Consider the following 144,179-nt stretch of genomic DNA (forward strand, 5'->3'; position numbering starts at 1 on the left):
TTTGTCCTACTTAAGCCTGCTTGCAGGGGTCTGCCCTCCCACCACACTTGGGGCTGTAAGTCTTGGTGGAAACACAACCCCTCTAATATATTCCCACAGCCCCCTCAGCCTTTCCTCCTGGCCCATCTCCATTTCTTTCTGCCGCCTACCAACCTGCAGAAGCTCTCTACCAAGGACCCCCTCAATCACCACACTTGCCTAGGATCCAGAGAGGGCAACAGCAACCAAAGACCAGAACAGCCACCCAGCAAAGAAGACCAGATAGCAATGCCAAGAAACATCTCAACTATCATAACTTCAGATGCTTTGCCTCTGCCAAAACCAAACATGAACAGCCAAGACAGTTCACTTCCCTCAGAACCCAGTAATCCTATTACAGTAGGTCCTAAGAGACACACTATAGGGGTTTGAGGTGCAAGATAGGGGTTTCAAAATAACAATTATGAATAAGGTCAAGGACCTTAAAGAGGACAAGAATAAATCTCCCAATGCGGAGTGTGACAACACAAAGAAACAACTGGATGAAATAATGGAAACATTTCAAGACCTGAGAGTAGAAATAGAATCACTGTCTTAGGGTTTCTAGTGCTATGATGAAACACTATGACCAAAACAACTTGGGGAGACAAGGTTTATGTGGCTTACATAGCACAGTCTGTTGAGGGAAGCCAAGTCAGGAACTCCCAACAGGGCAGAAACCTGGGGCAGGAGCTGATGCAGAAGTCATGGAGGGGTGCTGCTTACTGGCTTGTTTCTCATGGCTTGCTCAGCCTGCTTTCTTATAGAACCCAGGACCATCAGCCCAGGGATGGCAACATCCACCATGGGCTGGGAACTTCCACATCAATTACTAATTAAGAAGACACCCTAGAGGATTGATTACAGCCCAATCTTGTGAAGACATTTTCTCAACTGAGGCTCCCTCCTTCCCAATAGCTCTAGCTTGTGTCAAGTTGACATAAAAATAGCCAGCACAATCCCTAAGGAAAAAACAAACTGACACAAAACTGGAGATGAAAAATTTAGGATGTCAAAGAAAAACAGAGGTATGAAGCCTTATGAACAGATTACAAAACATAAAAGAGAAAATCAATTATTGAAGAACTGATTAGCTTGGCCAAAGAGAATGTTAAATCTAAAATAACCCAGACACAAAACATATAGGAAATCTGGGTCACTATGAAAATATCAAATCTACAGATAATAGAAGTCAAAGAAGGAGGAAAAAAACAGGTCAAAGGCACAGATTCTATTTTCAACAAAATCATAGAAGAAAATTTTCCAACCCAAAGAGTTGCCTATAAAGGAACAAGAAGTGTACAGATACACAGGGCCAGAAGAGAAGTTTCCCATAGTACATAATTTAAACATTTAATGTATGGAATAAGAAAGACTACTAAAAGCTGTAAGGAAGAAGACCAAGTAACATGTAAGGGTAGGCCCACTAGGATAATACCTGACTTCCCAAAGAGACTCTGAAAACCAGAAGGGCTTGGCCCAATATTCTCCAAACTGAGAGACCATAGATGCCAGCAAAACTATCAATCACAATAGGTGGAGAAAGAGAAACATCCCACAATAAACCAAATTTAAGCAGTAGCTATATCAGTCAAGCTCTGCAGAAGGTACTAGAAGGTAAACTTCAGCCTGAAGAGGTTGACCACACCCAAGAAAACAAAAGTACATAATCTCAGACCAATAAATCAAAAGGGGGAGACCCACATCATAACAAAACACAGGAATCAATATACACTGTTCATTGATAATTTTCAGTATTAATGGCCTCAGTTGCCCAGATACAAAGACAGACTAGCATATTGGATTAGAAAGCAGGTTTCATGTTTCTGCTGCACTCACGAAACACATACCAACATCAAGAATACATATCACCTCAGGGCTGAAGAGATGGCTCAGCGATTAAGAGCACTGACTGCTCTTCCAGAGGGTCCGGGTTCAATTCCCAGCACCCACATGACAGCTTACAACTGTCTATGACTAAAGTTCCAGGGGATCTGACACCTTTATATCAGTGCACATAAAATAAAGCTAAATAAATTATTTTTTTAAAAAAAGAATAGACATCACCTCATGGCAAAAGGATAGAAAAGGGTACTCTAAGCAAATGGACTCATCTTAGTTACTTTTCTATTACTGTAAAGAGACACCATAACCATGGCAATTTATGAAACAAAGTTAATTGAGATCTGGCTGACAGTGTCAGAAGGTAAGTTCATGGTGGGAGTATGGCAACAAGGAGGCATGGTGCTGCAGCTGTAGCTGAATGTTTACAACTGATCCACAGCAGGAAGCAGAGAGAGAGAGAGAGAGAGAGAGAGAGAGAGAGAGAGAGAGAGAGAGAGAGAACTAGCTCATGCTTGGGCTTTTTGAAGTGCAAAGTCCACCCCCAGTGACACACCTTTTCCAACAAAGCCACACCTTGTAATCTTTCCTAAACTGTCTACCAACTGGGACCCAAATATTCAAATATATGAGCCTATGGGACCATTCAAATTCAAACCACCATGTTCCACTCACTGCGCTCCACAGGCTTGTAGCCACATCATAGTGTCAAGTGCATTTAATCTAACTTCAGAAACTCCCCATAGTCTGTAAAAGTCCAAATTCTTCTCTGACTCAAGGCAATCCCTTACCTATAGGCCTTTGTAAAAGCAAAAATTAAATACTTCCAACATCCAATGGCACAGAATAAACATTACCATTCCAAAAGGGAGGAAAGGGTATAGCTCAACAGAAAGTGTGCTTAGCATATTCAATACCCTGAATTCAAACTGCCGCACCCCCCAAAGTGAGGAATAATATGCAGCAATTTGAATGTGTGAGATCACTCCCGTGTAACTATTAAAAGCTAAAATGATGATTTTGCTATAATAAGTATGTGTTGAACAAATTGGTTGTTCTTTCCTGTGATTACTCTTTATACAAAAAAATACACAAATCAGTATCTCTGGGCTACTTATAAAGGACAGGCTGGGCCCTCCCCCATCATCTACAGCCTGATCTCACGGAGGCATTTTCTCAATTGAGGTTCCCTCTTCTCTGATGACTCTAGCTTGTGTCAAGTTGACACAAATCATGCTATGCTTTGGGTGTGGCTTGTGTGTTCCTGCAAAGGTCACATGTGAAGTGTTGGTCCCCACCAAGGTAGAATTAGGACATGGTGAGAGTTTTTAATGTGTTGAGCCTAGTGGAAATTCCTTACATAAAGTGTGGTCATGCTCTTGTAAGGAAAGGCTCCCGCCTCTTTAGGACTTCCTATTTGAAGACATAAGACCTTTCCCCTCCCTGTCACTGTCATCTGCTATAGGCCCTCCCCAGAGTCCTTGAAGTTTGGACAGTCAGCCTCCTCAATTGTGAACTAAATAAGCCTCCTTTCCTTTTTTTTTTAAAAAGATTTATTTATTTGTTATGTATACAGTGTTCTGCCTGCATGTATCCTTGCAGGCCAGAAGAAGACATCAGATCTCATTACAGATGGTTGTGAGCCACCATGTGGTTGCTGGAAATTGAACTTAGGACCTCTGGATGAGCAGCCAGTGCTTCTAAGTGCTAAGCCATCTCTCCAACCCAAGTCCCTTCCTTATAAAGTTAGCCTGACCCAGATATCCAATGGTGGGAATACAATATATACATATACACAAAGATACACACACACACACACACACACACACACACACACACACACACACACATATATATATATATATATATATATATATATATATATATATATATGCACACACATATACATACATACATAGGGACATGAACCAGGGCTGGGAAAATATATGAGTACTTGCTCCGCAAACATGAGGTATGGAATTTAGTCCCTTACATTCGTATTAAAATCTGGGTGTGATGTCTCTACCCTATTGCTATGGGGGTAGAGACAAGAGAATTGCTGTGGCTTGCTGGCTGCCAGCCTAGTTTCAGGTACAGTAGGAGACCCCGTCTCAAGGGAATAAAGTAGAGAGTGACAGACAGGTCACCTAAAATCTTCCTCTACACCCCCTGGCCTGTAAGTGCATAGGTGTGTTGCCTGCACACACTTGTGCACATACAACCGTTCATCCGCACATACGGTGGATAAATATAGTACATTTCTACTATTTATAATAGGAAAAGATGGGAGAAAGAAGAGATGAATGTATGAACACAGCTCTCCCCATCACTGTGGACAGTAGTGAGGCATTAGTGGAAACAGTGTTTGTTAAAATTCTTGCTTTAGGGTTGGAGAGATAGCTCAGAGGTTAAGAGTGCTGGTTGTTCTTCCAGGGGTCCTGAGTTCAATTCCCAGAAACCATATGGAGGCTCACAACAATCTATAAGATGTGGTGTCCTCTGGGGGGGATGGAGGGGAGGGGGGATACATGCAGACAGAAAACTGTATACATAATAAATAAATCTTAAAAAAAAATTCTTGCTTTAGCATTTCCTACCATTGAGGTTACTCTTATTTATTTATTTATTTACTTATTTATTTATCTTTTCATTTTTTACATTCCAATCCCAATTTCCCCTCCCTCCTTTCCTCACGCTCTCCCCTCCTTCCCCCATCCCACCTCCAATCTACTCCTCAGAGAGGGTAAGGACTTGGAGGTTCCAACATCACAGAATCTACTCTAGTTTGGATCTCAAGTGTCTCCTAAAGGCCCACATGTTAAACTGTAAGACCCCCCCGAAGAGGTACTTTCGTAGAAGGAGACCCGCACCCAGGAATCAGCGAGACCACGAGCTTGGATGCAAAATCGCAAGAGGCTTTATTGGAGATACGGGTACCCGGGCGACTTAGCTTCTGTGAGGCCAAGCGCCCGAGCCAAGGGAAAGGGGTCCTTATATAGGGAAAAAGGCGCAAGCTAGGAGCAGGGATTCTATTGGATAATTCTAATGAGGCATTGTACAGAGCTATTCCCATTGGTCAATGTATATGAGGCGCTATACAGGGTTATTCAAATGAGGCAAAGTACAGAGTTATTCAAATGAGGTGAAACATAGAGTCTTTCAAATGAGGCGAAATACAGAATCATTTCTATTGGATGGTTCAAATGAGACACAGAGCCATTCCAGATCAGCATATTCTCAAGGTCTGGTGTCTGGTACAACAGACTCAATTCCCCCCCCTCCGCGTCCAGATGGCTGACCTTGGGGGCGGAGACCTTGGGACAGAGTGTTTCTCATCGGGCGGGGGCTCAGGGGCAGGGCTCCAGGCCGGCTCACTTGGTGTTCGCCCTCGTGCCGGCCCACCTGGTGCTCGCCCTCGTGCCGGCCCACCTGGTGCTCGCCCTCATGCCGGCTCGTTCTCAGGCCGGGCGTGCGGCGGGTAGCGGGGGAAGTGGAAGCCGCCGGGGGTGGGGATCAGGGAAGCCGCCAACAGGAGGAAGAGGAGACAAACTTGAGAAAGAAAGGGCTAAGGGGCAGGGGTCTTTCAAAACAAAGGCATTGTCCCAGCCTCCCGCTGTTAGATAACAGTGGGAACTATAGTGTTGGGACATACTGAGTGTGCCCATAAAATTCTTGTGGGACCCTGCTCTCTTTGATATTCTCATTTGTGCACTAGCCAGAGAGTGAATGCTCTGCTCTACCCCATGCAAAATTACAGGATCAAATGGTCATGGCCCAAAACCTCCAAACCACTAGTTAAATAAGACTTAACATTCTAAATTTCATGTATTTTGCTATAGTATCAGAAAGTTGAAATAGTCTCCACTTAGTCATATATGAGATGATAATACTGAAAGACCCCCGTGGAGGTACTTTCGTAGAAGGAGACCCGTACCCAGGAATCAGCGAGACCACGAACTTGGATGCAAACTGCAAGAGGCTTTATTGGAGACACGGGTACCCAGGGCGACTTAGCTTCTGTGAGGCCAAGCGTGCCGAGCCAAAGGAGAGGGGTCCTTATATAGCAAAAAGCGCAAGCGAGAAGCAGGGATTCTATTGGATAATTCAAATGAGGCGCAGTACAGAGCTATTCCCATTGGTCAATGTAAATGAGGCTCTACTCAGGGTTATTCAAATGAGGCGAAGTATAGAGTCATTCAAATGAGGTGAAATACAGAGTCATTTCTATTGGATGGTTCAAATGAGGCACAGAGCCATTCCAGAACAGCATATTCTCAAGGTTTGGTGTCTGGTACAACAGACTCAATTTCCCCCTCCGCGTCCAGATGGCTGACCTTGGGGGCGGAGACCTTGGGACGGAGTGTTCCCCATCGGGCGGGGGCGCGGGGGCAGGGCCCCAGGCCGGCTCACTTGGTGTTCGCCCTCGTGCCAGCCCACCTGGTGCTCGCCCTCGGGCCTCCTCGTGGGCTCCTTGCTCGGCCCCAGCCCCGGGGCGCGGGTGCCAGGCGGGCAGGCAGGGGGTGAGGGTGCCCCGCCGGGGTGGATCAGCTTTGGAGGGAACCGGCGGCCGGACGTGCGGTGGCAGGGGAAGTGGAGGCCGGCGGGGGTGGAGATCGGGGAGGCGCAGGAGCGAGGCATCCGCCGCGCGCCCCATCAGCTGCCGACCGGAGGAGGAGGCAAACTTAAGAGCTAAGGGGCAGGGGTCTTTCAATACTACCTAAATTTAAGGTGATTAGAATTAAGGTGATAGGCACATCAAATATTGTGTATGGTAAACAGTCAATACAAAATATGAGTAATAGTGCTTGTCTAAGTACAAACAAGACCATGCTCAAAGCTCAGCAATGAAAAAAGTTTAACTTCCAAAGTTGGAGCTGTGGGCACACAGGACAAACATAACAAAACACCAAATACATGTGAAATGGCTTAGTTCCTTCAGTAATTTTAAGTTTGCTGAAAAAAAAAAACGGTTACTTGTTCATTCAGCTTACAAATGTGATGAAAAGTCTACTAAATCAGATATCCCTTCACTCGTATAAGTAGAAAACCCCCAACACTGGTCAAAATAGCATTTATTGCACCAGCAAAGTCTTCTAGTGCCCAGCTCTGCCATAGCATGTTGATGCAGCTGTTGGCGAGAACACTACAAGTGTTTTCATTCTGTCACTGGTGTAGATCCTACCTCAAACCACCGAGAGACACCTCATCCTTCTGGCGGCTTGGATGCTTTTATCTTCTGATGCCAGAATGTTGAGTTTGTCAAACCTTTGGAACTTGCAATACATCGATTTTATCATGGAAAATGGATGTTAACTATTGGTAGGAAGTGTCTTATTTTCTGAGTTGGTTGAGTTTATTATAGAGGCTTTAACTTTGAAGACTTTAAAATTGTTGTATTGGTGATGAAAGATGTTTTAAGGAAAATCCAAATTCTATTACAGCACCCAAGGCATGTTTGTACACTAAATCTTTCTTCTTTCCTTTCTTTCTTCCTTCCTTCCTTCCTTCCTTCCTTCCTTCCTTCCTTCCTTCCTTCCTTTGGTTTTTCAAGACAGGGTTTCTCTGTATAACAGCCCGGGCTGTCCTGAAACTCACTCTTGTAGATCAGGCTGGTCTCAAACTCACAGAGATCCTCCTCCCTCTGCCTCTGCCTCCACATGCTGGGATTAAAACCAGTGTCTTTCTTAAAGTTGAGTTGATGCTATTGTTTTCCCCAAGGATGAAACAATGTCTGTAATCCACTGTGGGAATAAGGGTGGCCTAAAATACTGATGCAGTTTAAGCTAGTTATTCAAATCTGCTTTTTAAAACAATGTGCTTTGAAAAGCCTCTTGTGGGCTAAAGAGGCGGCTCTGCAGCAGAGCACCAGCTGCTCTCACAGAGGGCCCTGATTCAGTCCCCAGGATCCTAGTGGTGACTCTCAATCATCTATGACTCTAATTCCAGGGATCCAGCACTGTCTCTGGACTCCACGGGCACCAGGCACACATGTGGTGCATAGACACACATGCAGGCAAAAACACTTAAACATTATTCACCCAGATCCCTCCAGGCTTGTCCCTGCTTGAAACAGACACGCCCAGGCAGGGAGGAGCTCCCTGAATCTGGGTACAGGCCACTCTTCCTTCCGTTCCCGGCGACCGATCCGCCAGGAGAGTGAGGAGACTACGAGGAGAGGTAAGACCATCCAGAGCTTCGGACATTGAATTCCTGTCCCACACACACTGCAGAGTAACAAGAGGAGATAGAGAGATCCTACCTGCACTCATTGGAAAAAGATATGGGAAGAAGACAGAATAAGAACTCACTCAACAACAGAAAGAGCAATATGACACCATCAGAATCTAGGGACTCCACTCCAGCAAGACCTGAAAAGCCCAACATAGTGCATGAAGAAGAGATGAACCTCAAAAATTATCTCAGCAAGATGATAGAGACCTTCAAAGAGGAAAACAAGAAAATCCCTTAAAGAAATAGAATTAAAAGCAAGCAAAAAATTACACGAAATAGAGGAAAAGACAAACCAAAAAATTCAAGAAATAAACAAATCTCTTAAAGAAGCTAAAGAAACCCAAAATAAAACAACCAAACAAGTGAAGGAAGCTCTTGAAACAGTTCAAAGCATGAAAGCTGAATTAGACACAATAAAGAAAACACAGAATGAGGCGATGCTGGAAATGGAAAGACTGGATAAATGATCAGGATCTAAAGATGTGAGTATAACTAATAGAATCCAAGAGACAGAAGAGAGAATCTCAGCTATTGAAGACTCGCTAGAGGATATACATTCATCAACCAAAGAAAACCTCAAGTCCAACAAATCCCTAACACAAAATATCCAGGAAATATGGGACACCGTGAAAAGACCAAACCTAAGAATAATAGGTGTAGAAGAAGGTGAAGAAACACTGCTCAAAGGTACAGAAAACATATTCAACAAAATCATAGAAGAAAACTTCCCCAACCTACAGAAAGATATGCCTATGAAAGTACAAGAAGCTTATAGGACACCAAACAGACTGGACCACAAAAAGAAGTCCCCCCGACACATAATAATCAAAACTCCAAATCTACAGAATAAAGAGAAAATATTAAGAGATGCAAAGGAAAAAGGCCAAATAACATATAAAGGCAAACCGATTAGAATCACACCTGACTTCTCAATGGAAACTCTGAAAGCCAGAAGGTCTTGGATAGATACCCTACAAGCACTAAGGGAGCATGGATGTCAACTCAGACTACTGTACCCAGCAAAACTTTCAATCATTATAGATGGAGAAAACAAGATATTCCATGAAAAAAACAGATTTAAACCATACATATCCACAAATCCAGCACTACAGAAAGTTCTGGAAGGAAAACTCCAACCCAAGGAACATAACTACATGCACAAAAACACAGGCAATAGATAATCTAATTTTACCAAACACAAAAAGAAGCAGGAGGGCAAAATCCACACACAATGACACCACCAACAATAAATCCAAAACAAACAAGAACCAACGAACAATGGACATTAATATCCCTAAATGTCAATGGTCTTAACTTACCCATAAAAAGATATAGGCTAACAGAATGGATACGAAGACAGAATCCATCCTTCTGCTGTTTACAAGAAACACACCTCAACTTCAAAGACAGGCGATACCTCAGAGTAAAAGGATGGGAAAAGATTTTCCAATCAAATGGCCTCAAGAAACAAGCTGGTGTAGCAATCCTAATATCTAACAAATTGGACTTAAACTAAAATCAATCAAAAGAGATGAAGAAGGGCATTTCTTACTCATCACAGGAAAAGTCCATCAAGATGAAATCTCAATCCTGAACATCTATGCTCCAAATACAAAGGCACCCACATTTGTGAAAGAAACATTACTAAAGCTCAAACCACACATAAAACCACACACACTTATAGTAGGAGACTTCAACACCCCCCTTACGCCACTAGACAGGACCACCAGACAGAAACTTAACAAAGAAACAAAGGACCTGAAAGAAGTTATGACCCAACTGGGGTTAACGGATATCTATAGAGCATTCCATCCAAACTCAAAAGAATATACCTTCTTCTCAGCACCACATGGCACCTTCTCTAAAATTGACCACATAGTAGGCAACAAAGCAAACCTCCATAGATACAAAAGAATTGAAATAACCCCCTGTATCTTATCAGACCACCATGCATTAAAGCTAGAATTCAGCAACAATACAAATGGCAGAAAACCTGCAAACTTTTGGAAAATGAATAACACCCAATTGCACCATTCCTGGGTTGAGGAAGAAATAAAAAAACAAATTAAAGACTTCCTAGAATCTAATGAGAATGCAGACACAACATACCCAAACTTATGGGACACTCTGAAAGCAGTGCTAAGAGGGAAGTTCATAGCACTAAGTGCCCACATGAAGAAACTAGAGAAAAGTCACATTAGAGAACTGACAGAACAACTGAAAGCACTAGAGCAAAAAGAAGCAAACTCACCAAGGAGGAGTAGACGCCAGGAAATAATCAACCTGAGAGCTGAAATCAATAAAGTAGAAACTAGGAAAACATTACAAAGAATCAATGAAACAAAGAGTTGGTTCTTTGAGAAGATCAACAAGATAGACAAACCTCTAGCCAAACTAACCAAAAGGCAGAGAGAGAGCACACTAATTAACAAAATCAGAAACGAAAAGGGGGATATAACAACAGACACTGTGGAAATCCAGAGAATCTTAGGTCATACTTTGAAAATCTGTACTCCACAAAATTCGAAAATCTAATGGAAATGGACAGTTTCCTGGATAAATATCACTTACCAAAATTAAATCAAGATCAGATAAACAGTTTAAATCGACCCATAACCCCTAATGAAATAGAAGCAGTCATCAAAAGCCTCCCAACCAAAAAAAGCCCAGGACCAGATGGCTTCACTGCAGAATTCTACCAGAAATTCAAACAAGAGCTGATACCAGTACTCCTCAAACTGTTCCGCACAATAGAAGCAGATGGGATATTGCCAAACTCTTTCTACGAGGCTACAATCACTTTGATACCCAAGCCACACAAAGATAAGACTAAGAAAGAGAACTACAGACGGATATCCCTCATGAACATTGATGCTAAAATACTCAAAAAATATTGGCTAATTGAATCCAAGAACATATCAGAAAAATCATCCACCACGATCAAGTAGGCTTCATCCCAGAGATGCAAGGATGGTTCAACATATGAAAAACCATTAATGTAATCCACCATATAAACAAACTGAAAAAGAAAAACCACATGATCATCTCACTAGATGCTGAAAAAGCCTTTGACAAAATCCAACATCCCTTCATGATAAAGATCTTGGAGAGAACAGGAATAACAGGAACATATCTAAACATGATAAAGTGATATACACCAAACCAATAGCCAACATCAAACTAAATGGAGAGAAACTCAGAAGCTTTTCCTCTAAAATCAGGAACAAGACAAGGATGTCCACTCTCTCCATACCTCTTCAATATTGTACTTGAAGTTCTAGCTAGAGCAATAAGACAAGAACAGGGGATCAAAGGGATACAAATTGGAAAGGACGAAGTCAAACTTTCACTATTTGCAGATGACATGATAGTCTACATAAGTGACCCGAAAAACTCTACCAGGAAACTCCTACAGCTGATAAACACCTTCAGCAAGGTAGCAGGATACAAAATTAACTCAAAAAAATCTGTAGCCCTACTGTATACAGATGATAAACTCAATGAGAAAGAAATCATGGAAACATCACCTTTCACAATATCCACAAGCAACATAAAATATCTGGGGGTAACACTAACCAAAAAAGTGAAAGACCTGTACAATAAGAACTTTGAGACTTTAAAGAAAGAAATTAAAGAAGATACCAGAAAGTGGAAAGATCTCCCATGCTCTTGGATAGGCAGAATTAACATAGTAAAAATGGCAATCCTACCAAAAGCAATCTACAGATTCAATGCAATCCCCATCAAAATCCCAACACAGTTTTTCACAGACATTGAAAGAACAATACTCAACTTTATATGGAAAAATAAAAAACCCAGGATAGCCAAAACAACTCTTTACAATAAAAGATCTTCTGGAGGCATCACCATCCCTGACTTCAAGCTCTACTATAGAGCCATAGTTCTGAAAACAGTTTGGTATTGGCACAAGAATAGACAGATAGACCAATGGAATCGAATTGAAGACCTAGATATTAACCCACGCACCTACGAACACCTTATTTTTGACAAAGGTGCTAAATCCATACAATGGAAAAAAGATAGCATCTTCAACAAATGGTGCTGGCACAATTGGATTCGGACATGCAGAAAATTGCAGATTGATCCATACCTGTCACCATGCACGAAACTTAAGTGCAAATGGATCAAAGATCTCTCCATAAATCCAGCCACACTGAATCTTCTAGAAGAGAAAGTGGGAATAACCCTTGAACAAATTGGCACAGGAGAACGATTCCTGAACATCACGCCAGAAGCACAGACACTGAGGTCTGCAATCAATAAATGGGACCTCCTGAAACTGAGAAGCTTCTGTAAGGCAAAGGACACAGTCAGTAAGACAAAACGACCACCCACAGAATGGGAAAAGATCTTCACCAGCCCCACATCTGACAGAGGACTGATTTCCAAAATATACAAGGAGCTCAAGAAGCTAGCCACCAAAACACCATACAATGAAATTAAAAAGTGGGGTGCAGAACTAAACAGAGATTTTTCAACAGAGGAATCTGAAATGGCTGAAAGACACTTAAGAAAGTGCTCAAAATCCTTGGCCATCAGAGAAATGCAACTCAAAACAACTCTGAGATACCACCTCACACCTGTCAGAATGGCTAAAATCAAAAATACCAATGACAACCTATGCTGGAGAGGTTGCGGAGAAGAAGGAACACTCCTCCATTGCTGGTGGGAGTGTGAACTTGTAAGACCACTTTGGAAATCAGTATGGCGGTTGCTCAGAAAAATGGGAATCAATCTACCTCAAGATCCAGCCATTCCTCTCTTGGGTATATACCCAAATACTGCATGTCCATACAACAAGGACATATGTTCAACCATGTTCATAGCAGCATTGTTTGTAATAGCCAGAACCTGGAAGCAACCTAGATGCCCCTCAACTGAAGAATGGAAAGAGAAAATGTGGTACATTTATACAATGGAGTACTACTCAGCAGAAAAATGCAATGGAATCTTGAAATTCGCAGGCAAATGGATGGAACTAGAAGAAACCATCCTGAGTGAGGTAACCCAATCACAAAAAGACAAACATGGTATGTACTCACTCATATATGATTTTTAGACATAGAGCAAAGGTTTACCAGCCTATAATCCTCTTCCCCAAAGAAACTAGAAATCATGAATGACTCTAAGGGATAAATGGACCCCAGGAATGGGAAGTGGCATGAACTCCCGAGCTAATTGAGAGCATGAGGGTAGGGGAGTGGGCCACAATAAGAGCACAAGAAGAAGAGTAGAGGAGAAGAAATGGAGAAGCAGATATATTGAGTTGGGGGAAGAATAGAGGAGAGAGAGCAGGAGGAGAGATACCATATCAGAGGGAGCCACTATAGGTCGAGAAGAGATCTGGAGCCAGGAAGATCTCCAGAGACCTACAAGGATGACACGATCTGAGAGTCCGGGCAGTGGAGGAGAGGATGGCCTAGAAGCCTTTCCCCTAGAATGAGATTGATGACTACTCTCTATGCTATCCTAGAGTCCTCATCCAGTGGCTGATGGAAGCAGAGACAGACATCCACAGAAATACACTGAGCTGAAATCTGGAACCTAGTTGAAGAGAGGGAGGAATGAAGAACGAAGGGGTCTGTACCAGGTTGGAGAAACCCACAGAAACAGTTGGCCTGAAAAAGGGAAAGCATATCGACCCCAGACGCTCTTTGGGAGGCCAGTATGGGACTAATCCAGCCCCCTGATCATGGATGCCAATGGGGAGGCCCCTGGACTCCTGGGAGCCTCCGGAGGTGGACTGGCGTTTTGCCCTGGTGTGTGTGTGGGGAACTTCGAGAGCCCATCCCACTTGAAGGGATTCGCTCTGTCTCTGAACACATGGGGAGGGACCTAGGCCCAGCACAGGAAGATTTGGTGGACTTGGTGGAGCCCCGGTTGGGGGCCCTACCCTGCCTGGGGAGTGGTGGGTGGATGGGGTGGGGGGTAGGTTGGAGGTGGGGGAGAAGGAATGGGGGTGAGGGAGGGAGAGGGAGAGGGGAATTACATGTGAAACAAGCCTGTTCCCTAACTTGAATTAATAATAATAATAATAATAATAATAATAATAATAATAGTAATAATAATAAAAAGAGAGAAAAAAACACTTATACATGTAATAAAGAAATCTGAAAAAAGAGAAAAGCCTGTTGGTCTGGACACTACTTCTGTTAAATGGCCCCAGATCCCTTGCCTTCTGTGGAAGGAGTACCTTGGCTCCGTAGGTGAATATATGGAATGACAAGGGCAAAATTATGAATAACTCTTAAAATACTTTCATTTTTCTTTTAACATATGCTTTTAAAATAAAACTTTAAGGGAATTTTGTCACAAATTTGGACAATCTTTTTTACAAGTGTGTACACATATAATCAGAAAGCAGACTTTAAACTCACAATACTATAAATTATATGTGTATTCCTACATTCTGGAAAATGAAATTCTCAGAAATAATGCCTTGCTAGGAAACAAGCAGGACCGTAAGAGAGACATACTTGGTCTCCCAGTGAAGGGGAAAGGGACAAGAGCTGAACAAATTGGGAGTTTGGGGGAGGGGAGAAGAGGAGTGGGGAGGAGAACATGAGGGATCAGGAAGATTGAGTGGGGAGAGGAATAGAGGAGAGCAAGAAAAGAGACACATGAATAGAGGGAGCCACTATAGGTTTAAAGAGAAATCTGGCACTAGGGAATTGTACAGAGATCCACAAGGATGATCCAACTAGGAATCTAAGCAATAGCGCAGAGGCTACTTAAATGCCCTTCCCCTTTAATGAGAATGATGACGACTTTAAATGCCATCCTAGAGCCTTCATCCAGTAGCTGATGGAAGCAGAAGCAGAAATCCACAGCTAAGCACTGAGCCAAACTCCTGGAATCCAGTTGTATAGACGAAGGAGTGATGAAGAAAAGGGTCAAGACCATGCTGGGAAAACCCACAGAAACAGCTGACCTAACCAAGAGGGAACTCATGGACCCCAGTCTGACAGTTGGGGAACCTGAATGTAGGAGGCCTGGACAGTCCATGGGGCCTCTGGCAGTGGAACCAGGATGTATCCCTAGTGCACAAATGGACTTCGGGAGCCTATTCTCCATGGAGGGATACTCTCTTAGCCTAAATAAACAGGGGAGGGCCTAGGCCCTGCCCCAAATGACTTGACATATCTTGATGATCCCTCATGGAAAGCCTCAACCTCCCTGGGGAGTGGATGGGGGCTGGGATGGGGGGGCAGTGGGGGACATGGGAGGATGGGAGGGAGAGGGAACTGGGGTTGATATGTAAAATAAGATTGTTTCTAATTTAAATGAAAATTATATAAAAAAAGAAATAAAGCCTCATACAATATGGTTAGTTATTTCTAAAAGTGATTTTTGAAGTTTAAAGACTAGATTCAAGTAGTGCATTTTAAATGGCAGAACTGTTTGATTATAAAGGTCAGGTGAGTTAATTGTAAATTCCGTTTAGCCTTGCCTGTTGAATCAGTTCTGCAATTTTTATGTGAATGGCTTTCAAAATTGTTAGTGCAAGAAGTGTCAAATGTTTTAAGATTAAATAGCAGACAGCTTACTTCTAAAACTTGATTTATAGTGCTTTTAAATTTTTTAATTTAAAGTATGTAGTAAATAGTGAACATTAGCAAAAGGGATAATAAAGACTCACACATTTTTGAAGACAAACTTTAACTGCTAAAAAGTTGTTTGCTGACTTGCTTAGTCTTCAGCCCCAAGGATTCCTTTAATTGTGGAAGTCCGTGTTTAAGATGATAAACAAACAAGCCGGGCGTTGGTGGCATATGTCTTTAATCCCAGCACTCGGGAGGCAGAGGCAGGCGGATCTCTGTGAGTTCGAGACCAGCCTGGTCTACAAGAGCGAGTTCCAGGACAGCCTCCAAAGCCACAGAGAAACCCTGTCTCGAAAAAACAAAACAAACAAACAAAGATGATAAACAAATAAAATGGTTTAGGGCAAGTCAGTTAGGTTTGCCTTCCTTGGTGCTCTAAGGATGGAAACCAAGGTTTATTATATTTTCCACGATTTTCTTCAACCCCAGTCCACACCATCCAATGTGCCTGCAATTATGTGACACAATTCCAGGACCAAATTAAGGATACTACCAAAGTCCAACATGGTGGACCAACTAGTTTTAGTGGGGACACTAATGGAATCTGGATGAGGATTTACTTAAAGGTGTAAAAATGACCCTAAGACAGCTATATCACCAAATGCACCCTAGCATGGATACAGTTTTCAAGAGCTGGAAACCTGGAACACACTGCAGGTAGCTCAGCAGGTTCTAGGTAGTTCAGCTGTCTGAGCCTCTCCCAGACAGCTCAATTGGTCTCTGCTTCTTCTGGGCATCTCAGCTTCTCTCAGCATGTGTCCCAAAGCTCATGCATGCTTGGTGCTTACTTACTTTTCTGGTGTTGTGAAGAGACACCATGTGATGTGAAAGAAGAGAGGAAAATACTAGCCATGGAAAAGTTTAAATGGGGATTGGGCAGAGAGGTGAGTATTATAGATAGGGTTATTTATTGTTGCTGTGATGAAACACCATGATCAAAAGCAACTTGGAGATGAAACGGTTTATTTTGCTTATACTTCCACAGATTATCATCAAAGGAAGTCAGGGCAGGAACTCAAGCAGGTCAGGGTCCTGGTGACAGGAGCTGATGCAGAGGCCATTGTGGGAGTTGCTGCTTAGTGGCTTGTTCCCCATGGCTTGCTCAGACTGCTTTCTGATAAAACCCAGGATCACCAGCCCAATGGTGTCCCTGATCACAATGGGCTGGTCCCTCTCCCCTGTCAATCACTAATCAAGAAAATGTCCAACAGGTTTGTCTACAGCCCCATCTTATGGAGGCATTTTCTCAATTGAGGTTCCTTCCTCTCAGATGACTCTAGTGTCAATTCGACAATAAAAACTAGCAGACACAATGGGTGAAAGGTGGGGACTGGGAGAAAGGATTAAATAAACCTAAGGATATGTACAAAAGTCACATGGAAATGCACTATTTTATACACTAAAATATAATAAACAAGAGTTTGAACAGAGGTATCCTGCATGATTGGACAATGCTTCTGCAGGAAGCCAAAGGGTTTTAAATGAAAAAATCCCATATTTCCCTATGAATTGCTGACCAAGGAGAGCACAGAGGCTCTGAATTCCAGCTACTGTCATTGTACTTGGACCTGGATGATAAGACTCTATACTTTAGACACAGGACATAGAAAAGAAGATGTAACTGTGCTGGCAGCTTCCTTCTTGCTTGCTAATGACGCCAGAAGTATTGTGATCTATGTAGGAGCTGGAGGAGAAAAGCCATCAAAGGTCTTACCCAGATGTGGGCCCGGATGCAGATGCTGCAATACCTACCTTCCAGGCACAATGGAGCCACTGGTGCAATGGTAGCACAAGTATTTGGGGGATGATCAATTGTTTTCTGATTGTGCTTGAGAACTGCCGCACAGAAAAGAATGTCTGCCTAGTCCTGTGAACCAGGTCAAAAGCCTATAGTAGAGGATGTAATGGGCCCTGGGTGGGAATCCTGCTATCAATGTTTTGTTAAACAGACATGTAGTCCATATTTATACTTTTATCCATAGACAGTGCTGCTCTTAGCTTTGGTTAGCAAAGCCTCTTTCCTTGTTGGGCAACACTTAGTGCACAGACTCATAACTGGTCCATGTGTGGAGAGTATGTGACTGTTGAGTACTCAGCCCTAAACAGACTGCTACCACCATGGTCCAGGGAACTTTTGGAAGAGGCAGTGGAAAGACTAGAGATGTCAGAGGCTATGACATGCTGTCTCCTGGATATGTCATTGCTGTTGCAATCATGAGCAGAGCATCTCTGGCTGCTTACAAGAATTAAAGGTACACATGCATGCACACATGTGTACACATGTGTACACATATAAGACAAGAATGCCGGAGGAAAAGTAGTTGGGGAAAAGAAAGCGCTCAGCAGGAATGGGGAAGAGAGAAGACTATAAAGAGTAACTATAAAATAAATAAATACGATTTTTTTTAAAGTTTTAGAAAAAGAAATTCTCAGAGAGGATTCGTAACTTCCAGGTCTGTGTCTATACACCCACTATGAGAAATATGAATTTACTTCCATCTTTATTTTATAGACGAGAGAACAAAATACAGGATAGCTGAGGTGGTGTATCATATTTGAAATTTCTGTATTTTTGCCTAGACCTTTCTCCATACTTACTGTGGTGAACATATGCTATGAATTGTGTGATTTCATGGCCCCAAACTTCTCACAGAATTTGACTTTGTTATTAGAAATTGTGGAGGGTTTTATGGTGGATTCATGTTTCTAGAGAACTGCCAACCTGACCTTTGAGACGACATTAGCTGACAGATCCAGACACAAGAAAGAAAGTCCGATACAGACATGAGGCCTCATTCTACTATGAAGAATTTCCTTCATTCACAGAAAAACAGGCAATCAGACATATCTTTTTTGCTGTTATACTGCACCTCCCACCAGTCAGTGGTAGCAGAGGCTGAACACAAAGGGACATGACCTGAGGCTGTACCTTGCCTGACTCACATGAAGCATCTTTCAGCTTTTGTTTTCATCTCCAGCCATGTACTTTAATTTCTTGTTAGTAAGAGTAGATTAACATAAAGCATGGGAGAGGTGCAAAAATTATTATACATAAAAGATTTTAAAATGAGAGTATTCAGGAAAAGGTCTCAGGAAATGCTAATCGTTGAAGCTATAATTTTCCCCAGGGGACAAGGATTTTATTTCAGGGACAAACAACTCAGTAGCTGAAAGATGGGATTACCATCAAAAGGTCAAAAACATTCGAGGATTTGAAAAGAATCCATGAAAGAAGGGAGAGCATGCCATTGTCTCTGTCCAACAGAAAGGGCCAAGTTCATGGGAAAGCCAAGTGAAAAAAGTCAAATCATGTTTTATGTGAAACATAGACCCAGTAGGTACTCATCAGAGGAAATTACACACCAAGAGGGTAAGTTCAAAGAAAACCTTGTTACTCCCGCTACAAATGCACAGAACTGCAAATACATGCCAATGCTAACTGTCTTTTGGTTTTCAATAGGCAGTCAACAGCTTTTGCAAGCTATAATCTAGTTCTTAAGAGCCTACACTCACAATTACACTGTGGATGAGGCCATCTGACCACTAACTGTAGAAATTGTGTAATGTTTTCCACAAATGTTAGGTTCACAGTTCATTAAAAGATCGTGAATTCTGTGCCAGGCATCTCTTTCCTGTGCTGGTGCCCCACAGCAGTGAACTCATCCCCTGCCCATACCCTCCCTGTGTAACGCCACCCGATTTTGCATCCCACTTATCTGCTCCCTGTGTACTTTCCCTAGATAGGGTCACTAACCTGGATCTGTTCTCCCCACCACACAAACATTTTGGAGAGCCCCAATGGTATCCCCGAAGCATCTCTAGATCAACAGCCCTCTCAGCTCTATGCTCTTTGCTCTCTCATTCAAAGGGAGCATTGCCTACCTGTGCGTAGCTATTCCTGGCATCCTCAAGAATATTTCTTCCCTCATTCTCTTCTTCATTCTCCCCACAGACATTTCTTTACCTCCTACCATCTGTCAGTAGATGCTCTTTCCCCACAGGAATAAGTTCAAGCTCTTTTGGGCAGCAGTGAAGGTCATTGAGTCTTGATTCTCCATCTTCTTGACTTAACTCTTCTATTCCACTGAGGCAGGGTGTTAGGGTGGAACCTTGTCTCATCATCCTCAGAGTCTTAGTTCCATGTAACCAAAATGCCCTCCTCCAGCCTCACTTCCTTACTTGTTTGACCGGTTGCTAAACTAACCCTCAGTAAGTCGGTGCAGGTCCACATCCTTTCTTAAGAGTGTCCCTCACCTTCCCCTACTGGGTTAGGTATGTCCCCTCACCACAGCCTTAGCATCCTGATATGCTCTATGGCTACACATTTGTCCTTGTGTTAGTGAACAGAAGCTTCCAGAAGGAAGCTGCACCTTCTACTGAACATTCTGCAATGTTGATGGACAGATTAGAGTTCCATCGACATGTGGACTGTTGAAAGTCCAGAGACAAAATTCCCCGGGACAACCTTATCCCTTTTAATGATTATGTATTGCCCTCATCTCTGCCTGCCTTAACGTCCTTGTGACCATTAAGTAAATCCTTTGGAATATACAGAGAACTAGTTTCCAACCAACCAAAGAGCTAAGGGTGTCGTCAGATCGCCCCTGAGGCTTAAAGCAGAAGTTTCCTCACTTTTCTTCAATCTGACTACGTATTTCCACCAGTGTAGAGGAAAAGTGTTTTGATTCATGACTTTCTTTGTTCTACTCCTATAAAAATGTGTCTCCTTTTCGAGCCAGAGGACATGAGCAGCACTCCATGCCAAATGGGACAGAAGAAATGTCCAGTCCGTGTCAAACAGGGCAGAACAGCTACACATCCTGGAGTTCCCAATGACCAGCAGTTTCCACTCGATGCCTGGAGATCACAGCAAATTGAGGCAGAAAGGCTTAGATTCCTAAACTCTGAGTTTCCTTTTACTCTCCTGCAGTACTGAAGATTGAACACAAGGTCTCCAGTGAGCTAGAGGAAGTCTCTGCCGCTGCACTATGCCCTCAATCCCTTTTATTATTTTAAATTACTTTTAAATTTTGAGACAGGTCTCACTAAGTTGCTCAGGGTGACTTGCTGCTGAAAACAAAGCAAACCTTAAACCTGTAATCCTTCTGCTGCTCAGCCTCTCAAATAGCTGGGATTACAGGCTTGGGCCATGAGAGTCAACATGTTTCTTTTTTAAAAAATTCCTCTTATTGTTTGAGAATTTCATACATTTATATAACAAAGTATGACCAGATCCATCTCTCTTTTCCTCTTGAACTCCCACACCCCATGTACCCCACAACACTTCTGCCTCCTACCTTCACGTCTTCTTTTTATTAACCCACTAAGCACAATTAGGCTGTCTCCAAGAGAACATGTGTAGAGCCATCCCCTGGAGAATAGGAAATGGACCAGTGGCCACACCTTTAAAAAAGACTGTTTCCCCAGTAGCTACCAATTGACAATAATGCCTCAATCAGTGTCAAAGTCTGGAGATCATTTATTGTGTTTATGCAGGAATCTTGGCTAGCTTGATTTTGCGTTGATCTTATGCATATAACCATAACTTCTGTGAGTTCATGAGTGCAATAACCGTATCATATTCAGAAGAAAATATTTCATACTGCTCCTCCCCATCCTCCAGCTGTTCCATTCTCTATTTACTATTATCATTACTATTATTATATGCATCTGAGTGTTTGCCTGCACGTATGTATGTACACCATAATCATGCATGGTGTATATGGGGACCAGAAGAGGGCATTGGTTCCCCTGGAACTGCTGGTGTTAGAGTTGTTAGTGAACCAAACCCAGTCCCTCTGTAAGAACAGCAAGTGCTGTTAACCACTGAGCCATCTCTCTAGCCCCTTGCTCTTACATGTTTTCAGTCTCCTCTTCTAAGATGGTTCCTGAGCTCTGTCATGGTTAGCATGGGATAAATGGGTCTTACCTACAGCTGAGCTCTCAAGCTCTTCATAGCACTGACCAATTATGTACCTCTGCACTGACGGCAGTCCCCTTAGAAAAGAAGTGTCCCTGACCCACATTGAGAACAGCTATAAGATCTATGGGTATAAACAAAAACATTCAGAAGATGATTTTAAAATATGACCATTCATGAGATTCTTAAATAGTGCTGGAAGGGGCTAAGAAGGCTGTTGGTGGGGAGAGACATCAATAGTTTTACCCAGCACTAGTCCCTGCATGCTACGGTACTGACCTCTCAGGCAAGATATAGGCATTGATGAAATAGTGGCAGAGCTGTTAAAGGGTAGGTAACTAACTACCTTCTAATTAGATTTGGGGCCTGCTCCACAGGAAGGAATTTCATTCCTGGCACTGTAACTCCCATTGAAAGCCAAGAATTTCTTTTTAAAAAGTTGCTTATAATGAAGATTTTAGAAATTACCCACACACTTATCTACTTAAACAGTGTCCCCCTTAACTGTTCAGAGTCACTTTGATACATCCTTAGGATTTCCCTATAGGGGCTGGAGAGATAACTTAGCAGTTAAGAGCATTTCCAAGTTTAGTTCTCAGCACCTATACCAGGCAGCTCACGACCACGTATAACTCCAGCTCCAGGGGTCTACTGCCATTATCTAGCCTCTATGGGCACTCATACGACACACACACACACACACACACACACACACTAAAAGTTAATACTTTTAAAAAACAAATAAGCACTTGAATGTTCATGTTACAATTGGTATGAAAATCAAGGAAAAGAAGGGGGAAGCGAGAAAAATAAAACAAATTAATTTATAGTAAGGTTTTCCATAGAGAAGAAAGTATTATAAACAGAAATATACCCAAAAATCTTACCCAGAGTTCATACAGAGAGACAAAGAGATGAAACATATGGAAAAGAAAACAGATGCAATAAAGGATAAAATAAAATACAAAACACAGGAAATGAGAAGAAAGAATAATTATCAAATATTCAGTGGCATGAAATTTTCAGGAGCTGACAAAAGATACGAATGCCCAGATCTAGGAATTACATGAACCCCAAGCTAAATACCTTGAAATGCAGAAAGGAACCATAAGTCACATTGTTTTGAAACTTGTTCAGGGCAGGGGAGATGGTTCAATGGGAAAGTGCTAACAATGGAAATATGAAAACCAAAGTTTGGATCCCTGGCACCCATGTAAAAATAAGGTGGGAGAAGTGGTGAAGGAAATCATCCAACTGACCTCTGGCTTCCACACGTCCATGTCTAGATACACATGCTCACACACATATACAATGCATATGCATATAGATACACATGCTCACACACATACACAATGCATATGTGTATAGATAGATACACATGCTCACACACATACACAATGCATATGCAGGGAGAAGGGGGTCAGGGAGAAGAAAGAATAGAAGACGGAAAAGCTACAAGAGTAAAATTCTGGGCAGACTAGAAAGAGGTTGAGCACATGCGGTGTAAGGAGTTCACTTTCAATAAAGAACCCACAGTTACATGACTGTTTTCCAGCACAGATGCCATTTTCATACATTCTAGTAATTCACTCAAGCATCCCAAATATTAAGTTTTGTTCTTAAAAGTAGCAGTTCTGCACTCTGTCATAATCCAGGTAATTGATGAGACATAGTTTATCAATTTGATTTTTGCTGGTGTTGTTTTTTAAGATGCAAAGCAGCATTGTTTGTTAAAGTATTTAAGCAAACCTATCTGGGTTTACTGATGGTTTTCTTTATGTGGAAATAAAGAATGAGCTCTCTGGAGGTTGGATGAGGACTGATGGGGAAAACTGTTGAGGGTTAACAGAAGGGAGAGAGGGATGACTCATGAGAATGTCTCTTGCATGGGACTCCAGCAAAATCCAAACAAAGAAAATAAAGCCTAATAGAATCAAAGATACCTACTCTTAGAGCTGACAGATTGAGGCAGGGAAACAGGAGGGGGATTATTCCAGAGCTATAATTTACTAAAGAAGTGTTCTGGGATTCCAGTGGTGTTGAAATCAGTTATGGCCTCATAGCGAGTTCGTGGGAAAGAGACAGAGGGAAAATTAACTTACACTTGATATGAAGCACATACTCTGTGGTATTTGTAAGACTAAATTATATGCGAGCAGGGACATTTCAAAGAACTTCCTTTTCTCCCCTAATGAATATGTACTGTTAGATAACTAACTGTTCTCTGTTTTTAGTAAATAATCAACAACTTCTGATGCCTATAATCTAGTGTTTAGCTGTCTATACTTGTGATTTAAGTTGAGGGTAGATAAACATTACCACAATCCCTAGGAATTGCATAATATTTTCCTTCAACACTTAGTTCCTTGTCTTCAGTATAATACAGATTCCAAAACATATCATGAGAGAGCTGGGAGAAAGTTTCAGTATTAGGGAGAGCCCTGCTCATGTGAACCAATAAGAATGCCAGCTAAGGACTAAAAGTAACAGCTGACTGGGAAAACGCATGGATGGTGATGGGAATCAAGGTAGGTCTAGCTATAGGTCTTTGCTTTGCTGCTGCCCCACCCCCAAGAACTCAGGATACTGGCGGACAGAGAGCAGCTGTGAAATGTATATCTTCAAGCTCCCAAAGGGTACCTGGTGGAATCTTGATGTGAACAGGAACCCTGAAGATGGAAGAAGAGCCATTCATTGGGGGCAGGAAGCATGCAGCCTTCTGTGGATTTTCTTCCTTCCCTGCTTAACCCACTTTGCACTTTTTTTTTCAGGATATTCTCATGAAAACAGTGAGAATATGTTGAGGTGAACATCCCAGTTAAACAATGAGATGAGGACGATGGTTGCAAGAGTCCTTTTAAAAGGGAATGAAATACAACCATATACTCATTCTTCAAAGCAGAGTTGGTCAAGTTCAGTGCTTCTCATTTAAACAAAAGGGGACTAAAAAAAAAAAAAAAAGGCAGGGTCAGAAGCAAAGCAGAGACCAGTTTCTAAGTGTCACATCTGCCATCTTAGGGACTTGAAAGCTTGTGTTCCACTAAGTCATGAAATTAAGAATATTAATTAACAGGTATGATTTAACAAAGATTTGAAGGTAAGAATCTATGAGTTACTTCCTCTTCAATCACACTTGGATAAGCTGGTATCCACAAGTGAGGACCCAATACAAGAAGCAATTAGGAATGGTCATTCCATGCCCATGTCTCAACCAGTTTAGTTAAGTCTACCATCTGGGAGTTTTTAAAAAAAATTCCAATCCTTTTTTTTATAGTTCTAGTAGCTGTAAGTAGTTCTGAAAATTTCATATGTCCTGCTGAAGTAAGAATGTTTGATGCTTCAAGTATTGTCACTCTTATCACAAACAGTTCTAATCACAAAAATCCCTACTTGTCATGCAAAAATCCCTACTTATCCCAAGTAGACTATGCAATGTTTTAAACATCAGCTTGAAAAGATAGAATGTAAAGGCAAGACATGGGGAGAAAAGAGACAACAGAATTCTTCTCTAAACAGTTGTCTCTTCCTACACTTCTCTTTCATATACACATTTGGCTTTTAGCCCCATTACTCTGGGGCAGTGGGTATGTGGTGAAGAAGTGCATGGTGAAATAAACCACTTAAGAGACCAAGGTTTCACCAGATGCTCTGAGGTATACATTCCCAGTGACCAAAAGACATCTAGCTACAGCAGAATACAAGACTAGCTAAGAGCTAGCAAGTTCCTGCAGGTCTGTAGAAGCAGCCTACAAAAATGTCCCTATGTCAACTTCCCATTCATGCCTGATTTAAAAGGGGAAAGGAAGAGTCCAAATTTTGACAGACTACGACATCTACTTACAGTAATACATGTCTTCCAAGCCCTCTGAAATTCCACCCATCAGAGTTAATGAATACAAGAAGAGTCCAAGATGGTAGATATGCAGAGAAAAGAAATCATTAAGGATAAACTTGAGGCCTGGTAGGTGAACCCTGTGTTACAACCCAGCCTAGTGAGTATACCCTCTTATCTATAAGCCCTCTACACTCACCCCAATTCTGCAATGAAGCTGAGTCACACACCTAGTGATCAAGCCCCGTCTGAGAAGTCCAACCCATGATTAGCTAATTATTTCTTTAAAAGGGAGAAAAACACTTAAAAAAACACTTCATTGAATTTTCTGTATAAATTAAGTTGTGTAGTTGGCATTGGGATCTACAGAAACTGTCAGAAGTATTTGCAACCAGGTAGGATGTGTTGTACTCAGCTATGTGTCTACCAGTAGGCTGTCAGCAGAAACCACATGGAATTAAGAGGAAGGTATCAACAAGGGCTTCCTAATGCACTGGGAAATGAAAACATTGCATCAGGAAAGGTGTTTCTAAGGATGCATCTTTCTCTAAGCCAGTGATTCTTAACCAGTGGGTTGCAACCCCTCTGGGAGTGGAATGACCCTTTCACAGGGGTCCCCAAGACCATCAGAAAACACAGATAGTTACATTATGATTCCTAACAGTAGCAAAATTACAGTTCTAAAGTAGCAACAAAATAATTTCATGGTTGGGATTCACCACAGCATGAGGAACTAGATTAAAGGGTTGAAGCATTAGGGAGGTTGAGAATCACTGCTCTAAGCTAATTCCCATAGGTAGGAACCAATTTGATAAGTGAGACATTATATATTTGACTACAGCAAAATTCTATCCAGAATTAACCTTGCTAACATCCATCTAATACATTAGGATCCTAGAATGTGCCAGCATCCAAGTTTTCCGGGTGAATCTTGAGCAAGTAAGTACCTTGAACATTCTGCTTTACTCTACACACACACACACACACACACACACACACACACACACACACACACACACTGTGGTGATTGCATTATTGTGCTATCGAGAAGAAGAGAACAGATAGGATGAATATATGTGAAAAGGGGGACTATTAGATTTGCTTACACCAGTAGAGTTTGTGTAGTCCAACAACGGATGTCTTCACAGAGGCTAAAAGCTCAGGAGCTGCTCAATCCACAAGACTGGGTGCCTTTGAAGTTCCAATTTAACACGGACGGTTTGGAGGATTCCCAGAAAACCACTGGCATTTAATCTAAATTGGAAGTCTGCTAAAGCTGAGTTCTGAACAGGAAATGAATGTAGCTGCAACACAGTAGATGAACTTCTCAGCAAAAATGAAAGCAAGTAGGCAAAAAACAAACAAGAAGTTTTTTAAAAAAATTCTTATATCTCCAGAAGGTACCACACATGTTTATATTATGTCTTCCTACTTCCAATAACCTGATCAATTGTGCCCTGTGGTTTTCCTTTAGCAGATTCTGCATTCTGTGGTGGTCAAGTGGACAACTAAGATTGTCATTATAGGTTGTCAGTAGCAAAGTCTTTTGAGGCATATGTGGCCTTTTCATGTCCCATAACTCAGCCTTTAAACTCACTTGTTGACTTTTAATTCTATCATTATTTTTGGTAGTATTGGTTATTGTTTACTCCAGTTAATTCATTTGATGACCTTTATTTGTGGAATCTTGTTTAATTGTGAAATTCTCCTAAAAGATCACTCTAAGTTAGAAGTTCCCAACTCTGGGAATTCTGGACAGTCAGTAGTTTGACTTTACTCTTAAACCCACAAGGAACAGGCAACCATAACATTTTCATAACATCTTCCCCATTGCATCTAGAACCAAGGACAGCTTAAGTAAATTTTCTTTCTTTTTAAAATTTATTTATTTTTATGTGTTGGTGTTTTGCCTGCATATATGTCCATGAGAAAGTGCCAGGTCTCCTGGAACTGGAGTTACAGACAATTGTGAGCTGCCATGTGGGTGCTGGGAATTGAACCCAGGTCCTCTGGAAGAGCAGCCAGTTCTCTCAACTGCAGAAGGGCCATTTCTCCAGCCACAGCAAGCAAAGTAGGTTTTCTGGTGTAAAGTCTTTCCTGTTTGTGCTTATAGGTGTCTCATTTCTAGCTTCCAAACTGTTTGTACCCTGGGCTTTCTGTTTGCCTCACGAGGCCACCAAGATACAGTGAGTGCTCTGGGAAACTGATGAGGTCAACTCTCTACCATTGCGGTTGGAGCAGGCTGCCAGAGCCTGAGTACTGCTACAATTTCATGGCTATTCTTATTGTTTTTTACTCGAGAATTTTCCATTTCCCCAAAATATAAGTTCATATTTAATAAAAAAGGCTTTAAGACATATCTTGTCCAATATTGGCATGCACTGTTGCACAGAGATGTCTACAGCAGTAGAAAAGTTACTGACACAAGCACTCACTAGGACCAGGTGTCAGGAACACTGAGCTCATTTCTTGGCACTGGGTAAGTGTCCAAGGTAAGAGAAATGTCACAGGTTCTGGATCATTTGACCTAGTTCTTGCATTCCTCCTTTCTAATTAATTTGTTGCCAGAAGCGCAGGAAGCAGAGCTCTCCTGTGGTCCCGTTTGAATATTTCTCTTGCCACCTACTAGTTAAGTGACCTTATAGTGGGTCAGAAAAAAAAACAAAACAAAACACATGGCTTGGCTTGACACACAGCAAGTTGGCTGCCAGGTCAAAGAAACCATCTTTGCCACAGTGCCAAAACCATACTAGCTGTTCGTGTTCCCTGATCCCACATGACATCCCCACAGACTCCCTGCTGAAGAAAAGCCAAGAAGTTGGGATGGATAGGCAAGGGCATTGTCATTGAAGAAAACCCTGGTTTGGCCATAGCAAATGTCTTAGTCTCCTCATGCTTCATTTTCTTTATCTACAAAATGTAAATACTGCCTCTGAAGGCTATTGTGAGGATTAGTAACATAGAGGGCTAATAATGCATTCGTCAGGGTCCTAGTAGGACACTGATGACACACTGAGGACAATTTATGGACCTTAGAGAAAAGTAATAAATGGAATCAGGTACATGAGATTTAAAAGAACTAATAGTTATGCTTTCAACGTCCCCCAGCAGGCTAGTGTATTGTCTTTTCATTTTCATGTCAGCATTTTTTTTATATATTTTCTTGATTTCTTCTTTGGCCCATTCATCATTCAGTATTGAGTTTTTGTATTTGCTAGAGATTTGTTGGTTGGTTTTCAAGTTGTATTTCACTGTGGTCAGACAGTATACACAGAATAATTTCAATCTTTTAGAATTTGTAAAGATTCATCTTGTGTTCCAGCATGTGGTCTATTTGGAAGAGCTGCTGAGTAGGATGTGGACTGCTTGGTATTTGGATAGAATGCTCTGGAGATATCTGCTAAGTCCATTTGATGGATAATACCAATTAATTCTGATGTTTCTAGGGTTTTTTTGTGCAGATGACCTGTCTGTTGGAGAAAGTGGGGTACAGAAGTCACCTAGTGTTAATGGACTGATGTTAATCTATGTCTCTAAATCTATGCCTATCCAATAGTACAGCCATTTTAAATGGAATTGGGTGCACCAGAGTGTGGTGTGTGTGTTTATGCTAGTAGTGTCTTCTTGGTTAACTGTTCCTTTGATGAGAATGAAGTGTCTCACTTTGTCTCTTCTGATTAGTTTCGGTTTGAAGTCTATTTTGCCAGATATTAGGATGGCAAAGCCTGCTTGCTTCGTGGTCCTATTTAATTGCTCCAACATTTGTCCATCATTTTACTCTCTTTAAAGCAGTGTCTATCTTCAAAGCCAAGGTGTAGACAGGACCCTTGGCTCTGCCACCACTACCCAATTCCATATTCAGATTTCCCAGATCCTCCCTCCTCCAGAGTATATCCCTTCACCACCCAATACTCACTTTCTATAATCTGCCACATCTAGCCTGGATGACATAGCCAGTGCCCCAGCTTAGTATGGCCACCTGTGACTATTGCAGCAGCTGACTTCTAAGCTTCCACTGGGTCCTTCCTCCTGAGCTCTGACCTAGCCTCAGCATCCCCTTTTGCTCAGGAGCCACCATCCATGCCTCCATCAGGACCTGTCCCAGCAGTATCTACTCATAGGACCCTTTTCTCTGCCTCCATCACCCAGACTTCCCACATCTTCCTCAAGGGTCTAGCCTGATGAGTAACAACTGACCTCCTCAGCCACAACTTGTCTGAAACCTACCAGGTTTAGCCTGGGTCCCACAAACAGTTCTTCAGCCTGGTCTGGCTTCCCCTGCCTTCACTGTGGAGGAGCTCTAGGCTTGAGACAGTATCCCCACTACCTATCCTCTAAATCAAAGAATGCTTCCAAGCCATAGCCAACATTTCCACTCAGACCTATCTACCCCACACCCCCAGCATGGAGCAGGATGCACATCTTATATTCTAGCTTAGTCACCTCTGTCCAGCTGACTTCATTCCACTCAGGCAATTTCCAGGCTCTAGGTCCAACTCACACCCACATCTTCCCTCCCAAACAATGCCACAAATCTAACAAACTCAGAACCAACAAAGGAAGTTGACATGCCCAGAACTCATTGACAGTATACCAACAATATGAAAGATCAAGCCAGTGCCTTCTCTCTAAAACCTACCAGTCCTGTAGTCATGCTTGCCTATGAGAATTACCTAGACGAGCTCCGGGACACAGAGGCTAAAAGAAAAATCAAAAACCTCCACAAAGACTTCCAAGAGTTTAAAGAAGACACAAAGAAACAGCTCAATGAAATCATATATGTATGTATGTATTCATTGTGAAGACACACAAGGGTCTCTTCCTGCCCCCTTTTTATATGGCTGCACTTAAATTTGAACTACATACTGTCTCTATTTTGTACTCAATAAACTACTAAGTTTGCTTTATTCTCATTTGTCTTGTAATTATTTCCTGTGGCATTGTCAAGCATCTGGTTTAACATGAGTAGACGCTATTGATGCTGGAACTCCTTGTGCCTCCTCTCTGGTACTGGTAGCAATGCTCACTGGGTTGCTTTCTTCTTCCCCCCTTCCTCCCTCCCTCCCTCCCTCCTTCCCTCCCTCCATCCATCCATCCCTTCCTCCCTCTCTACCCTCTCCTCCCTCCTCCCTCCCTCCCTCCCTCCCTCCCTCCCTTCCTCCCTCTCTCCCTCCCTCCCTTTCTCTACCTCTTCCCCCACTTGTCCTGTGTTATTTCCTTTCCCTTCAATGCTTTTTTTTTAAATCCTCATTTCTGCTGGTGAACAGCAGAAATTTGACCAGGTAGTCAAGTTTCCAGCACCCAACATCCATGGATTAATTGCTATTACAAAATTATAGGATGTCAGAGCTGAAGCAACCGTGCTTAACCCCACTCATTAAGATAAAGAAACCAAGCCCAGAAAGGGATTTGTGCCGAAAGAGGCAATCATAAGACTCCTGTCTTCTCAGTGCTTGGCTGAGACATCCCTGTCCTTATTGGTCATGAGGTGACCTTTCCAAGCCCCTTTGTTTTCCCGTGTGCTCTAGTTAGCTGACAATGCATCCAAGTTGTGGCATGCTTCAGTATCTCTTTTCCTGGGACTCCCACAAAGGGATGATTGACAGGACTGGTCTTTTAGATGTGAAGCTCAGGGCTCACACAAACTGCTGCCTTCCTAAAGCTGCCTGCTGTACGGAAACCTCACATTCTAATCAGCCTGCTTATCTAGAATCTTCTAGAAATGAGCTGGTAGCAACTTTCCATTGTTAACCAATCTTCAGACTCCAACTTCTTTTCCTACTACTTAACATCTCCATCAAAGATAAAGATGAATATTTCAGGGCTTTGGAAGGTCAGTAATTCTTAAAGGGTTATTTGGAACATGATTAAACATGATCAAAACACTTGTAGAACATGGTTTGACGTAAATGATACATGCTTGCACTAAATCATCCTTAGCTTGCAGGCAGCCGTCAGTGACACTCATTGGAAATTACTCACAGACGTGTGGTCTACAGAGCATCCTAGGTTTTGAATACACCTCTGCAGGAAGTTCTTCTCTTCCCAGGGTGAGGAGATTGGAGTCACCACTTATATACCTGCTGTGTGCCTTACATTAGTGATGTCATAGAATTTAATCCTATCAATTACCCGTGGTAATATCCTCATTTAAAAACAAAAAAAGGGGGGGCTGGAGAGATGGCTCAGTGGTTAAGAGCACTAGCTGGTCTTCCAGATGTCCTGACTTCAATTCCCAGCAACCACATGGTGGCTCACAACCGTCTGTATTGAGATCTGGTGCCCTCTTCTGGCCTGCAGGGATACATGCACACAGAACACTATACACACATAATAAAGGAATCTTTTTTAAAAAATGAAAAAGTACTTAAGCATAAAAAACCATACTCACTTATCCTGAATGAGGATACCTAGAAGCAGAGCCCGACTTCAAACCCATCCCTGTTGGGCTCCAAAGGCTGATCTTTTGCAATTTCACTTCCCTCCCTCCGTCCCTCCCTTTTTCTTTTCTTTCTCCCTCTTTCTCTTTGAGAAGCCAGATAATTTTTTCACCTAAAATGATTTGCAATGATACACACACTGCAAGTACGGAGTTGTTATGTTTTATTCTTAATAACTAAAAACTGGAAATATTCCAAATGTCAATCAGCCAGTGAATAAGTAATTGTGGTATACCCATACAATGGAATACAACACAACAATAGAAAGCAGTGAAAAAGTAAAGTGCATGCAGACCATTGATAAATCTTAAAATAATTGTGCTGAGTTAGGTATTATAGAGGCAATCGTATATGATCCACCTAAAAGAAAAAAGAACAGCAATTTTTGGTGACAAATAGCAGTTTGGTTGGTATAACCCTGAGAGAATGTTTTGCTGGCAATGAAAATATTCTGTGTGTGGACTGTGTTGGTGGAAAGAGGCAATTCCAAATAAAAGGAAAGAAACTATTTCTTGATGTCATTTACTCAAGAGTGAGCCTGACTTGTTCTGAAGAATTGTGATCTAAGCTCGGCGGTGGTGGCACACACCTTTGATACCATCACTTAGGAGGCAGAGGCAGGTGGATCTCTGTGAGTTCAAGGCCAGCCTGGACTACAGAGTGAGTGCCAGGACAGGCTCCAAGGGTACACAGAGTTCTGATCTAATACTGCTGCCTTGAAGACCAGTATCTAGCAGCTCAGAGATTGAAGGAGAGTCATGGAGTCGGTGGACTAATTGTTAACTTTACTTTTCTATCTGAGGGAGTAAAATTTCTCTGGGGCAGGCAAAAAAATGCCACACACACACACACACACACACACACACACACACACATGCACTCTTAGGGCCTTTCTATCATCTTTTTTCTCTGTTCTCTCTTGTCCTTATTTTTCCTTTACAACAAAATCTTTCAAGCAATATAAAAATTACAATGTGGTTACATTCTATTTTTCAAGTGATTATATTGAATACAGGTAAAAAATATGTTTCCCATTTTCCTTACATAGTTGAACATCCCACATACTCTAGATGAAAAACAAATTATCTCAAGAACTCACATACATTCATATCCAAGCAACTTGTTATAGATTAACAGAGTGCAAGCAAGCAATTTTTGTCAACTAGTTCTTTTGCTGTTAGGCTACCTTTTGCAGTTACAAAGAAAGGGTCAATCAATTCTCACTTATCTCAAAAGGTATCTTATAAGGAATCTTAAAAGAACCACAAGACGGGCAGTGGTGGTGCACACCTTTAATCCCAGCACTCAGGAGGCAGAGGCAGATGGATCTCTGTGAATTCGAGGCCAGCCTGGTCTTCAAAGAGAGTTCCAGGACAGTCTCCAAACCTACAGAGAAACCCTGTCTTGGGGGGAAAAAAAGAAAGGAAGGAAGGAAGAAAGAAAAAAAGGATCACAAGCCTAAAGCCTAAACTTTTATATATGAATCAGACATCTCTACTTTAAAACCTCAGGGTGCATGACCATTTGTTGACAGTTTTTTTATATCAGGAAGCTGAGGGCAGAAATGGGTACAAGAAATGAATCATCATCTTTGATTGTCAATCCACCCTAATGAGAAAGGCACATCAGCTATTAAGAACCAGGCTGCTTTGTTCTGGTTCTTTGACCTCAGTGAGTCCCTCACTCAACTATGTGCCTTTCTAAACTTTAGATTGTTTCCTTGGGTTTTTCACCTCAAGGCTACTAACAAAAATATCTTAACCTAACCTTAAGTCACATTTAAGCTTTGTTGTAGCTACAGTGCACACGGAAACCCATGAACACATCTCTCAACATTAAGATTAAAAGAATTTGAGTTCATTTAGCTTCTGGGACTTAATTGTTTTTCTTAATCATTAACCCATAGAAACTAGCTGTGTGATATCTCCTTGTTATTTTCTATCCTCTGCAGCCCCTGCTTCATCAGGGATGGGGGCAACACTGTATCTTACCTTTACTCACTAGATTAACCTCTATCATAATCCCTTACTATATTTACTAAAGACCCTCAATCATCAAAATCCTATTTAAACTAACACTATTATTGTATAAAATCATTGCTTCAGTTAAACAGTTACAACTTAGGAGGAAATCATCTTCATAATAATCCACAAGTGAAAAATGCCCAGCAGAGCAGGCTATTTCCATGAGGCAATCACACTACATTAAAGGCAGCGGGGATCTCCCCATGCCCATTCATGACATGCCAGATAACAGAGAAAAATAGCAGCAAACGTGTAAAGACACAGCAGTAGCCAGAGACACCCTGGAGCTGAAGCCCTGTGGGCCTTGCCTAGCTGAGATTCACCCATCAGTGCCTTGATTCCTGGTGGGCTGATCTCCCAATGTTGCCACCTGCTGCCCCTGTGACACTGCCACCGACAGTCTAATCTCTTTTAAAAGGCCACCTTCTGTATTTGTTGAAGAGCACAGCAAATATAGCACTGAAAAGGAATGAGGAACTTTTGCCTTAATCTTTTTCAGGCATCTCACGAGGAAGGAAATTGTTTTCCTGGTCTTACAGGCTTGGAACAACACAGGAAGTCATAGTCATCAATCTAGGCTCACATGTTGCTCTCAACATTTTGTGTGTGTGTGTGTGTCCATATCTTACATACACATCCCTTTTTCTGATTTGGGGGTATGAATGGATTATGAAGGATAAATAAAGAACTTGGTAAAACCAGACTATGCAGTCGGCTCAGCTTGTAGGAGTTAATTATATTGGGAATCCAAAGTGTAGTAAGATTGATTACATTGTTTTTCTTAAAGGTCAGTTAAGTAGACTGCACATATAGTATGAAAGCAGAACGAGTGAACTATTATAAACAATGTCAAACCACATATTAACTTGGTTACAGATTGGATCAATGCTTAATTTGTAAAAGCAAGCTTCACATAGCATTTCTCAGAAAATCATTTCCAAAGTGATGGATACATTTTTCACAACCTACTGAATCACAATTTTCATTTTCTTCAATTCTATTTTTAAAATTAAAATATAAACACATTTCCCCATTTCCCTTTCCTCCTTCTGACCACTCTCATGTCCCTCTACAACTTATTCCCTTCCAAATTCATGACCTCTTTTTCTTTGTTACTGTTACTTATAGAAATTCACATGCATGTGCACACACACACACACACACACACACACACACACACACACACACATACTCACATACATACATAAATATTCTCACCTACATATAAACATCATGGAGTCCATTTAGTGTTGCTTGTATGTATATGATTTCAGAGATGACCACTAGGTATTTGGATAAGTCAATTAGGGGATCATCCCAATAGGATTGTGTGGAAACCTAATTCTCCTAATCTCCGCACTCTTCAGCTGACTTAGTTTATTGGTGTTGTCCTTGTTTGGGTCTAGTTAAGGCAGCCATATGGTTGGGGTATCATGGGCTTAGCTTCTCTGTTATTTCTAAGACACACAGTCTCACAGCAAATCTCCTCATCCTCTGGCTCTTACAATCTTCCCACCCCATCATCTCCAGTGTTCATGAGCCTCAGGTGCAGGAGTTGTGTTTTAAATGTACCCATTGGGACTGGTGCCCCACAATCAGTTGTACTCTGCATTTTGGCCAGTTGTGGTTTTCTGTAATGGTCTCTGTTGCAAAGAAACAATTTTTGGTGGATGAGAACTACAGTTATCTGTAGGCACAAGAACAAGTATTTAAAATGTAGTTAGGAATTATGTGGGTTTAGTAAAGCAGTAGTAGTAGGCTGTCCTCTAAAACCCATGACCTCATGAGCCCTGGGTAGTTGCCTAGTTTCTAGTACCAAGCATGATTTCTCTCCTGTTGATTGGGCAATCAGGGAGCAGATGGTTACCAACAAGATATGATTGCCACTGTTTGACCCTTAGGCATAGCTTTTTGCCTGGTCAGCTCCTAGATCTATCATAGCTGGGTGTATATATACAGATTCAACCACACATACATACCCTAGAAGTCTCATAGGTAAATACATGTGGGACAATCACACACATGTATTTCAGAAGATACATGTGGGACAATCACATGCATGTATTTCCGAGTTCTATAATGGTTGTGTATGTGTAGGTTCACACACATGTATTTTCTAGCTCTGTGATAGGTAGATGTATATGTGCAGGCTCACACACTCTTTTATACCTTAACTCTGTCTCTGCCTTAGGTAGGCCTGTGTGTGCAAGTTCTCACATATATTTCCTGACTTGTTCATAGGAAGGAGTTGTATATCACTTTCCTCCAAGTTTGAGAGATTGAAACATTCCATCTTACAGAGGATTCTTCAGACAGGAGATAAACAAGCTTCAGGAAGTCCCTGAAACTGACCAGGTTCACTAGGTCCCTTCCTCCCAAGAAAAAACAATAAGACTTCTGAGAGTCACTCTCAGAATCGCCAACCAGCAAACAAGAAGAAATGAGCCAACCTGCCTGGAAGAGATGCAGATCCACTGAGCTGCCTGGAAGGACACTCCCCAACCTGCTGAGTTGCCTGCAGGTTATGCAGTGTGCTCCAGGTTCCCAGCTTTGGTGAGATGTCACCCATGCTGGGATGGGCTTTAGCAATGCCATTTATACTCCTGTAATTTTCCCCCACCCATATTCCTGTAAACAACCTCCATAAAACTCTTCCGTTCACCAAATTAGACCTTGATGGTATCTGTACTTTGGTCTGTTGTAGGATCCCAATCTGGGGTGAGTAGAGTTGGAATTTATTGGAGTAGCTTACAGGCTGTGGGCCACATAGTCCAACAATGCTACTCTAATAAATTCCAACTCTAGCAATGTTGAAACACAAGAGTCATGCAAATGTATGAGCTAGATAATACAATGTGCTGTCATATTGTATTACTGGGACATGGCAGAAGTGAGAACAGGCATGTCCTTGCCATCACATAGTAGCGCTGGGACGTGGCAGATGTGTGAACAGGCATAACGAGGCTGCTGCATGGCAGTGCTTGGTACACGGCAGATGTGTGAACAGGTATGTCCATGCTGCCATAAGATGGCCCTTGAATATAGTGGGCATGAAAGCAGATGTTCCAGGCCACCAGTTGTTGGCATTGGGATACAGCTGAAGTACAAAAAGGTGAACCCCGAACTGTTACTCAGTGGCACTAGACATGGAATTGCTTGGGACACCACATGCTAGGTCTGGGACACAGCAGATCTGTGAACTGGTGTGGCCAGGCCACCACTTTGAGGTCCTGAGACATGGCAAGCATGCAAACATGCATGCCCAGGCCACCATGTGCCATTGCTCAGACATGGCAAGCATGCCAACAGGCATGCCCAGGCTGCCATGTGGTGGTGCTGGGACTAGGTAAGCGTACAAACAGGTGTGCCTAGGCCAGGAGGTGGTGGTACTGTAGCATGGCAGGCAAGCCAGCGGGTGAGAACAGATGTTACCCGGCAAATAAAGCAAAAAGGCATGCCTAGGCTCTAAGTATTGGTGTTGGGACAGGCTCGCAAGCGAACAAGCAATACTGCACCACCGTGTGGCAAATCTGGGAATGGCAGGCATGTCAAGGGATCAGACAAGGCCTGCCCTGGGGCGCGATAGATGTGTGTTTAGGAGGACATTTGGCAGCCTGGGGCAGCGTGAAGGAGCGCTCTCTGACAGTACGCCCAGGCCACCAGGTAGCAATGCTGTGTATTTGCACATACGCCATGCCCCAGCACCTCTACCTTATTGAGTCAAAGCACCACCATGTGGTGGTGTAGAAATGCCCGTTTTTCCAGTGGTCTGGGCTCACCTCTTCACACATGAGCCCTGGCCCAGGGGCTTGATACAACAGTGTGTGCTATCCTATTCCCGTGTCAGCTGTGTCCCAGCACCACCACGTGGCAGCATGGGCTCACTTGTTCACACCCATGCTGCGGATGTCCCTGATGGCTCAGGTTCATCATCCCTGAAAACATAAGCTACGGACTCAACAGGTTATGTTTAGGAATATATGGACTCAACAGGTTATGTTTAGGAATATATGTGTATAAACAAATATATATATATGCATATTCTGTTGTATATATTTAATTAAAGCTTGCATCAGTATTTAATTAAAGCTTGTTTCAAATTTGGCTTTAAACTGTGGTATTGGTCTTATTCTTGATTGGTGGGATTAACAGCCCTTTCAGAGGTTAACAGACATTCATTCTCCTCTCCCCAGGAGCAATATATATATACAATCCATGAAAGAAGAAGTCATGAATTTGAATGAGAGCAGGCAGGGGCATGAGGGAAGATTTGGATGGAGGAAAAGGGGGAAATGTTGTTTGTAAATTGTAATCTCAGCCGGGTGGTGGTGACACACACCTTTAATTTCAGCACTTGGGAGGTGGGTCTCCAAGTTCGAGGCCAACCTGGTCTGTAGACAGTGTTCTGGGATAGCCAAGGATACACAGAAAAACCCTGTCTTGAAAAGCAAAAACCAACTCTCTCTCTCTCTCTCTCTCTCTCTCTCTCTCTCTCTCTCTCTCTGTGTGTGTGTGTGTGTGTGTGTGTGTGTGTATACATACATACACATGTATAAAAATCTCAAAAATAAAAATAAAATGGACTCCTCTTTCTAGCATTACCAGAGAATCAGGTAGGGTCCAAAATCCACAAGGAAGGAGCCATCTCCAATGGTATCTAAGGGTACTGCACCAGCCTGATGGACCTATTTAACGGTAACCTACTCTTCTGTAACTCCTTATCCACTCTATGTAAGTAAGCCTAACAAATTCCTTGGTTTACTAAGCAGGACTTGAGTAGAAATCTTACTTCCCTCTGTTACTGGTATCCTACCAGGGGATGTTCATCCTCATCTCCCCAAGAAAAGTGAAAACAACAGCCTGGGACACCCAATCCATCCTTCTGTTTGGCCATTTCTAGAATAATTCTCTAGTAGTTTGACAGAATAAAGGACAAGGAACTTGACAGGTCCCTGACAGGTAGACCAATAGAGAAAGAGGCCATAAATAGATAAGGAAGAAGCCAAACTTCCAGCTTTTCCTCACCCTCCTGACCTGGGACTCCTCCACCAGCCCCCTCCCCTTTCTGGATGACCAGTCCAAACCGCTCAGACATGGTCAAGGCTGATCCTGAATATGTTTAGCCAAGGCTATGGGTGTTGGATCAAAATTGATGGAGGAGCCTTGGGAATGAAAGCGCAGAGGCCAGTCTCTCCAGAAACGGAAGTGTTCCTGTATCCAGAACTGAAGGGCATCAGTGTCCCCAAGGAAGTGGAGGCTGTGCACATGTGGCACAGGGGGTTGGGGTGCCATAGGGTGGGAAAGGGAACTTTGGGATAGAAGATGCCACCTTCAGGTCAGTCACCCTGCAGTCTTAAGGTGGTGGATACACCAGCCGGGTTGGGATGGTGATCACGTTATCAAAAGCGCTCAGGACCATGGCAGGCCACAGGGGTTATCTGCCAAGCCAACTTTCCTGATTGGAGTTTCTCAGCACACCTGAGCCCTTAGAACGCTAACCCTTCACTCCAAACACTGAGGACAGATTAAAACAAACAAACAAAAAGGTGTGATGTATTCTCTCATTGGTGGCTTCCTGCTAGAGTGGGACTATGGGGCTAGACTTTGTCCCTAGGATCTAAGGGAGCATGGGTCAGGTTTACTTCATGGAGGAGAGTTTGAAATTGTCTGCAGTGGATTGTGTGATTACCCAGCACAAGCTCTTGGAGAAGCTTTGTGAGAGCAACTAATGAGACAGGCTGAGAAAAATCTCAAACAGATGACACCACAGATTAGGAGCCCAGCTGGGGACCTACCTAGGATACCCATTGTCCTAATGTGGACCCACTGGTGGCAATAATTTGATCCAGGAAGAACTTTTGGTAAAACATTTAAAAGACAAAGTAATCTGGGCATGGTGGCACACACATTTAATTCCAGCACTGCCCAGGGAGGCAGAGGCAGTCAGATCTGTGACTTCAAGGCCACCTGTTCTACACAGTGAGTTCCAGGATAGCCAAGGCTACACAAAGAAATTGTGTGTTGAAAGAAAACAAAACAAAACCGGGGCTGCACAAATGACTCAGTGGTTGGGAGTGCTGGCTGCTCTTCCAGAGTGAAGATGGGAGTCTCTATTCCTCCTGGTCCCGCAGCTGTTTAGTCCCAAATAAACACACAGATTATTAACTGTTTGGCCGATGGCTCAGGCTTCTTATTGGCTAGCTCTCTCTCTCAATTATTAACCTATTTCTATTAATCTGTGTATTTCCACATGGTCTTGGCTTACCAGAGAATGCTCAGAGTCCTCCCTTCCCGGTAGCTACATAATGTCTCCTTGGCAGCTCCTATCTGCATGCCTCTTCCCAGAATTCTCCTAGTCTGGTAGCCCCGCCTATACTTCCTGCCTGGCTACTGGCCAATCAGTGTTTACTCACACACCAATAAGAGATATGTGTTGTCACAGCATACAGAAGGACATCCTCCATCACCAGAGGGCCCGGGTTCAAGTCCTAGCCCCCACAAGGCAGCTCAAAACTGTATAACTCCTGTTCCAGGGGATCTGACACCCTCACACAGACATACATCCATGCAGAACACCAATGTTTTATTTGTACTTTATGCAAAGTACAAATAAAAATTGTTAAAAAAGAAAAGAATCCCCCTTAAAATAAAAAACCACTAACATAAACAAAACAAAAAACCCAAGGTAAAAATAAGAGGGTTAGAATGATCAAGAGAAGCAGCCAGGGAGGGAGGGAGCCAGAAGCCCACCAAAAGGAAGCCTATCGCTGAATTATTTGTCTTTGGGCTCTATCTTGAACCATGTTGAATTCGCTAGTGCAAAAGCAACATCCTTCCAGGAGGAGGACACAAATCCCATCTGGGGAGGCTAATTTTATGTCAACTTGACACAATCTACAGTCATCTGAGAGGAGGGAACGAACCTCAGTGATGAAAATGCCTTCATAAAATAGGGCTGTACACAAGCCTGTAGGACATTTTCTTAATTAGCGATTGATGAGGGAGGGCCCAGCCCACGGTGGGTGGTGCCACACCTGGACTGGTGGTCCGGGGTTCTATAACAGGCTGAGCAAGGCATGGAGAGCAAGCCAGTATGTGGCACCCTTTCCATGGCCTCTGCATCAGCTTCAGCCTCCAGGTTCCTGCCCTGTTTGAGTTCCTGTCCCGACTTCCTTCAGTGATGAACAGTGATATGGAAGTATAAATCGAATAACCCTTTCCTCCCCTTCTTGCTTTAGTCATACTGTTTCATCACAGCAATAGAAGCCTTAACTAAGACAAGTTAGTGCCAGGGGTGGGGTGTTGCTGTGACAGACCTGGCCATGTTGTTTGGGGGAGGACTGTGGAAGGACTTTGGAACTTTGGGCTAGATAAGCCATTGAGTGTTGAGATCTCAGTGAGCTGTCCTGTAGGAGCTTGGTAGGTAAGAATGTTGAGAGCAGATGACGGAGGGCTGACTTGTGATGTTTCAGAGGGAAGGAAAGGCTCTACTGGGACATTTAAGATTCTGGGGTTCTTGTTAGTTGGGGCTGAAGAATCCATTGTGATTAACAAGATACCAGAAGCACTAATGTGAAACTTTTGCTTTGCTGAGATAATGGATGTTCAGCTGGGGCTGAAGAATCCTCTGTCTCCTTCCTGCACTCTCCTGTTAATCCTACTTGACACAGGAGGCATGAATACAAGTGGGGCTTGTGTTCACCTGCAGCCAGCACCATTTGGACTCAGTGAATCATTAAAAGGTGAAGAACCTGGGGCTGGAGAGATGGTTCGGAGGTTAGGAGTACTGACTGCTCTTTCAGAGGTCCTGAGTTCAATTCCCAGCAACCACATGGTGGCTCACAACCATCTGTAATGAGATCTGTAATGTATCTTCTGGCCTGCAGAGATACGTGCAGGCAGAAAGCTGTATGCATGAGAGGGGAAGAGAGGAAGAGAACGAGGGAGAGACCAAAGGTGGGAGGGAAACACATTGGGAGGGTCTGGAAGTGGGAGAAGGAGCTGGGGGTGGATATGATCAAGATACATTGTATATATGTACAAAAGTGTCAAATAATCCATTAAAATCTCGGCTAATATGGAAGAAGTGAGTCTGTACCCTCAGAAGGAACCATGGGGCTCCATTTCTAGCCTGTTTTGAGGTGTGACCGATCTCTTCTCCTCACGGGCCTTTTGAATTTGTAATGAATCCTTACCCAAGTCTGTATTATGCTGTGTTAAAAATGTTTTTTCTTTATAACATTAGCCTGAGTCAGATATTTTGTTATGGTAAAAGTGGACCAATTACACAGGATTTTGATACCATCAGCTTTATAACAATCAAATTTCAAAGAAACATGGTCACCTGATGAAAACGTATGAGACGGTCCCAGATGTTATCACTAATGCACAGATATTCTTTTGTATCTCGAATGTTCTTTTTATACAAAAATATATTTCAGATTAAAAGTAATTTCACAGCCAGGCACTGGTGTTGAACACCTTTAATCTCAGCACTAGGGAGGCAGGGGCAGGAGGATCTCTGTGAGTTCAAGGCCAGTCTGGTCTACAGAGTGAGTTCCAGGACAGCCAGGGATACACAGGCCCTGTCTCAAAAAACCAAAACAAACAAACAAAAAAAGTAATTTCACATCTATATTAGTTAAATCAGAGACAATTATCCACATGATAACTTTAATAAAATTTTTATTTAGCTATAATATACATCTTCAACAGCTTAAATGAAAATTTTCTTCATGATGTTAAGTGAACTCCACTTTATTTTCTTTGAGAATATCCTGTTTTTCATTAAAATAATTTCTAAACCACTCTATATGATCGACTTTCTGTTTAACACTCAGATATGGGTTTTTCGAAAGGCCACTAGTCACCAGCTCCATGAAGATGCGAATTGGTCCTTGCTTGGGGAAGCCCTCCAGGTGCTTATCCAAAAATATATGGTCATGGAATTCTGAACCATCGTCATCAAAGCCTGAGAAATAAAAAAGTAACATAATTGTGAATGTAAAGCCTACATCATAACATTAACATTAATGATGCAGCATAACATAGTTAGAAGCATAAATTGTGGAATCAGACCTAGTTTGACCACCAATTTAACAAATGTGACTGTGAGCATCAGTTTCTCCAGACACAGCATGAGGAGGAAAAGGACACCCTCCTGGGGTTGTTGTAGAGACTAAACAGAAGCAGTGCCTGAGACACAGGACCTTTCACCTATTGAAGAAGCAACTGTTACTCACGATTATTGTTAACGTCTGAGGAAACTATGAAGAAAGTCATATAATGTGTAAGTATTTAAAAGGAAAATAAGATAGAATCATAAAAAGGATGTTCAAGTAGCCCAAGAGAAGAAAACACAAATGATAAATACAAAAATGAAAATAATCCAACAACCCAGTAAACTTGTCATTTTGTTTTGGTTTTCAGCAGGCTCTTGCCTACCCAGCCTGGTCCTGACACTCCTGCCTCCATGTCCCAAATGCTGGAGTACAGCTGTACGCCACCACACCTGCTCCACAATTACTGTTAATGTAAATGATCCACACACACACACACACACACACCTCAACCATATATATATTTTGGGACCGTGGGCACAAAAATACATTCTGGGACTCGGGAGATGGCTTGCCTCCCAAGTCTCATGACTTGAGTTGATTCTCAGAACACATGTAAGAAAGCCAGATGCAATAGGGTTAGCCTCTCTACTCCCGGTGTAGTCCCTACTGGAAATGGGAGGCAAGACAGGAGAATTGCTGGAATCCTCTGGGTCAGCTGGCAGTACATATAGCAGTAAGCAAGACAGAACCTTTCAAAACATGTTTCAAAACATGGTGAAAGGTAAGGACTGGCATCTAAGTTGTTCTCAAACTTCTGTGAGTCCTATAGCTGAGGATGACCCCGAACTCCTGATCCTATCTCCACCTCCAAAATGTAAGGCTAAACCCACATGCTACTAGGCCCAGTTTATGGGGTCCTGGGGATGCAACCCAGGATTTCATATGCACTAGGCAAACACTCTATTGACTGGACTACACCATGGTTCCCATGATACATTTTTTTTTAAAGATTTTTATTTATTTATTATGTATACAACATTCTGCTTCTATATATATCTGCACACCAGAAGAGGGCACCAGATCTCATTATGGATGGTTGCAAGCCACCATGTGGTTGCTGGGAATTGAACTCAGAACCTCTGGAAGAGCAGTTGGAGCTCTTAACCTCTGAGCCATCGCTCCAGCCCCCCATGATACATTTTGACAGGTAATTTTACTCCTCTATTTTTATTATCAAATATCTAGAATTGAATAAAATTCCAACCACCTTTAAAACAACAATTTAAAGTATGATCGATAGGTTTCTTCTCACACACGAGTGTTCTGAGATGCACGTACACACCTAACTACAGACTGAAATGGAGTCTGGTAATTGTTGGGATATTTGGGAGTAACACCTACCTGCTTCGTTGTTAACTGGGAACTCCCACAGTTTCCCCTCTTTTGTCCATTGGATCATCTCCTCAAATCCATTCCCCAAAGGCTGTTCATTTACTGTGGCTAGCTGCTTAGCAAATTCTATCTCCCAGAGAGAAGGGGATGCTTCTATGTGATTTAAAAAAAAAAAAAATGTGTTTAAGAACATGAAAATGTAAACATCTATTATTATTGTTATTTTTTATTCTTCTCTTATACACTATATCCTGACCAGTTCCCCACCCTCCCCTTCCCCAGTCTCTCCCCCCACCTCCCCTCTCCCCCAGATCCAACTCCCATTCCATCTCCCCTCAGAAAAGGGCAGGCCTCCCAGGGATATCAATCCAGACATCTCAGTGGGTTAAGGTACTGACCACCAAGCCTGACTACCCAAGCATGATTCCACCTACATGTTAGAAGGAGCAAACAAACTCCTGAAAGCCATCCCCTGATCTCAAACCCATGTTCACATATGTAAACACAAACACAAAATGAATAAAAATGCAATGGAAATTAAGATGTTATCATCAATTCTATAGATACATATTTTCAGACGTTGGTATTCAGAATTAGTTTAAAATAAAAGGCTACCAGGAACTAACATTGCAACAAAAATGAAAAATACAGGGTATAAGAATAAGAATGGCAAACCTCAGCTTTTACTAACACCATGCTAGGGTATTATTGCCACCTCTATTAGGAAAAAAAGTTAGCATTTGTGAATTTGATGTTTTGGTTTTGATTTGTTTTTCTTTGAGACAGTCTCTCTGTGTAGAACTGTAGGTCCTCCTTACTGCCTTAGCCTCCGCAGAGAATTACTGGTAAGCCAGGCTGAATGTATGTAATATACATCACTTTGACTTTCAAAGTCACAGTTTGTCAAAATTAGTCACTAGTGACACAATGGTGGCACACAGCTGTGATCCTAGTACTTTAGCACCTGAGGCAGGAGAACCAGGAGTCTAAGGTCATCCTAGCTACAAAGACAGGATGGCGCTAAGCTGGACTACATAAAATTCTGTCAAAACCATCCCCCTAAAGATTTTTTTAAAGAAAAAAATTAGTAATAATGACAAAGGTGGTCACGGTGGTAAACGTCTGTAATCACACTAAAGGCAGAGGTGTGTGTGTGTGGGGGTCTCTACAAACACCACAGCCAGCAATGTCGATCAGAGAGAGGCACAGGAAGGCTGCTTCAACACAACTCAGTAGCTAGTGTTGGTTCAAGAGTCTGACCTCTAGTAGTTTATTTTAGGCATATTTAAGAACAGCGCAATTTGGAAAAAAAGTTTCCTGATGATAATCAACTCAATCCCGGGCTCACAATAAAGCTTAAGACACGATTATATCAGAACGCTTTGTAAAGTACATGTGACAACTTCCATATAGATGGCTCTATAGACTGACTACCTGTGACATCTCCCATAAAGACAAATTCTACAGACGGATCAAGAAAAACAAGCTCATGATAGGGGCTGGGGAAGGGAACTGGTGTGCCCTAACCACATGGGCAGGGGCTATTAACCACCTCCGCACCCAGCCTTCTGTGCAGCAGCAGAAGGTTTTATACATCCTCTGTGAGCACAAGGACCTGTGTGCCTCCTACAGACTTCAAGGCTATTCTTGACAATCTAGAGCTGGAGCTACAGAAAAAGAAAAAGAAAAAAGTACTAATGGATCCTGAGCATTTGGTCTGTGCAAATGTTTTAAAAACATGCTAAACTCCACAATCAGCCATGAGTAAGGTCATACACGGCAGCTGTGTACCACCATCTTCTGTCCTTTAACTCTTTTATTTACTTTTGAAAAATCATCTTTCAAGAATGAGTCACACAAGAACACATCCAACAACAGGAAAATCAATATGACACCACCAGAGTCTAGGGACTCTACACCAGCAAGACATGAACATCCCAATACAGATGAAGCAAAAGAGAGCAACCTTAAAAACAACTTCATGCAGATGATAGAGACCCTAAGAGAGGAAATCAGAAAATCCTTCAGAGAAATGGAAGAAAAGACAAACCAAAAGATGCAAGAAATCAAGGAAAGCCAAAAAAGCCAAGAAAATACAATTAAACACCTGAAGGAAACAGTTCAGGACCTGAAAACTGAAATAGAGACAATAAAGAAAACACAAACTGAGGGAATGCTGGAAGTAGAAAAGCTGAGTAAACAATCAGGAACCACAGATGCAAGCATAACCAACAAAATACAAGAGATGGAAGACAGAATCTCAGACACTGAAGATAAACTAGAGGAAATAAATTCATCAAGCAAAGAAAATCTTAAGTCCAACAAATCCTTAACACAAACTATCCAGGAAATATGGGACACCATGAAAAGATCAAACCTAGGGATAACAGGTATAGAAGAAGGTGAAGAAACCCAACTCAAAGGTGCAGAAAACATATTCAACAAAATCATAGAAGAAAACTTTCCCAACCTAAAGAAAGACATGCCAATGAAAGTACAAGAAGCCTACAGAACACCAAATTGAGTGGTCCACAAAAGAAAGTCCCCTCGTCACATAATAATTAAAACATCAAACATACAGAATAAAGAAAGAATATTAAGAGCAGCAAAGGAAAAAGGCCAAGTAACATATAAAGGCAAACCTATCAGAATTACACTGGACTTCTCCATGGAAACTCTGAAAGCCAGAAGGACCTGGATAGATATTCTACCAACTCTGAGAGAACATGGATGCCAGCCCAGACTACTATACCCAGCAAAGCTTTCAATCACTATAAATGGAGAAAACAAGATATTCCACGACAAAACCAGATTTAAACAATATGTAACCACTAATCCAGTCCTACAGAAAATACTGGAAGGAAAACTCCAACCTAAGGAAATTAACTACACTCACAAAAACACAGGCAATAGATCATCCCACTTTATGAAAACCCAAAAGAAAAAGCAGGGTAAATCCACATATAATACCACTACCAACAACAAATCAAAAACAAACAAGAATAAATACTCATTGGACCTTAATTTTCCTCAGTATTAATGGTCTTAACTCGCCTATAAAAAGACAAAGGCTAACAGACTGGATACGAAGACAGAATCCATCCTTCTGCTGCATACAAGAAGCACACCTCAAATTCAAAGACAGACAATACCTTAGAGTAAAGGGTTTGGATAAGATATTCCAATCAAATGGACCCAAGAAACCAGCTGGGGTAGCTATCCTAGTATCTAACAAGTTAGACTTCAAACTAAAATCAATCAAAAGAGATGAAGGTCATTTCATATTCATCACAGGAAAAATCCATCAGGAAGAAGTCTCAATTCTAAAATACAAAGGCACCAACATTTGTAAAAGAAACATTATTAAAACTCAAATCACAAATAAGACTTCACACAATTATAGTGGGAGACTTCAACACCCAAGTCTCACAACTGGACAGGACCACCAGACAGAAACTTAACAAAGAGACAAAGGAACTAACAGAAGTTATGACTCAATTGGGATTAACAGATATCTATAGAACTTTCCATCCAAACACAAAACAATTTACCTTCTTCTCAGCACCACATGGAACCTTCTCTAAAATCGAACCACATACTCGGCAACATAGCAAACCTCAACAGGAACAAAAAAAATTGAAATAACCCCCTGTGTCTTATCAGACCACCATGCTTTAAAGTTAGAATTCAAACACAACACAAATTGCAGAAAACCTATCAAATCAGGGAAATTGAAAACATGCAATTCCTGGGTCAAGGAAGAAATAAAGAAATTAAAGACTTCCTAGAATTCAATGAAAATGAAGACACAACATACCCAAACTTATGGGACACTTTGAAAGCAGTACTAAGAGGAAAGTTCATAGCTCTAAGTGCTCACATGAAGAAACTAGAGAATAGTCACACCAGAGAGTTGATATCACAGTTGAAAGCTCTAGAAAAATGGAAGCAAATTCACACGGGGGGGGGGGGGGGGGGGGGGGGGAGTAGATGCCAGGAAGTAATCAAACTGAGGGCACAAATCAATAAGTTGAAACAAAGAAAACAATTCAAAGAATCAATGTAACAAGGAGTTAGTTCTTGAGAAAATCAACAAGATAAACAAATCTTTATCCAAACTAACCAAAAGGCAGAGAGAGAACATACAATTTAACAAAATCAGAAATGAAAAGGGGGACATAATAACAGACACAGAGGAAATCCAGAGAATCTTCAGGTCATACTTTGAAAACCTGTACTCCACAAAATTTGAAAATTTAAAGGAAATGGACAATTTTCTGGACAGATATCACTTAACAAAATTGAATAAAGAACAGATAAGCAACTTAAACAGACCTATAACCTCTAAGGAAACAGAAGAAGTCATCGAAAGTCTCCCAACCAAAAAAAGCCCAGGGCCAGATGGCTTCAGTGCAGAATTCTACCAGAAATTCAAAGAAGAGCTGATACTAATACTCCTCAAATTGTTCCACATAATAGAAGCAGAAGGTTCATTTCCAAACTCTTTTTACGAGGCTACAATTACCTTGGTACCAAAGCCACACAAAGACACAACTAAGAAAGATCTATCAATGTAATCCACCATATAAACCAACTGAAGAAGAAAAACCACACGATCATATCGCTAGATGCTGAAAAAGCCTTTGACAAAATCCAATATCCCTTCATGATAAAGGTCCTGGAGAGATAAGGAATAACAGGAACATACCTGAACATAATAAAAACAATATACAGTAAGCCAAGAGCCAACATAAAACTAAATGGAGAGAAACTCAAAGCTATTCTGCTAAAATCAGGAACAAGACAAGGCTGTCCACTCTCTCCATATCTCTTCAATATTGTCCTTGAAGCCCAAGCTAGAGCAATAAGACAACAAAAGGAGATCAAGGGGATACAAATTGGAAAGTAAGAAGTCAAGCTTTCACTGTTTGCAGATGATATGATAGTCTACATAAGTGAACCAAAAAACTCAACCAGGGAACTCCTACAGCTGATAAACACCTTCAGCAAAGTGACAGGATACAAGATTAACTAAAAAATATCAGTAACCTTACTATATATGGATAATAAATGTGCTGAGAAAGAAATCCAAGAAACACCACCCTTTACAATTACCACAAACAACATAAAATACCTTGGGGTAATGCTAACCAAAAAAGTGAAAGACCTGTATCATAAGAATTTTGAGTCTTTAAAGAAATAAATTAGATACCAGAAAATGGAAGGATCTCCCATGTTCTTGGATAAGTAGGATCAACATAGTAAAAATGGCAATCTTGCCAAAAGCAATCTACAGATTCAATGCAATCCCCATCAAAATCCCAGCACAATTCTTCACAGACCTTGAAAAAACAATTCTCAACTTTATATCGAAAAACAAAAGACCCAAGATAGCCAAAACAACCCTGTACAATAAAAGAACTTCCGAAGGCATCACCATTCCTGATTTCAAGATCTATTATCGAGCTATAGTCCTGAAAACAGCTTGGTATTGGCACAAAAATAGACAAGTAGACCAATGCAATCGAGTTGAAAACTCTGATATTAACCTGCACACCTATGAATGCCTGATTTTTGACAAAGAAGCCAAAGCTATACAATAGAATAAAGAAAGCTTCTTCAACAAATGGTGCTGGCATAACTGGATGCTGGCATGTAGAAGACTGCAGATAGATCCATGTCTATTGCCATGCACAAAACTTAAGTCCAAATGGATCAAAGACCTCAACATAAACCCAGCCACACTGAGCTTATTAGAAGAGAAAGTAGGAAATACTCTTGAACAAATTGGTACAGAAGACCGCTTCCTGAACATAACACCAGTAGCACAGACACTGAGATCCACAATTAATAAATGGGACCCCCTGAAACTGAGAAGCTTCTGTAAGGCAAAGGACACAGTCAACAAGATAAAATGACAGCCCATGAATTGGAAAAGATATTCACTAACCCCACATCCGACAGAGGGCTGATCTCCAAAATTTACAAAGAACTCAAGAAGCTAGTCTCCAAAACACCAAATAATCCAATTAAAAAGTGGTGTACAGAACTAAATAGACGATTCTCAATAGAGGAATCTAAAATGGCTGAAAGACACATAAGAAAGTGTTTAACATCCTTAGCCATCAGGGAAATGCAAATCAAAACAACTCTGAGATCTTACATCTGTCAGAATGGCTAAAATCAAAAACACCAATGACAGTCTATGCTGGAGAGGTTGTGGAGAAAGGGGAACACTCCTCCACTGCTGGTGGGAGTGCAAACTTGTACAGCCACTTTGGAAATCTGTATGGCGATTGTTCAGGAAAATGAGAATAAGTCTACCACAAGATCCAGCAATTCCACTCTTAGGCATATACTCAAAAGAAGCACATTCCTACAACAAGGACATCTGTTCAACTATGTTCATAGCAGCATTATTTGTAATAGCCAGAACTTGGAAACAATCTAGATCCCCCTCAACTGAAGAATGAATAGAAAAAATGTGGTACATTTACTCAATGAAGTACTACTCAGCGGAAAAAAAAGACAATGGAATCTTGAAATTTGCAGGCAAATGGATGGAACTAGAAGCAACCATTCTGAGCGAGGTAACCCAGTCACAAAGACCGGCATTGTATGTACTCACTCATATGTGGATTTTAGACATAAAGGATTGCCATCCTGCAGCCCAGGCTGCTGGAGAGGCTGGTAAACAAGGAGGACCCTAAGAGAGACAAACATGGTCCCCCTGGAGAAGGGGAAAGGGACAAGATCTCCTGAGCAAACTGGGAGCATGGGGAGGAGAGAGGGAACTAGGAGAATGAGAAGGGGAGAAGAGGAGGGGTGAGGAAGACATGATGGGACAGGGAGGTTGAGTTGGGGGAAGAACAGAAGAGAGCAAGTTAAGAGATAATATAAAAGAGGGAGACATTATAAGTTCAAAGAGAAATCAGGCACAAGGGAAATGTCTGGAGAGCTACAAAGATAACACCAACTAACAATCTAAGTAACAGAGGAGAGGCTACCTTAAATGCCCTTCTCTGATAATAAGATTGATGACTAACTCATATGCCATCCTATAGCCTTCATCCAGCAGCTGATGGAAGTAGAAGCAGACACCCACAGCTAAACACTGAACTGAACTGAAATCCAGATGCAGAGGAGGAGGACTGATGAGCAAAGGGGTCCATACCAGGCTGGTGAAACCCACAGAAACAGCTGACCTGAACAAGGGAGAGCTCTTGGCTCCCAGACTGATAGCTGGGAAACCAGCATGGGACTGATCTAGACTCCCTGAATGTGGTTGTCAGTGAGGAGACCTTGGAAATCTATGGGGCCTCTTGTAGTGGATCAGTACTTATTCCTACATAGGAATGGACTTTAGGAGCCCATCCCACATGGAGGGATACTCCCTGAGCCTAGACACAAGGGGGTTGGCCTAGGCCCTATCCCAAAGAATATGACAGACTTTGAGGATCCCCTATGGAAGGCCTCACCCTTCCTGGGGAGCAGAACGGGTAGGGGATAGGTAGGGCGTTAGTTGGGGGGGGGGGGGGGGGGGGGGGCGCGGGCGCACGCAGGAAAGGAGGCGAGGGACCTGGGATTGACATGTAAAATAATTTTCTTTCTAATAAAAAAAGGAGAGAGAGAGAGAAAAAAAGAATGAGTCACATTCTCACCAGACATTGGTAATATAAATATTATAGGCACTTTGGCAAAGCAATTTGAGTAAATTAAAAATTTAAAACAAGACTATCCTCTACCAGGAACTCTCCAGCTACCTACCGCATATGGTGTGAAGACACAGGCAGGGTAACTGCACTCCCCTTCCCAGTACCCCTTCATTGGATCACCTAAAGCCCTGTGGTTATGTGTCAAGAATTGCCAGGAGATTAGTACAATCTCAAATATATACTCACCAAATGCAGGAGCACCCAATTTCAGAAAAGAAACACTGTTAGTTAGATCTAAAGTTAGATCTAAAACCATGGACTGATCCCAACACAGCGATAGTTCGTGAGTTCAATACTCTACTGTCACGAATAGTCTGGTCATCCAGAAAAATACTAAACAGAGAAACTCTGGATGGAGTTCAATGACATCATACATCAAACGGGCCAGCAAGCATAACATTCCACCCAAATTCTAAGGAACACATTCTTCTCAGCAGCCATCTCTTCAAATTAGATCATGTTTATCCTAGTATGTATCAGAACCCAAATCTCAAAAGATACAGAAAGCAGAAATTACATCCTGCATTCTGTCTGACCACAATGGGATAAAGCTGTATAACTGCAGAAATTACATAAACAGATGGGAATCTAAACAACATGCTACTGAATGATAATTGGGTCAAGGAAGAAATCAAAAAGGAAAGCAATTTCTAGAACTCAACGACAATGAAAACACACATACAAAAATATGGGACATACTGAAGCCAGTCCTAAGAGAAATATAGAACTAAGTACCTACATAAGAATTTTTGAACAATAAGAGCAAGAAAAGAGGAGTAGAGGAGAAGAAATGGAGGGGCAGAAACATTGAGTTGGGGGAAGAATAGAGGAAAGAGAGCAGGATGAGAGATACCATATCAGAGGGAGCCACTATAGGACCAAGAGATCTGGAACCAGGGAGATCTCCAGAGACCTACAAGGATGACACGAGCTGACAATCCAGGCAATGGTGGAGAGGATAACCCAAAAGCTCTTCCGCTAAAATGAGATTGATGACTTCTCTTTATGCCATCCTAGAGCCCTCACCCAGTGGCTGAAGGAAGCAGAGACAGACATCCACAGATATACACTGAACCGAAATCGGGAATTTAGTTGAAGAGAGGGAGGAATGAAGAGCAAAGGGGTCTGTACCAGGTTGGAGAAACCCACAGGAACAGTTGACCTGAACAAGGGATGCTGTCTGGGAGGCCAGTACAAGACTGATCCAGACCCCTGAACATGGATGTCAATAAGGAGGCCTCTGCACTCCAGGGAGCCTCTGGTGGTGGATTAGTATTTTTCCCTGGTGCAAGAAGGGACTTTGAGAGCCCATCCCACGTGAAGGGTTACACTCTGGCCCTGGACACATGGGGAAGGGCCCAGGACCAGCATAGGAAGACTTGGTGGACTTTGCAGAGCCCCCGTTGAGGGCCCTACCCTGCCTGGGGAGTGGTGGGTGGATGGGGTGGGGGGTAGGCTGGGGGTGGGGAGGAGGGTTGGGGGTGAGGGGAGGGAGAAGGGACTTGAAATAAGCTTGTTCCCTAACTAGAACCAATAAAATAAAATTAAATTAAAAAAAAAGAATTTTTGAGGTCTCAAATTAATAACTTTTAATGAATCACCTGAAGGCATTGGAAAAACAATAATGATATCCCCAAATATAGATGGGAAGAGATAATCAAAATCAGAGCTGATATTAATATTTCAAACACGAAAAATACAAAGAATCAATGAAATGAAAAGTTAGTTTTTTGACAAGATTGTCAAGAAGCCAAATTAACCAAAATGAAAAGAGAGTATTCAGCACACACACACACACACACACACACACGCACGCACGCACGCACGCACGCACGCACGCACGCACGCACGCACGCACGCACGCACGCACGCACTCTCTCTCTCCTATTCTGGGTAGAAAGCCTCTCAAAAGCAGGAACCCCAGATTGATTATCTTTATGTACAAGCAGAGAGTTATAATGCAAATGGTAGGGGGATAATACTTTCTAACCAAAAGCAGCAGCCAACCCTAGCTCTGGATTATTTATCTGGTGGTACTGATCTCTCCAGACACCTTGGGATGCAATGTTTTAAGGAGGAAGCAGGACTGAAATGAGCACTGTCAACTCTTTTATTCATGGGTCAAGGACAGGAAGAAATATGGAAATGGAAATACACAGTTACAATCAAAACACCAAGGCCATCTTTGAAAGACAGAATGCTTCTCCACCTGGAGAAGTCTTGTTCTTAACAAACCTGTTTCAGGTGCTTCATCAGCAAACGCCTTAATGTCAAAAATGCCAAGTCTTTTCCCCTTGAATAAGCCTTTCCTAAGATATAAACATTAAAAAAAAAAAAACACCTTAGTAAGACACATTTATAAAATGTCAACAAAAACTGCTTAAGGAATAAATGCACATGAAACAATCTGTGTAGTAACTGATAATAATCACTTTGACCTGCATCAGACATTTTAGCTAAATTACCATGATTTTCAGACTGGTAAGTAGAAAAAGAACATAGGCCCTTAGACTTTTGCTTTACAATACAACAAACCAGCTAAGTTTAATTTTCAAAATACTCAGCTGAAAGTTCTAGAAACCTTAGTGTTGTGGAAATCTATAAAAATCTGCAAAAATAGAAGCCGGTAAACTAAACATTTGTTCTTGAGGACAGAAAACAGTGGATAGTCTAATTATAAATTATAGTGACAGAAGAAGGCACAGATAAAACATGCCATTTTATTCCACTGATATTTCTTTTTAAAAACATGCCATTTTATAAAAAAGCAATTGCTTTATAAAAGAGCAATCAATCTGCAATTTGAAAGTAGTTCTTAACTTTCTTTACATAGCTATTTTTACAAACTGCTGAAATTACTGTCAGAGAGTTAATATACAACTTCTTCTGGTACACTTTAATTAACTTTAATATTTATCAATGTGGCACAACCTGCAATCTCCTGGAAGAAAGTCTCTATGAGGGATTGCCTACATCAAGCTGGACTGAACCTGCCTGGAGCATTGCCTTAGTTGACTTGGTGGGATCATGTAGGTAAAAGAAGATCCTGGGCGTTGGGCTTTTTAAGTATAGAGAGGGTCTGAGCAAAAGCAAACATGCATGTCTCCATGCTCTTCACTGTGGGTGCGATGTAATAACTGCTTCAGGTCCCTGCTTTGACTTCCCTGCCATCAAGGGCTATAAGCAAGAACCTTGGGCTAAATAAACCCCTTCTTTCCAAGTTGCTTTTTATCAGGGTATTTTAATCATAGCGATAGAAATGGAACCAGGACAAATTGCTTTATCCATCAATTCACTTCTTTTTTCAACAGAAACACTTCTTTTTTCAATTTACTTATTTACTTGAATAAAACTACTAGCAGGTTAAAAACAGTTCATAAACAATATGAATAGTTATAAACATAACTCTGAAATTTCTTTTCTCATTCAAATTACTAAAATAAAGTAGAAAAGTTGCAAATTAAAAGAAATAAAAGACTTCATTTGTATGAAAGGTTTGTCCTATTAGGTCCCCATGTGACTGTAAACACTGGCCTTCCTGGACTGGAGTTCTAAATGGCAGCAATCCTAGCACTCAGGAGGCAGAGGCAGAAGGAGCTGAACTCTAAGCCCCCCTGGCCATCTGGCTTACACAGTAAGACTGTGACCCTAAAAGTAACAACAAGAAACAGGCCTTTCTGTCCAGAAGTGTCCTTGAGGCCTTAGGTTCTTTTTCCTCCTAAACATTACTCATTACAGAGCAACAGGATAACAGACTAAAGCATCTTCTGATAAAAGTATATTACATTGTCTGGGGAAATTTAAGAACAAATGGCTGGAGGGTTGTGTGTGTGTATACTTGCTGAGCATCTACTACTCTTACATAGCTGACTCCAGTTTTCTCTGCAGGCTAGGGTACTGGTTAGACCTACTGATATCTTCGCTGACTTAGACTCACTTAGAAGGCACACCTTTGGGCAGTTTGTGATGGTAGTTTCAGAGAGGTTTAAATGAGGGAAGGTCATCACTTTTTGGCCTTAAAGGAAAGAATACAAGTTTCATGTAACTATACAACTTCCAATTGCAAAATAACCATGTAACGTATGGCTTAGTGTCTTAACAGTTTCAAATGAGCAATTTCAAATTACTACAAATAATTTACCACTTAGGTAATATGGGGACTTTCGTTATAATCTTTAAAATCTATATTTATGTATATGCATTTTGTATTTTCTTAGACAGGGTCTCATTCTGTAGACTAGGATAGTCTCAATCTGAAGAGCTTCTTGCTCCCCCTTCCAAAGAGCTAGGAATATAGGTATGTACCACCATGGTCTTATTATTTTTGGGACAGTCTGACTATCCCAGGCTGAACTGGAACTCACTGTGAAATCCAGAGTGGCCTGAAACTCACCGTGCTCCTCCTGCCTCAGCCTCCCCTGTGTTGGATTACAAGTGTAAGCCACCATGCCTGGCCTTTTTACTGATGAGTTATTTCTCTAAGGTATGAAGAAAGGGAATCATAACTATACATATAAATGTTCAGTGTTAGAAACATTCAGCATGAAAGAGAATGCATCTTGTACATTCATTTGTTCAGAATTTAGCCAGCACCACTTATTCTAAACTCACTCTGGTCTGTTAAACCCAGGAAATTCCTCTCCAGGGAAAGGCACAGTGACCCCCAGTTCAGCCTGAGCATACCTTTACACCTAACATGCAAACTGCACTTGTTGGGTGCATAAGCACAGGGATCCTTGTACTCACAAACAAGCACTAAGAGAACCAGGAATGTCAGTCACACAGGGGTGTCTCCTCCATGGAGGAGATAAAAGTTAAATACCTGCATTCCATCAGAAAGCTGAGAGTGGATTTTGCTAATGACCAGGTAACCTTTCTGTTGTCTGTGGAGGCAGACCTCACCCACCTTCTGCTATAGAGACAGACCTCACCAAATTCCCCAGAATGGTTATTCCAGACTCTTCTCTATTACCCATCTCTATTAACCTAAACTATTACCCATCCTTAGGGATGATGTCACAAGTATTTTATGGTTTGCTGACTTCTATGCTATGGGTCAGAGCCCGCACTAGGCCTTTTAGCTACAGAACACACCCTCATGGTCACATGTACTATGTAAAAGAGCTTGTATGTAGTCACATCTTAAGCTTTATTGTATACCCGGAACTGTCTGTCTGGATTGACTGTTGCCTGGAAACTTTTTCCCAAATTGTACCGTGTTTTAAATATACTGACAGGGAACCACCTGAGATTAGACTCCCCAAAGTTGTCATCTCTTTGAGGATCAATGCCTGCAATGACACCTGCAGGGACCCTCCACATGAACTAATACACATACATATACGATATCTCTTTAGGTGATGAGTTTCAGTTGGAATGTCAGAGAAGATAGCTGTGTTGGCTACTTTTATATCAATGACCTAAGCTAGAGTCATTTTGGAAGAAAATACCCTAATTAGACTGGCCTGTGGGCAAACCTTCGGTACGTCTTTTTAAATTGATGACTGATGTGGGAGGGCCCAGCAAGTGGTCCTGAGTTGTAAAACACAGCAAATTGAGCAAGGCAGGGTGACCGAGCCAGTAAGCAGCGTTCTTCCATGGCCTCTACGTTAATCCTTGCCTCTAGGTGTCTGCCTGGAGTTCTTGCCCTGACTCTTCTGATTCTGTTCCCTGGAAGTGTGAGATGAAATAAACCCTTTCCTGTCCAAGTTGCTGTGGGTTACGGTGTTCTACCACAGTGGTATAAACTCTACCTAGGTGTCCACAATGATCACCAGTCTATCAGTAATAATATGCAGAATCAATCAAGACTACAGTTGAGTAAAAACTACACAAACAAAACCCAGTAGACTACAAACTTGAATACCTTTGTTTGAAATCAGATGGCTTCTCCAGGTGAAGGGAAGAATTGTCCATTTCCTCATCAAACTGAATCTGGTGCTGTGGTCTTGTACTAACTCTTGCAGAAGGGGATCTGGCAATTTTCATCTCTGATATTATGTGACGGAAACTGAAATTAAAAGGTCAAGTGCATTAGGGATCTCAGCTGCACTGGAGCAGCAAACTTTTCTTAAGAGGAGACATACCAATTAATCCTTAATCCATTTAATCCATTATGCCCCAACGAGAACATAATGATTTATGAGGAAATAAAGTCACATACTTATATGACAGACATTAAGATGCAAGTCTCTAGTTTTTTTAAATATACGCTTAAAGTTTTATTTGGAAGATGAAAATATCAGTTACAAGAATTACTAATATCCAGAGGAACAGATAGGAAAATACAATCAAGTATACTTCTACCCATCACCCAGTGACAGTTACATTAAAATTGAAGACGAGCTATATTTGCCATCTTATATATATAGAAGGATTGTTGTGACACTGAGGGATGTTTACTCTTTGATTCTCTAGAGACAAATGCCCCCCATGAGCTCACTGAGAACAGATTCATATCATCCCCCAAAGGGGGGCAGTGCCACCATTTATGACCTCAGGCAGTAGGTTGTAAAACTTGGTGTAAATTGAGTGACAAAAAGGATATGTTGATTGGACTAGAGAAGTGAAGAGACGGTTCAGTGGTTAAAAGCACAGGCTGCTCTTCCAGAGGTCCTGAGTTCAATTCCTAGTACCACATGGTGGCTCACAGCCATTTATAATAGGATCTGGTTCCCTCTTCTGGCCTGCAGGTGTATATGCAGAACACTCATACAGTAAATATAGCAAAAGGCGACGACGACGAAGAAGACGATGACAACCACCAGGGCTCTTTGGTTCCCAGCATCCACATGGCAGCTCAAACCCCCTACAATTCCAGTTCCAGGGGCCAACAACCTCTTCTGACTCTGAGGGTTCCTGCATGCACACGGTGCAGATGCATATACTTAGACACACACACATAAAATAGGGTTTTTGTTTGTATGTTTGTTTGCTTTTGGTTTTTCAAGACAGGGTTTCTCTGTGTAGCTTTGGAGGCTGTCCTGGAACTTGCTCTGTAGATCAGGCTGGCCTCAAACTCACAGAGATCTGCCTGCCTCTGCCTCTTGAGTGTTGGGATTAAAGGTGTGAGCAGCACCACCGTCCAGCATAAAATAGTCTTTAAAAGGAAAAGGATATGTTGAAAAACTCAGCTCAAACATAAAGAAAAGGGGAGGGAACTCGTCTGACATCATACTGTAAGCAAAACCAGCAGTCTGTTTCATTGAGAAAAACTGATTTTCTCAGAGAAAGCTATCTTACTCAGTTACTTATTTTGTTTTTTCTTTTTAAATATCACTACTGATTTTATCATTTCTATTTCAGGGACAAAAAACTTTGTAACTTCCTAAAAGAAAAGTTTAGCTATTCACTTAAAACAAACAGGAGCTGGAGAGACAGTTTGTCAGTTAAAAGCACTGTGCTTGTGAAGTGAATGTTTTAAGTTTTATTGTTATGTGGGGTGGGTATGTATGTAGGCACTTGCAGACATAAGGCCATCAGGTGTGGCAGTGTGTACCTTTACCTACTGAGTCATCTCGCTGGCCCACGAGGTGGTTTTAGATGTTAAGACAGATGTGTGCCATTCACCAGCCACTGTGAGACCTAGGCATTACTGACATGGCATCTGACCACTGACCTAATCTTACTCTTCTCTCTGTCTTTCTGAGTCCTTGTCTCTTCCTCGTGTTGCTGAAGCTGCCTGAGCAGCTCCGACTTGGTTGTCTGCTTGTCCCACGGTAGAGAATCTGCAACAGCAGAGGCGGCTGCTACCAACTCAGAACTCAGGAACTCATTTCTAAAAAAAAAATGAAACAAGGAAGGAAAACCAGAATGAGTACATCACTACGTTTTTTGTTTTGTTTTTTCCAGACAGGGTTTCTCTGTGTAGCCCTGGCTATTCTAGAACTCACTCTGTAGACCGGGCTAGCCTGGAACCTACAGAGATCCACCTACGCTGCCACTGCCCTGCTCAGGGTGTACTTTCAACAAACACAAGCCTTAGCTGTCAATCAAAAGCTCTCTGTGGCATTTCTTAGTTGAAAGATAATACTTGAAGAAAGTTCGGTTTTGTTATTGTGTACAATGATCAATGTTTTAACATCTATGTAGCCTTTTTATTACATGTGTTGTAAAGAAACCAGTCCAAAACACATGAACATGCTTTGATTAAAAGTATTTTTTGTCATAAAAACGTTTATTTTATGAGAGTATGTTTTAGGGTAATCTACAATTCAACCATGGCAGCCACACTAGTGAGCTTTGATACATGACAAGAAAGGACGGAGGAGGGAAGAAAAACTCCGTCGTGTATGGAGTAATTACTACAGTGAAGTGTGAGGCAAATACGGTGACTAACTCAAATTTGCAGACATTGGACTCTAAGAGAGAGAGAGAGATGGGAGAGAGACCTGGTCAGGCATGGGCCTGTAATCTCAGCTACTCAGAAGGCTGAGGCAGGAGAACCACAAGTGCTTACTGTGTTTGGGCTACAAAGTGAGTTGAAGGCTAGCCTGGGTAACTAGTAAGACACTCTTTCAAAACAAAAAGTAAGAAAGTAGGGGCTGCAGGGATGGCTCAGCAGTTAAGAGCACTGGCTGCTCTTCCACAGGATCCCCAGGTTCAATGCCCAGCACCCACATGGCAGTCAAGTCTGTAACTCCAGTTCCAGGGGACCCCACACCCTCACACAGACATACATGCAGGCAAAACACCAATGCACATTAAAAAAAATACATAAATAAATAAATTTTTGGCTGAGCAGTGGTGGCGCACGCCTTTAATACCAGCATTCAGAGGCAGAGGCAGGTGAATCTCTGTGAGTTTGAAGTTAGCCTGGTCTACAGAGCTAGTTCCAGGACAGCCAGGGCTGTTACACAGAGAAACTCTGTCCTGAGGGGAAAAAAAAAGTAAGAAAGTGGTTGGGGTACGTCCAGTGCCTGAGTGGTTAAATAAATTATTACAAGAAACTTTTCTTCAAACTGAAAACAAATGCATCCCATTCACCAATCTTGCCCACAGCATCTTCTTGGACCAACATCAGAAGGTTATCTTTTATATCTCTTATATATCATATATATATATATATATATATATATATATATATATATATCATGTCCATCATTTCTAATTTCAGTTCCTTTAGAGTAGAACAGTGGTCAAGTACAGTGCACATGCCTATCATTCAGAAGACCAAAGTTATCTTTTGTAACAAAGTGAGTTTGAGGACAGTATGGGCTACCTGAGACATTTTCTCAAAAATAATTTATTATTATTTTTTTACTGTAGAAAAGCAAAGGCCAGGAAGATGGTTCGTCAGGTAGCCTGATGACCTAAACCCACCAAAACAAGCTGGATGTGACCTCATACATCTGCAATCCCAGCATTCCCAGGGCCAGGGAGAGGACACAGTAGTAGTGGTCAACATCTTTTACACATAGCACAGAGGCAGAAATAAGGAAGACCCTACCTCAGAAACACAGTGGAAGGAAAGAACCCAGCTCCAAAACCAGTTGTCCCCTGACCTCCACATTTTTGGGAAGGCCAAGCACACCTGCACTTTTACATACAATAAAATTAAAAAAAAATAAAATTAAGTAGAAAAATAAAGCAAAACCTTTGAAGGATTTATTTGGCAATCTACACTTTCATGCTTGTCTTGTTCTTTCTGTAGGAGTATCTCCAAAGCAATATGCTGTCGCCACTCTCTTGGTTGCCCACCAGAACTTGATGGTTAGGACCCTACTCTGCCCACCTGGGCCACAGGACATGGAGAAGTCAAGCTGTACTGGCCAAGGGGCTTCCTCCCTGATGACTGCCATTCATAGTGCTAGAAGGTGTTATGTAGGCTGCTCCGGGGAGATAATCAACTGTCTTCTCCATCTGTGAAACTGTAGCTGCAATAACCATTGTGGTCCAATAGTGAAGTAACCATCTGCTTTCTGATTGGTTTAAGGCATGACTCACTGGAGAAAATGCATGCCTGGTGCTGCAAATCTGGCCAAGGACCCATGGTTGGGGAGCTCATATGCCCTCAGGGTGAACTAGTCCTATTATTTTGCTAAATGGACATAGCATCAAACTGCCCTCCAAGTTTGTATCTTTATACCACAGATTAGTGCAGCTCTCAGACCTCGTCCGAGAGACTTCTTTATGAAGTAGAAGGAGGTTAATGTAGAAACAATTGGTTGAAAAGCAGAGAAAGAGCATCTATGGACCCAGCAGCCACAAACTGGGCATCTCTGTCACCTCCCTTCACTAATAAAGCTTGGGGCCACTGAAGAGTGGGTGAACAGATTATGGAGAACAGAGGTTAGCAAAGACCGGAGTGACAACAGCATCTTCTGAGGAAAACAGGGTGACTGCACTCATCAACTCATAGCAGCTGCAGGTGCCTGCATAAAATCAAGGTAGCCAACATTCTAACAGGGGGAGGCTCATGAGCCTTCACCTCCAACTGAGAAGCTACTAACAGCTGACGGCTGCCAGAGGAGGCAAAATCAGTTTTCTTAAGGGTGTCACCTTGGTCTGTTGACCAATCTCCACTGGGCTGCCTTATATCCATGAGTATATGGACAGCAAAAAATTGGACTCCATGGGTTATTTTAAAAGAGAGAGAGAGAAGAGCTGGGCGTTGGTGGCACACGCCTTTAATCCCGTGCAGGAGGCAGAGACAAACGGATCTCTCGCCTGGTCTACAGAGCGAGTTCCAGGACAGCGCTCCAAAGCTAAAGAAACTCTGTCTCAAAAAAAAAAAAAAAAAAAAAAAAAAAAAAAAAAAAAAAAAAAAGGAGAGAGAGAAAGAGGACATGAATTTAGGGGGGATGGGCAGATAAGGATGAACCTAGGAGGAGCTAGGTAGAGAATTGGGAGACAAATACATTGTATGCATATATGAAATTCTCAAAGAACCAATAAAAATATCACACTAAAACTACCTTACTGAACCGTTCAAAGGGTTTGTCTCAGAGGGGTTCAAGACAGAGTTCTCTGTGGCTTTGGAGGCTGTCCTAAAACTAGCTCTTGTAGACCAGGCTGGTTTCAAACTCACAGAGATCCACCTGCCTCTGCCTCCCAAGTGCTGGGATTAAAGGCGTGTGCCACCATCACCCAGCCATTTTGGTTATTTATATTGCACATTTATAAAAACTTTAAACACATCTAGAGTTTTTTTAAGCCACCCTTACTTGTTGCTGTTTTTGAGACAATGTTTCCCTATGTAGCCCAAGCTGGTCTAACACAATCCTGCAGTCTGCATGGTCCAACCCAAGTGCTGGGAGTACAAATGTGTGCCTTGCCAAATATAATCCAGGATAAGTACTTACAGATGTATGCGCATTTTTTAAATTGTTTTTCTGAGATAAAGTCTCCTATGTAATCTAGGCTGGCCTTAAAGTCACAATACTCTGTTTCTTGCTCCCAAATGCTGGCCACAAATATCTGCTGGTACCTTAAATTAAATACATACACACACACACACTCCTAAAGTAACAATTAGAGACCCTGTACTTCTGCTGCTTTGTTATTTCAATGTCTCAATTACTATAATCTAATAGATTGTTTACTATAAGAAAAGGCTTATTGGAGCACTATAGATAGTGTCTAAGCACATCCAATTGGGATAACTCACCTATTTTTTGGAGGGTCTTCTGGAGCTCTTCTATGCCTGCTAACTGCAGCCTGCAGACCAGCAGAAGGTCTTTTGCCACGAGGCTTTGTTGTTTGCACATTTACTGTGCTCAGTTCAACTTTCATGTCCTTAAGAATATCTAACAAGTTTTTTTTTTGAGTCTCCTCTCTGTCGCCTTGAGTCTCTGCTGTCTTCTGGGAAATTTCATTGGCTGGAACAGACTGGCTATCTTTCTTGCTATAGATGCAGCTGCCAGTGCCAAAATGTCTTTGGATATTATTTTCTGTCCTGGAATGACATATTAAAAAATAACCAAAAAGTATAATGCAAAAATAATAAAGTAATAAACTGAAAAAATCCTACTTTTACATTGAAAAGAATTTCAACTTAAGCCCTTTCCATTTCCTTTTGCTTTCTATTATTATTAATAACCATAATGGAAGCCATTCAATATATACCCTGGGCCTCTCTTGTACAACAACACTTGTGTACAATTTTCACAGCCACATCAATCCAAAGGTCAGTATTATCCTCCTGTTACAGAGAAAAATATTGGGCTGTGATTCTCGTGGCAATTTCTATTTGTTCTTCTATTCCTTTTCTTTTTCCACATTAACGAAATGTTCCTAAAAGCCTATGCTGACATTTTAAACAAAAGAAACAGATAAGAGATGGGGGCACTAGCCATGACCTCATCTCAGGAAAAACCAGCGCTTTCCAAATCATTCACGTCATTCATATAAGTACAATTAGTAAAAAAAACCGTTCCCAACAATAAAATTTCATATGGCTGTACATGTGTCATCAAGAGTGGGCTTAAGTGTATGGTAAAGAAAGCGTTTAATAAGAAAGAGTTAAAATAGCTCAATATTTCAAATACTTACAAGAACTACGTAATAGATGTTAAACAATAACTGACGTAATAAAAATATAATTTAATTTAAGAAATACGCGGTTGGCTTTGGAAGATCCTATGTTAATCAAGGAGGGTCCTATATTTTGATTACTCAAGGACTATTTTGTGTTTTGATTAAGCCTGGATGATTCTATGTTTTGGATTTCTGCGTCACTGTGCCAAGTAACAATAATATCATATGTTTGAGTTTGTTTAACAAAAACATCCCCTGAGAAAGTATCTCTATAAAAAACCTTGCTTGAGAACTGCAAAATACACTCAGATTCAAACTGCCTCTGTGTTTCTGTTTTTCACTGCCAAATCCTTACCCTAGATTTGTAGCAGCAAGCAAGGTGAGGGGCGGGCGTGCGTGCAGCAGAAAGCCCCCAGGACAGGAGTCGAGGCAGGCTGTCACACCTGTTTGCCACACTCGCCGAGACACTGGGCAAACTGCCGCCTCTTTCTAGGATTTCTCTTTACCCACATTTAAAACAGCCGCTTCTAAGAGTCTACGTGTCGACCCCAGGCGGCTGGAGAAACTAGGGCTGTACGTACAGGCGCCAGGGAATCCTGGAAGACCCGGAAGACCCCTGGGACGCTTTACCTGCCGGTTCCGGACCGAGCCGTGGGTGGCACACACACAGCCACCGAGACATCCCAGTTTCCAGAGGACAAAGGAAGGCCCGAGAAGGGGCGAGGACGTATTAACGCCGGGATTCTACGGAGCATCGCGTAAAAATAAACTCAAGCTACAGCAAACCGGAAGCACAAACCCAAGCAAGAGAGCAACAGAACTAGTGCATCCCTCCGCCAAAAATGTCCCCCGAGATGGTTTCCGCCTGCTCGCTTCCTTGCCTTTAGGATTCCGGTAGGCAACAGAGGCCTGTAATTGTGTTCCGGTGTCTTTGGCAGCCTGAATCCAGCTGTTTGCCTCTGGGATTCTGGTGTCCGAGTGGAGTCGGCATCTAGGTTTCGTAAGGGTACATACAGGTCGGAGAGAGTGAATGGGATGATCAATTAAACAAAAACTGATTGGGGCAATAGAGAACGACTGTACTGCCTGTCCCGCCCTTCCATGAGTGACTGGGCGAGTCTGCAGCGCTTGGTTTAGAAAGAAATTCCTGGTCAAGGTCTGGGCTAGGTGTTTCCAAGTTCTTCCTTCGTCTCTTTGCCAATAAATTGAAAATAGGGAATCCCACAGGATTTGCGAAATAAGCAAGTTGGTTTATTTGGAGTCAAGTGATAACGCAAATTAAAGAGGGATATATTGTCAAGATTGACAGGGGACCACATGAGTGAAGATACTAAGGAGTAAGGCATGTGTTGCTGGAGCCTTTTATGGGGACTATGGATGAGAACTGGAAAGAAGCTGCGTCTGCAGAGACTGATCGGCTGATTAGAACTGGGGTACTTCGGAGAGATGGGCATGTCGCGGTCCAGAAACTAATTCAATTACCCTATTTCGGGCTAGTTCTATACCCCACTCCTCCACGTAGCCGTTCCTTGCCACCTCTGTGTTGATACTAACCTTTTATAATCTATTAACTTAGACCACTAGCTTCCACCAACCCAAAATCTCAGATAGCATCTTGGGCCTCTGGAGACACTTCTCCCACCAAGTGGTGGTCCTGCACACCTTTAATCCCAGCACTCCAGAGACAGAGGCAAGTGGATCTCTGTGAGTTTGAGGCCAGCCTGGTCTACAGAGCGAGTTCCAGGACAGGCTCCAAAGCTACACAGACAAACCCTGTCTAAAAAAGCAAAAACAAACAAGAGAGAAAGATATATATATATATATATATATATATATATATATATATATATATATATAGAGAGAGAGAGAGAGAGAGACCCTTCTCCCAATTTGCTGTACCTGCCTCTTTGATGTACCCACGAATGTATTTTAATCTTGTCCTTACATAACTTTCTTTGTTCTGTAAAACTATAGAACGAGCCATCTCTGTCTTCTCTACCCTGGGAGCAGCTCTCCTGCCTTGGCTTCTCACCCCTGAAAATGTATGATTGCTCCAAGTTCATCTCCACCTCTCCGCTGCTGAGTGTCCCCTGTCTGCAGTGGAGTTGAATCAACCACAGACATGGACAGATATGACGGCCTCAGCAGCTTGGCAGCCCCTTGTCCTCCGACCACACTCATCCCTAGCGGCAGCTTCCAAACCAGTGTAATTTCCAGGGACATCGACACAGTCACCAAGTTCATTGGGGCTGGGGCTGCTACAATTGGAGTGGCTGGCTCTGCAGCTGGGATTAGGACTGTTTTTGGGAGCCTCAACATTGGTTATGCCAGGAACTCTTCTCTGAAGCAACAACTCATCTCCTACGAGATTCTGGGCTTTGCCCTCTCAGAGGCCATGGGGCTCTTTTGCCTAATGGTGGCTTTTCTCATCCTCTTCGCCACGTGAAGCAGCTGTCTCCACTTTCATTTCCCATAGTTCTTTCGTGTCCTGTCTGCCCTGTATGTTCCTTTTCCTGTATCTCCCCAGGAAGTCTGGGGAAAGTGCTTGGCTCAGGGTTTGACTGAGAGAAGACAAATAAATACTGTAATAAGAAAAAAAAAAACTTAACGAAACTGCTTCCATGCTGAAACATGGAATTTGGATTAACCTAGATCTGTGTTCCTGAGCCATGGTCACTCAAGATGGCTCCAGAATAAATTATATTATATGACAGATGGGTGCCATCACACCAGGCCAATATGGTTTACTTTGCTTCTCAAACAGCACTTATTAATATATTCAGAATAGTCTTGATGTTAAATTGAAGTAAAAGCATCATCATAGGACGTGGATGTGGCTCAATGAATAGTAACTGGATGCTTTTTGTTTTTAAAGTAAGGAGACTTGTAGGGGCATTCAGTGTTTTGCCACTGTGAAATGATCTTGTCATCTACAAATCTGGGGTTACGCGGATAGCTATCCTGGTATGCATGGAGCCTATGGGTTTCACATTGGATACAGCTGCTAAAGAATAATCCAATGAAGATAGCTCTATCTATAAATCAAGATGAAAGGTCATGGAGGTGAAGAGGGACTCGCAGATGTAGAGAGTTCTGTAAATCCTGGTAGCCTACAATGATGTAATCTATCAAATTGATTGCAAAGATTCATTTTGGCAGAAATGATGAAAGTGCAGCAAGGTTAGAGGTCTGCTTCTGGCAAGTGACACATCACAGCTACTTAGCCTCATCAAGGGCATGGAGTATGTACAGGAAGAACTTGTTGGAGTCTCAAGGCCATGAGAGTTTAGCAGGTGGCTCCTGCTCAGTGACCTAACTCAGGATCCTGTGCTCCCTGCTGTGGCCTTCAGCCAAACCAGGCTGGACACATCTGCTCAAACCAAGCTACAGGGAGTCTAAAGAGGTACCTGATATTTCACAGATCCCGACCTTTTCCCTTGTCCATTTCTCTTACCAGTCTAGGGTTTGCCTATAGCTATGCATGGTTATCATGGTTTAGTTAACTCCTTGTCTATTTTGGGGAACTATCTTAACATGAAGGTGTGTCCTGCCTTTCAGGGCAGAAAGCAGAATCCCACCTTGCCTGCTCCTATGTAGAGACGGCAAAGGCTAGAGACCACGTGTATGGCATCCATTAGCTGTCACTCATGACCTGTCATTTGGGAATGAGAAAACTAGGCAGGTACAGGGCATGGGATGATTTAGCATGCAGACTTGGTGAGGATCATGTCCAACTTTGGAAGAACAGAACCACAAAAGGGACATTGGCACAGAGTAACATAGGGCTCTACAGAACCTTGGCAGAGGCTTCCAGAGAAGACCATTTCTATGGTGGGATGGGGAGGGAGGGGTCTTGTGTAAGGAAGATGTCTATGGCGTCCTGACTCTCCATCTAGCCCTAAAAAGGCAAACTATCCCTTTCATTGATTGCCAATTGTGCCTCAGCAAGTACATTTAACTTCTGTTGAGTTTAGTAGAGCTCCGAGGACTACACCAATTGAGGACCACTCTCTTGAAAAGGGACCATATTTCTTGCAAAAATGCTTTGCTGTAGGGTTTCCCTGACACCAGCTTTTGCATCCTCAATTCACACTCTCCTGGGATGCTACCTGCAAGGTTTTTTTGTTGTTGTAGTTGTTTCATTTTTTGACATAAAGTCTCACTTTGTAGTTGAACCTAGTCTTGAGGAAAAGATTTTCCTGAAATTACAAGTATGTGCTACCATATTGGCTCTGATCCCAAATGTCTCCCAAAGGAATATGTGTTGAAGATTTTGTTCCAAGATGATTATATATTGGGACATAGTGGACCTTTTGGGAGGTAGGGCTTAGGGGGAGAAAGTTAGGTCATTAAGATGTTTTCCCTTTTTTTAGTTTTTGTTTCTAGACAGGGTTTCTCTGTAGCTTTGAAGCCTGTTCTGGAACTCACTCTGTAGATCAGGCTGGCCTCAAACTCACAGAAATCTGCTTGCCTCTGCATTCTGACTGCTGGGATTAAAGGTATATACACCACCGCCAGGCAAGATGTATTCTTTTTTTGTTTTGTTATGTTTTTTGTTTTTTCAAGACAGGGTTTCTTTGGAGGCTGTCCTGGAACTATCTCTTGTAGACTAGGCTGGTCTTGAACTAACAGCAATCCACCTGCCTCTGCCTCTGCCTCCTGAGTGCTGGAATTAAAGGCGTGTGCCACCACCACCCAGATAAGATATATTCTTTTAAAAAACATATACATATATTTTAAGTTTTTATGTCTATGAGTATTTTGCTTGCAATGTCTGTGCATAAAGCATGCATTCCTGGGGCTCCCAGATGCCAGAAGAGGGCACTGGTTTCTCTGTAACTGGAGTTATGAATTATTGTGAGCCACCATGTGAATTCTGGAAATCAAACTCAAGTTCTCTGTAGGAACAACAAAAGTTCTTAATTGCTGAGAAATCTTCCCAGCCCAGTGGGGGTATGATCTTGAAGGGAATGTTTACTCTCATTGCTTTCTGGCCACCATGAGGTGAGATGTTTTATTTTACTCTACACACCCTCAAAGGAAACACCCCCAAAAAGGACAAAGTCAAAGGACCATGAGATGACACCTCTGAAATAATGAGCCCCTTAAGTTGACACAATATTTTATCACAATTACAGAATAACTAAGACAAATACCATGGCTAAAAGCAACTCAGGGGAGAAAGGGGTTTATTTGGCTTTAAATCACGTTTATAGTCCATCATGAGGGGAAATCACAGAGACAGGAGCTTTGGGACAGCTGGTCATCCTACATCTGTGGTCAACAGAAGAGAAAAACAAATGAACCCATGCCACCTGTTTGCTTCTGCTTGTTGTCTGAGAGCTGCACTGGAGAAATGCTGGACAGAGCAGAAGAGCAGAGGAAATGCCTGGACAAGAGCGGGAGCAGCTGGAGAAGCTCCCCAAGAAGAGCTAAGTACACCGATGATGCTCCGAATTCTTTAGTACCAAATATTTAACTAAGACTGGATTCCTTATGTAAAAATAAATAGGCACATGCATATCATTAGTATGTTAACACAGTTCAACCTTTTAGAAATGCTAAATTGACATGTATGCCAAAGAATTGTTTTCAAACAAATTTATGTTTTATTATATGTGAATGTTTGATTCGCATATCTGTTTTATCTCCTTAAACACCTGGGGTCACATAAAAAATTTTGAGTGAAGAAGATTGCTGTTAGAAAATGTTGGGAGCCCCTGCTTTCTCCTTTCTTTTCAGAGAATGTGGGCCCCTCCTACAGTCCTAAGGGAACAAAGCACTCATAGAAATCCTGGCTGACAAGTAAGCCTGTTAGCCAAGTCTACTCCTTCTGCTGTTCTGAACACTTACAAAACCTAGCTTTAAATAGCAAAAACAAACAAAAAACAATATAGTGTGAGAAGTAAAAATTATATGCTGTCATAGTTTTTGTCAACTTGATACAAACTTAGACATGGATCTATAAAAGCAATCAAATTGCTTTTGGTCATGGATTTTATCACAGCAAAATAAAGATGCAATCTAATACATGAGAGATGAAATTTCCACATACAAAGGTTAAATCTTTTTTTTTTCTAAAGACAGGGTTTCTCTGTAGCTTTTGTCCTAGAACTCACTATGTAGACCAGGCCGGCCTCAAACTCACAGAGATACTTCTGCCTCTGCCTCCTGAGTGCTGGGATTAAAGGTATGTGTCACCACTGCCTGGCCCTGGCCTTCCTTCATTTTTGCAATACCATAAAAAGTTCCAAAGATACATAAAAGAAATCGCCTCCTTTCAAACATTGTTCTAACAACTATTACACTAATGCAAATTTCTCCTTTCATTTCACAGAAATCCAAATCTATGCTTGGTTTTTCAATTTCAAATACTGGTTGTACTGATTCCAAAGGAGACTCCAGGGAGCTTACAGCCAAAGTTCTATGGAGTGGGTACTGAAACTGTAAGTAAAGTACTATTTTCCATTTCCTTACCAAATGCACATTTGAATCCGTGATGTTCTGTGCTTGTGATTTGTTTGCTACTCCACTTACCACACTTTGATATTTTTCCCCTGTGACGTCATTAACCTGTACATTGCGAAACTCTGGTGCACTGACAAGGGCCTTATTCCTGTGGTCAATCTGTCTGTCCTCTTACCTGCGTCAAACCTGCTTCCAATGCAGGTCAGCCACAGTGACATCTTGCACAATCCCCAGGGTAGCCAGCCACTACCTTGAGCAGAGAGACCTGTGTGTGATAGTGTTTGCTCCTTTGGAATTCAGCTCTGTTGTTCAGTGGGGGCAGTGTTGCATGCCTATGGCATGCTGTCTTCATGAGGAGAGGGAGGCAGTTGGGCAGTTAAGAGTGCCTGGTACTCTTAGAGAGGACCCAGCACAGAAGTAAGACAGCTCACAAACACCGGTAACTCTAGTTAGGGACTACTGCTTCCCTTCCAGCCTCCACAGGCACCAGCATTCATGTGTTCACACATACACATACATTTAAAAATTTTAAAAAATCTTAAGAAAGAGGCCCCGATATTTCTGGGGATTCATTGAACAGAGTTGCATAGGCACTTTATTTAGTGCAATCCAGCGTTTGTTGGGTCCCAGCCCCTACGGGGTCTCTGTGAGTTGCTTGTCAGCCAATAACCACAGGTACATCCTGTTTTCTAATCCTGGCTTCAGTCCTGGCCTCACCCTACTACACCTGGGAAAACATGAGCTCTTCTTCCACGAGCTCTTACACCTGAGGCTTTTCCACTGTGCTGTAAGTGTATATAAGGTTGCTCTCCCCATGGAATAAGAAGACGAATAAAGTTGGACAGATGTCTCTGCTTTTAACTCAATCTCCAGGCTTTCACCCGCTACTCAAACTTAGTTGTGGTGTGGATGCCACAAGTGAAGGTTCCACCGAGATCGGGGAAAGAAAGAGATCACCCTCAGAAGGCTGACCAGCAAGTAAGGATTTATGAGGGTGGATTAGTAAAGGTACTGGTAGGGTATCTTAACTCCTGAGAGTGGGATTGGAAAGGTACTAGAAAATGGGTACCTCAACTCCTAAGACAGTTGGATTGAAATAGAGAAGTGCTGTCTCAAAGGAAAATACAGAGAAAGTTTAAAGAAACAAGGTACTGGTATTAAGATGAAAAAATAAAAGTAAAAAAATAGAATAAGCCACATAAAAATGGAAAATACGGAGTCCAGATGCTGTATGCTATTATGCTGTCTTTAAATTGTTCAATAGCCAAGGAAAGAATAACTGCTAAAATATGCTTGATTATAAATGCTGCTGGATTACAATTAAACATATATTTCAAAAAAAAACTTTGACTTCAAAATTTAAGTATAAGGACAGGTTACTTGGGAAAAGAATTTCTGCTTTTGTTTCCACATAAAATGAAAAGCTGTGGGTTCCTTTCAGACTAACATGGTTTGATGAAACAAGACCCCCTGAAACAATGGCCAGGTGATCCAACATTGAAGACACCTGGGATCATGCAGTCACAGACCACTACAGTCAGGGTTTTCTTAGGATCTCCATAGTGGTGTGCCCACAATATTGATCTGTAACTAGTTTAGGAGTGAACCCTTGAAGCCTACTTCCTAATCATTTATGGCAAATGGATGTTACTCATATTACAGAATTTGGCAAGTTAAAATATGTGCACATGGCAGTTGATAGGTATTCAGGTTTCTAAACATATAATAAGTCATTGTTTAGTTCCAACAGTGATAAAGAACAGACAGTGGATCTGGATATTCTAGTAAGGCATTTCAGCTACTTTGTACTCAACAGAATATTGATCACAGGGCAGGTGTTCCTTGTAATCTTCGGAGATGAGGAGTTATGGAGCGTGCTCATAGCTCCTTGAAAACGTAACTTCAAAAGATAAAAAAAAAAAAGACTAATGTCTCCAGTCTCCACATTAATACATTAGACAGTGGAGAAGACCTGATCATGCCCTAATTTGGGGTCGAGGGCATGTTTGTTCACTTGCAAGAAAAGACTAAAGCGAGATGGCTGCCAGAAGGTTTGGTGAGATGCATGGAACAGAGAAAAGCCAGACCTGAGACTGTGGGAGCTTTCTCAAGCCAGTTTGAGTGACACATCCTGAACTGGTCAGTGGTTCCTGACCCTTAATGTCATTGAATCTACAGTCCATGAAAGAAAGGAGGCAGTGGGTTCCAGAGTTCCAGTTTCTCAACAGGCAGGTCATCTTGCAATCTGATGGACAAAAAAGACTTTTGGCATCACTGTTGGGGTGACTGTAGCTATTGCTGTGGCTGCTAAAGCAGCCACTGTATCTAAAATTATCATCTCAGTCTGTAACTATAGCCAGCACAGTGGATAAACTGGCAGGGGAAGTAACAGAGGCTCTTAGCACTCAGAGCTCCATAAATAACTTAGTCCAGGTAGGAAGTTTAAATCTTAAAAAATTATACTCCTCAATTGGCCAATCAAGTTATTAGAATAAATGAGACTCGGGTTCCTCTGTCCTCTGGAGAGCTCCTCCTTAGGGGATTGCAGATGGAAGGCCATTTAGTAAAAGAATGGGCTGGGTTCTTATCTCTGGGCCTTGCAGCCATAGGACTTCATTTGACTAAGGCGCCTCAGCGCTAGACAAGCCAGGCTCGATTTGTCATTTGATGACCATAGAGAATCCTTCAGCTCAACTATCATTGAGCCTACAGAAAAATTAGGCAGCCAATGACAGGCGAGACCAAGGGGATGCCAACCAAACTAAGACAGGAAGGTCATGCAGCCTGGGTGATTTCTCCATTGACAGGTAAGGTTGCCATCCACATCCTGGTCACCTAAGATAGGAGCTAATTTATACATAAAGAAGGGGGAGATGTTGGGCCCAAGTCCCCACGGGGTCTCTGAGTTGCCTGTCCACCAATAACCACAGGTGCATCCTGTTTTCTAGTCCTGGCTTCAGCCTGGGCCTCACCCTACTACACTGGGAAAACATGAGTTCTTCTTCCACGAGCTCTTATACCTGAGGCTTTTCCACTGTGCTGTAAATGTATATAAGGCTGCTCTCCCCTTGGAATGAAGATGAATAAAGTTGGACAGACACACATAGCACAAGCAGCCGGATGTCTCTGCTTTTAACTAAATCTCCAGGCTTTCACCCGATACTCAGACTTAGTTGTGGCATGGATGACACAAGCACTCTCCAATGAGTCCTTAAGTATCGGTATATTGTTTCTCATTTCCTAGAACAAAGATACTAGGGAAGAATGGAAAGAAAGAGGGATTTGAAGCGATTCTATGAACTGGTTCTGGCAGCCCCCTTACTTTGGAAAAGAAGCCTTCCTGTGTGTGTGGGGAGGTGGATGGGGTGCACCGTGTGGCACAGGTCAGTTAAAGAAGGCACTCCAAGACAATTTTTTTTTTTTTTTTTTTTTTTTTTTTTTTTTTTGCTTTTCAAGACAGGGTTTCTGTGTAGCTTTGGAGCCTAGCCTGGCACTTGCTCTGTAGACCAGGCTGGCCTCGAACTTAGAGATCTGTCTGTCTCGGCCTCCCAAGTGTTGGGATTAAAGGCATGTGCCACCAATGCCTGGCCCAAGATGAAATTTTAAGTCCTGTGTGGCAGCAGGAAGGTCCAGCCTCTCTGATGGACTGAACCCTGTACAGCTGTACAAAGGAGTATTTATCGTTACACAAGTATTTCCTATAGGTCCCTAATCTAATTTACATATCCTTACTAAAGGAGAGCATCACATGATCCTACAACTCTGGTCCTTTATATTTGTTTAGTTTTTTCAAGACAGGGTTTCTCAGGGTTTCCCTGGATGTCCTGGAACTCACTCTGCAGACCAGGTTGGCCTTGAACTCAGAAATTTACCTACCTCTGCCTACCAATGCTGGGATTAAAGGCAAACACCACCACCATCTGGCATAGCTGAGAATTTTTAAAGAATAAGAAATTAAGGTCACACGAGAACTTTGATACCACATCCTGGCTCTGTAACAGAAGGTCAAGGTCTGTCCTTAATTAGGTTTTCCTTAGGTCTGCAAAGCCACTGGGCCAGGAGACACTGAAAAGCAGCTGAAGGTTCCAACTTGTTAGGTTCCATGTCACCTTGAGCAACTTATCCTAACTCCCTGGCTTGTCACTATAGTTACACTGCTCTCTCCCTGCCAGGTCTAAGGGGTTGGTGCTGACCAGTGCCCTATGTATTGGTTCTTTGACACTGTTGTAGCATACATTGAGGCCAGGAAGAGCTGACCCTTGTATACTCATGTCACATACTAAAGCATTTCACGCGAGATATTCAAGTCAGTGACACCCATTACCAATTACTTAATTTATCTGGCTATACTCCAATACCATATCCAAATGGTAATAGGTTCTTTTTTTCTTTTTGGAGATAAGGTCTTATTATGGAACCTATTTCTCATCTTCCTGCCCAAACATCCTGAACGCTGGATTGACAGACTGAACCCCACCAAGCTTACTAAGGAGGGTAAGGCAGGGGATTGGGAGTTGGTCATCAGCTTGAGCAGTAGCTTGAGCAACAAAATGAGAGGTTGTCTGAGAAAAGGAACTGCAATATAGAAAATGGAAATAGTTATGGGGCTAAAGCTGAGTGGGAAGGTGGTAGCTATATGCCACATGAAGCCCAAGAATCTTCCGATTTAGGACTAGCGCTAACGATAATCTTATTGTTGTGAACCAATGATACACCTTCTGTAAGTATTTTCAGCTTCTTTTGATTTTATTATGTTTGAAAGAATTTTATTCCTTTTATTTGTAAACGTGTGTGTACACACGCGCGCATTAACCCCCCCCCCCCCCCATGTACATGCAGATGTCTGTAGAAACCAGAAGAGGGAGAGAGTTGGAGCTTTCAGAGCCAGTATATGGCAGTCTGGGAACTGAACTGTAGTCCTCTGTAAGAGCAGTGTTCTAGTTTCATTCTGTTGTTGCATAAAACACGGATAAACAGCAACTTGGAGGGAAGGATGTCTTTGACATACACCTTCCTTTCCAGTTGAGGGAAATCAAAGGCAGAAACTCGAGGCAGGAGCCATGAAGGAATACAGACCCACTAGCTCACTCTTTAGGTTGACCCCTGGCTCGACGTTTAGCTAGCTTTTTGATCCCAAACATCTCATAAAACCAAGCCTCCCTGCACTTGGAAGATGGAGACAGGAAACTCGGGAAGTTCATGTCCATCCTTAGCCACAGAACAAGTTAAGCCTGGGCTATGTGAGTCCGTCTCTAAACAAATAAAGTTTTAAAAGATGGCCATAAGTGAATTTATATTTCACCTCTACCATTCTAGTACTTCTCATTAACCGTTGAAACCACAGCTTCTGGGGCTGGATAACAACGGGAGACCTCAAGGTGAGTCTTCCTGGAAGCCGCCACCAGCGCCAGGGACTCGGGCCAGCCTGCCAGCGTGGTGAGCAGACTTCCGGGCCTCGGGAGGGAGGGCAGGCCGGGGAGGGGCCTCTGGAGGGAGAGGCCTCTCTGGAGGGAAAGGACTTGGGGGGCAGTGAAGGGGTTTCAAGAGGGAGGGGCGGAGGGGAGGCGGGGCCTCGGGGGCGGGGAGGAGGGCCACTGGAGGGGTCCCGGGAGGGAGGGCCGGACCCACGCTGCGACCTTAAAGAGTGTCCCGGGAACGCGGCCGCCAGCGCGGACGGCGGAGTGCGAGCCGGTGCAGCCAGGCGCAGCGGTGAGGTGGCCGGCGTGGGAGGGAGGGAGCGAGCGGGCGGCCGGCCGGGCTAGGGGACGCGGCCTGACAGTCCCCGCCCTGCTGCACACGTGCTGCGACACCGGCGCGGATCGGGCTGACGGCCGGTCCCGGGAGGTGCAGTGGGTCGGGAGGGCTCTGCCTCCAGCGGTGCTGAGCAGGGTGCGAGCGCTGCGCGGGGCGGGGGAGGAATCCGGTGCAGGCCCGGTGACGACGCGCTCCACAGCTGCAGCAGTAGTTGACACCGCCGTGGCCGGTGCCCTGCGCTTGGCCGAAGGGTTTAGATGGTGGTGGCACACGGCCTCCTGCCATCCAGCTGCAGCTCGGGACATGTCTTCCCTTGCGAAATGCAGCCTCATCTGGTTCGACCACCGTGAAGACATTTTCCTCTAGCGACCAGACCAGTCGTAGTGCTAGCGTTGTTTCTGCGACTACAGGGTAGTTTGAAGGAAGAGAGTAGTAGGACGCGAGAGGATTCGGGTTTTCTATTGCAAATGGTTCAGCAAGCTCCTAAATCAGTTTAAATCCGTGCAGACCAGTCTGGTTTGAGCAAGTCCTGCAATCTCTCCAAGCCACAGTTCATACTCAGTTCGTTCTGCCTACTTTCTGGGCTCATCTGTTAGTACCACTTCGGTCTTTTATAATTTGACAGGTATCCCTGAGAAGGAGGCTAAGTGGTAAGAGTGCTTAACCAGTATGCAGGAAGTCAGGTTTCATCTCCAGCACTGGAAAAACATTTTTATATATAATAATGTTTTTGAAATTATAATTAACATTTCCTACCTCCTCTTTTCGACTTCTAACCCATTCCATGTAACTCCCCCTCAAATTCATGTCCTTTTTTTCTTTGTCACCTCTCCCTCTCTCTGTCCCTCTCTGTCCCTCTCTGTCCCTCTCTGTCCCTCTCCTGTCCCTCTCCTGTCCCTCTCTGTCCCTCTCTGTCCCTCTCTGTCCCTCTCTTGTCCCTCTCTTGTCCCTCTCTTGTCCCTCTCCTGTCCCTCTCCTGTCCCTCTCCTGTCCCTCTCTGTTCCTCTCTGTCCCTCTCTCCCTTCCTTCCCCCCTCTCTGTGTGTATTACAGTCTTAAATATATAAATACAACTTTCTAAGTCCATATAATGCTGCTGAACTGGGGGACTCTTCCCTTGGGAAGGCTATCCTCCCTGCATCATTTCTTAGTTGCCTATAGTTCTTTGTCCAGGTTTGAGACACCCCTGAGATTTCCTCCATCCATGTTAGTGTGTCTATTGGTATCATCCTCCTGTAGGTTTTCTTAGGCTTCCGAGTTGATGAGACTTCATGGGTATAGCCTTTTTGACATTTCTAAGAGACATTCTCAGCAACCTTCCTGTTGCTTTGGCCCTCTGTGTTATCTCTAGGATTTGCAGTGTTTACATTTGGCTTTTGTAAAGGGGTTGAATTCACAGTGACTGCATTCTTAGATACACTTTTCTATGCCTTCCCAGTTAGTAAAGAGTTATTCACATGAAAAGAAATGGAAGCGGTGAAGTTTATCTGAGGCCAGTTTGAATGTTGCCCCTGTAGATAGTATTTTACTTTCCATATAGAAATACAGGCTTGGGTGTTTTTGTAACTACCACATTGCTAATTTAAAAAATTTTTTTCTTCTCTAAGAAAAGGTTCTTGGAATGTGGTCATTGATAAGGTGTTTTTTTTTCAAATTCTTGCTTGCCCACTGCCACTATTTTCTCGACTTTGAGAATGGCTTTGGCATTTGAAGGAACCTTGGCCTAGTGCACCAACCACCAACCTCCTCAATGTGAGGCGTGAAACTGCCCTGTTAAATGTAGATCAATTCTGTATTTTGAGAGCATACAGAATAGCTTGATGGGTAACTTGATCTTGTATGTTAAGGAATTCTCCATTTTTTTTTCTTCTAGTTAATATTGAGTCCACATCTCAGCAAGTTGGGTTTTTTTGGCGACTTGACTGAGACTTACCCCTGGGGTTCCGATCAACTAAAATGGAACCCAGTAGTCCAGATGTGGCATCACTGTGGCTGGCCCACATTATCAGCCTTGCCCGGGAGCTTGGGCTGTGAGCATCTCTGGTCCTACTTGAGGCCTGTTCAATCAGAATCTGAATTGTAGCAAGACCTTACGTAAATCTACATATTCACTGTTAAAACGTGATGGAGTAGTAATGAGTACAGGGTCAGGGCTCTATGCTGGCCTTGTGGCATTTGTGACTACCTGTAACCCTATAATCCACCTTGTCTAGATAAAGATCACTGGTTTCGGAGTCACGTGACTTAATGGAGCCCCCCCTAGGCTGTGGCGCTCCAGTGGCACAGGCTACTGTCTGAATCTATGTCTGAGTTTTGTGTACTGGACTTTCATCATTGGCCTCTGAAACACTAGTCTGATGTGGTCTGGGTCACTTGTGATTGGCTCCTTGTCTGCTGTTTGTTGTCCTAAAGTAGGGGCTGTAGTAGTGACACCCTGCCTGGGAAGCCGCAGTGGCTCACTTGGCTGCCTTGATACTTTCAGCCTCCTTGGGAGCCCATCTTCCCACTCCCAGTATTTAAGGTGCAGGGACTTAGCAGGCTTAGAGAATGGGGGACTGCAGAGGCTAATGGACCCTTTCATTCTTCCCAGGGATATGTAGTACACATCCTACACTCTAGAGAATTGCCTTCCACAGAACCCAGGGGCACCATGAAGTCCAATCCTGCCATCCAAGCTGCTATTGACCTCACAGCCGGGGCAGCAGGTAATCCTCAAAAAAAAAAAAAAAAAAAAAAAAAAAAAAAAAAAAAAAAAAAAAAAACCTTTCCCCATGTTCCTAAAACCTCCCCCACCCTCCCTGTGTTCCTAAAACCTCCCTCCCAGTGTTCCTAAAACCTCCCCCACCTCCCCTGTGTTCCTAAACCCTTTTCCCTGTATCCCTGAGTCCTCCATGTGTTCCTGAAGTAGTTCCTCAAAGTGGACTGGAAATTGTTACCACATAGGTAATATACTCTACCCTCAGAATGAGTCAATTTAATGGAAATGTGCTATTGTTCAGAGCATAGCAGTAAGAACCATATAGTAGTGTTTAGTTATATTAAAGCTTTACCAATCAATGAAGGATGACGATGTCCCTGGTATTGCTAGAAAATCTCCGTTCCCAAATGAACTCACCCACTTGGCTACTGTCACGTGCTAGCGTAGGCAAGTGGAAGTGGGTCACCCCACGTTGGGCAATGTTCAGGTCTTTTGTTGTACAAAATGCCAGTTACTGTTCTTTTTTGTGATTATCTGCCACATGTGAGCAGTTGCCCATGGTGACTTGAAGAGAGTATGGATCCCATCCCCTGGTGCAGGAGTCATAGGCAGTTGTGAGCCACCCATGTGGGTGCTGGGAACCAAAGTAGGTCCCTCTAGAAGTGTAGGAAGCACTCTTACCTGTGAGCCATTTCTCCACTCCCGTTACTGTCCTTATTGGTAATGGGAAAGAAAGGAAGGCTTCCTTTAGCAATGAGACTGTTGTTCCTCAGTGTCTCCTGGTGTATAAGGCAGAATCTTTTGAGACTGGCCAGTTAAGGCCTACCCTCAGATCCTGAGCCTAAGGACAGACTGGAGCCAGGGCTAGTAACCTGAGGCCACAGTAAAAAAAAGACCACCTTTAACATGCAGGCACTGGGAACAACTTAGCCTGGGGCACAAAGAACCGGGTGCCCATGTTACCTTAGGGGCAAAGGCCCACTGGAAGGCACGTGTTTCCCCGGAGAACCTTTGATCTATCCCTAGCCCCCCATATTCTTGTAAATGAGGAGGCCAGAGCACCATGTTGCTCGATGTTCTAGTACCCAGTATGGCCTCTTGGGTCAACAGATCAAGTGTGGTCAGGGGACTACCGCCTCTCACTCTGTCCTTTGTTCAGCCGGAGGAAAAAAATCCTTGTACAGAGAATAATTCTCTCTCACCCCTCCCCCTGCTCTTCCACCCGCCTCCCTGAACCAAAGGTCAAAGTTGGTTCAGAAGGCTGATAAGGATACCCTGGGCAAGGACACCTCTCCAGGCTAGAGACAAGGAGTGTTCCAGTCTGGTGAGCAGGTCCAACAGCTAGCAAGGTTGTATACCAATGTGTTATTAACTGCGATGGATCTTCAGGTCACCTCCCCCCCACTCTGTGGAAGAGAGGATGGGCCAATCCCTTGGACCGCATTCCTTCCTCTTAGACCTAAATCATAGGGTTAAGTCGGTTCCCTCCTTTTAGTCCAAATGCCATGCTGTGGAGATGCTAACTGTAAGTGACAAAAACATCTGCTGGCTCTGGCTAGTGGAGAGCATCACATGACCAGCTCTTGTCTCTTCAGTGAGAGGGTGTACAGTCTCTTGAGAGAGTTCCAACTGCAGGTATTCTACGTTCTTTCATTAGTCTAAGAGCAAACTAGGAATTATTGCAAAGATTTTTTAAAAAGTTTACCTTTTCCCTGACTATGTTCATTCAGATATTTGAGGTAGCACTTAACAGGTTATAGGTTTTTTTTTTTTATTATTGTTTTGGTTTTTTTGTTTGCTTTTCAAGACAGGGTTAGCCTTTGAGCCTTTGGCTGTCCTGGAACTCACTCTGTAGACCAGGCTGGCCTCAACTCAGAGAGATCCATCTGCCTCCACCTCCTGAATGCTTGATCAAAGGTGTGTGCCACCACTGCCTGGCTGCCTGGTTTCTTGTTTTGTTGACATCTTTGTTTTAGGGTGCCTAGTAGAGCAGCAGCCTTCTCTGAGGTCAGAGGTGGTTTGAACTCTTTGCTACCTTAACTGCCTGGACTGGCAAATTCCTGGGTTTTGAGATTTTTCCACTTGCATGGAGAACGCTTAGTATTCCATGACCACCCCTCATTGTGATTTTTCTGTAAGTAGAGAGTCAAGGGTCATGATGGAATGTAAATGTAAATATATTCTTTGTTTCCTTTTGGTTTTAAGCAAAGCTGCCTTCACCAGACAAGGTTCCCAGCTAGCTCATTTCTACCAAAGAGCCGAGACCTTGTCTCTGGTCTGACCTGCGCTTGCTGTAGCAAAGGTCCCAGGCACTTAGGATGAGAGCTAAGTCTTCGAGTGCTTTGACTTAGCTTAGTATCTCCGTTACATCAGGGAAAAGTAGTCCCTAGAATTTCTTGCAGGATGGACGCTTCATTAACTGGCACACTGACTGGGAAGGAGGAATTCTACAGCCCTTGAAGTTTATCTTCTCAGTGTCAAAATAACAAGCACCCCCAAAAAATCAGTTTGAAGGGATATCTTCAAATGTCCTGCTTCCCAGTCCTGGGAAGTGGCACTGCTGTGGACTGGGGGGTTTGGGGCTTACCTGTATGTCCTGTGGTAAGTTGTCCTTTCTCTGATAAATGGCCTTAGTAACTTGTAAGTCCATGACTCTTTGTTGCTATGATAAAATATCTAAAGAAGTCGATCTAAGGGATGGGGGAGGTCAACCTAAGGGAGGAGAAAGGAATACTGGGATTACAAACACACACCACCCACTCTGTTGGAACATGTTGGTAAATAGTATTCCAGTGATTCAGAATTGTGGGTAACCAGGTGAAACTCTTGTTAACTCTCCTGGAAGAAGTAAACAAACAATAGCCAAAAAAAAAAAAAAAAAATCACAGAAATCGTTCTGATTAATAGGCCAAGTCATTCTCAGGTTTCTTGGAAGTAACACCTTGTCTATCAGTAAATAAATGATTCGTCCTCATTGCCTTCTACTTCCCACAGCACAGGTGCAATAATGATGCATAATAAATGAATTGTAAAACTGCATTTCTTATTTTGTGTAAGCCTTCCATTTTGGTGGTGGTTTGGCGGCCTTATCACATAGTTGCTATGTTTCTTGACCTAAGCCAGGGATGCTTGAAATATGGGGCCTTTCTAGGCTTCATGAAAGAGGTAAATATTAACCAGTGGCATGTCCTAAAACTTTGGTCCTAGTCCAGGGTCTACAAATACTGTGGGGCAATCACAGTGTGTTCTTATCCCTATGTTCAGAATTCTTTCTGAAGTAATCTAATGCAATCTAGACTTAGTACATTTGATATTCTCATAGTATGAAAACAAGTGCAAGGCAGATTCCAGTCCATTTATACTAAGCAAAGGCAATTGTAGTCGACTCCCTAACTAAGTACAAATCATTAACTGATAGAGTTAAAATTCAAGTGCTTTTTCCAGGGTCATATGCTTTACTCTCAAGAGATTAATTAGCAGGCTTCTTGTTTTCCTTATCTGGCACTTGGCTCTTGCCGGGTTTTTCTAATAGTCATCATACAGTTGGGCCTTAGACAGGAAAAAAATGCTGTCTCTACCACTGTATCCACTGTCCTTCTGCATGGCTTCTGTCATGTCTGTAGTGGCCGATGTTTAGTAACCATTTGTGTGCCAGGTTTGTGCCAAATTAACACTGTGAGTTGGTGTAGATAAAGAAAAGATTCAGGTGTATTCACTATCTGGGTGGCACAGTTAAGACCAGGTTCTAGCCCATCTCTACCCATTAATTACGTGGCTGAGCCCCCCAAACATATCTTGTACTCATGGCTTGGACTATAGAAACCCAACCTCTCCCCTGCAAGCATGAATCCCTTTAGGATGGACCTCTGGTGTGCTGGCCAGCATAGGCACCTGCCAGAAGTTGTTTTGAACTTGGCTAGAGGATTTGGGGGGAAAGGCATTCTAAAGTCAGTCATTAGAAACTAAAATACTGGTAAACCATGGACTGAAGTTACTGTCCCTGTCAGAGGCTGTAGACCCATTCTAAAGCCTCATCTCCTACCTCTAGGGGGCACAGCATGTGTACTGACTGGGCAGCCCTTCGACACAATGAAGGTGAAGATGCAGACATTCCCAGACCTCTACCGGGGCCTCACTGACTGCTGCCTGAAGACCTACTCCCAGGTGGGCTTCCGCGGCTTCTACAAGGGCACCAGCCCTGCACTGATTGCCAATATTGCAGAGAACTCGGTGCTCTTCATGTGTTATGGCTTCTGCCAGCAGGTGGTCCGTAAAATGGTTGGATTGGACAGGCAGGCAAAACTGAGGTGAGTCTGGACACTGGCAGACACTGTTTTTTTTTTTTGAAATAAGTGAAAACTTGATTTTAATGACATTCAATCCTGATGTTTCTATACTATCATGGTGTGAACCAGAGAAGGTCAAACCAATCTCCCGCTGTGTGCTTTGGTCCATATGGGAAGATGTTTCTGCGTCAACACAAGTGCTGGGCTAACACTTGGTCTTTTCTGATGGATACTAGGATGCTTACAGGCGTGTATCTCCCCACCCTCCCCAGAAGCAAGAATTGGTGCTACTCAGAATGGGTTGGAAAAGGCCTCACTGTGTTTCTTGTGTGGAGCTTTGAGGAAATTTATTTTATGTGGTACCCATAGTGTGTCGCTTCTTACCACACAGTTCTTCAGTATGGAAACAAGCCTAGTTAACTTGCTCTAACACAGCGCTAGAATCCTTTCCGAGCTTAGAGTCTCTCCCCTTTTCACTCTTCGGAGAGTTTTGCTTCTTACCTGCTGGGGGGAACACTGCCTACGGTGTGCTGTACTCCTCTGACACTGTCTACAGCCTGCTGTACTCCTCTGACACTGTCTACAGCCTGCTGTACTCCTCTGACACTGCCTACAGCCTGCTGTACTCCTCTGACACTGCCTACAGCCTGCTGTACTCTGACATGTAGGCTGTGTCTTTATGGCCCTTACCATGACCATGTGGAGGTGCTGCCATTTCGCTTTCAGATGGAAAGATAGTCATAGTTGCTGGACCAAGGACAGTGTCCCCTGAGCCCACTGTCCCCTTCCACTAGGTCCTCTTTATGTTAGACCAACAAGGAATACTATTGGTTAGATCTAGAGAACATTCATCAAGAGTGGCAAAGGGAAACAGGTAAAGCAAGCATTCACTGTGGATCTCTGTGGCCACATCACAAATATTTGTGTGTCCTGGTTTGAACCTGATGTGGTATTCTACTTTGACCTTTGGCTGAATGAGGTCTTATACAGCAGATGCTTTTAGGTCAAACAGTAGATCTTTTTTTTTTTCCTTGAAAAAATTTTATACAATATATTTTGATCATATTTTCCCCTCTTCCATCCTCCCAGATTCTCCAGCACCATGCTACCAACTTTATATTTTTATCTCTTTAAAACAAACAAGCAAAACAAGAAGTACACACACCACACAAAACATAAAATGAACAAGCAGACCAATATGGCAAAAATATGTAAACAGAGCAAAATGAGACAGAGTCGACAGTGGATTCTTACAAAGCCCCATCCTACACTTTCTTCACTTTCAACTCCAGTTATACATATTTATCCAACATGTAGAGCTGAAGGTTCATGTGCCTTATTTTGTACACTGGAAAGTGCTTATGAGGAAGCCAAAGTCCATGGAAATGCTGACTTGGCCTCTCCCTTGTACTCTTAAGATGTTTTATGTTCATTCAGATTCTGGAACCATCCCAACACCTGATGTTGAATTGACTTCTATGTTTATCGGCATCTGAAACCTTTGTTCTAGCAAACTTTAGTATGTTCTAGGTAATGACCCTCATTGACAGTTGCCTGTCAGCAGGTTGAGAGTCCCTGAAGAAGGCTAAATATGGTGTGTAGGCTGGCCAAAATACCATTTGAAACTTTGGCTTTTAACAAATAAGCTCAGGAGTGATGTGAAGAGGTGAACTAAACACAAGGATGTCCGTATGCCTGCTTGTCTTATCTTAGTTTGTGGTGGTAGGCTTAATTCTCTAAGGTTAAAAGGGTCTACCCAGCAAACAGTCCTGCTTCGGACAGCCCCATGCTAAGTCCACTCTCCTGAGTCCTGGATGCTTGCAAGGCCAGCTCAGTCTGTGGACAGCAGCTGCTGTCTGATGCACAGAGTCAAGACTATGGAAAATGAAGGCCAAAGTTAGAAGCAAGAAAAGAAACTTACTTAGTTTACGGTAGTCTGGAGGTACAAGAGCATTGGGCTGGCATCTCCTAGGTTCTTCTAGGATGTCTTCTGGCTCTATGACAGCATTGCAGATGGAATCATGAGGAGAGGTCACCAGACACTACAGGAAGCTCTGCCTTGTGGAAGCTAACTGCAGTCCCCTCTGTATTTGTCCCTTCTGAGGGTGTCGGCACTCTAGGACCCACCTTTTTTTATATATATAATTGAAACATCTTTTTATACAGTGTATTTTGATCATGTTTTCCCCCTCCCAGTTCTTCCCAGATCTTCCCTACCTCTTTACCCACCAGATTTTATATTCATTTTCTTTTCCTGTCCCTCTAAAGCAAACAAAATAAAAACAATAAAACAAACACATACAACCCCCCCCCCCACACACACACAAATGGAGGACAAATAAACAAGCAAAAGGCCAATGAAGCAAAAAAAAATGCACAAAGCAAGCTGAAACAAAAATGTCTACAAAAATGCCACCGAGTTCACTTTGTGTTGCCCAACTACCTCAGGGAAGTGTGGTGAATATGCCCAGTGAGCCTCCCCTGGAGCAAACCAATTTTTCCTTTGCTGCCAGGTACCAGTTTTAGGTAGCTGGTTAGGGGTAGGATCCTGTGGCCACATCTCCTTTCTTAGTCCCAGGACCCCATCTAGCTTGAACCTGTGCAAGTCTTACGCATGCTGCCCTAGTCTCTGAGTTTATATGTGCATCAGTCCTGTTGTGTCTGGAAGACACTATTTCCTTGGAGTCATCCATCTCTGGCTCTCAGAGTCTTCCCACCTCCTCTTCCACATAGATCCTGAGCCCAGAGGGGGAGGGGTTTGATGAAGACAATCCCATTAAAGACCGAGTACTCCGAAGTCTCTCCGTCTCTGCACATTGTCCATTTGTGGGTCTTTTATGTTAGTTCCTATCTAGATGGGAAGCTTCTCTGATGAGGGCTGAGTGAGGCGTTGATCAGTGACTATTCCTAATGAATATGCGATTGGGAATCATTTCACTACTAGTTCTCTAATAGAATTATAGTTTTAGGTTTTCCCCTAAGCCAATGACCTATCTAGTCAGGTTTTGACCACGTTAACTGTTAGGTATGGGTTCCAACTAATGGAATAGGCCTTAAGTCCAATCAGAAGGAAAGTGGTTGGTTATTTCCATAGCATTTGTGCCACTAATGCACCAGTATATCTTGCAGGCAGGTCACTGTTGTAGGTCGCAGGGTTTTTAGCTGGGAGACATTGATGACTGAGTTTCTCCTAGTAGCATGCAGAGTTCCTTCCAGTACTATGAATGCCAGTCGGTAGAGGTGGAGCCTCAAATTAGGCACTGGCTTGACTTCTCTGAGCTTGATGTATGTACATGTTGTCTTCAGCAGTGGGGCTTTCCCCTCAGGTTGTGGAGATCAACCAGTAATGTTTGCAATGACCTGTGATGTTTGGAGGTTTCCATGGGCAGGCACCACATCTTAAATGTCCCATCACCTCAACAAAACCCAAGGGACTAAGCTTCTACCATACAAACTGTTGGGTAACATTGGCAAACCATATCAAATCTTATCAGATGTCATAGCTGACTTGGGAAACCTTTTTGTGGTCATGAAAATCTAGACTGGTTTATATCTGTAGTTATTACATTACATGTCTGGTTATTCCAGGTTGGTTTCCAGGCCAGAAGCAATATTGTCACAAATATAGTAAGGTATTAATAGATTATATTTGGGGAGGTATGACAATAGATGATTTCCCCCTTTCTCCTATGGTCCCTCCTTTTTTTCTTTCATTTTTTTTTTTAATGTTTCTTAGCTTGGGCTACCAATAAGATATCATTAGGAAGTTTAAACAAACATTTCTTCTGGAGGCTCTAAAGTCAAAAATGAAGATGCCAACAGGCTCCCTCCCTGGTTCAGACAGGATTTGTCACTATGTCCTCACCTGGCAGAGGGAGCAAAGCTATAGGCCATAGATCACATAATGAAGGTCTCACCCTCAGGAACGAATCTATTCCTGATTGCCTCTTAAGTGCTGTAAACACTATTACACACATTGGTAGCTGTTAGGTTCTCAACACATGAATTGAGGGGATGGGGACATATGCATGGATGTAGCAATCAGGTAGACCTGGGCTGGAGTCCTAGCATGCCGTTTTCTGGATGTATGGCTTTGGGGACATGTATCGCCTGTAAGTGCCATTCCTCACAGAAGCTGGAGTACTGCTGTCTGTTACAGGGTCTTCGGATTCTTAGATGGGACAGCACATGTAGATTTCCTTCTCATCCAGTGCTCTTTCTACCGTGGTGCATGCTGAAGGGAACAATGAGCTGATGGTAAATCTTCTGTCCTTTCAGTGACCTCCAGAATGCAGCTGCTGGTTCCTTTGCCTCTGCCTTTGCTGCCCTGGTCCTCTGCCCCACAGAGCTTGTGAAGTGCCGGCTCCAGACCATGTATGAAATGGAATCCTCAGGAAAGATAGCTGCGAGCCAGAAGTAAGCGCTCACTGTTCATGCACAGGTGTTAGCTATTTCCTCTCAGTATACTGCTTTCGTTTTATATCGTTAAAATTAAGGGCCAACTGTGGAAACAGTTTTCCCTATTTTAAAATACCATGTCAGGGGATAATTTTCTGAAAAGACTAGTTTATTATGTTTGGACTCACTACCTATCCTAGACGGTGTTTTAGGCAGTTGATTATTAGTGCAGAAATGGAGACACCAAGAAACCGAATGTCCCCTTTGTCCTCCCGAGAGCATAAGGCATGGGCCCCAGCCATATTTGGGAGATGGCTTTGAAATGGGTCTCAGAGCTGCGCTACGTGTGGATTTAGAGTCCGAGGTGAGTGCTTCATGCCCTTTCTGGCATACTGCCACAATTTAGTGGTATCTCCCACCTTCCCAAACATGTCCTTGGTAAGGGTCCAAGTTCTGAAAACACTCATCAAGACCTTTGTAAGTAGAGCTGTTTTCTGTGGTCCAATCACTGATCAGCTTAGGAATGAAAGTGGCTGTCCACTGCTGTGAGGATATGTGTGTCATGCATGTGTCTAGAATTGAAGAACTGTATCATCCTTATTAATCACAAAATGTATCTATTTATCTCAATGTGTGTCTGGTTGAAGATCTGGTCAAGGGTGTTGCCATCACCCAAGGTCTGTAAATCTTCTGGGGAACCAGTCAACAAATTGACCAGTCGATAGTTTCCTCCCTGCTATTCATGGCCTAGGAGTCAACCAGTATAATGCTTTAAAGCAGTGGTTCTCAACCTGAGGGTCACGACCCCTGGTATTGAATGACCTTTTTACAAGGGTCGCATATCAGATATTCTGCATATCAGATATTTACATTATGATTCATAACTGACAAAATTACAGTTATGAGGTAGCAATGAGATAATTTGGGGGTCACCACAACATGAACTTTATTAAAGGGTTGCAGCATTAAGATTGAGAACCGTTGCTTGAAAGGGTTATTTCTGAACTGGAACCTACCAACAGTACTGTGAATACATTCAGATCGTAAGTGGGCAGTTCTATAAACAGTCACTAAATGAATGAGCCTTTGTAACCAGTGCCCAGAGGAAGACACAGAACCTTAACACCACCATACACAGACTTGGATGCAGGCTTATCACAGCTTAGTATGGAGTCATTTATTATGTTCACCTGTGCAATGGGAACAGTGCTGCAGGGACAAAGCTCTCAGAAGGAAGATGGTTGCTTATGGCCTTTGACATTCCAGGAGTTGATGCATTGTCTTTCCTGCTTTGTCCTCACCATGAACTGTACCTCTGAACTGTGAGCCAAAAACAAGCCCTTTCTCCCTTCAGTTTGTACCTTGCCAGGTATTTTATTACGAGTAACTAATACACCAACAAGCTTGAGCTGGGGCTCCACGGGACAAGGCACTGAGCAAGTATAGTATTTTTTATCTATTTCCAGGCTTGGATGGCTCCTTATTGTAATTCATTTTTACATATTTATTGTTGAAAAACCAGGAAATAGCCCTTTTACATCCCAGACAATGTACTTTACAGAAATATATACCCAGTAGTTAGCAGGCTTACTTAGGTACAAGTAAGGAAGCAGCTGGCTTGGTGAACACAGTTACCAGGAAGTCTAGAAATAACCGGTGTGCTTCAAAGGGAAGGGCAGGTCACAGGAAACACACAGTTATAGCAAAGCTGCTTTCAGAAGTCATCCTTGGGACAAACATGATTGCATTGCACACATCCTCCCTACCAGCACTGACTCTGCCTCCTACTTTGTGTCCCCCAGTACAGTTTGGTCAGTTGTGAAAGAAATCTTTAGGAAGGACGGCCCCTTGGGCTTCTACCATGGACTCTCAAGCACTTTACTTCGAGAAGTCCCAGGCTACTTCTTCTTCTTCGGTGGCTATGAACTGAGCAGATCATTTTTCGCGTCAGGGAAATCGAAAGATGAACTAGGTAAATGTATTTTCATTGACACCATTTGGGCTTAGTAGAATCGGCCTCATGGGTTTCCTGGTCCCCATAGGTTATGTGTTCAGTGTGCACCTTCCTGGGGGTCCACCCAGTACTGGGGAGTTTCCGGATGCCAGAAAGTCAAATGGCAGCAGGCATTGACCAGCACCAAGGGAAATTTCCTGAAGTCAAGTTCTAAAGTCGGAGCATTAGCATTGTTAGAGCCATCCCTTCCCTCCTGGGTGGTTACTAACTGTTCTGGGTCCATTTGGAAGGAACAGAGATGTTATTTTACTGATGAAGAAATCAACTATCAATTTCACAATAAGCTTTAAAAACTTTTTTCTTTTTTAATTGGCTAATTAAAATCAATTACAAAATAAGATTGTCTGCCAAGCCCTGTCTCTGACATCAAATCACAAATAAGTGTGTTCCCCAAACATTTTTTTACTCATTATCCTAAATAAGTACTGATAGATCTTATATTTAGGCATTTAATTACAGAATTTTTCAAGCTGTTGTGATAGGGTGCCCTGTGCTGCAAGATAGCAGCCTCTCTCCAAGGAGACATAAAAGCAAAATAACAAAGCTTCAGAACTTGTTGGTATTCCCTGGGGAGACAAAGTCAGCCTTGCTTGAGAACCACTATATTAGATGTTAAGGACATTCCAAGACAAAAACAAAGCAAACAGCAACAACAATGTGGCATATACCTTTGATGAGATGGATCTCATTTAGTGTTGTGTTTAATGTACTGGTTGGGCAGCCCAAAATACATTTGTGTTAAGTTGTACACCTAAATATCAAGTTTCCACCCAGAGTTATGTCTCTACCTTGAAAACCCTAGCTCTATTTAAGGGTAAGGCGGGCAGGGAATGAGGACATTGGCCAGTGCTTATCAGTGTCATAAATGGAAACAATCTCAGTTGCACCTGTTTAATGTAGTACATTTTAAAAATTTAGATTTTTGTTTTTTCCTTTTTTGCCATAGTAGAGGAAGATTTGGGCCGTTGGAGGTTAAAGTTGAGAAAGACAGAGACTGTATTTCAATGGGTGTCGACTGTGGGCTGGCCAACCCCAGCTGGAGGACGAGGTTGGGTGGGGACACAATACCTAAGTGACCAGCTAGTTTTGATGAAGCCCAGGGATATTCCATCTTCTTAGCCAGAACCTTTACCATTTTTCAAGGCGTTAACTGTTCAGTGTGCTTCTGGAAATGCCACCTAAAACAAAGAACCACTGGCTGCTTTCCCTCCCTAGGTCCTGTCCCATTGATGCTAAGTGGCGGATTTGGTGGAATTTGCCTGTGGCTTGCTGTCTATCCGGTGGATTGTATCAAATCTAGAATTCAAGTTCTTTCTATGACTGGAAAGCAGACAGGGCTAGTCAGAACCTTCCTGAGTATTGTGAAGAACGAAGGTGAGTGAGGCTGCTGTGTGCAGACACTGGCGTGTGTCACAGTGATTTTCTTTGAAATGTGGTGATCCAGGGTTAATTAGAACTGTGACTGCTCTTTTTCTCTCCCTGACTCATGTCCTTTTCCTACCACCAGCTTTCTATTTCCAAACCTTTTGCTTTAGCTTATTTTCATTGTTCTCAAAAATGTTTCAAGTTCTTTTTCCTAACTTCTGGACCAGGTGTCTGGCAGATTTCTTTGTATCCTAAATACCTTGGGATTTTTAAGATACAAACTTTGTGTAGAGGGGAGAATGCTCTGAAGTGAGTGACATCACCTCATTTACATAATCCAAATATTAAAACACTCCTAACAGGACCACTAAAGCTTTAAAAGAATATATTGAATATATTACATTTAAAAGAATGTAATAAGACTTCTGGAATGAGAAATAACCTAAGCAATATCTAAAGATGTTTGGCAATTGGGTTTAGAGTTATGCCGCTACAGACTTTAAGTCATGTTTGTATGACATGAACATCATGCAACCCCAAAGATCTGTCTTTCTGGCATCCACCATATGGACATCTTAAAGCTAGGGTTATTTGAAGGTTTGAATGGAAGAAAGGGAAGAGGTAAATGCTTTATAAATATATTGAAATCTTAAAAATATAAAAACTTAAAAAAAGCAAAATAGATGCGGTCAAACGCCAATATCTACAAAACAAAACAAAAGTACCTTGGACTGTGAACTCATGCTTTGGGTTTAAAGAGAGCACAGTGACACAGAGACATGTTTCACTCACAACTCACATAGAGTGCAGGTATCTTGTGTGTCACTACTCCGGCATGCCTTCTCCAGTCTGGCCTGGCACACCTAGTTAAGTCTCTCATTAAGGTCTCCCCTATGACCAGGCTGAGCAGGGTGAACACATCTCTTGCTGGCCCCTCAGGCTCTTCCATTGCTCCACCTGGCCATGTTAGGCCTTTGCTCTGCCCTGTCCATACTGCAGGAGTCCTCCAGACATAGCAGTTATCTTGGTATATGAACATCAATCAGCTTTGCCGGAGGACTTGCTACTTACCTTGTTTCTGAAGTCTGTTGAGGGGAACCTGAAAGCAAGTCCCTTTATCACAAGAGCTTTAGTACTGTGTCTGAGTTTGTGGGCCCAGATATCTCTTCTGTGCAGTTGGCATGTGTGTCCTCAAGTAACTGCTGTCACAATCTTTGACTGCCCTTTTGTCTTGCAGGAATAACAGCCTTGTATTCTGGACTGAAACCTACTATGATTCGAGCTTTCCCTGCCAATGGGGCACTGTTTTTGGCCTATGAATATAGCAGGAAGTTGATGATGAACCAATTGGAAGCATACTGAAGTGTCTTGGTGGGCCTGGATTGAAGGCAGGCATTTATTGACTGTTATTAACTCAGGGTTTCACAGAGTACAAGAACAATGTGGGATTATTTGATTAATTGGGACTTTTGTCACTGTCTTCCCCTCTATTCAGAGTCTTAAGACTTTGTGGAAGCCCCTGTATTCTTTACGGTATAATTTCTGCCCATTATTGTACCAAAAGAAAAAAGTCGGCTGCTCTTGCCCTTGGAATGTACAGGGCAGCCAGCTGGTGGCCTTATGCACTGTGTTCCTCTCAGGACTTCTGCAGAAGTCAGAGGTACACATGCAATTTTAAGATGGTTCTAGGTTGAGGAATACACAATTTTGTTTCGTGTCTAGTTGTAAGTGGTGACCAATTTTTACACAGACGGTTGTAAATGATTGCTTAAATCCATCCTAGATGTAGGGCCAAAGGCTGCTGAGGTTAAAACAAAGAGGTTAAAGTTTTAACTTTTTGTGGTACATTAAAGCTAAAACATCCATCTATATTTTTAGATAAACTTGTATGCATACTTATGTGGCTTCTCCATTCTTGGTGAAATTTCAGGGTGGATATCCCAGAATTTTTTTCTTTTCCTGATGCTCATAAGAGTGCCAATCATTTCCCAGGTGGACTTATTATTTTGCACTCTGGTATTGGTAAGAGTGGCCTGGAGGGCTAGTCCTCTGGAGGGTGACAGAGTACTCACCAGCTTCCCTTCTCAGTCAAAGAGCTTCCTGCCTGTGCTAGACTCATGATAGACAAGGGACTGCCCCGCCAAGCTCTTATGAAAACTGACAGTGGCTGTTAATCTGGTCTCAGTAGGAATCCAGGGTACTCTTTTGGTCCTGGATATGAAGCCACTCTGCACCTACTGTGTCTCTGTCTTCACCAACCAGAGGCCCTTTCAGGAAGCAGAGAAGTCTGGGCTCCCTGCTTTCATCATGGGGTCCTTTTCATGAGTACGTCGTAAGGAGCCCATGAGGCCCCACAGCATAACCGTATCCGGGTTCATCCTCTTGAAGTTCACTTGTGGTCTGTAACTCCTTGATTTGCTTCTACATTTGGAGCTGGCAGTCTGTGGATTTTTAATGACTATAGATGTGTAAATTTGGAAGGCATTGTGACATAACATTTTTTGTTGAACTAGGTAATATGTATTTAGCAACCAAAATCTCATTGTCTGCAGTACTTCCAAGACCAGAGGGGCTGACAGTAGCATTTGTTCCTACTCTGCCTATAAAGCTGAAGAAATAGGCTGACCTTATTAATGCTCCCTTGCCATAGTGCCAGGAGCACAAGGTTGAGGAAGCAAAGTGTCCCCCCAAAAGGAAGGATGCCTCTAGCACCCCTTGGCTGACTTTTTATGAGAAATCCATGTTTGTACTTTCGTTCCCTCTATTATTGTATGGCCAGTGGCTACTGAGTGGTGCTTCATCTGAACAGGCCTGGGATGTAGAAAGTAGGATTGGTTTCCTGCAGGAAGAGGACTGACCAAAGCCATGGCCTCCCTTTTTGGTGCCTGGGATCTATTATCCCTGTTGGCAGTGTGTCTTCTCACAATCTGTCCATTGTGGCCTCTGCTACAGAAATAGAAGCAAGGGGGAGTGAAAAAATAGAGGCCTGAGGAGAATTTTTTTTTTTGTTATTATCCTGTTTGTTGGCTTAATTTGTGATTTAATGTTTGGGTACAACTGTACTTGAGACAAAACCAGAACTTAAGATAGTTTGTTTAAAAATGAGTAATTTATCATTATTAAATAAAACTAATGTGAGTCTATGAGTTTCACTTAATGCATTATATTTATATTAGGGACCAGTAGGAATATTAAAGAGTTATGGATAATAAATTTCAAGGTGCTGGTTGTATTGGAACAAGTATTCTTTTGTCAGCAAGATTTCCTGATGTAAAATAATTTTACTGTAGGCAGGTTGACAAAAAATGTGGCTGTGTACTCTAGATAGATTTCTCTCTCCCTCTGCATGTGTGGTGGGTTGAATGAGAGAGGAATCATACATTTTTGAATGCTTAGTCACCATGGAGTGGAATTTTTATAGGATTAGAAGGATTAGGAGGGTGTGGCCTTTTGGGAGGAAGTTGTCACTGAGGGTGGTCTTTGAGGTTCCCAAAGCCCATTCCAGGCCCAGTGTCTGTCCCTCTTGCCTGTGGGTCAGGTTGTAAAGCGCTTACCTCCAGAGTCATGCCTGCCTTCCTGCTGCCATGCTCCCTGCTATGATAATGGACTGACCCTCTGAAACTGTAAGCAAGACTTCAATTAAATGCTTTCTTTTAGAGGACTTGCTATGGTCGCCTTCCCTTATCACAGCAAAAGAACAGTGACCAAGACAGCATCTATCTATCCATTCATCCATTTATTTACTGTATGCGTGTGGTATGTGTGTATGTACTCACCCATGCATGGGTGTCTGGCAGCCAGAGGTTGATACTGACATTTTTCTCTACTCACTCTACACCCATTTTTTTTTTTTAATTTTAAATTTTTTTGAGGTAATGTAATTGCACCATTTTGCCTTCCCTTTCCTCCCTCCAGCCATGTGCCCCACCTTGCACTCTCTTTAAATTCATGGCCTTTAATCTTATTATCAGGGAAGGACATTTAAGGTAGCCTCTCCACTGTGGCTTAGATGGTTAGTTGGTGTCATCCTGTAGATCTCTGGACATTTCCCTAGTGCCTGATTTCTCTTTAAACCTATAATGGCTCCCTCTATTAAGGTATCTCTCATCCTGCTCTCCTCTATTCTTTCCCCCAAGTCAACCTTTCCTGCTCCTTTATGTCCTCCCCACCCCTTCTCTTCTCCCCTTCTTTTTCTCCTAGCTCCCTCTCCCCTCCCCCATGCTCCCAATTTGCTCAGATCTTTCCCCTTTCCCCTTCTCCAGGGGACCATGTATGTCTCTCTTAGAGTTCTCATTTCCTAGCAGTATTGATTGTAGGCTGGTAAGCCTTTACTTTATGTCTAAAATCCATATATGAGTGAGTACATACCATGTTTGTCTTTTTGTGACTGGGTTACTTCAGGATGGTTTCTTCTAGTTCCATCCATTTGCCTATGAATTTCAAGATTCCATTTTTTTTTTCTAACTTATATGCCATCCTAGAGCCTTCATACAGCAGCTGATGGAAGTAGAAGCAGACACCCACAGCTAAACACTGAACTGAACTGGAACCCAGTTGCAGAGAGGGAGGAGTGATGAGCAAAGGGATCAAACGAGGCTGGTGAAACCCACAGAAACAGCTGACCTGAACAAGGGGGAGCTCATGGTCCCCAGACTGATAGCTGGGAAAACCAGCATAGGACTGATCTGGACACCATGAACGTGGGTATCAGTGAGGAGGCCTCAGAAATCTATGGGACCTCTTGTAGTGGATCAGTACTTATCCCTAGCATAGGAATGAACTTTGGGAGCCCATTCCACATAGAGGGATACTCTCTCAGCCTACACACACAGGGGAGGGCCTAGGCCCTATCCCAAAGAATATGGCAGACTATGAAGATCCCCCATGGAAGGCCTTGCCCTCCCTGGGGAGCAAAAAGGGTATTGGAAGATAGGTAGGGTGTTAGGGGGGGGGTGTGGCAGGAGAGGAGGGGAGGGAGAGGGAACTGGGATTGACATGTAAACCAATCCTGTTTCTAATTTAAATTAAAAAATGGAGAAAAAAAATCATGGCCTTTCTCTTTAATTGTTGACATACATATAATATTATATATAATATATGTCTATACATATAGGACTGACTATGTGGCATTGGCTAACCAGTTGGTGTGCTCTTCAGTTGCCTGTAGCTCTTTGTCTAGGAATAAGGCCTGGTGAGCTCTCTTACTTCCATGATAGCATGTCTATTAGTGTTTTTTGTTCAGGTCCTATTTAAGCAGCCATGTTGATGAGGCTTCTTGGGTGTAGCTTCTGTGACATTCTAGAAGACTCCATTGCACAGCAAACTTCCCCTTGCTGTAGCTCTTATAATTTTCCCACCCCCTCTTCTGCAATGATCTCTGAGCTTTACAAGCAGGAGTGTTGTGTTGCAGATGTAGCTGTTGAGACTGTGCTCCACAACTTACACCATGATCAGTTATGGTTTTCTATAAGAGTCTCTGTCCATTACAAAGAGAAGTCTCCTTGATTGAGAGATGAGGACAACACTTACCTATGTATAAAGATAAAATGCTTAGAATGTAGTCAGAGATCATGCTGGCTTAGTAAAGTAGCAGTTGTATGTTCTTCAAGATGAATGATTGCAGCGTGGTATGCTAACCCTAATGGTGCAGTAGCAGCACACATACTGTAGTGGTAACCAACAACTCTCTAATTGGACTTCAGGCTCACTCCCCAAGAGGGATAACATTCCTGGTGCTGAAAACCTGGTCAACTACCTGGGGCTATTTAAGTCTGCCTCAGCATTTTTTGAGTTAGGGGGTGGTGGTGGTCTCTGGACCTGGAGCTCACTTCTTGACTAGACCCGAAAGCCCTTGAGATTTGCTGTCATTAGTCCCACAGTGCAGGGGTTACAGATGTGTGCTGCATCTTACACAGGTGCTAAGATTGGAACTCAAGTCCTCATGCTTGCTCAGCGGGCACTTCACTGAATGAGCCATCCCTGTTCAGTCCCTTAGTGTATCCACTTTGTAAAAATAAAGTACTTGCTATCAAGTTTGGGATAATTGTTTTTCTTGATGGGTTTTGAGAACAGGGACCATGGACTTTAACACATCCAGATCAGTTTCCTTCAGCTTCACTTAATGTTACATAGAAGCAGTAGTCACTAAGGTCTTGGCATCTTTTTCTCCTTCCTATGTGTGTAATTAAAGAGACTTTGTCATTTATCTGCCTGTACATTGCCCAGAGAAAGGGGAACGTGTGAATTATAAGTGAGGGGCTAGGTTTTTTTCTCCTCTGGATTTAAAGCTTTGGTTTTCCTGGGCTGGGGAGATGGCTCAGTGGGTAAAGGTGCTTGCTGTCAAGCCTGAGGACTTGAGTTCTATTTCCAGAGCGCATATAATGAAATGGAGAACAGTCTCGAATGAGTTGTCCTCTGCTGGCTCTATGTGCACAATGGCACACGCACATGCACATAGAGATAACAAGTATGCAGACAAAACAAATGCCAAAACAAAGAACCTTGGCATTGCTGCCAATCTGCTGTGTCTTCATCTGTGAATCAAATAGAGGCAAATTACAAATGTAAAGCACAGAATAAATACTTGTTCAGAAACATGTAAGTACGTGTGTGTTATGGGAACACACAATCTCTATATAGATCAATTTTTTGACAGGAAAGATTATTTTCAAAGTTCTTCAAAATGATACCTAAATACTCCTATGTGCAGTATATTCCAAACAGTACAGAGAGCCAGGCATGGTGATACATACCTTTAATCCCAGCACTCATGAGGCAGAGGCAGGTGGATTTCTGAGTTCACATCTAGCCTACATAGTGAATTACAGGCCAGCAAGGACTATATAGTGAGACACTCTATCAAAAAGAGAAAGGTTGTATTATATATGCCTTCGAAAGAAAAAGACCATTGACATCATTTTTCCTGTATACATTTAATATATTTCCCAGAAACATATGTACATACATACACATATATGTATATAATACAGACATACCGTCAAAGACATAGGTTAGAAGACATAAATATATAGCATGGATTGGGAAGAACATGATTCTATCAAGAAGGGAACTGGTACTTATTCAACAGCTACTACAAAACCCTGGGCATTGGCTCAGCAAAATACACCTCTACTGCAAACTTTGGACTGTAAATTTTCCATGTTTTTGATTTATGAGTATTATCCAATTCATGTCTTGGTAGATAAAGCCTAAGAATGGGAAAAAAGATCATTACATTTCCTATTAGGGCTAAGAGAAAGCCACACAATAAATTGCTTTGTTGGTGCTTCAGGGAAAAGACCTCCCTAATTTATGATCAGAGCCTCAGACCCCTCCCCTTCCCCCATGAGTTGGTTGAGCCCTTCCAACTCTACCTTAATAAGGACATGTTGCTGATTCTTCCAACACTGTTTCTTATGATCTTATTAGTGATATTTCTCTAAGTGAGGAATACATACTCTAGAGGTGTGCAATAAAATTCAGTAAGAAAACATAACTTCTCCTTTAAGTGAAGAACTTTGTGTTTTGGCCTAACAGCTGTCTCCTCACTATATAAACAGTTTGTTTTAGCCATATGCAAATTAAATGTTACCAACATCTTTAGCATCTTATATAAAAGCAAGCATTAAAATGATCCAATTTTGCTTTTCCTATATCAACATGGACTAATGGCCTGTTTAATGACAACCACTTCAACACCATCTATCAACTGAGTTAAAAAATTATTTTTCTCCTGTAGTGGATTCTCTGTCTATCTGCCTGTCTGTCTCTGTCTCCCCTTGTTCTCATAACCACAAGATTCTTTGGAATAATCAAATCCAATTAATTTTTAAATAAAGATTTCTAATTCAATTTCTAATAAATTATTTTCTAATAAATCATATTTAAGTCAGAAATTATCACATGATTGATTTTAGGTGACTTCACTAATACTTGGATGTTAGATGTGCCAACTAGCTTCTAAGCTGTGGATCACCTCTGGATCACACTTGGAATTTGGTTGTTGGGTGCCTCTTAGCCAACATTCTTTGAAGCCTTGCTAAACTCAAGACACTTAGTAAATATTCAACTTCATGGAAGGAATTTACTGTCACACTCAAAATCTGAGTATAATGCATTTTAACTTTTAGTCCAAGGGCACAGTGCTTGTGACTAATGCAACACTGTGGTTTGAGAAGCAGCTGTATTTTGAAAATAACCTTTACCAAGTCACATGATGTCCCAAGTGAGGGGAGCAGAGTGGAGGTGGGAGAAGCTAATGGGATGGAGTTCCATGAAAAATTAAGACAAAAGGAAACACAAACTGTAAATATATATTGTGCTGTATGTGTGTTTCATATTAATAAATACAAACAGACTCTAAAACGATTTTAAAACCACATTAAGGTGACTAATGCATTGGAATGATGACTCAAGGATTTTGTTTTGTTTCTATAAGTTGAACTCAGGATAGCATAAACCTTGACATAATACACACATGGGATATTAAGCTGTTCTGTTGGATTACAACGTATCCCTACCTGTTATTTCGTATAAAAGCTGTGTGAAACCAAAAGAAAAAAGGGCAGTCATCATAGTAGCTAGGGAGATTCTAAAAAAGACATGGTTAAAGAAAAGGTTAGTTTCATGATAAAACTGATACACTGAATGATTCCAATAAGTTTAAAATTTCCCTTATTCCTATAAAAACATTAAGCAATCACATCCATTAAATACAAAGCACTTTGCAGTTTATAATGATACACTCAAGACACAAAGAAGGCTTCAAGAGACTATTGCTTTCTCAGTGTTAAAAATTTTAAGGAAAGGTATTTATTGTTAAATGGGTTACTTTGCTGGTAATTTTTCAATTAAAGTATAAATCTCAAGTTAATGCAGTGAAGTAAAAGGAAACAGGTAAGTTGAACTTCATTAAAATGTAACCTTTATGCATTAAAAATGGCAGTGTTTTCCGGGTGTTAGTGGCTCTTGCCTTTAATCCCAGCACTTGGGAGGCAGAGGCAGACGGATCTCTGTGAGTTCGAAGCCAGCCTGGTCTCCAGAGCGAGTGCCAGGATAGGCTCCAAAGTTGCACAGAGAAACCCTGTCTCAAAAAAACCAAAAAAAAAAAAAATTGCGGTGTTTGAAAGAGTCATAAGGAATCATTTTTATTATTGTAAATTTATATATAGTACATATAAGTGTGTGTGTGTGTGTGTGTGTGTGTGTGTGTGTGTGTGTGTGTGTGTGTATTGAGGTTATGCGATTTGAGCTGACAGCATTCCCACTAAGAGCAATAGACTAGCAAAACCCTCAGTACCAAGTGTGAGAAATTGTTTCATTTCAAATATTGGCCAGGGAAGAGCCAGAGATTCCCCAAACAATACAGGCTATTGCTGTTGCTATTGATTGCCTCTTAGAGGTTGACAGCAAGTCCCTATTGCTGAAGACACCATGGACTTTTGACACAATACTCAGAAGAGCCAAGCTGAGCCTGACAAAGCCTCAGGAAGCTCTATGTGCCCTGTGAGGGGAGGGAAGCAAGCAATAGTTCTACCGAGCCATGAACATTATGGCAAGATATCCCTAGGGTGCAACAGTGGCACTGTCTTGGCAGCAACCAACAGCTGTCTAATTAAGATTTAAGGCTCACTCATCAGGAGATAAATCATGGCTGGTATCAGAAACCTAGTCAACTACCTGGAGCTAGTGGTCATGGATCTTAGAGAATAACCTTGTATTACCACTTTACTAAACCAGCATAATTCCTAACTGCAGTCTAAATACTTACCCACCCACAGATAAGTGTAGCTCTTAAACCTCCACAAAGAAGCTTTTCTTTGTAGCAGACAGAGATCATTACAAAAATACAAAAAACAACTGGTCAAAATATGGAGAACAACTTATCATGGAGAACCTTGCTCCAATGTACACATCCACAACACAACTCCTGTACCTGAGGCTCAAGGATCAACAGGGAAGAGAGGTCAGAAGCATTGTAAGAGCCAGAAGACCAGGAAATCAGCTAGGATATGGTATGTGTCTGTTAGAAATGCTAAGCAGGCTTCATCCATGATCACAACAATATGGCTGCTTACACAAGACCTAAACAATGCCAACACCAATAGACACAATAATTTGGAACGAGGAAATCTTAAAATGTGAGAAGGGGTAAGGCGAGAAGATATAGGAGGGTGGAAGGAGGAAAGAGAAGGAACATTTCCTTCAAAAGAGCCTCCTAGTTCTTTTTGAAATTCATCGTCTCTGTTTTCATTAATTGTTGTTAAATACATGTGTGCATACATAATACATACATACATATTCCTATGTAGGTAGAAGCTGCTCAGGCTGTATAATGTTACTTGTAAATATATTTTCGGTGTTGACTATTTAGTATTGCATGAACAATTAGTGTGCTCTGACTGAGAGAAGAGACTATCTCTCCCACTCTCAGAATTCCTTAGTCGCCTGCAGTTCTTTGTGTAGAGTTAAGGCCTCTTGGGCTCCCTGAACCAGTCCATGTTAGCATGTCTATTGTTATTGTCCTGATGATGAGATTCTAATGAATGTAGCTTCTGATATAATATCACTGTTGACTCCCAGTGTTCTGGCTTTTATACTTTTTTTTTTCCCTCTGAGACAGGGTTTCTCTGTGGCTTTGGAGGCTGCCCCGGAACTAGCTCTTGTAGACCAGGCAGGTCTCAAACTCACAGAGATCCACCTGCCTCTGCCTCCCTGAGTGCTGGGCTTAAAGACATGTGCCACCAACACCTGGCTTCAAAATATTATATATGTTCTTTAGGGAAGAAAATGTTTCATTTTGATTTGTTGCTTTCTTCTAACTTCCTGGCCATGGGCTGATGTCTGTTATTTCTTTATTGGGAATTATAGCAAAGGAAATTCCAAACCAAAATCATTAGAAAACTAGACAAGAAAGAGCCATGCTTGGTGACACAAACCTGTAACCCCAGCACTTGGGAGGCTGAGGCAGGAGGATCACAGGTTCAAGGTCAGCCTGTGTTGCATGGTAAGCTTCCAGCCAACCTGGACTGTGCATCTCTGTCTCAAATAACTAAAACAAAAGAAAAAGACTAGGCAAGAACAAGGTGTATCTTGATTACTCACCGGAGAGAGAAATTTCACTTTCACATCATCATATAGAGCTGGACAGTTGAATACATTAATTATTACTCTGTCTGTTTCAACATCATGAAATATCTGTGGATAAACATATGAAATTCAGAACTACATGCTTGCTTAAGACGTATAAGAATGAAATCCACTTTTACTCCCTCAAACACCCTAAATTTATCAACTATTCTTGGTGCCATAGCCCAATCATTACACACACACACACACACACACACACACACACACGTAGATATTAATCTTTCTATGAAATAATAACTCAGTTATTTAAATTAATCTTGCATCTGTTGAGGGCTATGACAGGACAATGTTGAAAAAGACAGTATTAAATAGACCTCAACCAAGAAAGCATTATTGTTGGAAATAATGCCATCTGATTTTCCTATGTTGAAGCCTAGTTAAAAAAAAAAAAAGCACTATGCCTGCCATCCCCAAACCCCATGTCTAGTGCTGGTTGTGCAGCTTTTGCACCCATTCATCCTGGTGAGTTCCTCACAAACTGAACCACATATGACACCCCTGTCACTCGGGCCTAGCTCTGTTAGCAGCTTCAGTGCTGACCTAGCTTGGGAATTCTCACAGAGCATCACCTGCCTATGCCAAACCTGGCTATGCCTTGCTAGCACAGCCCGTTTACTCACCAGCCTATCTTGGTGAATACTCCAGCTTACATCTCATCTACACATACTCCTATGTATTTCCTGACTAGTGAAGCTTGCACACCATCCCAGGCAGACCCAGCCATAAGTCCCATTCATACACTTTCTTGGTTACCACTGAATTGGAATCACCCACACCCATGTAGTCAAAAATCAACACCAGAGGGGCTGGAGAGATGGCTCAGCAGTTACAAGCACTAGCTATTCTTCCAGAAAACTTGAATTTGATTCCCAGAACCCATATGGTGGCTGGCAACCATTTGTAACTCTGGTGGGAATCGAATACCCTATTCTGGTTTCTCTGGGCATTGCATATACATGGTGTACACATACAGGTATGCAAAAACACCTGCACATGTAAAATAAAAATCAACACTGAGAACCAGAGAACTGACCTACCAACTCTTCATAGCTGATGTCAAATCAACCAAGCTTGGGTGGCAACAACAAAGCCAAGCTTCCACTAAACAGAGCAGACTAGAATTCCGCATATTATATACATCCAAAGAAAGAACTCCACATGCCCAGGTCACTTTGAAAAACATAACAAATATGAAAGATATGTTCTCCAATGAGAATTACTTAGATGAACCCAGGACATAGAATTTAAAATAACAATGATGATGAGCAAACAACTCATGGAGTTTAAATAGTTTAAACCCCTCAAAAAACTTAAACATGGTTGAATGAAATAACAAGAAAAGTCAGTATCTAAAAAGTGAGTACAGTAGAAACACAGAAATACTGAAGAAAACACAAGCCAAAATGATGGAATTGAAAAACTCAATAACCCAATTAGAAAATGCAGGGGAAAACCATACCAATAGAAAGGGTTAATTAGAAGATAGAAGATGAAGACTTGAGAGTAAAGTGGAAGAATTGGACCACTCAAGCAAAGAATAAGAAAAATTCAAAGCACAAAGGAATATGAGGAACTTTAAGACCCCATGAAAAGACCAAAACTATGAATTATAGGCATAGATGGAGATGAATTTCCAGTGAAGGTCATAGACCAGATTGTAGAAGGAAATTTCCTCAAATTAAGGAAAGACATACACATAAAGACACAAGAAGCACTTGTACCATCTAATATACAGGACCAGAAAAGAAACTTACTGTGGTAGATTATAGTTGAAACAATATATAGAACCAAGAGGGCGCATTGAAAACTGCAAAAGAAAAACAAGTCACATATAAAGTAAAAACAGCAGGATAACTGCTGAATTACAATGTAAACTTTAAAAGCCAGGAGATCCTGGAGCAATGCACTCCATGCTCTAAAAGAACACAAACACCACCAGAAGGTGCCATCTAAACTTCTAAAGGAAGGAGACAACCCACAGTTCTACTTAGCTACCACCACACATATAAGCCACATGAATGACCAACATGACATGATAACCCTAAGGGCACAGTGGCATACATGCCTTAGCAGTAACCAACAGCTCTTTAATTGGACTTGAGCCCCATTCAATCAGAGGAAAACCATGCCTGGTACTGGAAACCCAGCTAAATACTCAGTGCTAGTAAAGTTACAGAACATTGTGGAAGAGGGGGCAGAAAGATTTTAAGAGCCAACTGGTCAGGGAATTTTCTGTGATACTGTGTCTTCTAGTATTGTGGGAAGCTATACTCAAAAATGTCACCAATATGACTGGCCAAAAAGCTGAACAAGGATGACACTCATGACAGGGAAAAGCCCTGAGGCCTCAACCCTACACAAGAATTCTAGGAAACTGGGGAATGCTGGGAGCGGGAGAGGTGGTTTCCTACAGGAAAGAGCACGTAGGCTGGTTAGTCAAAACCAAATGGCCAATCCTGAAAACACTCATACAAGTAACATTATATAGATGGAACAGGTTATATTTATGAATATTCATGTACATAGATACACATACATACATGCAATACTAGTTAATGAAAAACGGGTCACCAATTTGGATGAGAGCAAGGAGCAGCATATGAGAGGGTTTGAAGAGAGGAAAGAGAAGGGAGAAATGTTGTAATTATAGTCTCAAAAACTTAAAAAGTGAAAAATAAAAATGACACAGGTGTTAACCAAGATTACTATGCCCAGCAAAATTATCAGCCAGAGTTTGGATTCTCAGCACCTGCATAAGAGGCTGGATGTGGGGATCATTCCCGTAATTCTAGCACAGGGGATGTGGAGATGGGAGGATCCGTGGACTTGCTGAATTAGCCAGTGCCAGGATCATTGAGATACTCAGTCTCAAAAAATGAGGTGGGTAGCCATTAAAGCAGGCACCCAGCCTTGATATCTGGATTCCGCATGCATGCACATACAACTATACCCCTCCACATGCACACACTAACAAAAGCAAAAGTAAAACCAGGAATTTCAGTTCATGCGTTTTCTCTTACCATACAATTTTTGGAAGAAAAACAGGAAAATACAGTCTCTTGCCACATTACTACCTGTACTTCCAGATCACTCCCATCACCCTTTCCAACACCTGAGTAAAAGTGAAAAATATAGAGTTATTAAAAGTCAAAACAGCTCTCCTACTGACACTCTAGCTTGAGAAGAGAATATTGATCTCATTGAGCAATGTCGTCATATTTAATCATTTGACCTTGTATAGATTTTGTCTTTGAAAAACAAAGATTTCAAAAACCCAAATTTTGTCTCCTAAAGCAGAATTTATAAGGCTAGAGAGAGAGGGAGGGGGAAAAACACAATTTACTTTCTAAGAGTTAGAATTCCATTGTTTCATATTTCTAGCAAACAGCACAGGGAAGGTGGCTTGAAAATCTTCCTGGACTTCCAATCACGACATTTAAAAATAATTATTCCTCTTGTTCTACCCTGAGTCCAGTTTGTGACACAATCTCTATGAAGATATAGGGTGGCCATATTCAGACTTCCTTTAGCACTCAGTATAAACTTCACATAGATGGTCTTATGACCCTTTCTCTGGTTCTAATGGTACCACTTCCTTTGTTGTTTCCTCAAACACCTGATCTTGGAATCCTCCACGTAACTTTCCCCATATTTTACCTTAACAGATTAATAAAGTCCTAGTCACTTTTGATGGTCCATCTAACATTGTTTTCTTTACATTTAAGGCTTCATTAACACCATCTTATTAGATTATCGTTGTGAATTGTTCTTGCCTGATTCCTCTGCTCCACTCCAGTTCCCAAACTTCTACCAGAAATCAATAAAATGTAAAACTGTTATGTTTGTATGAAAATGTTTTATGTAACATGGTACAATGAATATAGATGATAAAAATTTAAAAATATAGAACTATATGAAGTCAAATACTTATCACATGATTTATCTAAGCCCTTAAGTTCTCACATACTTCAAACTGTGTAAGTGAATCTTAATGATTTAAAAACACAAAAGTAAAACAAATAAACAAAAATCCTATGAAGTGAAAAATCTGTCTTAATCATTCTTCACCTATTTTGTTCCTCAGACACAAATATGTAATCAATATTATGTATTATTTTTATTTTTAGGTGATGAAAAATTTTATCTATTATACATATATGTGTATATGTTTACACAAATACACACACATACACACACACACATACACATATATGTACATTACATCCCGATCACAGTTTCCCCTCCCTTTTCTCCTCCTAGTCTCTTACTCCCACCTCCTTTCTGCCCTACTCCGTTCACTCCTCTGTTTCTATTCAGAAAAGGACAGGCCTTCCAAGGATATCAACAGAACATGGCATGTCAAGTTGTAGTAAGCACCTCGCCTTGTATTAAAGCTAGGGAAGGCAACTTGATATGCTTTTAACAATCAATTGTGAATATTTGTTTCCTACATGAATGTGAACACATATATCACTTTCCATTTTACAGGAATAGCTTCATATCATTGCCTTGAACTTTGCCAAAATTTGGATTTAACTAATTGATAAGTGAAGGAGAAGTACAATGTTACAGATGTTTTAACACGTGAACAGGCAGGTAGGGAATGACTGAACTTACGAGTAAGTACAAGCTACTGGACACAATTAACTTAGAATTCTATGGACAGATTATTTGTTGTTGTTTTTTTTCAAGACAGGCTTTCTCTGTGGCTTTGGAGGCTGTCCTAGAACTAGCTCTTGTAGACTAGGCTGGTTTCGAACTCACAGAGATCCTCCTGCTTCTGCCTCCTGAGTGCTGGGATTAAAGGCATGTGCCACCACCACCTGGCTGGACAGATTATTTGTAATCATCAATTTTCTACAAAATAAAAAATTACAAAATAGTTCAAAGGCCATGGAAGGTGCTGAGAAGCCTAAACAGCAGCATAGACAAATGTCTATGTCAATTCTACACTTTTCCCATCCATTCCCTTTCTATTCTGATTAGATTCTTTAAGGGAATTCTTAAATTCTTATTTAAAAAAACAAGACTGGTTGTTGCCTGTGTGCTGTTATAACATTACCCAGACATGTAGGCCTCCTGAAGTCTAGTCTGTAAATCTAGAGCAATCCTACTTTTAAGACATGTTTCTGTCTTCCTAAGGAGTCTTCCTTAAACCGTGCTTAAAGACCTCTGCCTTATGTTAAGCTGAAATTACAAATCAAGCCCATGAAATGCCCTACTAGACTTCCATGGATGTGTATGTGTGTGTTAACTCCTCTGGTCTCTGACTAAATCTATAAATCTTTCTAGTTTTAGCCGGGCATTGGGGCGCACGCCTTTAATCCCAGCACTTGTGAGGCAGAGGCAGGCGGATCTCTGTGAATTCGAGGCCAGCCTGGTCTCCAGAGCAAGTGCCAGGATAGGCTTTAAAGCTACACAGAGAAACCCTGTCTCAAAAAAAAAACTTTCTAGTTTTAAATAAACAATGTCTCCACAGGGTTTAAATAAATGTGAAACTATTATTGAGGAAAACTACAGTGTTATGATCAGATATCAGGTCAAGGCAATGGATAAGATACTTGAATTTATATTTGTAATCTTAGAGTTTTTAACAAACAATTTTTATTCTTGTTTTGTTTTATTTTGTTTTCGAGACAGGTTTCTCTATGTAATATAGCCTTAGCTGTCCTGGAACTCACTCTGTAGACCAAGCTGGCCTCAAATTCATAGAGATCTGCCTGCCTCTTCCTCCCAAGTGCTGTTATTAAAGGCATGCACTGCTACCACTCAGCCTTAAATTGTATCTTAAAGGTTTCTTTCTGAAAAACGGAGCAAATGTCAAAGACTATGCATGTAGGTATTATTTCGTGTGTTTCTCAGAGGATCTCTGTGAGTACTGACTTACGTGCTCCAGAACTCTGGCTGCTCATCTTTGAGCTGTTTCCCTCCTTTGCCAACCACACAGAAACTTCTTTAGAAACATTTGTATTCATTCTTTGAGAATTCCATGTAACTTGCTGTTCACCTCCTTCTGCCAACTCTTCCCAGAACCATTCCTTCCATACCCTCCTACTCTGTATCTATTTGTTCTTTAATCAAAACCCATCAAGATTAGTTTGTATTCCCCAAATATTCTTGGATGTGTGGTCTTCCACTGGAATGTGGTTGACTTACCAGAGGCTAAACTTTCAGAGCAAACTGACTCATCTTCTGCCAGCAGCTGCCAACCACCAATGGCTCCTCAGCTGGACATAGGATTTCATGCCCAACTTCCCTCTACACGCTGGAATTTGGTGTGGTTTGGGCTTGCACTAGTCTTGTGCCTGCTGCCACAACTACTGTGAGTTCAGATGTGAACTTCCCCACTGTGTTCTAAAGACACTGTTTCCATGCCGTCATCCACTCTTACCCTCTTTCTACCCCATCTTTCCAATGATCTCAGCTTTGGTATGGTGGGGGAGTGCCATCTATATGTTCCACTTTATTGAGGTGGTGATTAACACAGACACTCACTGTCAGAGACTGCAGAATCTACCCAAGAACTTCTAAAGGGCAGGAGACACTGGAATAAGCCTGGTCTAACACAAGCCTTAATAGTTATGTGGCAATAAAGAAAACATTTGCTGCCTGGGTATTTCAGGCATCTTGATGGAGATGCCAGTGAAGGTTGTAGTAGGAGAAGGTATAAATGAGGAGATCAGGTGGTGAGGAAAAGGGGTCTCTGAAAGGGCAGGCAAGGAAATTATATGGGCATGCCGGCAAGATGGACCTTGAACTAGAGTTGAGTATGGGAAAGAAGAGGTCTCGAGTACTCAAGGCTATCTTCTTTCCCTGCCCCTCCTCTTATACTGGCCTTGAAATATTCCCTGGACTGAGATCAGAGAAGAAATGAGAAGGGACTATGGTGCCATCCCCAAGCCCCCCACGCTAGCTGATGAAGAAAAGGGAAGGATGGGGACATTTAAGAGCTGTCACATGGCAACTACAGAGGTCAGAGTTCATGTTTGAGACATTGTGAATAGACAGTTACCTTCCCAAACATGAAAACACTGGCCCTTCTGCCCGGCCCTTCAGTTCCAAATAAACACTTACCATGAATAGAATAAAGAATGAATCTTTTTATCATGAGCATTTTTCTTGCAGGGAGGGTCCACTGGTAGCTAATTTTCAGTTTTTCAAAATATTTAACATATCTATTCTGCAAAGCAACAGAAGCCTCAATTAAGGTGGGGATGAAAAGTCTAAAGTCAGCATGACTCATCCCTCTTCCTTTTCTTTCCCATATTCCCCCTTTACAAAGAATTTGTCAGGTACAGTTAAGGTGAGGAAACAATTGCAGATGCTATTACATAGTTGGGCATATTTCATATATGTTGTCTAATGACTTAGTATCTAACAAGAAAAAATACTGAGTTGGGTGCTGTGGTGAATGAACTAACATGGAAGGAGCCAATCCTTGTGTATGGGCTGACCATGTTGTTGGTTTTGTGCATGTGTTATATAATATATATGCACATATATGTATATTATATACACACACACACACACACACACACACACACACAGTATATGTGCATCTGGGTATGTGGGTGCTCATGTGGAGGCCTGAGGTTGGTGCTGGCTATCTTCTTAGATCATTATCATATCATCATCATCGCCATCATTACCATCATCATCATCATCATCATCATCACCATCATTACCATCATCATCATCAACCATCATTACCATCATCATCATCATCATCATCACCATCATTACCATCATCATCATCATCATCATCATCATCATCATCGAGACTCTTCATCAACATTGGGATAAAATTTCAGCATGTAGCCCTGGCTAACCTTACATTTTCTATGTAGAACAAACTGGCTTAGAATTCCCATAGAATTATCTTATTTTTCTGACACAAGGTCTCTCAGTAAACTCGGAGTTTATCCATTAGCTAGACAGCTAGACAATCTAGCCCAAACAGCAAACTTCTGGTTAAGTGAAAGGCCCATCTCAAGACACCAAGGTAGAGAGCATTAGAGGAAGATGCCCAATGCCTTCTTCTGCCTTGCATGTATGCACACAGCACATGTACCTGCATGTTCACATGTATGCACTAGACAAATACACACAAACACATACACACACAGAAAGAAAGTAAGAAAGAAAGGAAGGAAGGAAGAAAGAAAGAAAGAAAGAAATGGAAGTCGTGTCTTTCTGAGTCTGTCATGTTTTCTCTTTATATAGAACTTAATTCAAAATTATATATAATGTGTACATACATGTGTGTATTTATATGTTTGTATATGTACTTCAGCTCATGAAACTAGAAAGAGCATCATGGAAGGGAAGGAAGAGATCTTAAAGGAATGGGGACGCAGAGAGAATAATGGAATACTAACTGAGGGAATGAAGGAAATGAGCCAGAGAATGGTAGATAATGGATGAGGACAGTGGCACAGAGGCAGGGGTGAATAGGAACAAAATATGACACATGTATGAAGATATCATAATGAAATCAATTGCTTTGTGTGCTAACCTAAATATTAATTTTTAAAACAAGAAATGACAGTTATAAGAAAGGTTTCTATAAGTCCTTAACTGAAGTGGATATGCTGTGGCTATAGAGTGCTCCACAAGCCATAGATTATGATGATGTATAAGTACCACTACCCAACTGTTGAGGCCACAGCACCCAGAAAAGGGCACTCTAACCATGACCTGGCCAATGCTTCTCAAACCTGTAGTTGAGTCCTTGCACTGGTAGCCTTGGTAAATGGTATTAAGAAGGTTTTTTGTTTGCTTTGATGCAGGGTTTCTCTGTGTAGCCCCGGCTATCCTGGAATTCTCTATGTAGCCTAGGCTGGACCCTTGAACTCACAGAGATCCACCTGTCTCTGCCTTCTGAGCACTAGGATTACAGGTATGTACCAACCAGCATGTCTGGTGGATATTAAGGTATTTTTTTTTAAAATATTTTTGGTTGTAAGCCTATCCTTTAATGGCTAAGTCATCTCTCCAGCCCATATTAAGGTATTTTTAAGAGAATCCTTATGTCAGATGTTATACTGAAATACTTGTGGGATAAAATGATCTGTTGGCTGGAATTTTCTTCAAAATAATTCAGGTTTAGGGAAAGAAAGTGTGGACTCTAGTGTTTAGTGTCTCTACTCAGAAGAATGGGTAGAGAATGAATGATGGAGGGCTGAAATGATAGCTGAAGTGGTGTGAGACGATAAAGTGGTCTACTCCAGTTTTGTGTATGTGCTATGGTTTGAGGATTATGGTTTGGCTCCCTCATCTACTGTCTCCCTCAGGGGCAAAGAAAACGGAGTGATTGACCAGGAACCTAAACTGAGCCAGACAAACCTCCTCACCTTTAAACTGCTCTATCACATATTTGACACAGTGCTGACAATCATCCCTAGTACAGTGTTTGGAAAATTCCATAATAAACTGTTTTTGAAAGAATAAAAGGCACTAGCATATATTTCACAATAGTATATAGAATTAAATGTGATATATATGAAATACAATCTTATCTGATATGCAATAAATATTTTTTGAGGCAAGGTTTTATCTATGCTAGCCTCAAAACTGAGATCCTCCTACCTCACTCTAGGATTATAGACATGAGCCACCATGGCTGACTTATAATAGTGTTTTCCAAAGTACTTTCTTTCCTTTTCATTTTGTTTGTTTTTTGTTTTTTTGCCTTTGAGACAAGGTTCTCTGTGTAGCCCTGGATGTCCTGGAACTCACTATGTAGACCAGGCTGGCCTCAAACTCAGAGATCCACCTGCCTCTGCCTCCCAAGTATTGGGATTAAAGACATGTACCACCACTGCCTGACTTATTCTTCTTTAAAATATAATTTTTCTTCCTCTCTCTGCCCCTACCCCCTTAAAACTGTCATGTTTTCTCTTTATACAGAACAACACACACACAGTGAGAGAGGGAGACATACAAACAGGCACAGACATATACACACAGAGATACATACATACAGACACATCACACATCACACACACACACACACACACACACACACACACACCATCCAGAAACAGTTTCTATGACATTTTTCAGGGATTGATTTGCTAGTGTGTCTGAATAGAAGTCAGGGAATTGAGTGGTAGACTTTATATGATGGTTACAGGTCAGGAATGGTGTATTTTGCAAGGGCAAACCAATTCCTGAACCCTAGAAACAACAGCAAATATAAAATGTAAAGCAGGATGTTCTGGGAAGATCACAAGGCTTGGCATCTGAGGTGAGGCTCTCAGTTTCAAGGAGGGAACAAAGCCTGGCCCAGGACACCTGAGCATTGTCAACTAGTCATCAGATGGAAGGGTGGGACATTAAACTATAAAAAGTGTCTCTCACCCTCCCACAGAACCCTCAAAAGAAGGGTCTTACCTGAGAAGGGGTCTCTACGCCTTGAAACTTAGAGCTGCTGGCTTTATCTGTTCGCCGCTCCCCAAAAAAGTAAAGGCTTTCCTATGGGAAAGAGAACAACACAATATGGTTTAGCTGCACTCTTCCTTTTCTTACGGGAAAGGGGATGACACAGCATGGTATAGCTAAACTCTTCATTTTCCTGCACCAGGCATCATTAAAGTCTGGCTTCCTTAAGCTGGCCATATCAGGGACTTCTCTAGACTCATAAACACACCAAAAGTCTAAGAAGCATCTGGTCCAACCCTTCTACCTTCCGTTTTTACAAACAAGAAACCAGCCAGACTCTAGCCAGGGAACCAGGCGGGTTAACTCAGGGTACCACTGAACCTGGAGCTCACTCATTCAGATAGATTGGCTGGTCAGCAAGCCCTTGGAATTGGCCTGAACCCCTGCCTCAGACTCTTCCATGTTGGGGTTACAGGAGCATGCACACAATATGGACGTGGCTTTTACAAATAGGTGCTGCAGATCCAAACTCAGGCCCTCATGCTCCAGCAACCGGCTCTTTACCCACAGACCCATCCCCCCAACTCTCTCCAATGGAGCACACTGATTTGATTAGGCAGGATGGCCAGCAAGCTCCAGAGAAGCACCTGTCTCTAGCGCTCTACCCACCCATCCTGAGTTATGGATAGGCACTTGCTACCATGTTTTTATGTGGGTGCTAGGGTTCTGCACTCAGGGTCTTATGCTTATATAACAGGCCCTTTACCACCAGAGCTATCTCCCCAGGACCTAATTAAGTTGATTTGATCACTCATTAATTATTGATTTGTAATTTAAAAATCACTACCCCCCTTTTTTTTTTCTCTTTCACTTGTGCCCTTGGCCCCCAGGCACTAGGCCAACTGGCTCAGCCCTAGGGCAGGCATGGCATCACCCACAGCCTCCAGGGACTATAGGAAACTAGGATAAACACCCATTTTCAAAACCTATGTGTCAAGCTATAAAAACAGAGAGGATGGTGGGATTCTAGAAGTACATATGTTTGGAAGCCAAAGCTCCTCCTCTATAGACTGTAGGAGAGATAAACAGAGCTTTCAGAAGTGCATCCTGTAAATGCTAAACTCCCAGCAAGCTCCTGGAGGCAAAAGAGAGATCTCTGTTTCAAAATGTCTGAACAGGATAAGCAAGATGGCTCAGTGGGTAAAGGAGCTTGCTGCCAAACCTGATGACTTAAGTTTGATGCCCGGAACCCACACAGTGGAAAGAGAAAACCAACTCACAACTCATATGCACACTCAATAAATGTAAAAAAAAAAAAAAAAAAAAAAAAAGATTTTTTTTTTAGGCTCTGGAAAGAGCCCAGGTTGTCTCCTCAGACATTTCTAGCAAAGGTTACACTGACTTTGACTAAGCAGGGACAATATTATGCTGCTGTGAATTGGAAAATGTTAATTTCTAATGACTTAATGATTACAAAGACACTTAAGTCCTCTGAAGGCTCTTATCTAATTAATCTTGATATTATTCTTGGGAAGAAGAAGCCATGTGATTGGTGGTGAGGGGAGGGAGAACATTTTGACCTTTTCCTCCTATAGCCCAGGCTAACCTTGAATTTAAGATCTTCCTGCTCCAGCATGGCGTGCTGGGTCAGGGGCAGCACCAGCAAACCCAACAGAGCCTTTTTACATTTGTATGATGTGGCTTAACCTATTTTACCTTAATCTTGCAGTTAACTATGCCTGCCTCTATTAAAATGTTGCTACTGTATATATCATGATTTTTATACTACTTATTTTTTAAAATATTGCACTAAAATGTGACAAATCTTAATTACTGGAATGTTTTTCATTCTGTTAGATTTTGTGTCTCTTTGACCTCAGTCTAATCCAGGCCCAGGGCAAGAGACAGGTCAATTACCAACTGTGCATTAGACTAGGCAGTACAAATCTAGGGTTTCTGAAAACCACCTCTCCAGTTTAACTTCTAGGAGTCATGGCTCAGAGGCATCATAACACAGTGCTGCTCCAGGATAGGCAGATTCAGCCCACGTGAGAAGAGAGTGATGCTTTTCATACCTTTGCATTTAAAACTATTTCACTGGCAATGAGGCAGGCACAGACCATGGTTCCTGTTCTTCCTAGAAAGAAAAGAAGGCCATTTAAAGAGCCATTGCTCATCGCAGAGCTCCCTCCGAGGACCTGGGGAGATGGCGTAGCTCTTGATGGTCAGAAACATCAGGACTTGAATTCAGATACTAGAAGCTGTATGAAAAACTGCTGTGATAGTACCAACCTTGACCCCAGCACTGGGTGGGTGGAGTCGGGATACAGAGGTTTGCTGGCCAGCCAGACTAGCCCAAACAGCCAGTTCTGGGTTTAGTGAGAGACCAAGATGCAAATAAATAAATAAATAAATACATATAGAGGACCAGCAAGATGGCTCAGTGGATAAAGGTGACTTGTTGCTCAAGCTAAGTTCAATTCCTAGAACTCACAGGGGAGAACCAACTCTGCAAAATCATCCTCTGACTTACACACACACACACACACACACACACACACACACACACACACCATATACATTAACACACAATACATTTTAAGGTGAAAAGCAATCGAGGAAGAAATTCCAAGGTCAAAATCTGACACCATGAGCAGAAATAACCTAAAATGCATTTTGTATAAGTAGATGTACTTATCCCAAATATTTTAGTTCAGAAGTTGCCAAAATCACTGCTCTGTGGCTACACTTGGAACTCGTGGACTCTTCTTCAGTCTCAATGCTGACATTGCAGTGAAATAAAGACAATCAGGGCTCCAACACTGAAGAACTACTTACAGACCTGACTTTTGTAATGGACATAAACAAAACACCCACATTCCCACCTAGCATCTGTGATGCCTATTATTCCTTTCATTTAAGAGTTCTCAATTAATTTAAATTTTACCCACAGTCTCATGCAGTCCAGATTGTCCTCAAAGTCACTACAGCTCTGATGCTGGAGGCCCAGGGCATGGATTTTCCCTTTGCACCATCTATCCACACTCCCCATGATATTTTCTTCCATGAAAATCTCTTCTTGTTGTGAAAGAGGAGATAAAGATTTGAGGTTGATGCTCAAATCTGTCTTCTTCAAGGGAGGCTTTGCACAGGCCTGAGACTTCAGCAGAATCCTCAAATTCCAGTGACAGTGTGGCAGTCAGCAAGAGAAAGAATCTGACCCTGGGAGTCACAACCCTTTATTTCCAGGCATGGGGAATATCTCATTAAATATCTAAATAAAAGGGGTCTCATTTCAACTACCAGTGGAGTGGCTAGCTGAGTTTATGGTTGGAACTCCAGGGATGTCCAAGCAGTGGCTAGAGAATGCTTTATTATACAGCACTGGTGGCATTGATTGGATGCTTTGTTGGGTGAATAATAGGAGTTTGGGTTTGGGAGAAGCTCAATTGGCTTCATCCTGGGCCCAGTAATCTAGAAAAGTACTTTGGTTGGAGGTTATTCATTTGCTAAATGTTTTAGTTTTGGAGGAGCCTACAGGATTCAGCTTAGGTATAATCTATCAGTACGTGCTGTGCCTATATCTTTGAGATCATTTTTTCAGTACTGATTTGTGTAAGTTATCTCCACCAATTAGGAACTTGAGATGGGCTTAAGAGTCCTAGGAAATTTGTTTGGAGAGCACTTGGTTTGGCTTGCATTCTTCCTTTTGTATCAGCTCTCTCTCTCCCCCCTCTCTCTTTCTCTCCTCTGTGTGTGTGTGTGTGTGTGTGTTGTGGTGTGTGAATGTGTGTTTGTGGTATATGAGTGTGTATATGTGCTGTGTGTGTTGTGTGTGAGTGTGTGTGTATATGTGGTATGGTGGTGGTGGTGGTGTGTGTGTGTGTGTGTGTGTGTGTGTGTGTGTGTGTGTGTGTGTGTGTATTTGTGCATGTGGGGGACAGAGGATGTTGTCCTTCGTTGCTCTCTACCTTATTGTCTGAGATAAGGACTTCCAGGCCCTGAAGATCATGCCAGCTTATTATCAAGTGCTAGACATCTGTGTCTCTCTACCCCAACACATGTTGGTTACAGACGTGCTGGTTTTTACATGAGGTCTGAAACTCAGAACTTAGGCCATTTTGTTTACATGAAAAGCATTTCATTAACTGAGCTCTCTTCCCAGCTCATTTTCAAAAATGTCTCCTTGCTATGGTTTCATTTATCCATGGTCAGCTGACATCAAGTCACAAAGTCAAAAGTAGCCTAAGGCCATGTCGTAACAGCTCTGCGACTTTCCTCCCTTCATCTTAGCACAGAGGCATCGTATCATCTCCCAACAGGACCAGGGAGAATACAGAACAGTAAGGTATTTTAAGAGAAACAACATTCACATTGCTTTCATCATAACACATTGTTGCAATTATTCTATTTATTAGTTATTGTTGTTAATTTCTTATTACTTCTAATTTATACATTTGCTTTTCACGGGTACGTTGTGTAGGAAAAAGCACAGTATCCACATGCTTCAGTAATCCCTGAGGCATCAAAAGGGAAACCAGTGGAGGAATGGAACACATCCCCATTGACAAGCAAGAGACTCCTGTATTAATGGAAATACCCAAAGTGGTCACTGAAGATTCTCATTTGCTTTTGACCTTCTAACTTATTGTCAGTTGACCATGGCTAAATGAAATTGTAGCAAGGAGAAACATGGATAAGATGAGTGGATATTTGTATAGATAGCATGGCTTTTTGGATTACTAAAGTAAATTAAAGAAAATGCTCCAAGATGGGCTGTGGTGGTACATTGGGGATGCCAGGTGTGGTGGCTTAAGCCTTTAATCCCAGAACTCAGGAGGCAGAGGCAGGCAGATCTCTGTGAGTTCAAGACCAGCCTGATCTACAAAGCAAGTTCCAGGACAGGCTCCAAAAGCTACAAAGAGAAACCCTGCCTCAAAAAACAAAACAAAAGTAAACAAAAGGAAAATTCACCAAATGCATTCAATATGTTTTCCAGATGATCTATGTTAAGTTATGTAAAATGTGAAAAAAACTCAATTTTATTTAATAATAAGATATGTAATTCTGCTGTACCAGAGGCCACTACAGAAAACCATAGACAATTAAAATATGGAGTTGTGGAGACCAGTTCCAATGTATACCTCTACAAAAGAATCCCACACCTGAGGCTCAGGGAACATTGTAGAAGAGGGAGTGAGATGATTGTAAGAGCCAGAGAAACAGGGGTTTGCTGTGAGATTGTCTCTTGGGGACACCAGAAGCTACACCCATAAAATCTTGCCAACATGACTGTCCAAATGTGAGCTGAACAAGGAGGACACCAATGAACACACCAAACTGGGTGGAAAAGCCCACAAGGTCTCAACCCTATACACAGAACTACAAGCAATTGCGTTAAGCTGGGAGTGAAAGAGGCGGCCATCCCCGGGGCAGAACACACCAATTGGTTGGTCCAGTAACAAATAGCCCTGGAATACATACATATACATATGTAACATTAAATGGACTCAACAGGTTCTATTTGGGAAGGCATATGTATATACAAATACATATATGCATGCAGTAACCAATGATGAGAAAAGAGGCCATGAGTTTTAAGGGGAGAGGGGAGATTTGTAGTAGGATAGGGAAGGGAGAAAAAGAAAACCCACAAAGTACAGTTTGTGCTGTCCATATGCTTTTGGATGGGTGGCCTCCCAGTGGGGCATAAATGACCCACCAGGGGACAAACTGCTAAGAAGACTGACTCTCCCTTTCCAAGGATCTAATAATTGCCGATTGTTCCTTAGTTAAAGGGGGAGAAGATGGTACCCACCTCCCATCTTTATTCTGGGATTTTGTCTGGTTTGACAAAATCACAACTGCTGTGAGTTTATATGTGGATCTTTCCCTCTTCGTCAGAAAGTACAGTTTCCTTATAGCTGTCCACTGCTCCTGACTCTTACAATCCTTCCTTTCACTCTCCCACAATGATCCCCAAGCCCTGGGAAGAGGGAGTGTGATTTAGATGACTCTGTAGTCTTTCATTCTCTATACTCGACTCTGTAGGTCTCTATATTAATCACCATCTAGTACAAAAGAAGCTTCTCTGATGGTGGTTGAGAGGTGCACAGAAAATGGGTATAACAACAAATCATTAGGAGTCGATTTAACACTGTGCCCATTTAACAGTCTCTCAGAGTCTGTGGACAATCTTATCACAGAATCAACCCAATCATTGTGCCATATGTGAGTTTTAACTTGTGGAATGAACCTCAAATCCAATCAAAAAGTGGTTGATTGCTCCCATCCCAGCAGTAAGCACGCCTTGTCTGGCTGGCCATTACTGTAGTTTTCAGTGTTACAGCTGGACAGAAAGAGGATGGCTTTTTCCCCTCTGGTAGCATGAATAGTGTGTTCCAGCATGAATAGCATGTTCCAGCACTATGAAATCTAGCCAGCAGGGATGAAGTTTCCAGGTGAGTGCCAACTTGACTTCCCCGTGTTCTATGACTAATATATGTGGTATATTCAGCAATAGGGTCTTGCTGTAAAGTTCTGGAGGGTAACCAAGAGCCTTGACAATAGCCAGTGATGCTTGGGGGCATATGGGACACCATAGGGCAACAAATTCAAAAGAGGGAGTCCATTCTTCAAACTGGAGCAGAGAACTAAGAAGGGAGTTCTCTGAAAAGCACGAATGGCCAAGAAATGTTTTTTTTTTCTAATGTCCAATATCCTTAGCCATTAGGTAAATGCAAATTAAAACTACTTTGGAGATTTCATCTCATCAAAGTCGAAATGGCTAAGATAGAAAAAAAATGACAACACATCTTGATGTGAATATAAGGAAGGGGAAATAGTTACTCGCTGCTGGTGGAAGTGCAGTATGGTAAAGCCACTATGGAAGTCATAGTGGAGATTGATCATAACTCTAGAACTAGATAAACCACTGGAACACATACCAGAAGGACTCCATATCTATGATAGAGATACCTGCTCACCCATGTTCATTCACAATAGCCAGGAAATGAAACCAGCCTAGATAGCCATCAACTGATGAATGGATAATGGAATTGTGGTACAGTTGAATAATAGAATATTATTCATCTATTAAGAAAACAGAATTATGAAATTAACAGGTAAATGGACAGAACTGGAAAAAGTCTTTCTGAGTGAGGTATTCCAGATTCAGAAAGACAAATGAAGCATGTTTTCTCATTTGTGTCTCACTGGGTATACAAACCACACTTAAGGGTAGCCCAATGCTTAGCAGTAGAAGGCATCACAGAATGAACTCAGTGGTGTTTTCTGTTGGTTATTTTTTTTTTCTGATATCGCTTTGTTTGGGCATTTGTTTTTTATTTTTGGATTTTTGAGACAGGGTTTCTCTGTGTTGCCCTGGCTGTTGGAACTCAGTCTGTAAACCAGGCTGGCCTTGCACTCTGCTTCCCGAGAGCTGGGCTTAAAGGCATAACTCGTGTTTGGGCATTTTTTATCTTACTGGGCTTTGTATACCATAGTTCCCAGTTTTGTGCAGGCTTTGTTTGAGTGTGTGTTTCTTGTTCTTTTTCATTTTTTGTGACTTTTAAAAATTGGCCCATGTTTTTTAAAGATAGAAAGAAGGTGTAGAGTTGGATGGTGGAGAGGTGGGGAGGATCTGGGAGGAGATAGGAAAAGGGAAACCACTATGAGAATCCAGTGTATATATTTTCAATATGAAGAGTACTTCTTTTCTAAAAGTAAACCAGTGGCAGGTTTAGTAGTCATGCCTGTGATCTCAGTATTTGGAAGGAGACAGGAGGATCATGAGGTGGAGGCCTGCCCGGAATACATTGGTAGTTCAAGGACCAGCTGGGCTAACATTATCCAAACTCTGCCTCAAGGAAAAACAAACAAACAGAAACAAAACATAAAAATGTCCAATATCACTGGTCATCTGGGAAAAGTGGGTTAACCACATAAGCTAAGTATGATAAAGTGATGCATATATCAATTAGTTACATTCAGCTGCTCCACAATTGATACAACTACAAAATATAATGCATATCATAAAAATATAATTTGTCAATTAAAAGAAAAATAGCCTTAAAATAAAGTGTTATTCTCTTCTAAAGATAAAAGATCATTGGTATTTCACAGATTTACATTGATTGTCAAGTCAAGAATAAAATAATCCAAATATTTAGTAAGCAAGGGAAAAATATTCCCAACCTTCCTTAACTCTTTTTTTCTCCTTCCCTTCACTCTCATCCTTCTTACATTCCTTCCGTCTTGAAGCCGATTATTTTAAAGTGTTAGTGCTGAGTATGACTAATAGCATTAGTTCCTACACATATTTCTTTTCAAAAAAAGAAATGAAAAGAAAAGCAGTGTTACCTTTTCCTCCCTTACAGTGAATCGCCACAACATTTTCAGGATGTTGAGCCATCCAGTCATTTACTTCCTTGGAGAACAACAACATTTCCCTGATTCAAAAATAAGATTTTTAATTCAATTAATTTTTTTTCCAAAATAATAATTTTCTTAAACATTGAGCCCATGGTACTTAACCCTTTTTTGACTGTCAATGTGGAGTCAGACTTACTCAAGGGTGGGAACATTATGATCATCAATCATGATCCTGCGGACCCTGTAGTGAAAGTACTTCGGGTCATAAGAATTCTCACCTAAAATAAATAATAATATGTCATATATCTATGCCTAGTAACATAGCAAATGATAGCTATGAACAGATTTAAAGTTTCATTTAGAAAATCTGTCTTCAATAGAGTAAAGGATCACCAGACTACAATCCACACTGCCAGAGAAGCTAGTAAACAAGGAGGACCCTAAGAGAGACATACATGGTCCCCTGGAGAAGGGGAAAGGGTCAAGATCTCCTGAGCTGATTGGGAGCATGGGGGGAGGGGAGAGGGAACTAGGAGAATGAGAAGGGGAGAAGAGGAGGGGTGAGGAGGACATGATGGAGCAGGAAGGTTGAGTTGGGGGAAGAACAGAGAGAGCAAGATAAGAGATACCATATTAGAGGGAGACATTATAGGTTTAAAGAGAAATCAGGCACTAGGGAAAGGTCTGGAGAGCTACAAAGATGACACCAACTAACAATCTAAGCCACAGTGGAGAGGCTACCTTAAATGCCCTCCCCTGATAATGATGACTGACTTATATGCCATCCTATAGCCCTCATCCAGCAGCTGGTGGAAATAGAAGCAGACACCCACAGCTAAACCTTGAACTGAACTGAAGTCCAGTTGCAGAGGAGGACTGATGAGCGAAGGGGTCCACACCAGGCTGGTGAAACCCACAGAAACAGTTGACCTGAACAAGGGAGAGTGCCTGGTCCCCAGACTTATAGATGGGAAACCAGCATGGGACTGAATCCAGACCCCCTGAATGTGGGTGTCAGTGGGGAGACCTCAGAAATCTATAGGGCCCCTTGTAGTGGATCAGTACTTATCCCTATCGTAGGAATGAACTTTGAGAGCCCATTCCACATGGAGGGATACTCCCTGAGCCTAGACACAAGGGGGAAGGCCTAGGCCCTATCTCAAAGGATATGACAGACTTTGAAGACCCCCTACGGAAGGCCTCACCCTCCCTGGGGAGCAGAAGGGTATGGGATAGGTGGGGTGTTAATTGTGGGGGGTAGGTGAGGGAGAGGGACCTGGGATTGACATATAAAATAATCTTCTTTCTAATTAAAATAAAAAAAAATTTAAAAAGAAAGGAAAATCTGTCTTCAAGAGTAGTTTTCTGTTTGCTCTAAAAACCATCTTTCAGAGTTACAAAGAAAGTTTGGGTTTTCACCTCAGGCAAACTAGGCTCATTTTTAAAGGAAGTGTCACCTTTAGCTTTCTAGTTACTTCTTTGGCGCATCATCATTGATGTTAGGAAGCACAGAGCAGAGACAAATGTAGCTGACAGAGATGCCAGCTCCTAAAAAAATGTTCAGCTGACAAGCAAGCATTGAACAAACCACTAGAGACAGGGTGGTAAAGTGAGATATAATATTATCAAAAGGTGCATTTTTATTTTTATTTTTATTTTAATCCAGCACTCTCTCCTTATCACAACCTACTCCAGGTGGGTTAGAGAGTAGACTTGCTAATGTTTACACCTTCAGTGTAACCTAGAAGGAAATAAAGATTTCCTGACCCTAGAACAGACATTTCCTAACATGGTTCACTTCTGCTCTGCCTGTTCTGTCCTTCCAGGCCCACCTATGCCTCCTGCCCAGGGTACTTTGTGCTGGCTGAGCTAACTTTCCTATCACACGAGGCCAATACAAGATGGGAAGTTTTACTGAAGTGTGAGAGAGGAGCCAGCAAAACCAATCTGTTCTCTACCCACAGTAACACAAAAGTTAGTTGTGTACATACTGCATAGATTGTAGACTTGATAGTGGTTTGGATGCTTCGTGTCAAGGAACCGCACAACCTCCTAAACAAAGACAGACACAAATGTTACATATCCAGTGTCATCCAGAAGTAAGAGTAGAGAGACCAGGAGTAACCAAAAATGGCTACTATTGCTTCATCTAGTTCTCATTGGCATCTTCTAGTGAAAATTCCCTGAATTTGAAGGTATGTAGATATCACATCATATGTAACATGCTAATAAAGAAGGTCATACTAGCCTCTGTCATAATTTGAATTGAATGCTCCTATAAGTTCATATGTTTAAACACTTGGTCCCCAGCTAGTGGTGCAGTTAGGGAAAGTTATGGAGCCTTTAGGAGGTTGAGTCAGTCTGGAGGAAGTAGACTACTGGGAGAAAGTGTTGAGGCTTTATTTCTTAGTGTCATTTGTTCACTCTCTCCTTCCTGAGAGTGAATACAATGTGACCAGGGAAGAAATCCTTCATGATATATAATTATGGTGAGATCTTATTTATACTCTAGCAAATAAAGCTTGCCTGAAGATCAGAGGGCAGAGCTAGCCACTAGCTTACCATAGATGTCTGGAGGTCTGAACAGACAGACAGGAAGTGATATGGCTGGGTGGAGAGAGGAAGTGATAAGGCAGGAGAAGACAAGAACTCAGTCTCTTTTTGGCTGGAAAGTTGAGTAGGTAAAGGTGGCTGTGGTTTTGCTCCTTCATCTCTCTGATTTCTCAGGATTTTCCCCTATATCTGATTCCAGGCTTTTACTATTAAGACCTATTAGGATTTCTGTTACACATAATAATCAAAACACCAGATGTACAGATCAAAGAAAGAATATTAAAAGCTGCAAGAGAAAAAGATCAAGTAAAATATGAAGGCAGACCCGTTAGAACAACACCTAACTTTTCAATGGAGACTCAAAAAGCCAGAAGGGCCTGGATGTTCTGCAAACTCTAAGAGACCATATATGCCAGCCTAGACTTCTATATCCAGCAAAACTATCAAAAGATAGAACAGGGGTGGGTGCTGGTGGTGGTTGTGCATACCTTTAATCCCAGTACTCGGGAGGCAGAGACAGGAGGATCTCTTGAAGTTTGAGGCCTGGTCTACAGAGTGAGTTCATGGACAGGCTCCAAAAGCTACAGAGAAACCCTGTCTCTAAAAATCAAATCAAACAAACAAAGTATTTGTTGAGGGTTGGAAAGATGGCTCAGAGGTTAAGAGCACTGACTGCTCTTCCAGAAGTCCTGAGTTCAATTCCCAGCAACCACATGGTGGCTCACGACCATCTATAATGAGATCTAGTGCCCTCTTATGTTGTGCCAGCATGCATGCAGGCAGAACACTATACATAATTTAAAAAAGTTTTTTAAAAATAAAAGCAATAGAACATATTGCCCTTCCTTTCATCAAGCCTGGCTTTGTAATTTATTTGTTTCAATAGAATGTCAGAGGCAACTACATCACTCTAGGCTTGAGCACATGTCCTAAGGGGCTTGGCAGTCTCATTTGGATGCTGTTTTTGTAATCTTTGTCATTGCCATTATGTGAAAAAGGCTGAACTTTGACCTGCCTGAGCTGAACAGAAGTCTTATTTTAAAAACAGATATCATATAGAGCCACCAAGCAAGCTATTGAGGATTGGAAAATGCTCAGATGACTCGGTAGTTGTTCACATGCTCGTGAACTTCCAGCTGAGACAGCCAGTCCTGACTTGGTTCACTAGAACCACCAAGCTAAGCCCAATACAAGCCAATTAGCCACAGTATCACAAGTTTTAAAAATAGTGGTTAGGGCTGGAGAGATGGCTCAGCTGTTAAAGGGTAGACTCACAACAAAAAATATAAAAAAATAGTGCTTATAAGCCAGAAAAATTTTATAGTAGTTTATAAATAGCAAATTGATGACAATCAATCAAGAGTTTTCACTGAAAGAACAGCATTTAGAAGTATATTGACATTGTTAGTATTGAGCACTGAGCACTTGCTATGGGAACAGCCTTACCTTAATTGGATTTCTATAGAAAGACTGCCTTCCAGACGATGGAAATGACATGGCAATAATACGTTCTGGAAGTCAAAGTCATGGCTATGATGAATATCATAATAGAGATGGCACAACATACAAAAGTCTAATCTACATATAACAAAACTCCCTTTTAAAATAAAAATAATATTCCGGATGGAAAATAATAACACATTCTCAGAATAATCAAAATGATATGATACATTAAATCATCCAATATAATAATAACCATGAAACTGGCACAGTGATCCTAAGACTCAATTGGTTCATCCATGGGCCACAGATTTTTATTGGCTTAAACCTGAAACTCTCTCAGTGTGGGTAAAAAAATTATTTTCTTTAACAAACCAAAGAAAACAGCCTGAACTCCAGTATACGCAGGAACTGCCAGAGTGCTGTCCAGTCCATGTGACTCAGGACATCTGAGACCAACAAGAATAGAGACTTCAATTTCTAGGTTTGTAACATGACTGAAAAGTCTCCTGGGATCCTTGGGACCAAGGTTAACCACCAGAGGTGAATAAATGAAACTCCAACTAAAAATAACCCACCTCACCTCCTGTACTACCACCAAGTTGTTCTGGTTTGAAGTGACGTAAGTAGATACATCCATTGCAAAGGTCATACCACCACAATGACATGCATACTCCTATTTAAGAATGCTTTGAAATAACATGGCAGAAATAAAAGAGCATGGAGCATCTACCACTCACATACAGAATGCAAAAAATTTTATAAACAATATCAACAGGTAAGTTTCACGAACCAGTAACATAAGTGAGGTCCAGGTCAAACCCATCTTTCTTGTATCGTCTCTTGTTTCCTGACACCTGATTTGGAAAGTCATGAAGTTGGGAAACATAAGTCAGTAGGAGAAAGAACATAACATACAGATCTACAACCTGAAACACGAGACAGATGTATGCTGCCACTCACCAGCCGCCTAGTCAGCTTTTCAAGGTGTCTTTTTTGATGAGCCAGTTGCAAAATTCTTACCAGAATAAGAAGCCACAGAGGTCGGAATAAAACTGCCAATCTAAGCAAATTTATAGATAAAAATTTAAATACCCATTTTTTTGCTAGGAAAAAACCCCCAGAATATTTGCTTACTATGGATTAAGTCTAATACTTTTATATTTATTTATTTTTTGGTGGTGCTGTGGGTCAAGTCCAAGGCCCTGAGCATGACCGGCAAGTTGCTGTAATTGAGTCATTCTTGGGGCTCTGTATTCAGTTTGGAACAGTGGTTCGTGGTCAGGACAATGTTGTTTTACCCCTATGTAGAAGATAACTGTCAATGTCCAGAGACACTTTTGATTGGCATACTGTTATGTGGGTGTTGCTACTATATCAAGTGGATACAGGCTAGGAGTACTGGTAAACAGTTGGCCATGAATGGCATCTTTTCACAGAATTATCTGGCTTAAAATGTCAATAATGCTTGGGAAATAAGTTTGGGAAAGACAGACTCAGAATTTGTGGTTTAACACCAAGAGTTTTCATTTTTCCTTTCCTTTTTCCTTTCCTTTTTCCTTTCCTTTCCTTTCCTTTCCTTTCCTTTCCTTTTTCCTTTTCCCTTTCCTTTCCTTTTCCCTTTCCTTTCCTTTCCTTTCCTTTCCTTTCCTTTCCTTTCCTTTCCTTTCCTTCTCTGTCCTCTCTCTCTCTCTTTCTCTCTCTCTCTCTCTCTCTGTTCATCAAAACATTGCCGGTGTTATTTATGTTGTAAACAGGGAATCACTACTGCTGGTGAAGACACACCAGGAAACAGACTGGAATACTAACTATGCTAGCTGGCATTTCTCTTACCATCAAAAACACCACGGTAGAGAACTACTGTTCTGAAACACTGGATCTTTAATTTGAAGCCACATGAACCAGCCACTTGGAAGAGCTCTGTAAAGTTCTTTAAAGCATGGGGTATAGAGTGAAGGGGAGGCTCAGCAGTTAAGAGTACTTGTTGCTATCACAGAGGACATGGGTCTGGTTTCCAGCACTCACATGACAGCTCACAACCATTTGCAAGTCCAGTTTCAGGGGATCCTGTGCCCTTCTTTGGTCTCTGCAGGCACTGCCCACATATGGTACATATACATAGATGCAGGCAAAACACCCATACCCATAAGAAAAATAAATAAGTCTTTTTAAAAATGATAAAAATCAATGAGGTAAAAGGCTCCAGAGTTACTAATTCAGTGGTTCTGAGGTGACAACTGAGAGGCTGCTCAGGTTGTTTCCAGCACACAACTAATTAGTTGGGTCCTAGATTAAAGTCCTAGGAAGTTTGGGTACAGAAAGAAACCAGTTACTTGACAAATGAGTAGATCTGCCCCCCCCAGTCTTTAGACACATATCTTTCTTTTTTACATTGCCACAGTCAAAATGAGGGGAGCATGGTGGAAAAGGGGAAAAAGGAGAGTAGAAATCAGGCAGAAAAAGGGAAGGGCGAAGGGAGAACTCTCCTAATGGACCCTAACAGTTCAGATTTTGCCAGTGTTCTCATTTCTACTATAACTGTACTGCAAAGCTTCCTCTCTGTGGCTGCCCACATTACCTCCTGTTCTCTTGCTATGTTTACTACTCTTTAGAGATCTTAATTGGAGTCACTCAAATTTTAATACTCTCTTGGTTATAGGGAAATGCCAGGACTGCATAACTTTATATCTAAGGTATTTAGAATTGAAGCACAAATGGGAATTTATGGATAATTGCATAACATTCTAACATTAAAGTTGATATTAGAGGAGTTAAATCTAGCCTCCCCTTTGTATGTTCTCTCTTATTTTGCTAAAGATTCTTAATATGTATATTCTCAATGTGCCCCTAAATGCCAACGTTTTAGTTTCAAAATACATGGAAGTTTATATAAATATTTCACCAGCACAGTCAAGAGAGTTGAGTTAAAATATTACAAAAAATCAGGTGAAATGCAACAAAACAAAGGAAACAAACAACCCAAAACAACAAGAGAAACAAAAGAGGGGGACTGGAGAATTGGCTCAGAGGTTAAGGGCACTGACTGCTCTTCCAGAGGACCTGGGTTAAATTCCCAGCACCCACATGGCAGCTAACAACTGTCTGTAACTACAAGTCTGACACCCTCATACAGACATACATGCCCAAAGAACACCAATGCAAATAAAAATAAATAAATTATAAAAAACAAGAAAGAAACAAAAGAGAGTTTTGAGAGGTAAGCCATATGTTTCATACCTTGGGTTATCTCCAAGAAACTTCTTGTCATAAAATATGTAAGTGAAGGCAATGAATACAGTCACACCAATAACAACGGCATCTAGGGTGTTCAGTAAATCAGAAAAATACTGTTGTCTCCTGGAGCAGGGAGATGGGAGAGTTTCAGAGCACAGTAATCTCAGGAAGAAGCAGGTGGGTTATCCTAACCTCACCTGACATCCTAACCACTTACTGTCTCCTGATTTCCCCCCCTGTCACCTATATATAGTTCTGTCTCAATCACATGTATTTTGTGGGGTGTGAAGATCGGTTGGAGTTGAGACGCTTCTAAGAGTTATCACCTGTGATGGGGTAGAGGTGCCCAAGCTGTTCATGCTCCTGTAAATTACCTCAATAAACTCACTAGTTCATCAAAATAATGAGAGTCCAATCTTAACATGTTAAAATGCACTATCAAAACTACTGGATTGAGGGGGAAAGTACAACATCAATGGAAAATTTTCAAGTGGTAAATTCATATTTATGCATGCATCCACCCATTATCTATCTATCCATCTAGCTATCTTTTTTCTATCTATCTATCTATCTATCTATCTATCTATCTATCTATCTATCTTTCTATCTTTCTATCATCTGTCATCTGTTTATCATCTATCGTCTATCTTTCTATCATCTGTCTGTCATCTGTCTATCTAAAGTGTCAAGATAGTAATTCACAGTTAATCAGTAAGAGACAAAAGGAAACCATTGAGTAAAAGGCAAACACTTCCTTCTCCTTTGTAAGAAAGGAGGTAGACACAATGCATTTCTGATGAGCAAATGAAGCTGAATATGGAATTTAGAGAAACTGGGATTGTGAAAGGGTATAAAAGGAACTTATTATACATAGAGAGGGCTCCATTATTTCAAACTCATGATCTGGCTTTGCACACATCTGGGGTTTCAGTGAACTGATATGGTCTGCCCAGGGCAAAACAGGCTTCCTTTCTTCACATGTGATCACTGGTCTTCTAGAAAAAGTTTCTTCTGGTTTTGAGATAGCATCTATTTTTAGATGGATGTTTTCCAATTATCTTAGTTAGGGTTTCTGTTGCTGCAAAAAAAATACCATTACCAAATGCTCTCTTAAGAACTCAGGACCAACAGCCCAGGAATGGCACCACCCACAATGGGCTGGGTCCTCTCACATCAATCACTAATTAAGAAAATGTTCTACAGTTGATTCTTATGGCTGATGTTTCTTAATTGAGGTTCCTTCTTCTTAGATGACTCTAGTTTATGTATCTGTTTTGTGATCTGAGTTCCATAGGGTTCCTTAGAGGATTATCAGTGAGGGATTATTTAGAGAAGCACGGGCATCTTACCAATGGCTACACCACTGAAGAAAAATGGTAAGAGAACCTTTTTTAGACTCCGAGAAACTGGGCAGTGGACGACTATTCTTAGATCAAAAAAGGATAAAAACAAAACAAAACAAAACAAAACAAAACAAAAAACAAACAAAAAACACCTCTTAGGAAAGGAGATAAATTGTACTCTGAGATGCTCTGAGAATAAAATGAAGCTGGAGAACTTAGAGCAATCTAACATCAAGGCATGGCTCACCTACCCACCTGCTAGAAAACCAGAAAGGAAAGATCAAGGTCTGTTTCACTGTGGTGTTGTTGATGGAAAGAAGGTGCCTCTAAACACTGAACTATAATTAACATTTTAAAATTTTCGTGGAAATCTGAACTATTTGTGAAATACTCTTTAGTATGTCATCAAATCCATTTTGGAATTCGAGTTGATCAATATTAGCATTTGTATATAACTATGGTAATTTGAATGCCGTTGGCCCCCATAATCTCATAGGGAGTAGCACTATTAGGAGGTGTGGCTTTGTTGGAATGGGTATGGCCTTGTTGGAGGAAGTGTGTCACTGTAGGGGTGATTTTCTATGCTCAGGACACTTCCCAGTGTCTCATTAGACTTCCTGTTGCCTGCAAGCCAAGATGTAGCCACACGCCCCACCATGATGACAATGGACTGAAACTCTGAAACTGTAAGCAAGCCACCCCAATCAAATGTTTTCTTTATAAGAGTTGCTGTGGTCCTGACATGAACAACGGGGAGCTCTTGGTCCCCAGACTGATAGCTGGGATACTAGCATGGGACTGATCCAGACCCCTGGAAAGTAGGTTTCAGTGAGGAGACCTCAGAAATCTACGGGACCTCCTGTAGTAGTTCAGTACTTATCCCTGGCATAGACGTGGTCTTTGGGAGCCTAATCCACATACAGGGATATTCCCTGAGCCAAGACACATGGGGTGGGCCTAGGCCCTATCCCAAAGGATATGATAGACTCTGATGACACCCTTTGGAAAGCCTCACCCTCCCTGGGGATCAGAAAGGATATGTGATAGGTAGGGTTTTAGTTGGGGGGTGGTAGGGGAGGAGGAGAGGGAGTGGAAACTGGGATTGTCATGTAAAACAATCTTGTTTCTAATTCAAATAATAAAATTTAAAAAAGGAACTACAAACTGTTGACTAGAGTGTCTATACCACTTTCCATTCTCAACAGCAGTTTATGACTATTACTATAATAAATCTTGTCAACACTTGTCATTAAACAAATGTTCAGCCTTTATATTTTATGTGTATCTGTTGTCACAGGCATGTGACAACATGTCCCTCTTCTCTTCTGTCCTCTCTGTCTCCGTGTCTCTTTACCTCTTTTCTCTTTCCTTCCCCTCCCTCCCCTTTCTAATCAATGGCATGAGCTGTTTTTCCTTTTTCCTATTGTTTTTTTTTTTACTATATTTACCTTAATATCTATTTTGTTTTTATAAATAAAACTTTACTGTAAGGAACTTTCAAATAAAAAATGTTATGAAAAACAAGAAAGAAAAAGGGTTGTTGTGGTCATGGTGTCTCTTGACAATCATAAAAACCCTAAGACAGAAGTTGGTACCAGGGACTTCGGTATTGCTGTGATAGGCCCCATGTTTTTGTTTTGAGAAATATGGACTTTGGAAGTTTGGGCTAGGAAAACAGTGGAATGCTTTAAGCACTGCTTAATGGGCCATACTAGTAGGAGCATGGAAGACGGTGGTGCTGAAAATGATTTGATGAACTGTGAGATCAAGAGGTTTCAGATAAAAAGAATGTCAGTTTGTAACCTAGAGACTGGTTGTAAGGATGCAGGCATTATGCTGGCCTGCCCCTGTCACCTGGCAGAATGCACTCAGCCAGTACCCTCGTCAACCTAGGGTTCCATGGTTGTGTAGTCTGCACGCAGGTGCAAAGGACACCTTTAAAAGACAGACCCTGCCCACTTATGCTCTCTTTCCCTCTCTCTTTCCTGCTGTTCCCCTGGGGCAGACAGGATTTTTCCTGTCTCCCTCTTCTCTTCTGTCCTCTCTGTCTCCGTGTCTCTTTACCTCTTTGCTCTTTCCTTCCCCTCCCTCCCCTTTCTAATCAAACTTCTTAATTATGCTCTGTCTGCCTGGCATGTTTGTCCCTCCACCTGGGTCACCCTTGTCTGCCATGGAATCTGCCAAGGTTACCCACGAGTTTTATCATAACACCGGTCTTGTAATATTTTGGTCAAAAAACTGTCTGCCTTTTGCTCTTGTCCAAAGAGTCTGCTGAGGCTAAAGTGAAGAGTTTTGAATTAATTCTCTTGGCAGAATAAATCTCAAAACAACCTAGTATAGACTCTGTTATGTGGTTATTAGTGGTAACTCTAATGAAGATTTATAATAAAAAGGTGAAAGCTGAGCAGGGTAAATGACAAAATGTAAATTTTGAGGAGAAAAAGAGCACCAGAAATTGTAATGGAGCTAAATCCTGTGTTCAAGGGGATAAATGGATTAAGAAATGGAATAAAGGGAATGGTGACCCCAGGGCAAGATCCCACCCAGCTAAATTTCCAACTTGTGAAAAGGAACTAAAAAAAGCATAGAGCCAGGTGAGGTGGTGCATGCCTTTAATCCCAGCACTTGGAAGGCAAAAGATTGGTGGGTCTCTGAGTTTGAGGCCAACCTGGACTAGAGATACAGTTTCAGGACAGCCAAGCTTAGGCTGTGAAGGACAAAAAGCTGGTGAAGATGTTATTGAACAAGGCGGCCTAGCAAGCAGCAAAACCTGGCAGCATCAGCCATGTGGTTCTGGCTTTAGAGTTAAGGATAAAAGAAATGGGTTATGGAATTTGCCTCTACACTTAAAGAAAACCGATGAGGACAGGCAAGTGTCAGGGGTGTCACTGAATGATGAAGGCCTAGAGAGGCCATTTTGTGAAGCTATGAAGTTGAAGCCTGTATTGCCTTGGAGACCCCAAGATGTTGGAGATGCCAGAGTTGTGGGATACCTTTTGAGGGGAGGTGCTAAAAGGAACTTGAAATAGCCCAAGAGAAATAAATGTGTTACAGTCAACAAAGCTGAACGGAGTTGGAGATCTGAAGAGTGCTTTAATATTAGACATAAAGATGCAGAGTTTGGAGTTTCTCCAGCTTGTTTTCTGTCTTGCTTTGGTCCAGTATTTCCTCACTATGCTACCTTCCCTACATTTTGAAATGGTAATATATAACCTGTGCCATTATATGCTGAACATATGTTATCTGGTTTTTTATTTTAATTTTACAGAGGATTACAGTTAAGAGATTGCATGCATCTCTCAAAAAGAGACTTTGAACTTTGGACTTTTAAACATTGTTGAGACTATGAGACTTCTGAGTTGGACTAAATGCATTTTTCATTATGATATGGCTATAAACTTATGGGGGCCAGGGAATGGAATTTGGTGGTTCAAATGTAATTGACCCCCATAATCACAGGGAGTGGCTCTATTAGGAGGTATGGCATATGGCTTTGTTGCAGTGGATTTGGCCTTGTGTCACTGTGGGGATAGGCTCTGAGGATTTCATGCTCAGGATACTGCCCAGTGTGTCAGTTAACTTCCTGTTGCCTGCAAGATGGACTCTCAGCTTCTCCTCCAGCACCACATCTACCTGCAGGCTACCATGCTCCCCACCATGATAATAATGGACTGAACCTCTGAAGCTGTGAGTGAGCCACCTCAATTAAATGTTTTCTTTGTAAGAATTGCCATGGTCATGGTGTCTCTTCACAGCAATTAAAAACCCTAACTAAGACAATCACACAAAAAATGTTCCTTTTATTCATGTACATATAGACACAATGGTTGTCTGGCTCATCCCTGAAGCCCTTTTAAGTTTTAGCAATTGAGAAAATCATCTACAATACATTGTTGAAGAATAGAGGTACAATGGCAGCACTGACAAAGCTTTCTACATAAACTGATTTTAGATTATTGCTTTTTCTGCAGAACATACCTATCGGGAGAATCATTTTGATGAAGAAGGAACCATTTGGTTGAGTGGATCTGACAGTTCTTACAGGAAACTTCTTACATAACTGCAAAAATGGCTTATGCTTTTTAAGAAAGATAAGCAGAATCACACTTACCCTTCTACATACACTCGAAGAAGAACATCCACGAGGAAAAACAAAGCAATAGCAAAAGAAACCGAACGATATTCCAGAGGAATATAAAGTTGGTTTTTAACGAGATGTAGATCTATAGACACAAAAACTATGTCCAGAAATATCAGCATAATTCCAAATACTCTGAAATGAATAAACAAAGAGAATGGAGGTGTTGCCTTCATAGTGACAAAATATTAAAGCCAATGCTCAGATGCCGCCTCCCCGCCCCGCCCCGCCAAGTCCTCATTTAGAGCTAAACTGTTCTATGCCAGGAAGAACAATGCTGTTTTAGCATCCTAAGAAAATGTTCCATTTTCACCCAATAAAAGCAGTGGTTAAAATCTGCACAAAGTCCCTCCACACTTCCTTTAGCAGGGATGTCAGTTTAGCTCTCCAAGCTAGAACAACAAATCTAAATTAAAGTCACAAGCTTCTTGGTGTAAACACTTTAAATGCTCAGAATTCATAAGGAGTTTTTTACGATTTTCTCATAATAAACAAAATCACATTAGTCTGAATAACTTTAAGAATTTAGCAACAAAAAGAAGCAAAAGCATGAATAACATATTCCCTTTAAAAAACACTTTAACCTCTGGGCGTTGGTAGCACACTCCTTAATCCCAGCACTCGGAAGGCAGAGGCAGTTGGATCTCTGTGAGTTCTAGGCCAGCCTAGTCTCCAGAGTGAGTGCCACAATAGGCTCCAAAGCTACACAGAGAAACCCTGTCCTGAAAAACCAAAAAAACCCCAAAAAACAAAAAAAAAACACTTTAACCAGTAAATACATGATTACATATTCATAGGTTCATGCATGGATCCTGCACACAGGGCAGATATATGAGAAAGAAAGAATTCAATTCCATATATATTGCATGGTTAATTGGACTTAATTATCCCTAAGTCTTTTCTTGCAGTCTCAAAAAAAACTCCTTATAAATTATTTCCCTAAACTACAAAGATAAAACAACTCAACTTTAAAGTGTGTTTTTAAACAACTACCAATCCAATTAAAATATTAACTTGGGGGTCAGCAAATGTATGCATTCTTATTTTTACATTTATAGGTAGAAAAACACTAATATGCCAGTATTTAGATTTGAGTGAAGGTTATTTCTTTGTACATCTTACTGTTCAGTCTTAACTAAACTTCCAAGATAGATTAGATCACATTAAGTGTGGATACACAAGGTAATTAGCAACACATTGACAATGGATGTTCTTTTATTTTGTTCTCTCTTGCTTTTTGCAGGTCATTTCTCATTAAACTTTTAAAATTAAATGTAATAATCATTTAATTACTTTCATTTCAAGACTCTCACATACCTGAAGGCAACTGATGATACAAGGAAAAGCACTACTTCCTTAATCGTGTTGCTGTAAAAGTTAATAAAATTAAATCAATCACAAATTCCTCCTAACATATATTATGAATTTAGCAAAACAAAATCTCTTCATAAGTATAAATTTTAAATAAAAGCACTCAAAGATGTATATCAAAATGTTCTGTGCTAGTAATTAAAATGTTTATACTTCTGCTTTTTTTGTGTTCCTATCTAGGATATATATGAATAAAACACCATGCTGTGGATAGTTAGTAACATATCTTTGCATGTAAAGTTTCAAATTCAACTTTAAGGGAACATTAAGCTTGGGACCAACCAAATTAAGCATCGTGGCATGGATATGGAAAAGTGTGGTTTTAAAAAGTGTTCTGATATCAGCTCTTCTATTAGCAAGTTAGGATCTCAGACAAGTCATAAAACTTGGAGATAGCTAAATGTCTTAGCAATAAAATAATGGGCTTCTTTTTAAAAATACAAACTAAAGGAGCACTCCCAAACTCTTCCTGTAAAGCCAGTATTTTTCTAATACCCATGTCAGGTAAAGATACAACAAAACTACAGACAGATATTCCTTATAAACATAGATACAAAAATCCTCAGTGAAATACTAGCACACTGAATAAAAACCCATGTTTACAAAATCATTTTCCATGACAAAGTTGGCTTAATCCTGGAATTACAGTGTTGGTTCAACATACATGACAGTAAATATAGTAAATCATACAAATAATTTAAGAAAAATAATATGGTTATTTCAAGAGATGTAAAAACAGTCTTTGGAAAAATCCAACATGGTTCATGATAAAATCCCCAGAGAAGCAGAACTGGAGGTAATGGTGCTCAACATATTAAAGGCTATCAGTGATAAACCCACAGCCACATCGTCCTCAAAGGAGAAAAACCCAAAGAATTTCACTAAAATCCGGATGGCACAGGCCTGTCAATTATCCCACAATACAGTGCTGGAAGCACTAGCCACAGCAATAAGGCAGGAGAAGGAAATTACAAGTCTATGAACAAGAACAAGAAGTCGACTCATTCTTATTTGCCAATGAATGACTACCCAATAGTGCAGAATTCTCAATATATCTATAATTCAGACTCAAGTGATTTTAAGAACATATTGTTTTGTTATAGAGAACACATATAAATGCTATTAGATTTGTGCAATAGGAAGTATCCCAGGTAATATTATTTAGAAATAAATTAAAAATTAATAAAATCTCAGTGACTGTGAAGACATCTTTTATTACCAAAATGTGCCCCTTTCCCTTACTATTTCTCATAGACAAAAATCTGTAAACTGGGAATCAGAATATTTGCAGGAAAAATTAGAAAAGACCAATGTTAAAGAATAAATAGAATTCTACAATTCTCTTTAAATAAATGCTGCAATAAATTACTTCCAAGGAATAACATAATTAATTTTTAAACTGGGAAAACTGGGAGTAGACAAAAAGAGTGCTTCCTAAGCATGGTACTTGTCTATAAATTCAACTGGTTATTATTGAGTTATTTTCCACATTTCTCTTTTATTATTTTTGTCACAGTACATGCTCTGTTTTCCTAAAGAGAAGAGATCCATCAATGACTCTTTTCCCTTCTATCAAATATCAAACTCACTTACTGATATGTCTTGCGAATATCAATACATTCATCACCATCATAGAACTTGGAGACTTGTCTTAACTTGCTTTAGCAGAAACAAATGCAAAGATATGTCATTAGAGATTGCTATGTTTAACAGAATTAAGAAAAAATGATTTGAACAAGAACCCCTTGAATCTAAGAGATACAACTTTTTCAAAAAAATTTTTAGAATCATTGTTCAGATAACTGTTCATGAATAATTCCAAGACTTAATTCTACAAATTTCTCTCTTCTCTCTTGTCTGTGTCTCACTTTGCCTCCACTGTGATAATGGCTATGGGTTTGAGACACCAACATCATGTAGAGACAGAGCTCTGGAGGGTGAGGAACAGGTTTAAGGTCTATTAATTTGACTCTTCTGCTTAGGGTTCCACTTTCTTCCTCCTTACCTCCCTTCTTGCTCTAAACACGACTTCTCTCTGTGTCTCTATGTCTCTGTGTCTGCCACTCTTTCAGTCTAGTGGTGTCACACAGGTGGCCAACATATGAGGAGTTCAAAGCACTCTTGTAAGCATTTCTCCTTACATTTAACTAAGACAAAAAGGTACTGACAGATACTACAGAAAGAGGACTTTAGAAAATAACATCATAATCTATACTGTCACTGATACTCCTAACAAACTCCACAAATCTCAATATCTTTCTTTTCTGGTGCATCCTAATACATTGAAATTTATATTTACATATATACATATATGTATTTTTAGATCTTACCTTTTGTTGATGCTTTCTTCCTGGATGTCTGATGTTATATCAGATGAGGCAATGCTAAAACAGTTTTTTTAAAAAAATATATAGTCAGCACATGATTTTATAAAATTGATTTTTGTTCAAATTGGATATAATTACTGTTTGACACTCATGAACTTGTTAACTTTTAGTAATTTAATGGAAAAGATTAAAATTTAATATAAATTTAATATAAAATGACAAAGGTTTAAACACTGCTCTTTCAAACTGAAACTGACCCCAATGTAAAACAGTATTTCATTATATACATTAGGGTTCAATTTTTAGGTCCATTTTTCACTAACATGCATTACTGATATTCCCACATGGAGTTACAGAATGTATTCAGCATGTCCATCCAACCTCCATTCACCCATTGCCCAGTAACCTTCTCAGTCCTTTGTAACCACCATATTATGCTTTCAAATCAACTCTTGCTCTTCCTCACATATAAGAGAAATTATGTGACCCTTGTCTTTCAGTACCTGCTCTACTTCACTCAACACAATGTCATCCAGTTCTGTTCATTTTACTGGGAATGCAAGAATTTCATACTTTGGGGTTTAACAATATTTCACTCTATCCATATATCGCATTTTCTTCATCCACTCATCTCTTGGTAGACACCTAGGCTCAATGTTTATCTTGGCTATTGAGAATAGAGCAGTAATACACATGAATATGTGAGTACCTTTATTATATGTTATTGTTATCATATTATATGCATTATATAGTATATGTTGACTTTGTTTCCTGAGTGTAGGCCACGGGATCTCTTCAGATTGTTTGCCATTTTTTAAACCGATGTTACTGGTGTTATTTCTTGGATCTTTTATGTATTCTCATTATTGACGTCTGTCAGATGAATGGTTGAGAAACATTTCCTATGATCGGTACACTGTCTTTGCTCTATTATTTCATTATTTGGAAGAAGCTTTAAGACTTTTTAAAATTGTGTGTGTGTGTGTGTGTGTGTGTGTGTGTGTGCGTGCGTGCGTGCGTGCCTGCGTGCGTGCGTGCGTGCGTGCGTGTGTGTGTGTGTATGTGCGCGCGCGCGCGCATGCATATGCCACAGCCTGAGTGGAGATCAGAGCATAACTTGTATAAAGGAGTTCTCTTCTTCAGCCCTGGGGGAGCTCAGGTTTGGCGACTGTGCTTTAGCTGCTGGCTATCTTGCCCATTCCAGAAGCTTTTCATTTTTACACAGTCTTTGTCAAATTTCATGTTTGTTTCCTGTGCTTTTGGGGGCCTTCTAAAGATAATCATTACCTGTACCAATCTTGACGTGTTTCTCCTGGTAGTTTCTGGCCTTGATTAAAGTCCTTGCTACATTTTGAGTTGATTTTTGTGCAGAGTGAGAGAGGGGGATCTAGTCTCAATCTTCTGCATGGTTATGTCCAGTTTCCTCAGCATGGTTTGTTGGAGAGGCAGTTCTCAATCCAAAGTTGGGTTTCTGGCACCTTTGATGTGAATCAACTGTCTTCAACATGTGGGTTGTTACTGGGTTTTTACTCTGCTGCACTGGTCTATGTGCCACTTGATGGCAACACTATGTTGCATGCATTACTGTGGCCACGTGCTATGCTTTGTCGTCTGTCTTGGACCTGGGTGCTATAGAATGCCTCTAGCTTTAGCTCTCTAGGATCCTTTGTGCTTCCATACTTATTTCATGCTCAGCTTTTTAATTTTGCAAAGAACTTCATTGGCATTTTATAAAGGTTATGCTGATCAAGAATCTACTTTAATCCTTAGGTACCCATCTGTCTTTGGACACCGTTTTTTATAAATGTCAAGTGCATCCACCATCACTGGATCTTTCACAAATTGGAGTTGTTTCTGTCCCTCAGACACAGCAGTAACTGCAAACCGGAGGCAGAAGACCCTTTCAAAATGATGGTAGCTGTGGATTGTGGCACCGGCCTCTTGTGGAAGAGCTCAGAAGAGTGAAGGATATAGCTGTGGTTTATTAGCTTCTTTTATATTGTTTGAGAGTGCTTCTGTTCCCTGCCTACTGTGACCTCCTTTTTACTTCTAAATGGGCATTTCTCTACTCTTGGCCTACTCCACTCTCCTGTAACGCACAGACATTCTAGTATTTTCCTGTGGGTTTTGGCTGCTAGTAACTAAAAGTGAAGACTATGATTAATACTGAGGGGTCCCCCTTTGGTACAGTCCTCTTCTTTCTGCCATGATCTAAGGCACTAGGAATGCTACATTCAGAAGTTTGCCATGACAGAACATGAGAGAACAAAAGATCTGTGTTCCCCTGCATGGTCCTGACAGTACATGCCCCAGTCTTAAACGCTGCATGCTATGTTATTCTGGAAGGATTGGTATACACAGAGAGGAGAAGTGCCAGAAGAGATATTAATTTATTTATATCTTACAGTATACTGGTGGACACAGTTGAGCATACTGTTTTCAATCCGCTTGAGACTGTGCTAAAGGATAAAGAAAAAAAAAACTCAAATGAGTTCAAGTTAATTACGATCTAATGATTATAATTGTCCTCCCATCTATAAACTTTTTGACCCTTAAGACTTTTCATCTATAGGGCAGGTGCTATAGTTCCATGGGAAATGCACCTGCCTAATGTGTGCAAAGGTCCTAGCAAAGTACTGAAACTTGTCATATAAATCAACTGTTTTATAACCTAATACATATTTCCTTAAACGATGTTTCAGATTTTAATAAATACTTTAGTCTTATTTAAAGAGAGAAGTAGCTGGATGTTGTGGCATACTGCTATAATTCCAGTTTTTGAGAACCTGAGGCAAGAGGATCACAGGTTCAAATTCAGCCTGGGCTACATAGCAAGACATCTAAAAAAAAATAAAGAAAACAAACAAGAGAAAAGTAATTAGCATTCTTACTACTGAACCTGAACCAATATATCAAAGTTATGGCTGAATTTACTTCAAATCCTATTCAGTGCATAGAATCTGATCTGGCTTATCACATCTGACATCTTGTTTCCCAAGTGTCTCCTTCCTCCTTTATCACACCTGACATCTGGTTTCCCAAGCGCCTCCTTTATCCTCTTATTCCCAGCAGCTGTTACTACACCAGAAAGCATCTCACAGGTGTGAGTAAAGTTCTTCAGTATATGATGTTTTTTGTTTGGGAACACCTGCTTCATCTGGTAGCTGAGCTCTGGAGACTGACAAAGGTATCAATCAAGGGTCCATTGCTTTGGTTCTTTTTCACCATGGGCTCCCCTGCTTCCTGATCCCAGCTATCCCATCACTTCAAACAGGAGCCTCTGCTTTCTTACTCAGGGTAATAAAGTTTAATACACAGAAACTTGGAAATTTCCCTAACAGTTCCAGCTGGTGGTTAAGAGTGTCAAACACACCACGAAGTGTGCTTTATGAGATGTACCTCTTTTATTCAAATTGGTCCAAAATGATAGGAAGGTCCATTTACATGCTAGATAGACCACTCCTAGCAGCCTCCAAATCTTACATCTTTTTATGCTTCTGGGTGTGTATATAAGGGTGCATCTGTTGTTGAGTGTATGTCAAAATACAAATGGCATGTATTTATATCCATACACATTCCATTATTCATTACTGATACATTTGTTAACACATTAGTATATATCTCACAGTTCACTGTCAGTTCCATCACCACGCAGTGACACAAACTCATTCTGGGAAAGGCTAGAAGATATAAAAAAATACATATAATTAGATGTCACAGATATAACTTTCTGGTTCAAATTCACTTAAGTTATTCTAAACACTATGAATTGATTAACATTTACCCACATGGCAGTGTTACTTGAAAACTTCCATATATTCTTCCTACAAACCACAAACTGATATCGAGGCTCCATTGCTGAAGACAGCACCTATACAACTCATTGAACATGGAGAAGTCAAGTTGGTGCCTACATAGAGCATTGACCCCTATATGCTAGCGTCTTTGGTGCAGGAAGTTATTCTGCAGGCTACCAAAGAAGAAATGTAAACACCAACCAGATGCAAACACTTTGAGCTACAATGGTGTCCTGCCTATAAGATATGTTAGGGCAATGGTGACACAAAGCTTGTGGGAGTAACCAACCAACATCTGATTTGACTTAAGCCTGGAAAATGAGATGGAACCTATACTCAAAACAGCTTGGATGACAAAGAACAAGATGGCTGAGGGACCTAGAGGAAAACGAAATATAACTGTTCTACAAAAGAATGTAGTAATGAAATGACTCCTAATGATATACTGCTATATTCTTAGATCAGTGCCCATGCTCAGTCATCACCAGAAAAGTTTCCTCATGCAGTAGATAGGAACAAGTACAGAGATCCATAGCCAGACTATATGCAGGAATGAGACACAAGGCCTTGCACACATGCTGAACAAGTTCTGAGGCAAAGCTTCCATCTGAGGAAATCACACACTTGGAGCATTTGAACCACTGGTGGTAGAGCTCTGGAGATGAGGGAAAGATCTAGTATCTTCTAGACTGTTCTAATATTCTGCTGGGGCCTCTTCTCCCAGCCCATTGCTGCGTCCTCCTGTACTGGGGATCCCTTCTATCTGTGACCTGTAGAACTTTTTACATAGTAACTAAAGGTGACAAACACTAGACAAGACCATCTCTCTGATTTGTTCTCTTTTTCTACATGACTCAAAAAAAAAAAACCCCACAAAGAATATTTATGAGAAGACACTAGAAACAGTTGAAAAGGGAACTTGTAATAGTATAGATGCATTTGACTATGAATAACACAGATATCAATCTCTGTGGGTACACGTGTATACAAGCACATATGTACACACACATATATATACTCACACACATACACACACTTATATAAATATTTACTTATTCATTTATATCTTACATTTCTTTCATTAAGTCACTTGAATTCCGTTCATACAGGGATGTGCTAAAGGATAGAAACAGACATAGGAAGATGTGATATCCTAGAGTTAATTCTTTGGAATATGATATGACATTTCTCATAGAAATGATGTCTTACATGATTATACAGAGTAGGAAAAAATAAAAATTAGTAACTCAAGATTGAAATACAGTTTCATTTTTCCTGTTAAACCTGACATCACATTAGCCACTATTGGTCTTTTCGGTGAGATTTATTTGAAACTCCACTTGATTTTGTAGGCACTCAGATCTTCAATCTCATTTGATGTCCTAGTTCCCAAACCCCTCCATTATCTCTTTATTTTCACCCACCTTTGCTAAATTATCTGACCATGAGATGTGAGACCCAAGACACTGTTTTCATCCAATACAATGATAGCCTGAGGTTTGGAATATGAGTTTTAATTAGTGGTAGAGATCTGGAGAGTGACAGACACATTAAACTTTTATTAGCTCCATTTTTTTTTTCACACTGAGAGCTAGACTGCTCCTCATCCACTGCTAATGTCCTCTTGTCGCGTAAAGAGGGTTTTCTTCTCTCTCACTCCACTCAAAATATTAATCTCATTCTTTTTTATGTTTCTATGATTATATGTTTGCTGCATGTGTATTTTCTTTATTAACTTATAACATAGACATTTCCATGGTGATTCCATCACAAATAAATAATATCACTTCATTTTGTGAGAGTTGAAAGTAAACTACAAGGAAAAACTATATAAATTCACAGACCCTTTTAAATTCATACAATTCCCTCTAACAACATATAAATTGGTTGGACCCTGAACCTCCATCTCATCTAGACCTAAAGAAGTATCCCGATCAGAGCTGGAGAGATGGCTCGGTGGTTAAGAGCACTGGCTGCTCTTCCAGAGGTCCTGAATTCTATTCCCCTCAACCACATGGTGGCTCACAACCATCTATAGTAGGATCTGATGCCCTCTTCTAACATGCAGAAAGAGCACTCATATGCAGAAGATAAATAAATAAATCTTTTAAAAATGTGTTTTTTTAAAAAAAGAAGTATCCTAGCTGGGTGGTGGTGGCACACACCTTTAATCCCAGCACTCAGGAGGCAGAGGCAGGTGGACCTCTGAGTTTGAGGCCAGACTGGTCTATAAGAGCTAGTTCCAGGACAGCCAGAGTTACAAAGAGAGACCCTGTCTGAAAAAAACAAAAAGAAGAGTAAGAAGAGGAGGAGGAGGAGGAGGAGGAGGAGGATCCTGATCATAATCTAGACTCCTTTCAGTCAGTTTGACCAAGAAGACAAAGTTATCCATAGATGTAGACTCATACAGTGCCCAAAATACTCTGTATTGTTGAGAATATTATGCACAGTAGATTTTACAAAACTGAACTTTGCCTTCTTTGTTCTATGCTTTTTGTGTATCATCTCTGTACAT

General features: G+C 41.6%; 4 protein-coding genes across 6 annotated transcripts; 2 read left to right on the plus strand and 2 right to left on the minus strand.

Annotated features, from left to right (window-relative positions):
- Window positions 1-42,597: 42,597 nt before the first annotated feature.
- Window positions 42,598-65,396, minus strand: Mrps31 (mitochondrial ribosomal protein S31). The gene is made up of 7 exons (XM_027395264.2): window positions 65,206-65,396; window positions 63,707-63,994; window positions 59,717-59,875; window positions 57,965-58,108; window positions 54,334-54,407; window positions 44,393-44,536; window positions 42,598-42,900 (listed from the first exon to the last, which is right to left on the minus strand). Exons 1-7 carry the CDS (start codon window positions 65,328-65,330, stop codon window positions 42,671-42,673), a joined length of 1,164 nt encoding a protein of 387 aa, XP_027251065.1. The 5' UTR covers window positions 65,331-65,396; the 3' UTR covers window positions 42,598-42,670.
- Window positions 65,397-65,491: 95 nt separating this feature from the next.
- Window positions 65,492-67,302, plus strand: LOC100753420 (ATP synthase F(0) complex subunit C2, mitochondrial-like). 2 transcript variants are annotated; one of them, XM_035452617.1, is made up of 2 exons: window positions 65,492-65,591; window positions 66,550-67,302. In XM_035452617.1, the coding sequence occupies exon 2, from the start codon at window positions 66,698-66,700 to the stop codon at window positions 67,019-67,021; it is 324 nt and encodes a 107-aa protein (XP_035308508.1). In that variant the 5' UTR covers window positions 65,492-65,591; window positions 66,550-66,697; the 3' UTR covers window positions 67,022-67,302. The 2 variants fall into 2 exon arrangements, with proteins under 2 accessions (XP_035308508.1, XP_035308509.1); XM_035452618.1 differs by having other exon boundaries at window positions 65,502-65,581.
- A 3,635-nt stretch (window positions 67,303-70,937) lies between these two features.
- Window positions 70,938-94,801, plus strand: Slc25a15 (solute carrier family 25 member 15). Of its 2 annotated transcripts, XM_027395266.2 has the most exons (9): window positions 70,938-71,021; window positions 75,447-75,537; window positions 76,360-76,479; window positions 79,387-79,501; window positions 83,543-83,801; window positions 88,059-88,196; window positions 89,981-90,150; window positions 91,408-91,566; window positions 92,795-94,801. In XM_027395266.2, exons 4-9 carry the CDS (start codon window positions 79,447-79,449, stop codon window positions 92,917-92,919), a joined length of 906 nt encoding a protein of 301 aa, XP_027251067.1. In that variant the 5' UTR covers window positions 70,938-71,021; window positions 75,447-75,537; window positions 76,360-76,479; window positions 79,387-79,446; the 3' UTR covers window positions 92,920-94,801. The 2 variants fall into 2 exon arrangements, with proteins under 2 accessions (XP_027251067.1, XP_027251066.1); XM_027395265.2 differs by lacking the exons at window positions 70,938-71,021; window positions 75,447-75,537; window positions 76,360-76,479 and adding an exon at window positions 76,625-76,752.
- Window positions 94,802-98,647: 3,846 nt separating this feature from the next.
- LOC100753123 (phosphatidylinositol 3,4,5-trisphosphate 3-phosphatase TPTE2) lies at window positions 98,648-140,961 on the minus strand. The gene is made up of 20 exons (XM_027395392.2): window positions 140,891-140,961; window positions 140,273-140,326; window positions 137,871-137,924; window positions 137,134-137,199; window positions 135,487-135,537; window positions 134,143-134,304; window positions 128,692-128,811; window positions 126,418-126,517; window positions 126,248-126,311; window positions 125,461-125,525; window positions 123,453-123,513; window positions 121,658-121,739; window positions 121,450-121,538; window positions 115,164-115,225; window positions 113,101-113,181; window positions 109,780-109,885; window positions 105,726-105,817; window positions 102,661-102,753; window positions 100,077-100,147; window positions 98,648-98,765 (listed from the first exon to the last, which is right to left on the minus strand). Exons 1-20 carry the CDS (start codon window positions 140,959-140,961, stop codon window positions 98,648-98,650), a joined length of 1,662 nt encoding a protein of 553 aa, XP_027251193.1.
- Between the last annotated feature and the right edge of the window lie 3,218 nt (window positions 140,962-144,179).

Source organism: Cricetulus griseus (genome assembly GCF_003668045.3).
Source record: "Cricetulus griseus strain 17A/GY chromosome 1 unlocalized genomic scaffold, alternate assembly CriGri-PICRH-1.0 chr1_1, whole genome shotgun sequence".
Taxonomy (NCBI): Eukaryota; Metazoa; Chordata; class Mammalia; order Rodentia; family Cricetidae; genus Cricetulus; species Cricetulus griseus.

Coding starts and splice junctions, on each gene's coding strand:
- Mrps31 (XM_027395264.2), bottom strand. CDS start 65,330: ATGCTCCGTAGAATCCCGGCGTTAATACGTCCTCGCCCCTTCTCGGGC. Junction 59,876..63,706: donor GAAGACCCTCCAAAAAATAG/GTGAGTTATCCC, acceptor TTTTTTTTTTAG/AAATGAGTTCCTGAGTTCTG. Junction 42,901..44,392: donor CCCAGTTAACAACGAAGCAG/GTAGGTGTTACT, acceptor TTTATTTCTCAG/GCTTTGATGACGATGGTTCA.
- LOC100753420 (XM_035452617.1), top strand. CDS start 66,698: ATGGACAGATATGACGGCCTCAGCAGCTTGGCAGCCCCTTGTCCTCCG.
- LOC100753123 (XM_027395392.2), bottom strand. CDS start 140,961: ATGCTTTCTGGTGTAGTAACAGCTGCTGGGAATAAGAGGATAAAGGAG. Junction 125,526..126,247: donor GGACCTCACTTATGTTACTG/GTTCGTGAAACT, acceptor TTTGACTTCCAG/AACGTATTATTGCCATGTCA. Junction 113,182..115,163: donor AAATAGTTTTAAATGCAAAG/GTATGAAAAGCA, acceptor TCTTTCCCATAG/GAAAGCCTTTACTTTTTTGG.
- Slc25a15 (XM_027395266.2), top strand. CDS start 79,447: ATGAAGTCCAATCCTGCCATCCAAGCTGCTATTGACCTCACAGCCGGG. Junction 79,502..83,542: donor CCTCACAGCCGGGGCAGCAG/GTAATCCTCAAA, acceptor TCCTACCTCTAG/GGGGCACAGCATGTGTACTG. Junction 83,802..88,058: donor GACAGGCAGGCAAAACTGAG/GTGAGTCTGGAC, acceptor CTGTCCTTTCAG/TGACCTCCAGAATGCAGCTG.